This window comes from Rattus norvegicus, chromosome 8 (assembly GCF_021556685.1).
Source record: "Rattus norvegicus strain SHRSP/BbbUtx chromosome 8, alternate assembly SHRSP_T2T, whole genome shotgun sequence".
Classification (NCBI taxonomy): Eukaryota; Metazoa; Chordata; class Mammalia; order Rodentia; family Muridae; genus Rattus; species Rattus norvegicus.
Genome location: NC_141541.1, coordinates 66,405,392 through 66,515,000, shown reverse-complemented (window position 1 = coordinate 66,515,000; position 109,609 = coordinate 66,405,392). Strand labels below are relative to the sequence as shown.

At 49.1% G+C, this 109,609-nt stretch overlaps 2 protein-coding genes and 2 long non-coding RNA genes across 5 annotated transcripts; 3 read left to right on the top strand and 1 right to left on the bottom strand.

Moving 5' to 3' along the window:
- The first annotated feature begins 6,334 nt into the window (after positions 1-6,334).
- On the top strand, positions 6,335-18,491 carry Tbc1d21 (TBC1 domain family, member 21). The gene is given in 11 exon segments (NM_001014210.1): positions 6,335-6,479; positions 10,663-10,770; positions 10,899-11,002; positions 13,740-13,834; positions 14,299-14,409; positions 14,509-14,609; positions 15,710-15,806; positions 16,055-16,155; positions 16,893-17,009; positions 17,655-17,738; positions 18,333-18,491. Coding segments are annotated over 11 exon segments (1,011 nt in total). The 5' UTR covers positions 6,335-6,419; the 3' UTR covers positions 18,366-18,491.
- An 8,597-nt stretch (positions 18,492-27,088) lies between these two features.
- Positions 27,089-81,120, bottom strand: LOC120094174 (uncharacterized). Of its 2 annotated transcripts, XR_015627283.1 has the most exons (6): positions 80,500-81,120; positions 31,095-31,189; positions 28,781-28,957; positions 28,428-28,513; positions 27,356-28,173; positions 27,089-27,213 (listed from the first exon to the last, which is right to left on the bottom strand). It is a non-coding gene; the product is annotated as an uncharacterized LOC120094174 (long non-coding RNA). The 2 variants fall into 2 exon arrangements; XR_015627282.1 differs by lacking the exons at positions 27,089-27,213; positions 80,500-81,120 and adding an exon at positions 64,673-64,828 and having other exon boundaries at positions 27,216-28,173.
- Loxl1 (lysyl oxidase-like 1) lies at positions 63,061-87,883 on the top strand. The gene is given in 7 exon segments (NM_001012125.2): positions 63,061-64,586; positions 77,908-78,016; positions 81,055-81,192; positions 81,639-81,795; positions 82,518-82,613; positions 84,712-84,827; positions 86,755-87,883. Coding segments are annotated over 7 exon segments (1,827 nt in total). The 5' UTR covers positions 63,061-63,382; the 3' UTR covers positions 86,762-87,883.
- Positions 87,884-99,227: 11,344 nt separating this feature from the next.
- Positions 99,228-103,666, top strand: LOC148004160 (uncharacterized). The gene is made up of 3 exons (XR_015628215.1): positions 99,228-99,464; positions 99,741-99,828; positions 100,426-103,666. It is a non-coding gene; the product is annotated as an uncharacterized LOC148004160 (long non-coding RNA).
- The last annotated feature ends 5,943 nt before the right edge of the window (positions 103,667-109,609 follow it).

Below are 109,609 nucleotides of genomic sequence, written 5' to 3'. Positions count from 1 at the left end.
GTGTGTGTGTCTGTGTGTGTGTCTGTGTGTGTGTCTGTATGTGTGTCTGTATGTATATGTGTGTGTGTGTGTGTGTGTGTGTGTGTGTGTCTGAGTGCTTGTTGTAAGCATGTATACAGGACACTGCAGAGTGTAGGCTCTCCCTAGAGGGAACTGCCTGTCTAGGGAAATAAGGAAGTACAGGCATGTTGCAATGTATAATATGCAGATCTGTATATATATTTTGTGTCTATAACTCTGAATATGTTTAGGAGTGAACTGGAAGCACAGTATCCTGACTTTTAGGGGTGCTCATAGACTGCTAAATTTGAGGAATGTCACAAAATGATAGTGCCTGAGGCCAATGTGTTTTGAGTTCCCATGAGCCCTGGAGCACATCAGCCTCTTAATTTCCAGGGGCTTCCTGCTGGCTCCACCCTTTGGCCTCCTACGCCCTGGAACAAGAGCTGAACCCTTGATCATAGAGTCCATCTGAGGTTAAGGACCAGCAGCAACCTCAGTGACTCCCTAGTTGACCCAATGTTCCTTGCTGTCCGCCCCAGGTAACCAGAGACAGGCTGGAAGTCTCACAAGTTTCATGAAGGGGTTCAAGATTTGCTTCAGTGTTTTCTAGAACACACACTCCCCCTCTAAAGAGTCACTATTTACTGCTTGCTTGCAATGTGCTAAGACACCGAGATGGGCTGAGTGCTGTAGGCTGAGGGCTTTATGGAGATGACTTATACCACATGGCAAATCTTGCAAGGGCCCCGTTCCACAGGCAACGATGACTTGTCCTGGACTGTATGGCAGGTAAGCTCTAAGAATAGGACGTGAGTCCAGTTGTGTCTGACTCTGACCCTCCATCTTCTCTCTCCATGTTCAGATCTACTGATTGTCTTAGAGAAGGGAGATGGAATTCATTTTCTCTCAGCCTCACTTACTAAACAAACAAAGACTTCATCTTGAAAGGAGAGTTTACTTTTATACCCTGTATTTAAGATCCAGCCCTCCCTGGCAGAGAGGATGAAAGAAGAAGCTGGAAGGGTCCCTTCCTGGAGGAGGCTTTGCACAAAATGAGCAGTCACACATTGAGCATGCATGGCATGAGGGAGTTTGTATTCGAGTTTCCCTTGACTCATTCCTGTGGCTTCCATGGTTCCCTGCCTTGCATGCCTGCTAGGGCTGAGAACACCAGGGAAATGACCGGCAAGGACGACACTGTAGCTCCAACATACACATCACTGCTCTTGGCTGCACTGATAGGCTCAGCTCATTCCCTCCTCTACCAGATTTAAGTTGCAGGGAGCATGCATTATTTTTTCATTAAAAATTTATTTTGGAATGGATAGCCTTCAGAGACATAATTAGCCACGTTATTTCCCTCCATTAGCTGTCCCTGGTGTTCTCAGGAATGTCTTGTCCCTTTTCCTCTCCATTTCACTCTTTCCATTCTCCACACAATCTGGGCTGCAGCGTTCACCACCCCTCCACCCCCACCCGCCCCATCATGGCTGCTTGCAGCTTCCAGAGGAATGTGCCAACAGCCCTCCCCATGGAACTGCTGGGAGCAAAGTCCTCGGGGACAGCACGGGATTCAAACAGCTATCACCCCAGCTTGATATTATCTGGAATGGTTCCTGTGGGTCATTTTTGGTGTTGTAGCCAGTAAGCTGGAAGGTGGGTTCCCTGAGAACTGGGAGGTGACCCAAAATGCAACAAATAATTCCTAGGCACCCCAAGTAGTTCAGTAGATTCACAGTGTGGGTGGGTTGCTCTGGTTCTAGGAAGACCCCAACCATCTCAGTGCTCAGAGGAACACTGCTGCCACCCATTCCACCCTCGCCCTGTTCCTATCACAGGTGACATATGACACGCAGCCATCTCTAACATTGTCAGAAATACCCCGCTTTGTGGGAGTGAGGGCAGAAAGCCTGACACCCAAAAATCTAAACTTATCCTGGCTCCCCACAAAGACGGGCAAAGAGAAAAGCACAGCAAAACATCTTTAGCATGCACGATCTCCATAGAGAAATCTGCCTGTCCCGGATCCCAGAGGTCCTGAGAAGTATGTTTTGAAGGGGCTGGTACTAGTAACAGAGATTCAGTGAGTGACATTTCAGGATTGTGCCATGTGGTATTGGCACAAAGGGAACACAAGCAACTCAGGTTCCTCACATTGGCTCTACTGCTCTGTGCATGCGCTCGTGAGTGTGCGTGTGTGTGTGTGTGCGTGTGTGTGCACGTGTGTGTGTGCGTGTGTGTGTGTGTGTGTGTGTGTGTGTGTGTGTGATTTTTATTAGGTTCCAAAGTCCATACAGAGGAGCAAAAACTGACAGGTTTGCGGGGTCTTTGAACATGGGCACAGAGTTACTCCAAGCCTCGTTGGCTCTGGCAGCATCCTGACTTTCTTCACCACGGTGATTTTTATGAACAATCCCTGGGCATGGAGAATAGCAATGGTGAAGCTGGGGGTAGGGGGTGAATTAAGAGCTGGGTGCTGCTGCCACTGTGCTTGCCAGCCCTGCTGGACTTTTGACAAACACTCCCTCATTTATCCTTCAAGCCCAAGAGGCCTCACCATCCCCCTCCCCTGCTGGGGAGAGATTCACACCGGGTAAGAAGTGACTGTGTCAAGTGAATGACTTGGGTGCCGCCTCCCGGGAGGAGTCTCATTGTGCGGAAGACGGGAAATGTTACAACACTGCCTGCTGCCAGGAGCAGCAGGCTCAGGGTATCAACCCACTCCTCGGCTGGCAGGTGTCACCGAGAAACACACAAGTCACCCAGCGTCAGATGGCATCACACTTTAGTCACAGATGAGACAGAATAAGAGCAACTTCAGTAGTGGGTGTCTGTCCCCCTGTGGCCAGTGGTCTCAGTCTGCCACCAGCACAGGATGACGACCTTCACTTAGCCTTCTGTGCCCCAGGTAAAAGCCCTCATTTCCCTTCCACCTGGAAGAGCTCTAGCAGGGGGCTGGCTAGGAGCCATATGACGCACAAGCTGAAGCAGAACAAAGGCCTGCACTTCAAGCCTAGAACAGGAAAAGGTGGTTGCGGGAAAGTGATGTGCCCCGTACAAGCTTATTGTAACCTTATCTCTTGAGAGAAAGGGGTTTTAGGCCCAAGTCACTTTCCTGAGGCTGAGCAAGAGTCAAAGGTGACACATACTGGTCACTTTTCCCCAGGGCTGGGACCAAGGTCATATTGTCGGTGAAACTGGATTTAGACACAAGTCTGCCTGGCACCACAACCCAAGAGCTTTCTTATCTGAGCTCCGTCACCCCCTCTGCAAGCCCAGGTAAAGTCTGGGTATGGTGACATACACACCTACACTCCTGTGCCAGGGAGGCAAGAGACAGGCAGAGCCCTGGGCTTGCTGGCCAGTAAGCCTAGCCTACTTAGTAAATTCCAGGTCAATGGCATACTATTTTAAACCAGAACCAAAATAACAAGGCAAAAGTCTGAAATGTCTGAAGGTAAGAATCCCTGATCCCTGGAAGGCCCCCCTCCCTCCTCACCAATGTAGCCCATCAGCTAACAGCCAGATTCCTATTGGCAAAGATGGCCCAGGTGGATCTTCTATAATGCTAACCCCGAGCACAGCATTCCAGAACCTATGACTCTCATGCCTGAAGCATCTCCATGCATAGACTTAAAGCAGAAATGGGGGAGAAGAGAGAGAGAGAGAGAGAGAGAGAGAGAGAGAGAGAGAGAGAGAGAGACAGAGACAGAGAGAGAGAGACAGAGAGAGAGAGACAGAGAGAGAGAGACAGAGAGAGAGAGACAGAGAGAGAGAGACAGAGAGAGAGAGAGAGAGAGAGAGAGAGAGAGAGATGCATAAAAGGAAAGCAATAAGCCGCCATCCAAAATCTTTGGCAATTATATACACCAATGGAACCAGGGACTATTAAGCCCCAGGAGGCCCAGGAGAGAGGAAGTGCTGGTAAGAATCTGCAAATGAGACTGGAGAGATGGCTCAGCAGTTGAGTGTTTGCTGCACCATCATGAGGACAGGAACTTTGGATGCCAGCACCCACATAACAAGCTGGGTGGCTGGCACACACCTGTAACCCTAGCTCTGAAGCAGAGGAGGAGACAGAATAGTCGGGGCTTGCTGGCGTTTAAGGCAGTGGAGAAGGTGGGAGCCCTAGGTTTGAGAAGAGAAGCTACCTTAATGGAGCAGATGGGCAGTGAGAGGGGAGGAATCCGATGCCTCACTCTGGACTCTGAGCTCACATACACAATTGTGCACACACATGCATGAGCATACGCTCACGCCCACAAATACATTCATTTCTTAAAAAGTATCTGAAAAATATATGGGTCAGATTCAGGCCCTTCATGCTCTGTGGAGTTCCTTTAGTTCCGTTTGAATAGTAAGCCTCTGTATCGTCTCTGTGAGGTTGCGGTAATATGAGTAGACTGGGCTGGCTAATTTGGAGCAGAGTTATGACCCAGCATTTGCACCCGGAGAGCTGAAGGTTAAAGGAAGTTCAGCAGATGATCTACATCCACCACACTCAGCTTAGAAACCCAGTGGCATTCAGCATTCATAGGGCTCCAACTCTTCCCTGCTCAATCCTCCTCGATTCGGAGAGGCTTGCAGTTAATTCTCTGCACTGTGCATTGCTAATGTGGAGGAACAGAGGCATCCGTCATCAGCCTCTGTCATCAGCGGTGAGGAACACCCACGCAGTGTCTCCTGCTCCCCACGTTTGACTTGGAAACCTCACACACCTCCAAATGAAGCTGCCCTGATTCCTACTGCACTGAGTTCCTGCTGGTGCTGCCCACCCCACCAGGCTGCCAAGGCTCGGTCAGCAGGCTAAGGGGCAAAGGCCCTCAGTATTTTCCTGTGTATGGATGTATATGCACGGGGAAACAGAGAGAGGCAAAAGGCAGGTGCTGCGGGCTGTCAGAGACTTCCTGTAGCGCCTCCAGCCAGCAGAACAGTAACACAACGAGACAGTGAATTGTGTCTACGCAAGACTTCCATATGGACAGCTCAGTTAATAAGGGTACGAAAGGCGGAGGTTGGCTGTGCTCTGATTTCATGGCTGGGGAATCCAGCTTTCAGATTTGAGCTCAGACTCCAAGTCCCACCTTGGAGCTCCTGACTGCACTGTGGTTTGTGTAATGACTAAAGATGCTTCTCAGCCAGAACAGACCTGAGTAGAAATGCAAGTAAGGCTGGAGGTAGAAGACGTGAGTCTGAAGCCAGCTCTGTTTAACATCAACACCTCCAGGCACCAAGAAGCTGGCAGGGCAGGGCAAGGGGCATTAGAAGACTGAGCACAAAATAATCTGACACTGACCCTGGAAATCAGGGTAGAAAGGAGAGGGATATGTACAAGGTACAGAAAGGAGTTTGAGAGGATGGCAATTACGCTGTTTCCTTCGAGACAATCTCACAATGCAGCCCTGGCTGTCCTAGAACTCACTCTGCAGACCAGGCTGACCTTGAACTCACAGAGATCTGACTGCCTCTGCCTCCTGAGTCTGGGATTAAAGGTGTACATTGTTCATTCAGTTGGTGCTCAAACCAACAGTTTTAGTTTGCTCAAACCTTGCTCTGGGTATATAGGAAAATAGTAGAGGGCTGGGGAGATGTCTCAGTGGACAAAGCTTTGACTGTACAAACATGATTACCTGAGTGTGGATCTCCAGCACCCCTGTAAAAAGCCATGTGTATAGATGTGCGCATCTGTGGCCCCAGTACTGGGGACAGAAACAGATGGGTCCCTGGGGCTCACTGACTAGACGGTCTAGCCAGGTTGAGTGAGAAACCATGTTTCAAAAAATAGAGTCAAGTCTCTCTCTTTCTCTCTCTCTCTCTCTCTCTCACATACACACACACACACACACACACACACACACACACACACACACACACACACACACACCAGAAGCCACTATCCAGATATCATAGCCCCTATGCAGACTTACATAAATCTATTCTTGGTCTCCAGACCAGATATACTGATTTGGTGTTTTGGAAAGTCCTGCCTCAGCCTGAGGTTCTGACTGTAGTTATTATGAGCTCTGGAACTGGTCTGGTAAAATAATGGTCAGAGATATGGAGTAGTAGCCCACATCCTCCAGGAAGGCCATCTTGGTTAGCTCAGCCCACTGGATCCATTAACTCAACCTCCAATGTATAACCTGTGTACACTATAATTTGGGGAGGCGGTGGTCTGTAGATTTACTCCTCGGCTTCTATGTGTGTTCCGAGGTCATTGTGATGGCAGTTCTAGGGCCTTGTGACACTCATATAGCTGGATTTGTTCAAATGTGGGAAGTTAAGAGAGGCCCAATTCCTTTGGGGAATGCAATTCATCTCTTAAAAGGAAGTCCCCCTTTCCCTGGCTCCCTAATCACTAGGGATCCTTGGGAAGTGCTGGACACAGGCTACTCCCAAGGCATCAAGAGGGGAACATGACCACCCTTTCTCCAGAAAACAGCCTCTCTGCCAGGCGGTCAGCCACCTTCATTCTGGTATGTTCTTTGATTTGATTTGAGATAAGATCTCTCTGTGCTGCCCAGGCTGGCCTTGAACTTGTGGTCCTTTTGCCTCAACTTTCTGAGTGCTAATATTATAAGCATATGCCACCATACCTGATGGACACATGTTCACCAGTCCCTAGTGCCTGTCTCCCCATCCTCTGGTTTATAGTGGGACCTTGTCCTGCTGAATGGGAAGGCTATGGAAGGTCATAGAAGGGGGAGCAAGGGCCACTTCCCTTCAACACCAGCCACAGGTTAGACATCTACATCCCTTTTTACCTTATTGGGGGTGGGTGTCTTAGAACTCATATGACTTCCTCCCCATTCTAAATTTGTTGAGTTTTAGAGTTGCTCAGCCTCTGGCTGAGTTTTCTTTGGCGCTGTTGCCAACAATTTTGGTATGTTGCCACCAGGTGGCAGTAGAGCGTCTGTTACTAGGTTCCCAAGCCCAGTTAATAAACTATTCAGGTCCACCTGAGTCATGAAAATTTTCCACGCACTATTTTTCAAAATCATAACTAATTACAATGACCTTAACCAATCTCAGGACCCATTTGTCATGTGATTAATAAGGCAATACATAAAAATGCAAAATGAACACTTGAGGTTTAAATGCTACAGGTTTACTGCAGATGATCACCAAGCCGTGAATATTTTTTTCTATATTTCTCCCATTCGCCAAGTTTAGAGAAGGCTAATAATGATGATGATGATGACGACGACGACGACGATGACAACGACGGTGGTGGTGGTGATGATGATGGTGGTGGTGGTGGTGATGATGGTGGTGGTGGTGGTGATTATGGTGATGGTAGTGGTGGTGGTGATGATGATAGTGATGATGATGGTGGTGGTGATGATGATGATGATGGTGATGATGATGGTGGTGGTGGTGGTGGTGATGATGGTGTTAAACTGCCTACAGCAGTCGGAATGTACAGATGGTGTTATAAGTGCTTTGTTTACAGCCCTCTGAGATGAGATGTGATGGGGCTATTATCATTTGATAAGTGAGGAAAAAGACCTGGAGACTTCACATCCTGACAGGTATCCAGCCAGTGGTAGAACTGCTCTCCAGACCCAGGCAGCAGTGTTGACCAGTGACACATTGATTTGTGACCGTCCCAGTATAGAGCTGATCACCAGCTTATTCCCATGGACAGTCTGCTGTCAGAGTTGCCCGTACCCCCTAGTACCCCATTTTTCAGTGTTGGCCCAGCAGATAATGTGTGTGTGTGTTATTAAAGAAGGGTGTCAGTCTAGGGAGACGGCTCAGCCCTAAAGCACTTTCCTTGTAAACGTAAGCACCAAGTTCGGGTCCCAGACCCCATGTGGAATGTTGAGTGGGTGTGGTGGCTCCCCTGTAGCTCCAGTCTCAGAAGGCAGAGCCACGGGATGCCAAGAGCAAGCTGACTAGGGGTAACTTAGCCATATCAGTGATCTCTAGGTTTGATTGAGAGACCTTGCCTCATTGAATAAGGTTGAATAGGCAATCAAAGATAATTCCCAGCATCAACCTCAGGCCTTCACATGTACTTATATGTGCCCACATATGTGCAAATATGGATACACACAGGCACACACACACACACACACACACACACACACACACACACACACACACACCCATGTGACCTACACAAAGGGAAACTGACGTGCCTGCAGTCAGTGGCTCCCTGTTCCTTTTGGAGTCAAATGTTTTCCTACTTACTTGACAGCTAGCTTTTCCCTCAGTCTGCGAGGCACTGCCTTGGTCACCCAGGAAACTGTTAGGAATGCATCTCTATAGTCTGCTTCCCCCAAACTTTCTGAACCAGAAGACCCTCCAGTGATTTGAATACAGATTTAATTTAGAGTCCTGTGCCGTCTACACATCCATTTATTAGAAGGATGGGGACAGCTCTGGCCAGCAGTCAGTTGGGTTCCCAGCAGCTCACCCTTCTGCAGTGTGGCACCTGGGGAGAGGGACCTTTTGCTTACCCCACGGCCTCACCCTTAGTTGTCATTTTGTAAATGTTTTTCAGGCACCATCCTTACTACTGGTGCACAAGTGTGTGGCACACATGTGTGCCTGCCACACAGGCTGGGCATGCGCACATCTTATCTGAGTATTCCTGCAACCAGCTGCTTTATATTTTCGGGGAAGCTAAAAGAGAGCACATGCACTGTTTAATCTGTGTTATCTTAATCTTTCTATCTTAATCAAAGCGGCACAGTCATAGAAAAACATAAAATACGTTATAAAGGAAAAAGACATATTTACACTCTAAGTTTCAAGAGGATCACTGTAGCTTTTTGGTTTTGTTTTGAGGCTGGGTCTTATGTATCCCAGGTTGGCCTCAAATTCACTGCCTAGCCGAGAACAACCTTGAACTTCTGGTCATCCTGACTCCACAGGAGTGTGTAGTTGAACCCAGTATGTGGTTCTGGGGATCAAACCCATAGCTTCATGTGCTAGGCAAGTACTCTACGGACTGAGCTACACTCCTAACCAAAATTACTATTTTTTTCTTTAAATTTTATGCATATGGGTGTTTTGGCTGCATGTCTATCTGTGTACCGCACATGTGCCTGTGCCCAAGGAAGCCAGTAAAGGCTGGAATTACAGCTGGTTGTGAGCTGCCATCTGGGTGCTAGGAATCAAACCTGGGTCCTCTGGGACAGCAGCTGGTACTCAACTGCTGAGCCATCTCTCCAGCCCCACTTTTGTTTTTAATGGAGAGCGTTTTCTAGGTATTTTCTTCAGTATTTTTGCTATTATTTCATTGCTGTTGCTCTTGAGGTAGGGTCTTGTTGTTGTAAAAATATAAAAAATAAAAAACTGTCTTTATCCTGCACTAGATCTGGCACCGAGCAGTGCCCCAAGATGTCTGCTAGATATCTTAATCTCAGTCAGCAAAGCCTCTCACTTGCTTTGCTCCGTCCCATATCACACTGCCGAAGGCCTCTCTCTGAGCTGTCAGCAATCTCTCTACCTATCTAGATCCCAAGGCAGGTTTCCATGCCAGAAGCACAGGTCCCAACTCCGTGGTGGCCCAGAGTAGTCGCCGCACACTCCATTACACTTAAATCTACACATGAAAGAACACACAGCACAATAACCTTTGACCCAATTGATAAGATAAAATTGCCCACCTAAACATGCAAAGCCCAGCACCATCCATTCCTTAAGAACATTAATAACAACCTGTAAATACACAGAGCAGAATCTTAACGTCACCTGCCATGTTGTCTACTGGCTACTCTCTCTCCTCTCCTCCATTCCCGTTCCCATCTCCTCCTCTTCCTTCAAACTCTTCTCCCACCCATCCTTCCTTCTCATCCAATGACAGGCCTCCCTCTATCCTGTTCCTGCCCTTACCTGTGTTTTACAAATTAAATGGGGAGAAGGTTCTGGTGATGTCACCTGAGTCCGGAGTATATGACTAGGCAGCTGTCCTTGGGGCAGTGGAATTAGCATCAAATACAGAACTCCAGGGCAAACCATAACAGGGTCTCACTGTGTAGCTTCATACAGCTTGGAACTTACTATGTAGGCCTTGGTATCCTTAAACCTGATTCACCTACCTCCCGAGCGCTGGGTGGAATTACAGGCATGTCCCACCGTGCCTAACCTTCAGTTTCTTTTAAGTTCAAGTTTATGTGGTACCGTTCTTATACTACATAGCAGACATGGTATACAAATGGTAGTACTGTGAACACTGACATGGCTGGACTAGAGAGCCCAGCGTGCAGACGGACAGTCCTAGTGTCAGACCACAGATTACATGGAGAGGTGGCACTGGTGCATAGGGAGAATGTCAAGTTTCAAACTGCGTGCTCTGCTTTTTTTTCTGTTAACATTCATATGTTTTCCATGTATTTATATGCCTCACGGTATTACACAGTGTGTATAAAACATGGCTCACTTAATTATTCCCTTACTGCAGAGCACTGAGGGTATTTACGTTTTGCATTTGGGTAAGTTATGCACAGTGAACATGACTGTCCATCCTGGATTTTCGTTTCCTACTTATTTTCAGTAGTTTCCTCCCAGTAGAGTATTCTAAAAGTGAGTCAGAGGCTGCGAGTTTTGTCCCTCACAGAGTCCAGAGCCTAGCGTTTGAAAGCCACCTTACATTAAAAGGAAAGCCCACAGACTCAAGCAGAGGACTCATCTGGTTGTTCTTGCCAGGAGAAGAAAAACCCCCCCATTGACAAGGCAGAATGGGACAGCTTCTTCGATGAGAACGGTCACTTGGCCAAGTCACGAGACTTCATTTGTGTTAACATCCTGGAAAGGGTATGGTCCCCAGGCTACCCTCAGCCTTGCCCTGGCACTGGGGGGTGGCAAGGGGACAGGGGTTGGGCATGGCACTGGGCAAAGCCCTCTGAGTAGGCATCTTGAGAGTTCATGACCTCCATGCCCAGGGACTACATCCCCTCGTGAGGGCAGACGCCTGGAAGTTCCTTACAGGGTACTACTCATGGCAGAGTTCCCGGGATGAGCGGCTCATGGTGGACAGCAACAGAAGGTAGAGACTTCTAGATCCTCTCTCAGTGGGTAGTTTTGGGGTTTCGGGTGGCAGTGGGGATGCGGGGTGGGCATACAGGTTTCTTCTTGTGGATCCCTCATTCTTAGAAGACCCTGATGCTTCTACACAGGACCGCACACACAGAAGGTATAGCCAGGGTTAAGCTGGCACCTCCTTTCCTGCGGCAGGCAGGGGCTTGTCCCACTTTCCCTTATCACCTTTCTCTCAACCCCATCCTTCTCTACACAACCTACCTGTGGAGGGCACAGGAAAATTTTCCCCTAGGCCCAATCTTCACTCCATCCACTGCTACCTCAAAACCCCATGACTGAACTGCCTCTGAGTCTAGGTTCTGCCTCTCTGCCCTGGCAACATCTGTTCTAGTGCCCAGTATGGACTGCTCATGTCCTTGGGTTAGACAGCTCCTGACGACATTTCAAACAGCAATCCCCTTCCTAGTCCTGGCTCCCTCATCTGACCATACCAGCTGCCTGAGGGACTCCCCTAGAGTTAGGGTTATCACTGTTGTGACAAAACACCAAACTCAAAGCAGCTTGTAGAGGATTCTTACCCTGTAGCCTACAGCCGCACATTGCAGTCCATCACTGAGGGAAGTCAGGGCAGGAACCTGGAGGCAGGAGCTGATGCAGAGGCCATGGAGGAGCTGGCTCAGTTCTCCCATCTTGCTCAATCTGCTTTCTTTATAGCAGCCAGAACCAGCCCAGAGGTGGCACCTCCCACAGTGAGCTGGGCCTTCCACATCAATCATTACTCAAGGAAACCACTGACAGGCTTACCTACAGGCTGATGGGGGGGGGCAACATTTTCTTAATCAAGGTTCCTTCTTCTAAAATGATTCTAGCTTGTATCAAGTTGAATACAAAGCTAACACACGGAATCCCCACCAGCTTGACCACTCTTTTGGACTCCCTCTGCTCTTGGCTCATTCATTCACTCGTCCTCCCTCCACCCAACTGGCCTCTCTATTCTCTATTTCCCAGAGCCCCACCCTTGGGCCAGTGGGGTTGCTTAGAGAATAGAGGCACCTGCTGCCGACCCTGACAATCTGACTTCAACCCCATAGTGGATGGACAGAGTGGACTCTCACAATCTATCCTCTGAGGTCCACAAGTATGTGGCACACACACACACACACACACACACACACACACACACACACACACTGAATAAATAAATGCAAAACTCTGTCCTTGCTTCAAGGCCAAGATCAAGCAGGGCACTTCCTCTAGTCGGCCCCGATTGACTGGAGGATCTTCGTAAGTGAGTAGCACGAAACCTTTGAACTTGGCATAGTCTTAGGTTTGGGAGAGAATTCAATTCAAGTTCTAGCATCAACATCACACTCTTGAGTGAATTTCCCAGCTTAAGGCTCAGTCTCCACCACTGTCAAGTTTGGGGTCACAGTACAGGTCACAGAGTGGTGACAATGATCTCATTATAGGAATAGGAATGCCATCATGCACAGGGAAAGAACAGCTATGGTGCATGTTGGTGGGAATGCCACCCAAAGCCACTTCTGTGACCCTGGGACTTGGGCTTGCTGAGCATGGAGCCTGCTGCTTCTCTCCCCTGTGGAGAGCACACTGGGGGAGAGTCCAAGTCCTCCAGTCACCTTGTCTTTGACTCACTACAGGCCTCACCTGTGAGTGCTCAAGGTGGGCTGGGTCTGAATGATCCCACAGTGGATTGTGTCCTTCTTGGAGGTGTTTGTCTTAGGCTGCCTAAGTCTGGGGGGTCTGAAGCAGAAGCTGAGCTCGGCCACAAGGCAGCTCTCAGCCAGGTTATGGAAAAGACAGCTCCACAAGGGACCAGCAGAGAATAGTCCAGGACAGAAGGGATGTGAGTGTCAGACCAGGTACTGAGGGCCCAAAGGAACGGCCCACAGGATTGCTGAGGCAAAGTGCTACAATTGGGGGTTGACAATAACAGACATTTTTTTCTCTGGCATTCTGGAGGCAGAAGACAAGGTTGCCTGCTGGCCTCCTGGGAAGGCACTGAGAGACAGAAGGTTCTTCTCCACACCTCCCACGGAAGCTTCCTTGGCTTGAGGCTACATCCATTCACTCTCTGGTTCAGTGGACACATGCCTTCCGACGTGTGTGTGTGTGTGTGTGTGTGTGTGTGTGTGTGTGTGTGTGTGTGTATGTGATAAAGACAATTGTCATTTATAGGTCCCCTAGAAAACACAGAATGATCTCATCTTGAGATTCTTAATCACAATAGAAAAAAACCTTGACTATAAATAAGACCATCTTACAGGTTCTAGGGGGTTACATTTAGGATATGACTTTTAGAGGCCATCCCTTAGTTACTGGACTGACTAAATTTCAGCCTTCAGCATGAGTCCTTCCAACTGAGGGGTGTGTGTGTGTGCCAGAACTGTCTCCACTTCACAGATGAGGAAACTGAGGCTTAGAGAAGGGAGGGCAACATCCCTTTGCAAATACTTGGCTGTTAAGTGGTGATTCCAGGGTTCTGGTGCTACAGGGGGACCATAGAGACCACCCCACATTAAGTTGTCTCCACACTGTACCAGCTTCATGTTGGGGAACACTTACTCAAGGCCACTAAGGCTAAGATGGGTGAAAGCACCACAGGTGGGGACCAGGTGGGCAAAGCCACCCTATTCCCCTTGAGCTCAGCAGCAGCTGTAGCCAGACTGTCCCCTCTCAGAAGGGGAAGATGGTCTTACTCAGCCCCAATGCTGTTCTCTCAGGAGGAACTATAACTCCTTGTGCCAGATGTATGAGAAAATCCAGCCCCTGCTGGAAAATTTACATGGGAACTTCACGGAGACTCGGAACAACATCGGTGAGCAGAGGGAGGGAGGGCTGGGCAGAGGAGAGGGCAAGTGCCATTCACTTCTTTCCCTAGTCATTTCCAGGCACAGGTGACTCCTGGGGCTTGGTAATTGCCTTGATTCTGGCCTGGAATTTTCCTAGCCAAACCTGGGTCAATCCACCACCCATGCCCATGGGCATTCCTAGGTGTGCTTCCCTGACACGGCTGTCCCTATTGCTTTGCCTACCTCTCCCCACCCCACGACTTTGAACTAAATCAGATCTGAATTGGATGGGAGGAGCATTTGAAGGCGAGGAGAAGCCCAGGGCAGCAGGGTATGATGATGAATTGAGTGCTGGGGGCTGACATGCCCTTTGTAGCCACCTGCTAGGGTTTTTTTTTAGAACCTGTCCTCTATGGAGGGAGAGGAAGCAGCCCCTGCTTTCTATGCTGGAGATGACTGACTGTCGCTTCCTGTCCCTTGTCTAACCTAGTGTACGATATTCAGAAGCTGTATGATAAAGATCCCCTGGGCAATGTGCTTGTAGACAAGAAGAAACTGGAGAAGACCCTGCTGCTGAGTTATGTCTGCAATACAAAGGCTGGTGAGCTGCGGGTGGAACCCCAGCCCAGGCTTGCTGGCTCCTTCCTGGATGCTGGCCCATGGTCCATTAGCTCTTCCTCACCGGTGCCCTCCCCTGCAGAGTACCAGCGAGGCTTCCACGAGATGGTGATGCTTTTCCAGCTGATGGTAGAGCACGACCACGAGACCTTCTGGCTATTCCAGTTTTTCCTGCAGAAAACAGTGAGCACTGAGCAGGGCTCGAATCTCCTCCCCTCCACCACCCACCTCAAACACGTCCTCCAGTCCCCAAACACCCTGTAGGTCAGTGGGTGAGCAGTAGAAACCTCAGAGTTCAGGGGGGCTGTTATGGGCCCCACTTTACCAGGCCCAGTGGTGGCACCCTCTGCTGGCCTTTCATTTCCTAAACACAGATCTCCCTTCTGATCCCTTATGGCTCCCCAGGTCTCCAGAATACAGTCCAATATCCCAAGGGCCTCCAAGGCCCTCCAAGGGCACCTTTTAGTTCCTGCCTCCTCCCGTTGTCCCCTCCAATGATCTATAGTCCAGACCCCCTGAAGGACTCAGTAGTAACCAGATACACCCTACTCTGTACCCGGGATGAGGGTATTGCTATCTGAAAAGATGTTATCACCTTCTAGAAGCTTCCCACAACCTGACCTCTCTTTGCTAGGATGTGCTTGCTGAACTTTTCCTCTCAGCTCTGACCTAATCACTGGGGTCACTGCCACATGCTGGACACCTTTGCAGCGCCTCCTCCCCCCTACATGTTAAGATGCACATGAGTACATACATGACTGCCCCAGAGATGTACACACGGCAAACAGGCACAGGGGTACACACAAATCAGAGACAGCACATACACACGCACACACACACACACGTACATACATATACACATATACATACATATATACACACGTACACACACATACACACACACGTACATAATACACACATATACATATATACACATGTACTCACACGTACATACATACACACATATACATACATATATACATACGCACACACACACGTACATACATACACATATACACACGTACACACACATACACACACACGTACATAATACACACATATACATATATACATATGTACACACACATACACACTCACACATACATACATACACACATATACATACATATATACACACGTACACACACACACACACACACACACACGGAAGTGGATGAACCAGACACATGGCCTCTCAGAATTGGGACTGAGAGGTTGACCTTCTTCCACGATGCTCTCAAGTTGAACTAGGAGGACTGATCCCCTGGTCCCGTCTCTTACAGGAGCACAGTTGTGTCATCAACATCGGTGTAGGCAAGAACCTGGACATGCTCAACAACCTGATCACTTTACTGGACCCTCAGTTTGCTGACCACCTCAGTGAGTGGTCCACAGTTACTATTACTATTCACACCAGCAGGTAGGCCATGGGAGGGCCAGGGCCCAGCCTAGCAGATATCCTCTGGAGGGGAGGAGCAACACGGAGGAGCCTGGGTCTGTGGTGCTAAACCTATGCTCCAAATGGACTCCATGGCTTGTTGGGAAAGTAGCAGGTGAAATTTTCATGTTTCCTATGTCTGCTGTGCTCCGTTGTGTGGTGGCTTAAGCACCTGCTTCTCTCCCAACAGAAGGAAAGGGCTCGGGAGCTGTGCAGTCCCTCTTCCCATGGTTCTGCCTTTGCTTCCAGCGTGCCTTCAAATCCTTCGATGATGTCTGGAGGCTCTGGGAGGTGAGGCACATGCAGCTGGGGACACTTAAGGTAGACGGGACCCCTTCTGTGTTAGGAAAGAAGCTGCAAGTTTTCCTGCCTCCCTTTCTTCCTGGCTTTGGATGATGCTCTGCCATTTGGAGTTTAATTAGGTTATCAACCCTACTCCCCCTTGCGGGAGAATGCTAGAGCATCTGTCCATCAGTCGTGATGCCAGACTCCCCTGATCTCCTATAGGGCAGTCAGCACAGAGGCACCTGCAGCTGCTCCCACCCTCTCCTGCTCTCTGCTGCCTTCCCTGCTCTTCCTTGGCCTTTCCCTTGTCTAGAATGCTGGCTTCTCTTAGAACCTGCTTCCCCACAAGGCAGGCCCCAAGGACACCTGAAATTTTCCCCGACAACAGTCCCTAGGGCCACCAGCAGATGATCCTCTCTAGGAACAAACTCACCACCTCTTGCAGTCCTGCCTCACAGCTGTGCCTAGCTAGAGGGTCCAGCCCAACTGCCAGCCTGACTGTGTGCTATCCCATAATGCAACTCCCGCCTGACTCACCCCTTCATCCTGGATTGCCGACCTCCAAGTCCAAATCGAATATAGCACCCCTACTGCAGATTTTAGACCAGCCCTGGATTGCTAGGCCCTCATTCAAATTCTAGTTTTTCTATGTTCTGTTCTGAGTTTATGGTTTGTGGTAGCTTACTGCCCCCAGGGTATCCTGGTCTCAGGCAACAGGGCTGAAGCCTGATGGCTGCCCACAGGTCCTGCTGACAGGGAAGCCCTGCAGGAACTTCCAGGTGCTGGTGGCCTACAGCATGCTACAGATGGTGCGGGAGCAGGCGCTGCTGGAGTGTATGAGCGGTGACGCCATTCTCATGGTGAGAGTGCCCTTAGCCAGATCCCCTGCCAGCTTAGAGCCTGATCCCTGTACCCATCCCACAAAAGAGTGCAGGCCAATTCTGGTTTATGGCAGCTTTTGTCTCCAGAGGAGAGCAGGTGATAAGAGGAAGTATGGCACACCATGCTGACGGGTTTTAGTAGAATACTTTCAAAGGCCCTGCAACAGTGACAGAGACTGTACTGGTTTAATCATCCAAGTAAGCTTGTGAGGAAACTGAGGCCTTGAATGGTCTAACTACTAGACTCTACTGCCTTGATATTAACCCTTGGCCATGAAGAAAAGGGCCTATGTTCTTTAGATGTGATTTAAAAGTCAGCTGAAGTACGAGGAAACAAAAACACCTTACATGGTACTCCAATTATAAACCTTAGGAAGTTGAGACATAGCAGAACCCCAGGGCTTCCAATACACCCATGTGAAGGCTATGTTTATATTCCCAAAGCATACAATTTGCAGGCACTGTGGCAGGTTGTAGAAACCTCAAGTGCTCCCCAATAACTGCTGTGAGAGTAGCTTTCTTACCTTTGTACTGCCTGTGCCCAAAGGCACAAGGAGTGCTTGCTTACACACACACACACACACACACACACACACACACACTCACACTCACCATCCCCTCCAGGCCTGCAACAAGCTTATCGACCTTGATGCGGATGAGCTGATCTCCGCTGCCTGCGTGGTTTATTCTGAGCTCATACAAAAGGAGGTAAGCTGAGCAGTGGTCCCTCCTCCTCCCCCTCCCCCTCCTTCTCCTCCCTCTCCCCCCTCCTACCCCCCTCTCCCTCCTTTTTCTCCTCCCCCTCCCTTTTCCTCCCCCTCCTCTTCCCCTCTTCCTCCTTCTCCTCCTCCCCCTCCTCCCCCTCTTCCTCCTCTTCCCCCTCCCTTCCCCTCCTCTCCCCTTCCTCCACCTTTTCCTCCTCCCCCTCCCCCCCTCCTCCTCCTCCTCCCCCCTCTTCCCCCTTCCTTCCCCTTCCTCCCCCCTCCTCCTCCTTTCCTCTTCCAAGAAGCCTTCCCTGCCTATAGCAGTCACTTGTCTACAGAGACTCTGCCAAGTTCCCTCCCACTAGCCTATAGATGTCGTCGTTCTGCACTGTCTTCTCACTATTGATGCCCTCAGGCAGTCTGATTCCTGGGCTCACAGCCTTCATTTCCCATTCCCTATGTCTTTCCCATGGGGTCCAAGTGCAGACCTGGACCTCCAGGGACTCAGGAGAATGTCACCAGCTGGACAGACTAGAGTGAGAACAAAATCTGATAGTGTCTGTCCATATCACACCTTCCTGGTTCTCCTCATCCCCAGGTTCCTCAGGCATTAAAGGATTTCTTTCTCTAAGGACAGCAACACTCACAATGGATGCATACCCTCAATGGACTGGATGAAGGCCAACTCTTCAACTATGGGGTCAGGATCGATGACTACTGGGGTGAGGGCATAGACAATACAGTGCCATAGAAACCACCTCTGGCCCATTGGTTTGTGATAGTCACATGTCTCCTTCTACCTTGGATTGCATAGTGGTTGAGACCACACAGTTAGTGAGCAGACTTCTGCGAGGCTAGGGAGAAGACACACCGAGACAGGGCTCATGGATCTTCAGAGGTGCAACCTGAAAGTAAATGGGCAGGGTAGGACAACTCTAAGAGCCTCCCAGACATGTCACAGACAAGAGTGAGTATACAGGGATTACCACATCTGAGACTCGAGTTCTAAGGGGAGAGGAACTCTGGCCTTTACATCTGTCCTCATTACCCCTTACTGTCAACATAGTCACCAAATGCTCTCCCATGCTCCAGGCTTCTCACCATCTATGGACGAGCCAACCAAAGCCCTGGCCATTAGGCTGTTCCCCTCCTGGTCTCAACAGTCCACCTCATAACTATTATGAGGTAGTCTTACTCCTCTACCTCCGAGGGTTTCTTGATCTGAGCTGAGCTTCCCAGGCTTCCTCATCCTCTCCTGAGACTGCATTCTAGCCCTTACCCAGGATACTATCCTCTCCTGGAGCAAGAGGGACATGAATTCTATGCCATAGTCCCCTCACGGTCTATGCCCAGCCTACCTAGGCTCTGGAGAAGGGGATGGCCCTACAGAGGGGCTAGGGTTGGCTGGGTGCCTCAGAGTTGCACATTGGTGCAGGCACACACACACACACACACACACACACACACACACACACACACACACACACATTTAAATAAATAAGATGTTTTAAAAAATTACTGGAGTCCCATGGTTACAGTCTTTTCCCTCTTGACTGAAGTAGGGCTGAAGAGCCTGTCTTGCTATGATACAATCCCCCTTGATTTTCACATCCTTCCTTACAGCTCCTTCAAGGATCCTCAGGCCTTTTGGAGAACATGTTTGAAATCTCTGTGATGTCTTAAAGATGAGGGTGTTTGAGCACAGACAGTGAACAGTCCAGGTATAGATAAAATTCAAGCTCGGGGGTAGGACATGAGGTCAGAGCCCTTACTCATCTGCTATACTCCCAGGGGACCAGCAGTCCATGGCCTGAGACCTTTTGCTTGTTATATATAACCCGAGCCAGGTATCTGTGAATTGAATCAATTATATCACCCAGTGGGCTTCTCTTAGTAAGGCCTAGTCTAGCATTGAATCAATTATATCACCCAGTGGGCTTCTCCTAGTAAGGCCTAGTCTAGCATTGAATCAATTATATCACCCAGTGGGCTTCTCCTAGTAAGGCCTAGTCTAGCATTGAATCAATTATATCACCCAGTGGGCTTCTCCTAGTAAGGTCTAGTCTAGGCCAGAAGTGTCATCACACCCAAAGTCAGCATTTAAGTACCTGTATTTGGTATAAAAAGTTATCTCAGTACACACTGAGTACTATATTGATGTGTTTAGACTTCGGTAAAATACCTCATCCTTGGCTGTTACCCTAGAAGCTGGGATGTTCCTGACGAACCAGCCTGCTTCCATCTTGGATCTGAAAGTTATCTTATAGTAAAGACAAAATCCTGTTCATGATTAAATCTGTTGCTCAAGGACTGGGCTATGGCCTACTTGTAACCTTAACTACAAATGGTTTTGTACTTCCTGTTCCAGAAAATGGCAACTGTGTCTTTTAAAAAAAATTCTACCTTCCAACTCTTTGTTTCAAAAGGCTGTTCTAACCACCTGTTGTCATGACCATATTGTTACTTTCTGCTTCTCTAATCCTATCCATTTGCCTGCCGAATCCCCCATTTGGAAACCCTCTACCCCTGAGTATAAAAGCCCTTATTTTCCCATGTCCAAGGCTGAACTCTTGAATTCTGTCTTTAGGGGAGGCAGCCTGTGTACATAATTAAAAAGCTTGCTTTAATTAATTTGACCATGATACTTTGGTCTCTCTCTGTGCATCTTTGGGATTAACAATTCCAATACAAGATGCTGGCTGATTAAGTATGTGGTGTATCCCACACATGGCAAAGGGGATAAGGACATAGCCCTGCAAACTCTGTTTAGATATTTATTTTTGTTGAGACTGTCTCATGTAGCCCAGGCTGACTTGGGACTCTTTTTGCAGCTTAGGATACCCTCGAAGCCTTATTCCCCTGGCTTCTACCTCCTTGATGCTGGGGTGACAGGCTTGTGCCACCAAGCCTGGTTTATGCAGTGCTGAGAATCAAACACAGGGCCTCATGGATGCTAGGAAAGTACTCTATCAGTGAGCTACACTCCCAGGTCCTCTTTTCATTAGGGAGATAACTCATTCATAAAGGGGGAGCTCTCACGACAGTGACAACCATGTGTCTGGGGCTCTGCCTCCTCATGCTTCATAAGTCCCACTATATGAACACAGATGATAGTATTAGTTGGGAGCCACCTGCTGTCCCAGTCCCAACTGTTTGGATGAAAGCAGCACAAACACTGTCCCCATGGCCCTTAGAGTTGAGTAGGGGCCGGGTATCACTACAATGACAGCCTTAGGGGCTGTTTCTGGTTTACCTCAGGCTCTGCTGTCCTCCATTAACGGATCTGGTTCTCTTTAGGCCAGGCTCTCATTTCAAAGACCACCCTGTGTCATTCAGTAATTAAGGACCCACAAGTAGTCTGAGATGCTGAAGGGCAGGCTGTGAAGGGGGTGTGCAGGAGGCTCTGCCCATCTTCCCTTTTCCTTCTTTCAGCCAGTTATTTCTTTGGTAAATTTGGGGGAAGCCCCCAGGTAGCCATACCCATTACATCAAGTTCGGGCTCTCTGGATGGGAGGGGAGGGGTTGGGTGGATGCTGGGGGCAGGGCTAGGCTGGGGCCCAGGTCTAGGTGGGTATGCATGACTCACTAGGTGGAGAGGTAGGGTAGCCTGTCAGGAGAGGATAGCAGGGACGACAGGGTGGCATACTATTATTCTCTTCTGACAGACTCTGGAGCTTACCCACCTCTCCACCTGGAGCACTCCCCAGGATCATTCTAGAAATAAGCATTCCAGCTTTTTTTTTCTGAACCACCACATAAAAGAATCTCTTGGAGATGGGGGAATTAATAAGTACCCGAGTCTTAAGACCTGACCCTCACCTGCAGTGATATGCAAATCATACCCAAACACCCACAGTGCAGTATTCAGAGGCTGGAAGCAAATAGATGCAAATGTATGCAACAATTATGCAAACGAGGGCAGCCCCAGATTAATGGCCCCCATCCTTCATCTAGGCAGCAGCTGTCTCTTTAGGGGTAAGCATGGGTGGCAGCTGAATGAACTGTTAGAAGCATCCTGAGGAAGGGTCAGCTCTCAGGTTAAGAGGGGACACCTGGCTTGCTGATCCTCTGCTCTGAAAAGTCTCCGTGTGTTTAGCATCCTGGCAGCATGTTTTCTGACGGATCCTGGTCTTGAGTCTCAAGTTTGTTTGTTTTTTAACTTTTTTTATTGATTCTTTATGAATTTCACATCATGTACCCCAATCCCACGCATCTCCCCATCCTTCCATATCTGCCCTCCACCCTTGCAACCTCCCCCCTCTCAAAGAAAACAAAAAATAAAAATAAGTCAAGTAAAATAAAATCTCACCATGGGAGCTACATGGTTCATGGTGTGTCACACGGTGCGCCCTTTTGCCCAAACTGCTTTACTTGCAAATGTTCATTGCAATGAGTCATTTGTCTGGTTCCAGGCCTCTGGCTTCTGCTACATTGTCAATACTGGATCCTCACCATGACTCCTCTCAGATATCCTGATGTCGCCTTGTGTCATGGAGATGTCAAGGACTGGTTCCTTCCCATACTCCAGAAATTCATAAATAGGGTAGATGATGTGCAGGTCAACTCATAGCCCTGGATCTGGGCCTGGGTGGCAGTTGAGTTGGTCATCCTGCCAGCTCTCTTACCTGGGGACCACAAGGGCCAGCTCCTGCTTTGCCTAAGCAAGGGACAGGGCCAGCTATCCGGCTCTCATACCCTTGGGGCTGGCTTTTCTGTGTCCATTCCATCAAAGCCAGTTCTACCTCACTGCCCAAGTGAGATGGGGGGCCCAATTCCCCGAGTGCTACAGCCAGTGAGGAGTGAGGCCAGTTTATCAGCTCTCATGCCCTGCCTGGGACCAGCTCTCCCAAGATTCTCAGGCAAGGGGCAGGGCCAGTTCCCCCCTTCACTCATGCCCTCAGGGCCAGTTTTCCATACACACTACCAGGGCCAGCTCTTCTGTGCTGCCCACATGAGGTGCAGGATGGGGTATGTGGAAACATTTCCTGGAGTGCAGCCAATAAGGGGTAGGGCCAGCTGTGTAACCCTCAGACATCAACATGGCCCCAAGGATCAGGGCCATCTGCAAAACCTTTGGTGGTAATAGGGGCCATAAACCCTGCATGGGATCTATAGGATGTCCACAGACTCCTGCAGCTGCAGGGCCACAGACCCAGACATGGTCAGGACATCATCATGGCCTCAAGTAACAGCACAGGCTCTCACATCAGGCTGTTCCTCACCACCCTCGTGTCTCCAGTTCCATCTCTCTTCATAGTGCACGGACCATTCTGCTTCTCTTCCTCTCCCGTCTCTCCATCACATACTTGCTTATTAAGGTGGTCGGCAGGGAGTCTCTGGGCTGTCTTTGTCTGTGCCACGTGGTGGTAGGTAGGGGCTTGAGTCTCAGTTTTAATGCTAGACAATTTTGTGTGATGCTATTCCTGAAAAGCCAAACAAACCTATTCACCCCTGATAGGGAACCATTGACAAAGCAAAGATACCACAAAAGTCCAACCAGTGTTCCCAGGGAGGCACAAGCAAATGTCTACTCACCCTCAATAGGAAGTGATGGCAGACCAAAGTAAGGAAGTTCATTGGGTGAATCAATGAGTTTATTGGGAGTTACTAACAGAATGAAGTGTGGATGAGTGCTTGCTTACAGGAGCAGAAATGACTTGAAGTCAGTTGTATCACCGAAGTTCACCCCAGCATGGGTGAAGAGCTCATGAGAACTGGAAACCTGGAGCCCACTGCATAACTTGCCGGTAACTCAACAGATTGGAGAGTATCTCCTGCAGGTAGATCAGTTGGTCTGACCCCTTCTGGGCAGCTCAGTTTATTTGAGTGTCTTTTAGCAGTCTTTCTAGTTTACAGAAGCTTGGGGAGGGAGGAAATCTAGTACTTCTGAACAGTTTCAGGAACTTCCTAAAACTTCTGAGGTGTTTACTTCAAGCTTCCATGCTGAATAGAGTCTGCCGTGGGTATCATAATGATCTAAATAGGAATGTTTCATCTGGGAGGAGACTGCTACACAACAGGCTCTGGACTTCGGAGGAATGGTGGTGATGGCAGTGATGGGGACGGTGATGGAGGTAAATGCAGAGACAGTGGTGGACATGACGGTTGGGAATATGGATGGTTCTTGACTATGGTCACGCCATTTTTGTAAGACTCTTCCATCTAAACTATGACAATTCCTGAAACCAAAGTAATTTCTTTCCTAGAACTAAAGTGTTAATCTAGATTCTTTCTGTTTCCACCCTACTGACCACGCCCCTAAGCTCAAGCAGCCAATCACAAGAGGCACTTAATTGATCACCTGGCATTCTTTTCTTTTTCTTATCCCATATTCTTCAGCCTACCTTATTTCCCTAAGTAGTCCTCGTAAGAGCCAATGTGGCCCCAAAGTGAAGAGTTTCAGTTCCCTTCTCCTACTCCATCTTCTGCTCTCCAACTACCCCAGTCTATAAGTCTATACCCCAGACAACAGGTCTGGTTTTCTTACAGTAGACACCCTCCATTGCCGGTCTCTTCCCTGATGAAGCCTGTGCTATCGCTGAATTGCTCAATCTCTTCCCTGTCTTTTCTTCTCCCCAAGCTTACAAGGTCCTTGATTTAAGATGGCTCAATACAGAACTTCTCGGTTTTACAGTGGTGCAAATGTGATACACACACTGCTAAAAGCATAGCTCTAGGGGCTGGAGAGATGGCTCAGCGGTTAAGAGCACCGACTGCTCTCTTCCAGAGGTCCTGAGTTCAAATCCCAGCAACCACATGGTGGCTCACAACCATCTGTAATGGGATCTGATGCCCTCTTCTGGTGTATCTGAAGACAGCTACAGTGTACTCATAGATAATAAAAAAAAATAAAAGAAAGAATAGCTCTAAATAGTCTTTTTTTTAAACTTTTGTTCTGTTTTTTTAAGTCACTAAAGATTGGACCTAGGGCTTCATTCATGCAAGGCCAGTGCTCTATCACTGAGCTATATGCTCAGCCTTTTCTTTTCTTTAAAGACAGGGTCTAGCTAGGTCACCCAGGCTGTCCTTGAACTCAAAATCTTTTGGCCTCGGTTGCCCCAGTAAATGAGATTATGTGTCTTCGCCAACACGCCTGGCTGAGTTTTACATTTTCATTTCTTCTCAGGCTACCCATAGACTGTAGCACATCCTCTTCCGCTGTGATGCTCCATACATTAAATGTAGATGTCTTTCTCATTAGGGCGTTTTCAGTTCATAAGGCTTGTCGAGGAGGCATAGGCCCCATCGTAAGCGGAGGAGTGTGTGGCTGAGAAAACGGCCAGGGTGGAGGTGAAGGTGATGGTGGTGATCTGAGCAATAGCAGTGGTGACCACAGAGGTAAGGGTGGCTCTGGGGATGGTAACGGGTACGGGAACACTGGCAGTGCTGGCACTAGTCACGGTAACAGGATATCAGGTGGAGAGGCAAGACTGTGGGCAAAATGTGCCAGGGCAAGACCATGGAGAGGCTCCTCCATCTTTTATTCTTGTTGAGGCCACTTTTGGTTTAACTTGAATCTGATCTCCTCGATGGAGGAACCCCATGGAATGTTACCCAAGTCTATTCTAGGAACCCAGGGCCGAGATGCACCCGCAAGCTTAGCTTCTGTTAAAATGCTTGCTTGCCAAGCAGGATACCAGGATGTGGTTTTTTTTACCTTTAAAAACCCCTCACTGGAGATGGGGGAGGAAGAATGGGATGAGGAACTGTCAGAGGGCAGAACGGGAGGGGGATAACGACTGCACTGTAATAAAAGATTAAAGATAAAAACAAAACCAAAAACATGTGGCACTAGACTTGGGTCCTGAATATCTAAGTGTAATCCCAACCATCTGGAGTATAGAGTTTCAATTGGCTATAAGCGGTGTTTGAGCGGTCACCTCTAGTGTGCTTCCTCAAACACAATGAAGAGATGACAGAGGTCATGTTAATCACCGACATCATGGAAAGGATGTCACTGTAAGGGTGAGGAAAGTCATGGTGAAAAATGGTGTGGCATCTGATTAGTCTCATGATGGGACCATCTGAAGGCCCTGGGGTGCTGGCAGTATGGCTTAGTCCAAGCTCAAAGGCCCGGACCATGGAAGTCAATGGTGTAATTTATTCTGAGGCTCTACTAGAGGCCACTAGTCCTAGTGTCTCAAGGCCACTGGGCCTCCAGGTCTGATGTTCAAATCAGCAGGAAGAGTCTAGCTTCAGCAGTCTAGTTGCTACCTAATGCTAACCATCACAGTCAGATGACCCTTCAGGAGTACCCCAAAATCATCCCAAAAGCAATAGCAGAGACCCCTCCAGAACTGGCAGTTTTCCACCATAAGTATGTACTTATTGGCTCTCAATGATCCAGCTCCTTTCTGAGGAACCCGCATTTCCACATGACATTCTGCAAAGGGCACTTCTCCTCCTCCAGAAGTGCCAGATTCCACCAGCTAAGGGGGCCTGCCCCTCTCATCCACCACCCTCTGCCAGGAGTTTTTGAGAGTCACTGGGTCATCTTTACTCTCTACCTAATGTAAAACAGAAGGGGCGGAAACGTAATTGCCTGGGTAAGAACTGCATTGTGGGGTGGGGAAAAGGAATCTACTGGTGTCTGCCTTTTAGGAGTACTAAACCTGCTTTGGCTTCGGATGTGCTGGGAAGGGCGCTTAGGGCAGATGCAGCTTTGGGATTCCATGGACTGCTCACAGCCCCAGAGCCCGTGAGTAGGTGCAGTAAGGACCATGTCTTCTCCCATATCGTCTTTATCAACATGACTTCTTTCCCTAACACTCCCCTCTCCCTCTCTCTTCCTTCCTCCATTCCTCTCTTACCCCCGTATTTCACTATGACAATAAACTTTATCTTAAGGGCCCAGATGGTGGCCCATTTCCCTGGGGGTGGTTTGAAGAGAGCAGGGTCCTAGGGAAGAGCTGTTCTCCCAGGAAAAGGAAGGCACTGCAACAGTCTTACTCCTGAGCACAGGGCCTCAGGGAGATGCTGACTGCTGGCCACGGTCAGATCAGTGTGCGTCTAGAGATGAAAGCAAGTTTCTACGACCTGTTTCCCACTCTGAGAAACCATCCGAAGGCCTCTCTGATGCCTTTCAAACCTAAAACTGGCTGTACTCCACAGAAACAAATGTGAAAAAACAAATACAATTTAATTGCAATATTTAAAAAGCAAAAAAGGGGGCTGGAGAGATGGCTCAGTGGTTAAGAGCACTGACTGCTCTTCCAGAGGTCCTGAGTTCAATTCCCAGCAACCACATGGTAGCTCACAACCATCTGTAATGAGATCTGATGCCCTCTTCTGGTGTGTCTGAAGACAGCTACAGCATACTTATAATAAATAAATAAATAAATAAATAAATAAATAAATAAATAAATAAATAAATCTTTAATTAAAAAAGCAAAAAAGAGCCAGGCAGGTCTACAATCTCAGCTTTTGGAAGACTGAGGCAGAAAGAATATGTCAGTCTGGGCCACACAGCAAGACTCTGTCTAAACAAAAAGAGAAACAAGTGGCTACATTTATTTCATCCAGAATATACAAAATATTATTTCAACAAGTAATCAGTATAAAGTCACCCATAACATTTTGATAAATTTTTTATGGCATTTAGTCTTCTCAATCCACACCTACCTATCACCTCCTGGTTTCTGGTGTTCATTCTGACTGTACTGACCGTCCTATAGGCTGCTGGTTCTCTCACGAGTCCCATAGCAGCTGGAGCCGAAGGGTCTGAGGAACTTGAGTTTTATGACCTGAGACCTAAGCCCTTAGTTTGTCCACTAAGGTTGTCCTAGGACCTCCTGGGGGAAAGAACCTGCTGGTCTAGGACCCTGGCTCACAGTTGGGTTCTGCCCTACAAAGGTTTCGTCTTACATCCTGTCTGAGCTCAGTCCTAAGTGCCATCTAAGATGCTAATCTGTACCCCCGAAGCGCCTTGCCCTGGACTGTACCCCTCCTGCTTAGCAGGGAAGGCCCCAGGACCTATAAGAGGCTAAAAGGGAAATTAGGCAGTGTGATGGTTTGACTTGGCCCATAGGGAGTGGCACTATTAGCAGGTGTGGCCTTGTTGGAGGAAGTGTGTCATTGTGGGGGGTGGGCTTTGAGGTCTAGTATGCTCAAGATACATCCAGACAGTCTCTTCCTTGCTGCCTGCAGATCAAGATGTAGAACTCTGTGTTCTGTCTCCAGCACCATGTCTGCCTGGATGCTGCTATGTTTCCCACCATGGTGACAATGGACTTAACCTCTGAAACTGTAAGCAAGCCCCAGTTAAATGTTAGCCTTTATAAGAGTTGCCTTGGTCACAGTGACTCTCCACAGCAACGAAACCGTATCTAAGACAGGTGGTGCCAAGAAGAGGGTAAGAAAGGACTGAGAGCAGGACCATGTGTCAAAGATATAGATGTGGGGTGTGGGAGACAGGAGATGACATAGGGCCAGAGGGGAGCCTAGGATGAGAAAAGAAGAAACTATTAGGGTCTCATTTACCCTTCCATTTGCATATATGTGCACGGGTGTGCACACCATATACACACACACACACCACACACCACACACACACACACACACACACACACACACACACACGGAGAGGAAGAGGGAGAGGGGGAGGGAGACATCAAGATGTGAAGTTGGTTTATCTGGGCACACACAGACAGGACAGGGAAGGGGGAGTTATGAAGAAGAGCTGGGAATTACCTACTCTGGAGTGGTTAGAGATGTGGGCAGCAGCCTTCTGCAGATGGCCTGGGGGTGCTTAGCCTAAGGTGAGGCCTTTGTGCCATAGGTCTACGAAGAGAAGAGAGTCAAGGACTTTGAGGTGGCCAGACTAGGAGCCATAGGCCAGCTACCCTGGAAGGGTTTTCTCACTCAGTCTGTTGCTTCGGATGGAAGGGAGTCAGATGTGGACCTTGTTGTAACCATATACTCCTTACTGTCCTGCTGTGCTTGGCATGACAAGGTCTAAGGGCTGAGCTGTAAGCCTTAAACTCCTGCAAAGCCACCTTTGAACTCACAGACCCCCAGGAACCAATACAAGGCTATGTGAGAACTTACCAAGGTTGCTCCTCTCTGGGTGCAAGCAGACCTTGGCAGACAGTGCCTCTGTGCCAAGCAAACAGTGTCCAATGTGGATCGATGTGGAGCCTCACTTCCTCTCAGTAGCAGCTGGCACACAAGCTCAGTCCTTCATTCAGTTCCCAGAGTTGACAGTGTACACTGTACAAGTCAAACCTGAAAGCCACAAGCCATCAGCACCTTTTCCTGTGTCCCCCTCTTCCCCTAGACCAGAGGCCCAGCACTGTGGAGCTAAACTCGATGAGGCACAGATGGGATGGCACACATGCTGGACCAAGGAGTCCAGAGTATCAGGGGTCTAGACCCAGTTACAACTGGGCGATCACTGTTAGCTTTTACATGGGTGTTGGGGATTTGAACTCAGGTCCTCATGCTTGCATGGCAAGTACCTAACTTACCTCCCAAGTGGCCATCCTTGCCTTTTCGAGCTTTAGGTGCATTGATCAGTTATCTGTGGCTCAGAGCCATTTCCTTCCATCATCCCAACCTCTTACTACCATCCCCATACCTCCCAACTTCTCCCTCCACCTTCTTGCTACCTTCTGGTGAGAATTCTTGTGATTACATTCAGGACCCACTTAAATTACCCAAGATAACCCCCCCATTGTAAGATCCTTAACAACCACATCTGAGAAGTCTTTTTGCCATATGAGAGAACAAGTTCTGAGCATAAGGAAGCAGTTGGTCTCCTACTACGGCCTTTCTCATCTCTTGTCAACCATCCTGTTAATACTGCCCTACCCAAGGACACATGGAGGGGATGGAGGGTGAATGCCTGTCTCTCCACCTGATAATTCCTTAGTCCTGGCTGTTTGAGGCACCCCACTACTAGGAAGGCATAAGCAGCCTGTCTCCTTTTTTCTCCATCTCTAAATATAGTGGCTTTTCAAGACCTTGCTGCTTCGGGAAGCCTTCCTCAGCACAGACAGAACAGCTGCCTCCCCTCTGGGATTGCTCACTGAAACCTCTGCCGGGCATGCTCCACAGCCTTCTTTGTTCACCTGCCCATCCGCTTTTACACACCACCATCTCTTCCCTACCTTAGGTTAGGTCTTTCTCATCCCCACTCCCCCACCCCATTCTCCTTACCTCTGCAGTGCAAAGCCTAGTACGGGGTCTACTCCCCTGGAGAGCAGGGGCCTTGTCTGTGTCCAATCAATCAAATAAATGTTTACAGAACTAGGTCATGCTGAGCCATTCCAGGATTCCCGAGGAAGAGGACAAAAGTGCAAGGTGGCAGCTGAGCATTTTGACTGCTCGGTCTGACTCAGTGTGGGCTGGAGTACTCTGGGGGCACCAGGACAGACTGGCAGCAGGTGGGGTGGCCCGAGGCCACTCCTGCAAGCCCACCTACTCCCCCAAACCCTGCTCCCCGCCAGCCCTCAGCCCATCTTTTCCAATACCAGGTTGCTTCGAGAAGTTTACTGCCTCCTGCACTTGTCAGAACGGCACACGGTCTCTGGGTAGCCTTCCCTCTGATTCTCTCAGTATCACATTGCTGTCTGCTTTGGTCCCTTTCCTCCGGATCACCAAACAACTCCATGATGCTCAGTCCAAGCGACTCCACTGGGTCCTCACTGTAACAGGCACTCTGGTGTTCCTACATGGCACCCTTGTTCCCCAGCCTCTCTTTCTGATGGCATTCTCTGGTCTTGGCCTGAACCTGGCCCATGTGTAAGTTTGAGGGAAGTCAGGGAGAGATTAACTCACAGGAGGCCCTGGGTGGGAGAGATAGGAACTGGTGGGTAAATACTCCCTGTTGCTCAACCCTGAGTAGGATAGTTCTGAGGCCTGCTCTGCAGTTAGAAACCCAGGAGGAAGGAGTCCCAGCAGCCTGTGGTAGTGACCCGCTCATTAGCACCCCCTGCAGCCCTCTGTGATGGCCTGCTCATTATCACACCCTCATCCATCACTCTTTCCCTGCCTCACGGCTTTGCTCCCTCACGTCTCCTGGCACCATGTCCCAAGCCTGTGTGCTCAGCAAATCGTCTGGGTGCTGGGGTTGCTGGCATGTGCTGTGACACCCATCTTGCTCTCCTGTCATAAGAAAGGAGAAAGGAGCACAGGGGACTTCAGCAAATACTTTAGGTTGGGGTTCTGCTGGATTCAGACCCTTCCCCGTCATGTGGGGTATGCAGATATCAGTTTGGCTTGGCTTGAAAAGAAAAATCAAACGTGCACATCTTTTCCCAAGTACACATTCAGTCCTGTCATGGCGAGACCCTGGAGTTCACTGTGGCGTGGCAATGGCTACAACTCCCCTTCCTAGCCTGCTACCAAAGCCTTTACTTACCTCCCATTTGCTTCCAATTCTTGGTCCCTCAATCCCCTTGCAGCTGTTCAGGTCCCACCTATGAGGGTGCTTCAAGGAACAGCAGAATCATGTGCCTGGGGGAAGATGGAGGTTCTGATGAATGTCCCAGGAATCCTTGTGCCTCCCACCCAGGGAGTATGACTGGAACGCATCTCACCCATCCAAATGCCAGGAAGGAGTCAGACATCCTGGACTCAAGGGGGATGGGGTGGGGGTGGGGGAGTGACAAGTTCCCGGGCTCCAACACTGGATTGGTGGCCTAGGCAGTCTCCTGGCTTCTGACACTGTGGATTGGAGGTCTAAGCAGCCTCCCCAGATCTAGCCCTGTAGGTGAGTAGCCAAGCTTTTCTCTCAGGCTCCGGCTGAGCTCCTGAGAGTCTCAGCTGCTCAGATGCAGAGCCAGGAGGCTTGCGGTGCTGCTTCTGTAGATAGGAAAATTCTGTTGCAAATTTATAATTCTCCACCACTTTCTCTGGGAAGCTGAGTCCCAGAAGCCCTCGGCTCTGTCGCTTTGAAGGATGACAAGGCAAAGAGAGGGCGAGGCTGGAGAATAGGGAATTAGGTGGAGACTTCGAAGATTAACATTTGACAGGTGGCAACATCAACATCAAAAGACTAGATGCTGGCCCACCTGGGCTTCATTCAAGGAGCGCGCTCAAAAGCTCCCAGGTACTTTATATAAACTTGGGAAGGGCAGGCACTATGTGAATGACACACAGAAGGTTACGCCAGGCCACCCCTCTCCTCTCCTCTCTCCCTCTCTTGGAGTTGGCCCACAGGCTGGGTCTGACGCACTTCTAAGTTTGTCTGTAATTCTCCTTTAATAAACTATCCCTTTTCTGCAAGGATCCACGTGTCTCAGGACAGTTCCTTGTAAATAGACATGAGAACCTGGCGTCTGGGAAGGCGAAGGAAGAAAAAGGAACTGGGAGGTATCAGGGATGCACAACTGAATGCAGCAGCACAGGGAATGCTAGGGTGTGGTGATCCCCTGGGACTCAGTGGCATTGAGGAAGTTAAGTTGTGTGAGCTTTGCCATTTTGTCTAATTACCTGAGTGCCCCAGACTCAAATCCACAGGTATAACATCTTAGAAAGCCAGCCATGGCAAGACGGCAAGATGTTCCCCCCCCCACTCTCTCTCTCAACAAAGCCACTGGCCTATTTCCACTCACCCACCCACCCCTTTTTAACATTTGAAAATGAGAGTCAGGTTTCTAAAGGTAAATTAATCACAGCCTATGGAAATTAGATTCAATTTCTCTCTGTCTCTTTTCCTCTTCCCAGCTTATGGCACTCCATGGATGGGGCCCAAGAGAGTCCCTAGATTCTCTGAGAAATGTATGCATTGACAGCAGCTGCTGAGCCCAGACGTAAGAGTGGGAGGCAGCTACCAGGTGACTGTCCATATATAACCTGTGAGATGTTTGGATTCCATAGGGACTTGGGCCTTGAAGGTAGATGGCTCATGTTATCATGGGGCTGACTGTACCACAGGCTTCAGGAAATAACCATGTGCCACTGTCACGATCTTCGCTAGTGACATCACTAGCATGGCAAGCTAAGATTGCAACCATCACATGACTAGACAAAATGGCGGTGCTCACACAACTGCTTACCTTCCCCAGTGACACTGTGGGATCACCATACTCTAGAATTCCTTGTGCTGGCAACACCCACTTGTACATCTCTGCCTTCTCCCAGTTTCCTTCTTTCTCCCTTTCACCCTCCCAGATGCCTAACAGGATCACAGAAACAGGTGATCCAGACAGGACCCCAACATAGGCACTACAACAGCTCTTAACTGCTTTTTCTTCACACCTAACTCAACTTCACCAGAGACCTGCCCGTACCAGGGATGGGGGAGGGGGTAGGGGGGAAGGGATGCATGTAAATTGAGTATCCACTCCATTCCTGCAAGATCTTACTGGCCTATAGCTTTGAATGCTAATACCTCCTGGTGCCCCAGGCTTCATGTCTCTTCATTATAGGGATAATCTCCAATGGGACAAGGGCGGAAATCTGAGGACCCATCCCAATGGAAAGAGTGAGATTCTCTAGCAGGACAGCAAAAAATCAATATCTAGTGATGTCCTGTTCCCCTCCCTGAGAAAAAAGAGGACTTGAGTAAGGCTAAAACGATAGGTTCTTTGCCTCCTCGACTCCGATGTACAGTCCATGCTTATTTACTTCTGCTCTGTTATATCCTAGCTGCTCTCAGGTCCTTGCTGTTTATTTACTGTACATAGTCCTATCGCCATGGGGACAGAGATAATTCTCCAGCGAATAAGCATTAGAGACAAAGGAGGAAAACCCCACCCACTTGCATTTTTTTTAATTTAGTTTAATTTTATGTGTTATGAGTATTTTGCCTGCATATATTTTATCTGTGCCCCTAGAGGTCAGGAGAGGGTGTCAGATCCCCTGTAAGTGGGGTTATATGGTTGTGAGCTGCCATGTGGGTGCCAGAAATCAAACAGCCCTCTGGAAGGGCAGTCCCACTGCTCTTCTGAGCAAGTCCCGTTCTTCTTCTTCTTCTTCTTCTTCTTCTTCTTCTTCTTCTTCTTCTTCTTCTTCTTCTTCTTCTTCTTCTTCTTCTTCTTCTTCTTCTTCTTCTCTCTCTTCTTTTTAGACTTTTTTTTTCTTTTTGTCAGAGCTGGGGACCAAACCCAGGGCCTTGCACTTGCTAGGCAAGCACTCCACCCCTGAGCTAAATCCCCAACCCCAATTTATTTATTTTTATGTATGTGAGTACACTGTTGCTGCTACTGTCTTCAGACACACCAGAAGAGGGCATCAGATCCCATTACAGATGGTTGTAAATCACCATGTGGTTGCTGGGAATTGAACTCAGGACCTCTGGAAGAACAGTCAGTGCTCTTAACCGCTGAGCCATCTCTCCAGCCCTGCAAGCCCCATTTTTTTTCTTTTTTTTTTTTTTTCGGAGTTGGGGACTGAACCCAGGGCCTTGCGCTTGCTAGGCAAGCGCTCTACCACTGAGCTAAATCCCCAACCCCCCATTTTTAAACACTATTAATCTGAGGGACAATTTTAAGCAAAAGGACCAAAGCAATTCATACAAGCAAGTTGTCTCCCTGTCCAAAACTAATAGCCTCGTAGCCAAGGCATAACGCTTTGTTTAAGCTATTACTCTTTTAGGTGAAGGTTGTTTGTTTTTGCTTTTTTTTTTCTTCAAGAGCTTCTTATATAAAGATGTTATTCTACTGAGATCAAGGAAATACTAAAAGGTACTGATGGCAGGGACTTTGACTCAATGTTTCAGGACCTGGGTAAGGTAGGGAGTGGTGGGGGGAGGGAGAATCCTGGTTTAAGGGAGTGTAAGCCCAAGATCATATAGAGCGCAAACCAGTGTGTAGAATCTGTTTGTGGCTATGCTTCGGGCACCCCCACGGGTGTCTAACTGTAGAATCTGAAGACGGGAAGGAGGGATCTCTAGCTGGATGGTCTTGGGTGCTCATTTCCACTCTAGAAGCTCTGGGCCTTGCCTCTTTCTCCTTAGGATCATGGTGGGAAAGTCCACTATGTTGTATCCTCAGGAGTTGGGACAAGTTTGATCCTGAGAACCTAAAAGAAAGAGGCCAATATTTTACCGTAATGCCGCCTGGGCTCAATACAACGTGGACAATAGGGGAGCCTTTTGAATTATAACAGCATCCTACAGCTGAGCTGAACCTATTCTGTAAGAGTCAAGGGAAAGGAGGCTGGAGAAATGACTCAGGACCCAACAGGGAGGACATTAGCTGAAATACCCAACCAAGGGGAGAGAGAACCTGTAGAGACCATAGCCAGTGGATAGGCACAGCCCTGGCTGAGGGATGGGACTGACCACTTACCCACCTCAAAAATATTAATCCAGAATTCCTCCTGTCAAAAGGAAATGCAGGGACAAAGAGTGGAGCAGAAACTGAAAGAAAGGCCATCCAGAGACTGCCCCACCTAGGGATCCATCACATCTGCAGACACCAAACCCAGACATTATTGCTGATGCTAAGAAGTGCATACTAACAGGAGCCTGGTATAGCTGTCCCCTGAGAGGCTCTGCCAGAGCTGAACCAATACAGATGAGAATGTACACAGCCAAACAGCAAACTGAGCATGGGGACCCCAATGGAGAAATTAGGGCAAGGACTGAAGGAGCTGAAGAGATTTGCAACTCCATAGGAAGAACAACAATATCAACCAACCAGATCCCCGACCCCCACCTCAAAGCTCCCAGGGACTAAACCATCAACCAACACATGGAGGGACCCATGGCTCCGGCTGCATATGTAGCAGAAGATTGCCTGATCTGACATCACTAGGAAGGGAGCTCCTTGGCCCTGTAGAAGCTTGATGACCCAGGATAGGGGAATGCTAGGGTGCTGAGGCAGGAGTGGGTGGGCAGGTGGGGAAGCACCCTCAGAGAGGTAGGGAAAGGGGGATGGGAAAAGGGGCTTGTGGAGGGGAAACTGGTAAGGGAGATAACATTTGAAATGTAAATAAATAAAATAACCAATTAAAAATGCAAAAAAACCCAAAAACAAAACAAAAAACCCAAAAAACAAAAACAAACAAACAAAAAACAAGCACTGACTGCTCTTCCAGAGGTCCTGAGTTCAATTCCCAGCAACCACATGGTGGCTCACGCCCATCTGTAATGAGATCTGATGCCCTCTTCTGGTGTGTCTAAAGACAGCTACAGTGTACTCATATACATAAAATATATGAATAATTCTTTTAAAAAATGAAACCATGCAACCTAAGGAAAAACCAAATTACTTTATCTTAGACAATTCCTGAGTATGTCCAAAAACAAAACAAAACAAAACAAACAACAAACCCAGACAAACAAGAAACAAGAAACAAAATAAAAAACCAAAAACAGGTAACAGGCCAGGACAAAGTCCCATTCTCCAGAGCTCCATCCCACATTCCCCCATTACCCCAAGTTACCAGACCAAAGGGAGTCTAGCCCTATGAGGCGATCTAGGGATGCAGCCTCCTCTCAGCCAGACACTTATGCCTATGGGACTCCTGTAGGGAAAGGCCTGGTCCCATGGAGCCAATCCAAGTCCACATCACCTTTTCAGTTCCAGACCTCTGCAAAGTAACAAGGCCTGAAGCTTCTTGAGGACCCATCCAGACCTACCAGTAACGTTAAGCTTATGAACCTAAAGAGAAAAAACTCTTGCTGTACTCCTGAAGGGACATAGAAGATCTGAGAGGAAGCTAAAGAACATGTAGGTGAGTTACTTACTCAAAGTCCTAATGTCCGCCAGCCCAGTGCACAAGTCATTCTTGATCAAGAACCCACTGATGGGAATTATGACAACCCAGAGTGAACTCATAAGTAGAAAATGATGATAGAAAACCTTTCTGAAAGCATAAAATTGTGTATTATGATCTGTTAATTGTGATCAGATCAGAGAAGTCACCCAAGGGGGGGAATGGGATCCTGCTTCATTTCTCAACAGCCTATCTGAGGCTTTCAGGAAATAAACAAACTGAGATTCCTAACCCCACAAAGGACAAACCCTTTCACTAGTCAGCGTTTTATTAGTCAGTCAGCCAACAGCCACAGATCGTTTCAGAGCTTGGCTGTTGGACATTACCTTCTCAAATTCAACAACCAAGGTCTGGGGAAAAGACTAAGAGAAATGTGGAGAGAAGAAAAGGGGACCTAAAGGATTGGGCTTGTCCTTGATGGAGCTATTGGCCAGATCTGTCTGCCAATGGATACCCATCTTAGTTCTCAGAGACCAGAAGGCGACACTCAGGATTGCTTCAAGTACAGGCTTACAGGCCAAGGCATGTAACTGTCTACCCTCTATATAATCATGTCCAGTGAGTAAGAACTTAAAGGCTTGAAACCCCCTTGGAAGGCAGATCACCCCCATTCTAAAAGAAAACATCAGCCAAGCCCCAACATCATAATCACCATACAGAACTGAGGGTCCAGGGAGCAGGCTGTCTCCAGATATGATACTTTGACCCCTGTTGAAGAACCTCAAGTTACCCTATGCACAGAAAGTAAGAACATTAATCTGCTTATAGATACTGGGACCAGCCCCCCAGCCCTTCCTTGCCTTTCTCCCTGGAACTTTTCCTCCTGATCTACAGGTATGTTAGGGGTAGAGAGAATCCCCCAAAGACATATCTCAGGGGCCTAGTTATGCCAGAAGGAGCCATTCTGAATAGTGGATAATATTTTGATATATATTGATACATAGCCCTGCCACAGCAAACTCAGACCAAACGACCATCAAAATCTTAGACTTCCTATTGACTCTAGACTACTAAGTCTTACAGAAAAAAAGGCTGAGATAACTCATAATTGAACTAGGACCCTAAAAGATAGAACAAGCACCTCAAATTCCGCATCCTTTAACAGAAACAATCCTTTAACAGAAAAGTGGATTCTCATGGAGGCCCCAGCACTGGGTATGCCCAGTATCTAAAAGTCTTGTTGTTTGTGGCAGAAAACTAGACCTTGCCTCAAAGGTTAACTCAACAGTTAGGAGCAGAGCTGAGGCTTGTCACATATTTTTTTAAAGAAATAAGATGCATCAGAGTGAGCCCCATCTCTAAGTGAGCCCCATCTCTAAGAACTGTGGCAGTCACAGCTCTGCTAGTTAAAAGGCTTCTGAGCTATCTTTGAGGCAACCATTAAAAGCCTTCATACTCCATTAAGTAAAGGCCACATTAGAATTAAAGGGACAAGTATGGTTAATGGAAGTACACAAGCAAAGCATTCGGCAACTCTTTTACACAACACAAAGGTAGCCAGCAAAATCTGTGGCACCCTAAATCCTGCCTCACTTGGGCTCAGATCTGGCACACTTCTGTACTGAGACCATCTTCACCCATCCCTGACTAAGCAACTAGCCCCTGGATAATCCAAATGGGATCTGACTTACTAATGGGGGCAATTATATTCTTAAAGGACAACATAAGGTGGGATATCCAGTGATCAGGAAGACAACAATAGTTGAGGCTTCCCTAACCCCCTTCTATCCTAGTACAGAAGAGGAGGCCCATTCTAGGGAAAAGGGAAAAGATTCACATCGAAGCAGGCCTTCATGGCCTTACATGTCCACATACCATCTATAAAGAATGACAAGTAGTTTTTGGGATCATACTTAGTTATCTATTTTGCGTGTGTGCACATACCATGGCATATATACAGAGGCATGAGGACGGTGATGGGAGTTGGTTCTCTCCTTCTTTGCATTTCTGAGATTGAATTCAGGTTTAAGGCTTGGCAGCAAATACCTTTCCTTGCTGAGCCATCCCTGCTCTTAGAGTGAGGGCGACTATAATAGCCACCAGCTCACCCATAAAACCTGGACAAGAAATTCCAGATCTATTAGAAGCTATTCAGCTCGCCAAACAAGTGGCAGTATTCATTACAAGGGCTACCAGAGGAACATGGTCCAAGAAAATAGGCCAGCAGACAAAGGGACAAAAGTGGCAGTCTTAACAGATGCCCTGAGAGCTATCACTGTCCCTCCAAAGAAGGATTATAGAAAGCCAAACTATACTCCTGGGAGAGACAATGGGCTCTAAAACAAGGGGGCAACCAAAGGGGAGCATGAATCTGTATAGAGAACTAAACATTTCTCCCCCTACTCTCCAGGGGAAAGTAATTAAAGGCATACGTGACTCGGTCCATTTGGGCAAAAAGCCATCCTAGAAATGGTAACTCGATTGTTTTTAGGGCAGGGACTGACATTCACAGTAAAGTAAGTGTGTGTGTGTGTGTGTGTGTGTGTGTGTGTGTGTGTCCTGCACTGTTGCATATGTTACAACTCTAGCCATATTTGTCCTCTATATCTCAAAGAAATCCAGAGGTGTCACTGAACCAGGTGAGGTGGCTGGGCACATAGACTTATTTATATGCCTCCTCCTGCCAGCTTCAAATATCCTTAGTGTTTATAGACACCTTTGCCACCTCAGAGGCTTCGCCCACTAGCACAGAAAAGGCCACTGAAATGGCAAAGCCTCCACTCCTCAAAGGAAATAATCCCAAGGTTTTGTCTCTTCTCATTACAGAGCAATAATGGACTGTCCTTCAAATCACAGATGACCCAATCTATACTAGGGCTCTAGGGATAAAGAATGTATCAGTACTCTGCTTAGAGGCCACAGACATTCAGCAAAGTTGAAAGGACTAACTGAGCCATTAAACAGATCCTAGCAAAATTTTGTCAGGAAACTTCTGAAAAATGCCTGAAACTATTGGCCATCACCCTTATGAGCATTAGAACAGCTCTGAAATTAGATACCAAGCTCAGTTCCTGTGAGTTATTATATGGATGACCTGCCCTCACTCTAGATCTGATCTTTGACTCTGAGGTCAACCAGATGACTCAATATATAATGAGCGTAGGGCAAGTCTGACAAGCTTTACAGAAATATAGGAGCAAGGTTATGCCCAGTCCAACTGATGGGACTGTAAAGACTGTAGATCTGGAAACTGGGTCCTCCTTAAAACTAGAAAAGACCCATAGAACAGTAGGGTCCTCAGTGGAAGGACCCTTACCATGTGGTCCTTACCTGTTGGCTGTAGAGCCATGAGGGGTCAACAGCTGGGTTCAGATCTCCAAGATAAAATCAGTCACATCAACATAGACGATCCGCTGTAACACTGGGGAGAACGCCGGCTCCTGTGAGCCAGTGGAAAAATCTTAAAAGGTTCTTTTCAAAATTCAAAATTTAGTGACACCTTTGATGGCAACTGACTTGGATGTTCTGAAACACTCCTTCTTGGGCTCCTTTTGCTTCTCTCTAGGAATCCTATACCTAAAGTATGAAAGCTTGCCTTTTCTGAGCTAGATAAACTCATCTATCCTGATTTTAATTTTCTTCCTCATTCTACAAAAGCAAGACATCCACTGGTTCCTACTAGAAACAAGATGGACTTCATTGACTCCTCTGATTCCTGGCTTTGCCCTAAGATGCAACAATTGTACTAAGAACAATTATCTCTCAGAGACCTCCTAATCAGTATGGAGGAACTAGCTCATGACACGCCTTACGCTCAGGCTTTAAATACACCCTATAAAATGAAAACTTCAACCATGGAGTAAGTAGTGGCCCAAGTCCCAGGTATCCACAAAGGAAGGCTGTCTCTTTGGAATATATCTCTGGGCCAGAGGGCTACATAAATACTCAAAAAAGGGCAAGTTTCTGTTTTTCTCATTTTGATAGAACTGGCCCATAAATAGGGATGCTAAATGCCCCCTTGTTCAATTTCCGTATGTGCAAAAGCAAAGAAGGACCACACAGGAAACCAGAGAGTGATGAGGACTCAGACTGATCTAATTTTCTCTGTGTCCTGGGGCAATAGATGCTTTAACTATTATCTTAATACCGATGCCAAATCTGCCACAGTAATGGTGGAACTGGGAACGTTTTGCTTGCCTCTATCAATACAATGTTTTTGTTGTTGTTGTTGTTGTTGTTACCATATATTCATAGCCAAGGTGACCCAAGCTATTCTCTACAATTCAATCTTCTGACCTTTGTCACCTGGCATGTGGCTGAAGTTCCCTGTGGTAGCATCTTTCTTCCTTGAAGCCAACCCCCTTCTATTGGCCTTGGGAAGCAGGAGACACCCCCCCTCCCGCCGCCCATCTCTCATCTCACTTTAAACCTTTCCTTTATCTACCATTTGTAAGTATATTTGGGTCCAGGAGACAGCTACTGCTGTAAATTTACAGGACACTACATCTTATGTGGAACGAGAATATTTTCTGTCCTTTCTCGGAGATGGCAATGTTAACATACCACTGCATCAACTTCTCCAGGACTAATAACGTACACTAGAGAGAATTTTCCAACTTTCATATATACTAGTTACTTGGAGTCTTTTCTCAAGACCTCCCTGTTACACCCTCTTTAACAGAAATAGGAGAGATAGCTCCATGGATACCAAACATTCCTGAGTTTAGTGGCTTAAGGTTGACAGTCCGGTGTTGGACTAATCAATAATGGGTTGGAGTACATTGAGGAGCTTGTTCTCACCTATGAGAGTTTTACATTTCAAGAGGTCAATCCAAAAACCTTGCACTATGAGAGACGCAGGAGGCCACTGTAGTTTCTATTGAGGTACAACAAGAAAGCCTCGGCTCTCTCACAACGGGCCCTGGGTCTTAAATGTTTTGGCAGCTCAGATAGAAGTTTGTGGAAAGCTTAACAAAGCATGTGACTCTGGATTAACTACACAAACTGTTGAAGAGACCCTCTAAAATTAAAGAAGGTGATTCAGGTACACTCAAATCTAAACTCTAATATCTATCAAAAATCAAAGTTAGGCTCTCTCATTGGACCTGGGAAGAGCCAACCAATGGGTAATGGGAGCCCCGATGGCTTTGTGCTCATACTCTTCGTTCTTAGGCTTTTAGTCCTCGTATCCTAAACCCAGTAGCTTTATTTGTATAGTCTGAAATGCAACAATGACGATGAACAGAAGTACTGACACATTGAAGATACCAAACAGTTGAAACCCTGAGAAGACCAGAACTTAAAAATGGAGCCTTCCTATGGACAGAAAAGGGAGAGAATTCTGTGATCCTTTTTAGGCAGAGTTTACACCCATGATTAATATGCAAGTATCTGTAGAAGGTGTATCAGCACTCCTTTGCACCCAGAAGTTTCTGGGAGTATAATTCTCAGGTAAACTGGGACAGGAGAGTAGGGAATACGGTGGAGGAGCGTAGCAATGCAATGCCATGAAAATACCTCTTATATCCTAATAGACTGGAAGCTTTGATGTACTTCACAGCCAAAGTGTGTCTTGAGGTCACGTGTATCTCATGGGAAAGAACCAATCCCTGACACTATTAATGATATTTTGTTATGATTGCAGACAGGAGCCTAGCATAACTGTCCTCTAAGAGGCTCCACCCAGCAACTGACTGAAACAGATGCAGAGACCCACAGCCAAACATTAATGGAGCTCTGGAAGTCTTGTGGAAAAAGTTGGGGGAAGGATTGAGGAACCTAGAGGGATACAGACTCCACAAGAAGACCAATGGAGTCAACTAACCTGGACCCTTGGGGGCTCTCAGAGACTGAACCACTAACCATAGAGCATACAAGGGTTGGGTTTAGGTCCCCTGCACATATGTATAGCAGATGTGCAGCTTGGTCTTCATGCTGGCCTCCCAACAACTAGAACAGGGGCTGTCCCTGACTCTGTGGCCTATCTGTAGATCCTGTTCCCTAACTGGGCTGGTTTGTCTGGCTTCGGTGGGAGACCAGGATTTACTTACTCCTGAAGTGACTTGAGGTGCCAGGGTGGGTTGGTACGCAGGGGGGATGTCCCCCTTCTCGGGGGTAAAGGTAAAGGGGGAAGGACCATGTGAAGGGGACTGGGAAGGGGGCTGCTATTGGAATGTAAAGTGAATGAATAAACGAACAAACAGGAACAAAACCTGATATTCTACTGTGTGCTCAACTTGTTTGTTTAACCTGCCTTTAAGAAAAGAATGCAGCAACCAATGTTACTTGCCTTGCATTTTCCATGTAATAAACTATTCCAACCTAAGCCAATGCACAGGTTAATCTTAAGTTATTATGTACTCTTCCATTCCCTGACACAAGAGTAAAACATGTGTGTTTGCATGTTGTTTGTGTGTGTGTGTGTCATGGTAATCATTTGCTGGAAAGAACAAGTTGGCTGAAAATGAACATCCACCATAAATGTTGGAAGCGGCATTCTGGTATTGCTTGATAGTGTTTGTTTGTTTGTTATCTTGGCCATTTGGGGTCAGTTGGAGTCAGTTACTTAATCCCTTGTAAAACTCTGTTAGAAATTTCTGGAAAGTATCCCTCATTCCTTCCCTATGTGATGCTTTCTGTGCTGTTTAATAAAAGAGAGCGTAAAGGTCTTTGTGAAGGACAGACACACAAGAACACATAAACACAGACAAAGGGACAGAATCACCAGACAGCTTCAAGTAGGTACAATTCAAGAGCCAGACAAATAAACAGAGGAGGACAGAAGACAAGGGAGAGGAGTGGTGAATTCAAATATGGGCTTATCCTTGGTTAAATGCCATAAGAGAACGTGTTTTGATTTCTTTCATTAATGTGACACTTACTACTCTGTTGCTGTGAAAAGATATCATGATCAAGGCAACTCATAAAAAAAGAAAAAAAGAAAGCATTTCATTGGAGACTTGCTTACAATTTCAGAGGGTTAGTTCCTGATCACCTTGGTGGGAAGTGTGGCAGCAGGCAGGGATGGTCTGGAGAAGTAGCTGAGATTTTTACATCCTGATCTACAGGCAGGAGAGGGGGAAGGGTAAAGGGAGGGTCGGGTCACAGACAGAGACAGAGACAGACAGATACAGAGACAGACAGAGAGACAGAAAGACAGATACTGGGCCTGGTAAGCCCATCTCTGTGACAAGGTCATACCCACCAACCCTTCCCAAACAGTTCCGCTACCGAGAGACCAAATGTTTAAATATATAAGCCTATTAGGGCCATGCTCATTCAAGCCATCACATACAGAGATGCATTATTAGTGACTTTGAGTTTATTATTAATGCTTTCAACCTGATGCAGAGAAGGAGATTCTAGAGATGACATATAAAAGGAGAAACAGTGAGCAACTGGAAACCCTTAGCCTACCTGGGCTTGATTCAGCCAAGGGACCATGCTCAAAAAGCCCATGAACTCACTGGTGGGTACTATGTAAATGACCCTTAAAAAGTTATGCAGCCCCTGCCCTGGCTTTCTAAGAGCCAGGGAGCATAAGCCAGGTCTCACACACCTCCAAGCTCCTCTATATTTCTCCCTTAGACACTACCTCCTTTCCTGTAACTATCCATGTGTCTCTTGCACACTCTAGCAGCTGCCCTCTGGACTCAAATCCCCTGTAACAAGAGGAGGACCCAGGAGAAAAGAAATCCAGATGAGGGGTGGAAGGAAACACTTAGGAAAAATATCTGAGAAGGATTTCAGGTCCTCCAGAACCAAAGCTGCTGGCCTTCTCCTCCATGTCTTCTAGGGGATAGACTGTGGAAGGGAGAGAAGTGATGGCTTGGAAAGCAGGATAAGGGACCAGCCTCACAAGTTACATGGGGAGAGACAAAGCCTACTGAGGAGGAAATGACTAGAGTTGGGGGAAACCACAGAGCCCAATGGGAGAGAAGGCTACTCTTGGTTCTCTGTTGCCCAGGTAAGTTCCTGATTGGGTCAATGAACCGCTGTTGATATAGAGCAAGTGTCTTGCTCTCCACTTGTGAGGTAGGATATTCTGGCCCACAAGAGGGGAAACTGATCAGAGAAACAAATTTAACTCTGAGCCTCCTTGGGAGTATGCTTGTAGTGCTGAGAAATCACTCCTGTGTCCTAACTATGTTAAACTACAGGGTCATGGAGCCCATCATACACCAATGTCAGACATGTGGAGAAGAGACCCTCAGACCTAGAAGAGGCTCACCTGTCTCACTAGCCTGGTGACATGAGCAGGTATGTCCCTCCTTCATCAAGAGGTCTCTGCCCATTAGTGTTCCATGCAGAGGTGGCAGCAGAGACAGAACTCTGGGAGTGAGGGCCTCAACCACTCAACCAGGAAGCAGACAACTGGGTCTCATTCCCTCTCTCTACCCTTCTGTCTGTTGGCCTATCTATCTATCCATCCATCAATCTACCTATAATCTATCTATCTATCTATCTATCTACCTATAATCTATCTATCCATCTATCTATCTATCCATCCATCAATCTACCTATAATCTATCTATCTATCTATCTATCTATCTATCTATCTATCTATCTATCTCCTCCTCCTCCCTTTTACTCCTCTTTATCTCTCTCTGTTCCTCTCCCTCCCTACCAGCTAACTAGCCCGCAGCAAACAGCTAAATATAGTCCCTTATTCTTTCACTCCTAGGAACTGTCCATCAACATTAATTTCTCAGCTCAGTCATTCTAGCCACAAGCAGCTGCTGCTCCTGGAATGCTCTGAGCTGAACTCAGGCCATCTTTGCTGGGGTGGAGAAAGCACATCTTGAAAGGGCAGCTTTCGGGAGTGTGAAACCGCATGGATTTTGGAACCAGAGACTAGAGTTTGAGTTTTGGTGTTTCTATTTCCCAGCTGGTCAACCTTAGGCGAGCTTTATTGGCTTCATTCCATGGTGGGCTCATAAGATTGTTAGGATGGTCAATCATGATCATAGATACAGAGCTTCTAGTCGAGCCTTGGGCATGGATGGATAGCTGTTTGTCCCCTGGCCTTTATGGCTCAGAATCTAGAATTGGGATGACTAAGGCAGCTTCGCTGAGATCAGAGATCAGGTATACACATACTATCTGTCCCTGACTTTCCTCTTTGACACTATGTGGCTGTCATATGTGCATCCTGGGGAGCCAGATTACTGTCCCTCACTGCTACTCTCTCCCCATCACCTACACACATATGAAGTTAAGCAAACTCAGAGATGGATAGTTGGAACATGCAACATACAAACGCCCACCATGCCCTTTCACATACAAGCATTCCCAGATACTCACCGACACAGAGGCCCAGGTACATCCAGCTATGCAAACCAGCGCACATAGACGCACACCTGAAGCATGCCAGAACGGATACAAATGAGGCCACTGACAATCTATGTGGCCTCACAGAGACACAAACTACTGCAAGCACACACAGGAAGCCATGTACGTGTGTGAGAATACAAGCATATCGGCTGACTCTGTGTGCAGGTGTACCACCCCACTGGATGACAGAAGCCTAAGGCCTGGATGCTTACCTGCATGGAACACAGAGCCCTAGCATGGATGTCTGAAACACAGAGCCATTGCCTGGGTCCTACTCTCCAGGCCTGAGCCAGGCTTGGGCTCTGGCGTGTAAAGAGACTTTGGCGTCCTCTGCTGACGACAGTGTTGCCTGCAGCCTGCATCAGCCTTGGGGAGAAAAAAAACGGAGACTGCAGCTAGAGTAGGAAGAGAGAAAACAGAAAGAAGGTGAGGAGTAAGGAGAGGAGAGATGAGAACCAGGCAATGTTCTGCTGCTGCAGCCACTAGGATTAAGATCTACTTACAGCTATCAACTGCCGAGACTTCTGGGTGACATACTGGGCAGTGTGACAGACAGGCTTCGGGAAGCATCTCTGGCTGCAAATGAAGCTGTGCCCTGAGCCAGCACCTTTTTACTTCCTCCAGAAAAGCCTGGTCGGACTGTCAGTCCTGATGAAGCAAGGAGCCAGACAGACACAGGGACGGCACCCTCGCTGCCCACCATGAGCTTCCTGACTGTGGCTTCATCTCCACTGATCAGGAAACACGTAGTTGCTATGAGTGTAAAGTAACAGCAGCTGTTCTACTGTAAGTGGGGATATTATTAAGGTCATGGCCTTGGCCATGGGCTTCACACAAGGTGAAGGGTGGAGCTTTGTCCCAGGCCTTGCAGGTGCCATGACACCCTGGGAGGAGAGTGACAGGTGAGGTGGACAGTGTCACATTTCTGCAGAAGGCTACAGTGTCACACTGATAGAATTCGTCAAGAAGCACCAGTCATGGCTGGCTAACCTGGCTTCTGCGGGGCTTCCCTCTTGCTAAGGTGGTGGTGAAGAGGCCCTTCTTTGCCTTGGCAGGACTTACAAGTTACTTGGAAACAGCCAGTGGTCAGTCCTGTGGACGAACACACTCTGTAAAGAAAGGCAGCCAAAAACAAAATCAAGAAGCTGACAGGATATGCTCAGTTCCCCTGGTCTTTCTTCCTGAGTGATGGGGGTTCAGATGACACCTGACATTGTGGCTGCATCCCATGACTCTGTTTTCACCTTCAACTATTGCAACAGTCCCCTCTCAATCCCCAGGTCTCCTGTTGACCTCCTACCAGTGTCACAGTGTCCCAGACACTGCCTTAGTCACTCTTCTATTGCTGGGAAGAGGCTCCATGACCAAGGCAACTCTTAGAGAGGAAAACATTTAATTGCGGCTGCCTTACACTTTCAGAGGTTTAGTTCATTATCATCATGGCAGGGAACATGGCAGCAATCTACATCCTAATCTGAAGGCGGGGGGGGGGAGGGGGAGAGGGAGGGAGGAAGGGGAGGGAGGAGGGGGAGGGGGAGAAGGAGGGGGAGAGGGAGAGAGAGAGAGAAGGAAAGGGAGAGGGAGAGGGAGAGGGAAAGAGACACACTGACCTGTGTGTGAGCTTTTGAAACCTCAGTGACACATTTCCTCCAATAAGGCTACACCTCCTGATTTTTAAAAATCCTCTTCAAATAGTATCACTCACTATCAATAGTAATCAAATATATGAGCAGGTGGGAGCCATTGTTATTCAAACCACAACCTGTACCTTCATTCATGCTGGAGCTGGTACCCGGCCCCTGCCCTGGCTGAACAGCCCAGAGTCATGGCATCCAGATCTAGCTCTTCCTTCCTCTCCTTCTTCTAGGCTTCTCTGAGATTGGGGAGGAAACAGAAGCCACATGACTGTCTTGTCTTGGGTAGAGGGTCCCTGCTTCTCTGGCTGCTTCCCTCTCTGCTCTCTGCTCTCTGCTCTGTGACTTGTGATTTTCATGGAGGACCCACAAGGGAGGCCCCAGGACGAGGACATCGCTGTCAGCTCCAGTCAACTACTTCACCCACAATCTCTCCCCTATTTCTTCTTTCCTCTGTTCAGCAAGCTCAGAGGTATAACCCCAAGCCCCTAATTTAGTAGCCCTACCCAGGGAATGAGAAATCTGTGTCTCCTTATAGGAAATGCCCTGTGACAGGGAGCCAGTCCTACTCACACAGCAAGGGGAGCAAATGGCCACCCAAGCCCTGTTCTGCACTCTCCATATGTAAATAGTAAATACCGTTAACTAACTGCTTACTAATGTTAAGTACTGTAAAATACTGTCAGCCTGTGTCCCATGCCTGCTCTCATCCTTGTGCTTTCAGAAGTGGAACCAGGGGACACTCCAGTAGTTGGTAGGTGACTCTGAATGGCCAGCGCATTGTCCCTCAGGGACAATTGTCAGCCTCAGGGTTCTGCAGCTTCAGTGCTCAGCTTTGGGCCTAGCTGCAGTTCTAGAACAGGAGGGCAAGTCCAGCACAGCACAGAGACCCTTCTAATGCCTAAGTTCAACCCCACAAAGCCCTCTCCTGATCTGCAGAGGCCCCTCCTCCTGATCTCAGTGGTGTGAGAGAGAACCCTGAACCAGGAGGGAAAGCCAGTGGGCTTGGGAGCAAGGGTGAGCATTCCCATGATAGGACTGCCAAGATTCTCTAAGACATGCAAGGCCTGGACTACAATGTATCTTCCATTTTATTTTAGTATGGACTCATGGTGCCAGTTTCTGAGACAGAAGAACTGTGTCATGAGTCATAGGTGAGATGCTGGCATAATGGTGTTCTCTGAGGTAAGAGGCCAGGGCTACTGGGTTTGTAGAGAGCACATCATCTGGCAATCGCTTTGGGGAATGGGCTCAGTCTTTTGAAGGAGCTGACTGGGGACCCACATGGCTGATATTTCACTATAGCCATGGCTGAAGACATGCTCCAGTCATGACCACTCTAGACCATCCCAGAGACAGGTTCCTTCCAGATTCCATGTTCCTCCTTCCCTGAAAGGGTGGGGCATAATTCGAGAGGGACTGTACCTGGGGGAACATCCTGGCAACTTGGGACATTGGGCACATGGAAGTGGCCCTGCTAACAGGTAGGGTGCCTTGCTGAGTTGACCCCTGCCACCTTCCACCCTTAGTTCCAAGCCATTAGCTGGTGATGGCGCGCGCGCGCGCACACACACACACACACACACACACACACACACACACACACACACACACACAGACCCCCAATAGATACAGAGATCTGTGTTGATGAGGAGTTGAGGATATATATCTTGTATGTCACAGCCACCCGGTATATGTAGCACTGTCCTCGGTCCTTTAGTTTAAAATACAAAGACAATTGAAAAGATCACCTAGGTGGGTGCGATTCTGCACAGCCCTCTCCTCCCCAACCTAAACAGGCCCCCTGTACAGATCCTGTGTTTTAGGGTGAAAGGACCATAAGTTTTTTAAAAGATTGATTTACTTTCATCGTATGTGCCGTATGTAAGTGCACTGCATGTGTGCCTGGTGCCTTTGGAAATCAGAAGGGGGTGCTGGATCCTTTGGAACTGAAGTTGTAAACAGTGCATGTGGGTGTTAGGAACCAAACCTTGGTCCTCTGCAAGAGCAGCAAGTGCTCTTAACTGCTGAGCCATCTCTCCATCGCCCCCCGCCAAAAACCTATAAAATTTTATAAGTTCTTATCTTTAAAGGAGGATTGTATAGAAGAGCAAACATACATATACCTGCACATATGCTTACCCCACACACACAAACACACAGACACATACACATAGACACATACACACAGACACACACATACACACACACACAGACACACACAGACAGACACACAGACACACAGACACACAGACACACAGACACACACACAAACATACATACACACACACAAACACACAAACACACAGACACACACAGAGACACACACAGACACATACACAAACACACACACAGACACACACAGAGACACACAGAGACACACAAACACACAAACACACACACAGACACACAGAGAGACACACACAGACACACACACAAACACACACACACAAACACACACACAAACACACACACAGACACACACAGAGACACACACACACAAACACACACACAGACACACATACAGACACACACAGACACACACACAGACACACATACACACACACAAACACACAAACACGCACACAGACACACACACACACACACACACACACACACACACACACACACACACACACAAATGCTGAGAACCTTTGCAAAGATTCTGTACCATGATAGGTAAGTCTTTCCAAGTGAGACAAACCGAAGGCACCCATTTCTCCTCCCTGGCCAGGGAGTTAGTTGAGGATGTTAAGCACTGCTAAATGCTATTAAGAACTGTGAAAGACTATCAGTATTGTTAGTTCTGGGCTGGATTTCCATTAAGTCTTTATTGTAACACTTTTAATGTGTTCTCCGGATGACTAACCTTGTCAAAAGCAGGCATTTGACAGGGCCCTCCATTATGCCTGGTAGCCTTGAGTGAGGAGCTGTCAGTCAAGTGCCCTTTACTGGCAACCAGCCAGACTACCACAAAGGGAGCCTGGTGGCTTGGGGCGTTTACAATCACTCTGAGATTGTTCTAACAGCTGCAGAGGACCACTGAAGGTGTGGTCCAATCGTGACCACTCTAGATGGCCTCTACAGCCTTTAAAAGGCAGTGTTCTAAGCAAGATAAACCTCTGTGAGCTCTAAATACTCCTGCAGCCATAGTCACCTGAGCCAAGGCGGCGATACTTTCCCTAGTGGCCCAGGAGGAAGGCCTGTGACCGAGGCACATTATAATCCTTTATTTCCATGACAGCTGTGCCTTGGTGGATTTAAAATCATTACCATAATCTCCTTGCTATGCTTTTCAGTTTGCTTTAATTTTTTCATCTATTCTCTCTCTCTCTCTCTCTCTCTCTCTCTCTCTCTGTGTGTGTGTGTGTGTGTGTGTGTGTGTGTGTGTGTGTTTGTCCACGTGTGCATAAGCACATATATGGAAGTGCCAGCTGAGGCCAGAAGAAGGCATCAGGTCCCCTGCAGCTTGAATTCCAGGCAGGCAGGAGTCTCCCAATGTGAGTACTGAGAACAACACTCAGGTCCTCTGTAAGAACAGTGAGTCTTCTTAACCAAGAACCGTTTCTCCAGTCCGTTATCTTAGCTTTCTAGTCAGCTGCAGACATCTTCCCAGGTTGCAACACTAGGCCCATTAAGAGGCTTCTCCGGAGTGTTTTTCCCCCTTTGCCTAATTTTATCTTTATCATTAGTAGAGCAGGCTGAGCTAGAACACAAAGGAGACGCTGCAGTGACAGCTGCAGGGGAGGGGAGGGTGGCAGCAGTGGAGGTGGCGTTAAATGCCCTGGCAACAGCAGGAGTTTTGAAAAGGTAGCAGAAGAGCTCCAGAGAGAGGCTGTGAGAGAAGTGATGGGGTAGGGGAGCAGAGATAAGGGATCACAGAAGCACAGAGAAGGGATGGGAGGGCTGGCAAGAGGGCTCAGTGGGTAAAGGTCCTTGCTGCCAAGTCTACCCACCTGAGTTCAATCCTTGGAAGGAGAGCACTGACACGCACAATTTGTCCTCTGATTCTGTGTGTGCCACCCCCATATACAGTAAATATGCTTCTTTAATTATGAGAGAAAGCATGAGAGGCAAAGAGCCAGGGTTTAAGAGAAGACGGGGTGGGGCCGCTGTGAAGGGTTAGAGATACAACAGTATGTACTCCAGTCACTGGAAGGCAGTCTTAGTAGCTGCCTAAGATTTAAGGGCCAATGATACTAGCACTGTAGGCCTAAAAGTCTACTGGAGGCTATGAGAGCCAAGAGTTGCAACATCCAAGGCTCACCAGGAGCTGTAACACTAGCAGGGCCTACCTGGACACTACAGCCAACATTACAACAGTTGCTAGTAGTTAAAGCCTGCAGCCTGAGTGGAAAGGGCCCTGACCAATGCCTGGAGCTGCTGGCCTGAAGCTCTCAGGGCTCAGTGGTTTCAGCCACCCAGTTGCTGCCTAGTCCACAGACCCTGTCCTTGAGGGCCAGAGGTGGACAGAGTGGAGGAGTTTCTCCATGCATGGTCACAATGTCTACGTGGGTGGAGTAGAAGGCCCCTGCCAACTGACTGGGGAGCAACAATTTCAAAGGATTTATCATGAAAATATAAAAACTTTCAGATGGCATCTGCTTTGTACTTAATTCGCTCTGTGAAATCAGGAGCCCTAAGAACTGGGTGTTGAATACGAGATGAGAAGGCTGCTGGCTGAGAGGCATGTAGAAACCTAAGGCACGGGAGGGGCAGGCAGGAGGTCTGTAAGAAAGCCGAAGTGGCGGCGGCGGCGGGATTAAAATTTCTGTCACGATGGCAAAGAGCAGAAAATTGAATCTGGGAATGTGGAGCTCTGATATGAGAAATTCACTGAGAAAACAAAAGAGAAGCCCAAAGGGATAAAAAGCAAAGAGAAAAATCTGATAAACAAATCGAGAACGAGGAAGAACAGAGGGGGGGTGTGGGGGAAGCATTCCGAGCTAATGGGAAAAGCTAGGCCTGTGCGTTGAAAAGTTCTTTGTCTTCCTAACCAAACTGATCAAAAGACATGAACACTAGCTCCATGCAGTGGGCCGTGCTTGTACTCCCTGCACTCAAGAAGCAGAGGCAGGAGGATTGCTGCAAGTTGGAGGCTAGCCTGGTCTACACAGTGAGTTTGGGCCAGTCAGGACTTTATAATGAACCCCGAGGAGGAGGAACGGGCAGAAGAATGTACCAGAGGAATTAATTTTAATGTCAAAGAAACAATTCTGTCAGGTCCCTGTAACAGGTAACATGAGGGAAACACCTACAAAATTTCTTTTGGGGGCGTAGTGGATGGGCAGGGTCTCTTACAATGTAGCCCTGGTTCACCTGAAATTCAGTAAGTAGACCAGGCTAGCCTCCAGACGACCGTGACTGTAAAATCAGTTTTACAGTTTAGGATCAGAGCTCAGGGTGGTTCGCTCTGGTAGCCAGTCTTCTACAGAATTTTGAGAATTTACTGCCGAGATGTGAAACGTTAACAATTCACCAGGTGTGCTGGTAAAGACAACAGAGCTGGACTTCCCTACGATCTGGCATGTGCAGTATATGCCATGGGTAGTTCTGTCATTAATGGGGAGAGAACACAGATCCATTCTTACTAAACAAGCAAGAATCCCAATAACAAAAACCACCACGATGGGGAAATTACTATAGAAAAGATTGGGAAATAAGTGTCACAAACCTGTTAAACACAGAAGTTTGTCAGGAGGCCAGAATCACACCAGAGCCACATCCTTTGCCATCAGCCCTGGGCCCCTGGAGGCTGGCACCTATGAACAGTGGCATCTGCCCCCTGGGGCCCTGGATGAGTTAACAGGGGAGGAGAGAAGATTCTGCCTGCCTTGACTGTCCTGTTCTTTTCCCTTTATGGCATTAGCCCTTCCTTGAACCCAGTTCCAGTTGCAGTTCTTCCTGGTCTCCAGTCACATCGGCTCCCTCACTGGTCCCTGAAGCCTAGGCACTGAAACGTGCTCCATTATTGTTGGTCTCCTACTGACTTGCCATCTCTTCTTTGCTCCCTTAGCCTGCAACACACTAATAGAGCCTGCCCCTTTGTTAAGGTCTCGTTGGTTAAACCATTTTTGGTGGCTATTTCTTGACTGAACCCTGCCTCAAAGGTTTCCTGGTTCTTTCCATCGTATCTGAGTAAGCCTGATGCTAAAACCTAATAAATGACGAAACTCAGAGGATGAGTGAATGAGTCACACAGCAATCTCATACACCAGTCTCATTCACTGGGATGCCAAGTTCTAATAAGCACCCAATCAGATTAAGTCCACCCTACATCCAATAATACGTGTAGCAAACACCCTTAGCAAGCATTGCTGTGAACACAATAATTCCACGGGGGACTGGGGCAAACTGACTTATCTCTGTCGTGAGTCAGAAGAGAAGAGATGATCTCACACGCTGACTGCACGTTATATAAACTTCACTATTTCTTCTCGGTAAGTCAAAATATACTTACCTTACAAAACGCGAACTATAACAATAAGTCTCTGGCTGAAGAGACGTCTCAGTCTGTCATGGGCTTAACTGTGCAGGTGTGAGGATGTGAGCTTGATCCATCAGAGCTCCCACAAAGGAGCCAGCAATCCCAACACTGGGGACACAGAGAGGAAAGGATCCCCGGGGCTTGCTGGCCACCTGTGTTGGTTTGAGTATGGTTGGCCCTGGGCAGTGGCACTGTTAGGGGGTGTGTCCTTGATGGAGTGGGTGTGGCCTTGTTGGCAGAAGTGCGTCACTGCGGGGGGGGGGGGGGCTTTGAGACCCTCCTCCTAGCTGCCTGAGAGTCAGTCTGCTCCTGGTTTCCTTTGGATGAAGATGTAGAACTCTCAGCTCCTCCTGCACCATGCCTGCCTGGATGCTGCCATGCTCCCGCCTTGATGATAATGGACTGAACCTCAGAACTTGTAAGCCAGCCCCAATTAAATGCGCTTTTCTAAGAGTTGCCTTGATTGCGGTATCTCTTTGTAGTAATGGAAACCCTAATGAATACACCAACCTAGCCAAATTTGCAAGACAGGTGGATCTCTGTGAGTTTGAGGATAAACTTGATCTATATAATGAGTTTTGGGACAGAGAGCCTACATAATGAGACCCTGTCTCCATAGACAGACAGACAGACAGACAGACAGACAGACAGACAGACAGACAGACAGACAGACAGATATTACTGGAGATATAAGTTAAGACCACTGACTGCTCTTGAAGAGAACCAAGTTCAATTCCCAGCACCTTCCTGGTGGTTACAATTGCGTGCAACTCCAGTTGCAGCGGATCTGATGCCCTCTGCTGGCCTCCACAGGCACTGCAAGCACATGGTGCTCAGACATACGAGCAAGTAAAAACACTCATACGCCTAAAATAAAAATACATAAACCTTAACGAAAATAAAGTTGAAAGTGACTGGGGAGGATACTGGATACAGAACTCTGCCTCCCCATACATACTGTGCATGCATACACACATTGTGCACACACATATGCACACAAAGGAATTTCAAACTATGGCTAATAGCAACAGAATGAGAAGCAGGAAGGGTTTAATTAAATATGAGACACTTTCAGCTACCTTGTTATGTAATACTGTTCTGAAGACCCTACCTAATGCAACTAGGACATAAATTAAAAGACTGGAAAGCAACTATCTGCAAATATGGCTGGGGTGGTCTTGTGAATGATCTACTTGGGCATTCTCCCTGTTTCCTGACTCAGAAGCCCCAAGACCCTTAGGATCTCCCAAGTGATGTTTTTGGTGTGACAATGAGTTGCTAATGGTTGGGTCCTTAGGCATCTTACAGATGAGAAATGATCACTGGAAAGACCTAGCATGGTGAGCTGTGACTTTCAGCTCTGCCTCTGGACCTCCTGGAGAGGAGCTAAAAGTTGAGCTGATCACAGATGCTCATGCCCACATAGTTGAACTTCCACGAATCCCCCCAGAATGCTGGTTTGGGAGGGCTTCCAGCTAGCTGAACATGTAGAGGTTCCCAGAAGGTGGTGTGAGAGTGTATCATGGGAAACCTGTTCTAGAGCCTGGTTTGTGAGTAGTTGCAGACCTCAAGTCTTTCGGCTGGTGTTTGAAGCAGTAGGCATCCTGCAGTGGAGATCTCCACCTGTGGGATCTAACACTGCCTCCAGGTAGAGACCATCCGACTCGACTGGACCCAGAGGACAGCTGGCCTCATGGCGGAATCGCTGGCTCACCTGGTGCTCGGACCCCTACACTTGGAGAAACTGATTTTGTTTTCCTTCTGTATCCTCAGGTTTGCCTCTCTATAAGAACAAAGAAAACAAGGGCAAGGTAATGGAAGCAGCAGAGCTGGAGAAAGTGGCCAGTATGGTGTAGCTGTAGAGTGGTACTAGCTTTTCCACGGTCTACAACTTGTCAGACAGCGTGTTGAATAATGAGGGCTGTTAGTTATCCGTTGCTGTATAGTACGTTACCACAAAACCAAGCAGTTTAAAACCCCAATGCCAATGATCTCACAGCTGAGTCGGGAACCCCAGCTGGGCATCTGACTCAGTATCTTTCACAAACTATATCCCAGGTGTCAGTCAAGGCCCGGCTGTCATCCATCTAAAAACCCAGTTTGAGGACTGGATGCCACGTGCACTGCCATGCATCTATTCCCCAGCGGCTAGTCATTGACTGGAGGACACCCCAGGTCCTACGCATATGGGCTTTCCCTAAGAGGGCTCACACAGTATGGCAGCTGGCTTCATCAGGTCAGTCAGATGAGTGGGCCAAAGGAGGGCCTGACAGCCTTCAGAACCTAGTCTCAGACTCAAACCTCAACACTTCTGCCATATTTGCTGAAAGCCAGCCCTCACATGAGGAGATGACCAAAGGCAGTGGCTTCCAGAACACAGGGTTTTGGAGTACATCATGAGGGGAAGCCCAAGCTCAAACATTCATCTACAAATACCTCACCAACTGACCACAAAAAAAGAAAACCTCAGCAGTGGGAGATACACTGTGCTCCTGGGTGGAGGTACTGTTTTGAAGAAGCCAATTAGCACCGAATTAATCTACAAATCAACCCAACTTCGATACCCAGAGATCCTTGTATGTGCTCATGTGTATAGAGAAAAAAAATCTAAGCCAGGTATTCTGGTGTTCATCTGTAATTTCAGTACCTCAGAGCCTAAGGCAGAAGGAGTCTGTGTTATAGCACTCCCATTTCAAAAGCAAACGAGCATAAAAAACAAAACAAAACAAACCCAGCTCATCTAGGGGCTGGAGAGATGGTTAAGAGCACTGGCTGGTCTTCCAGAGGACCTGGGTTTGATTCCCAGGCCCCACATGATAGCTGACACCATGCATATGGTGCACTTACACACTTGCAGGCAAGACACCCATACATCTAAAAATAAAAAATAAAAGTATAAATAAATGGATATTATTTTTAAAAACCAAAACTCATCTAAGAAAACTAGTTTGAGATGTACCCAGGTGCCGAGAACAACCTGGACCTTCTCCCTAGAAGATACTAACTGGGCGAGGGAAATAACTCAGCTGGTAAAGAGCTTGCTCCGAAAGTGTGAGGACCTAATATCTAAGAAGCAATAACATATTTACCCTGCAAGTGTGTGGACCCAAGTTTGATCCTCCAGAACTCACATTAAAAAGCCAACACTATGGGGACTGGAGAGATGGCTCAGTGGTTAAAAGTGTTGACTGCTCTTCCCAGAGGTCCTGGGTTCAATTCCCAGCAACCACATGATGGTTCACAACCATCTGGAATGAGATCTGATGCCCTCTTCTGGTATGTTTGAGGACGGTGACATTGTGCTCACACACATAAAATAAATAATCCTTTTTAAAAAAGCCAACATGAACATGTCAGCCTATGCCTGTATTAGCACTGGGGAGCAGAGAGGGGAAGATCTTGGGTTTGCTGATGAGCCAAGTTAAGCAAATCTGCCAGTTCAGTGAGGAAACCTGTGATCTACATACAGCCTGAGCATAAAGGGAGACATGAACAGAAATGAAGGGCCCTAAAGGGAAGAGGGAGGAGAACAAGAGAGGCAGTGACAGGCAAAGGAAGAAAAGACAGAGGTTGCCTATTATTGCAGGGTGGGGCAAGGAAGCAGAAGGGAGCCCATTCGAGTAGAGAGAGCCAGGAAATGGCGGACGGGGTGAGGGACCAGGTAATGGGAGAAGGGTAAATGGGAACAAAGTTCAAGGATATATGCATGGAATGAATAATAAAACTCATTATTTCTTACACCAGCAAGGAAAAAAAAAAGAAATGAAGGTGGCACCTGTCTTCCCTCAATCCCTTTCTCCACCCACAGCCGCCTCAGAGACAGTTGGCAATCGGCCTGCAGGCTCAGGACGTGGTCCTGATGAGAGAGCTATGCCTGAGCACCTCCCATGGTCCCCAACAGGGGGCATCTGTGAGAACAAAGGTTCAACCTCCACTTTATCTGGGCAGCTCTGAGCCCTAGTGATGCTGACAGGAGACATGTTTCTTGGCTCTTGCACACAGGTTATAAACTAACCCATGGCCTTAATGGCTGAATGAATGAGTGGGAGAGAGCCTAGGACGGTAGTTTCCTCTCACGTACAGGAGGAAGTGTGGGGTGTTTTGTTATGTCTTCCTTACTTCTTACTTGGGATTTGGGTTTCTTTTGTGATCAGAAATAAAAGTTTAATTTAAATGAAATAAAGGAGAAGAGACTGGGGTACTCGCAGTATGCAGAGCTATGTTCAGATCCCCACACCCACACAGAGAGCTGGGTGCAGTGGACACATCTGTAACCCCAGTGTTCAGTGAGAGACTCTGCCTCAAAAAGTAAAATGGGGCCAGCCAGCGGGACAACTCAGTGGGTAAAGGTGTCCACTGCTAAGCCTGATGACCTGAGTTCAATTCCTGAGGTCCACATGATAGAAAGAGAGAACTGATTCCAGCAAGTTGTCCTTTGACCTAAAACATACCATGTGCGTGCGTCACACACACACACACACACACACACACACACACACACACACACACACACATGCACGCATGAAATAAATGTAATTTAATCAATGAGATGGAGAGTGGTTAAATAAAATACCCTGTGTCAACTGCTGTCTCTACACACAAGAGAGCCAGCACAATGCCAGCCTCACCTCCACCCTGGACTGTTAATTTGTTCCCTCACTAGACCAGGGGACTGCTACTTCTGTCACCCGTAGGCCAGGGGTTCTTTGGGGACCTGGTGGGCCCGCCCTGTTTCTGTAAGTCCTATGGCCAGCACAAAGGCCTGGCACTGGGCAGCCACCCAGGGAACACACTGAACAAGGAGGCTAGGGAAGGGGACTTGGAAGAAACATGGGCACGTGGAGGCAGCAAGGGTGAGAGAAGCGGAAACAGATGGAGATCTCGAGACAGAGAGACAGAGAAGTAAATGGATGGATCTGGGGATGAAGGCTCAAAGATGGAGAAACCCAGAGAGATCCCAGGGAAAGTTAAAAACACAGAGACAAAATAAGAGGGAGGGAGGGAGGGGAAGGGGAGAGGGAGAGGGAGAGGGAGGGAGGGAGGGAGGGAGGGAGGGAGGGAGGGAGGGGAAGGGGAGAGGGAGAAGGCCTAAGCTTTAGCTTCTCTGTTTCCTGGATAGCTCTGCCTGGCGTCGTGTTTGATTTTGCCAGCTCCTTTGGACAGGGAGCTCTCTTGCCCTATCCCACCCTAGCTGGCCTCCACCCACCCCTATGGCTCTCCCACCCAGCAGACTCCAGCAGTCACACAAAGTTCCTCAACCAATACAGGCTTCCTGAAAGTGAATCCCCTCCTCACCAGTCTCCTTTCTGCAGTTCTGGATGGGGTCAGAGGTGAGGAATGTTACCATTCTACCCGTCTGCCAGGGGAAAAGCCTCAAAGGACAACCAAGAAGTCTTCCTGCCTCCATGGAGTCTGGCCTTAATGCCTGCTCTATACTGTTCCAAGAACCCTGGGGCGGGGCAAGGAGAGCTGGGATGGAAAACTGAGGGAGAAGTGGCCAGAGTCATGGAATTCTCTTGGTTCCTAGAGAAGGGTGGGTCTCCCCACTCTATCAGCTCCTTGAAAAGGCTCTGCCCTCACCTCCCTCCCCCACTTCTGCTCCAAAGTTCCAGCCCTGAAGAAAGACATTTCCAAACCGAAAGGCCTCAGCCCCCTCCCTGGGCCCCCTCCATGACTGCCTGGGCTCTGGGGACCAACCAAAGTTCCCCCCACTACCCCCACCATTGCGCCAGATGTGGCTGCGGGGGCTGGGTGGGCACAGGGCCCAGCTGGCAGTGGTCACTTGGTGGTCCTCTCCCTACAGAGTCAGCGGTTCCTGCGCCAGCCTGCTCGCCTGGTCTCCTCACTCAGCACTTCCTCCAGACCACTTTCCAAAGGCTGCAGATGGGGCAACACAGTCCCCAGCCACCACCTTAGAGTGCAGTACAAACTCCATCAGTGGTCTTTTCTGAGCTGTCTAACCTGAACTGTCAGTGACAGGGAGGACAAGACTCAGCCAATCCTGTGCGCACGGCAGAGATCCGTTGGCTCCTGAGGTTTACCCTCATTCCTTCAACCACAGAAAATTCTGATGTGGGGTTCGCTCCTTGGTCCCCTCTTCCACGAAGCTTGGGACATCACACAGCTTCTAGCCCTTCTCTGTTTTCTAAACCCACTGCTGCTGCTTTCTTGTTTCTCCCCATGGATCTTCCAAGACCTGGAGTTTCTTTTGTGGGTATGCACATGTGCATGTGCACATATTCGTGGGGAAGCACATGTGTGCACTGTGCTTACACATGTGTGCAAGTATTCAGTGATCAGACATGTTGTCCACCTTTTTTATAGTCAGGGTCTCTCCCTAGCCAGTGAGGTTAGGCTGGCAAGTCAAGAGGTCCCAGGGATCCTCTCATGGGCTCTCTCTATCACTAGGGCTACAAGGAAGCACTGTTCACATGGCTTCTGGAGACCGAACTCAGATCCTCCTCGTGATTACAAGGGAGACATGACTAAGCCACTCCTAAACCCCAAGTCCTGGAGTTTCATCTCAGAGTCACAGGGTAATGGTATTCCATGGGAGCATGGGCATGTAGCTGAGCTCCCAGCAGACAAACCTCTTTTAGCCTTGCACCGGTTCTCCAAGGGTCCCTTGAGACTCATTCCTAGTGCCAGGAACTGGCAGTATGCCTCAGTCACTCACAGTCACAGGCCTATGTCTTAAAATCATGGATGGGAACTGCAGTAGGGTCTGGGCTGTCCAAGAGGCTGCCTCTCCACTTAAGAAGGCTCCGTCCCAGACTAGACTGACAGGTCCAAGACCTCACCTGACCTGTGCACTGCCCCTTCCGTACCTGCCTAGGTCTCCTTCAGATCCCCATGGTGCAGGTTTCAACCTAGGAACGCTGAGACACTGGAGGCTTCTGACGAGAGGTCCTGCCCCTGCATGTGGAGAGGTAGAGGCAAACTGGCTTCCTAGACTCTGGGAAAGGGAGAGGATGGGCCCTGCCCTGCACAAAATAAGATGAGTGGTTCCCTAAGTTTCCATGGTCAGTCAGCTTAGCCTGAGTGACCCGTTCCCTGCCAGGAGAGACCCTGCCCTTAAGAAAGATGAACAGGGAAAGATGAAGATAGATTAAAAAACAATGAGAAAACGAGGTGCAGGCTACCCTCCAGAGATAAACCCCTCCCTTCTCTCACGAGTCGAAAGGAAGAAAACAGTGGCCATATGTCTGGCATGGTGCTGGGTACTTTTCATAATCCCTTACTTCTTCCCAAATCTGCCAAGGAAGGTTTTATCTGCCACCTTCCCCAGGTCAGAGGCAAAACCTCTAGGTTGCAAGAGAGCTTACAGCTTCCCTAGGGAGTGGCCAGCTAGGCTAGGGTCCTGGCTCAAGTCATTCCGTAGACCCCAGGGCTCTGGTCCCAGCTGAGATGGCTGGCAGGCCCATGGTCCTGGCCCAGGGATTCTGTGCAGAGGCCCAAGCTCTGTTCAGAGCAGTTTATTCAAACACAGCCTAACAGGAAACTTGGCTCTTCTGACTCACTCGGATTCGACCTTATTAAGAAAAAAGAAAAAAGAAGCAGAGCCAACTGCAGCTAGGGTTTCATGCCAAATGCTGGCTCCCAGCAGAACGCTGAACACCATGGCCTGTGCCCTGATCTCCCCACCCCAAAACCCCTAGGCAGCAGTGCCTGTTCCCTGTCCCCCTACCCCACCCTGCCAGCAGAAAAGGGTCCTGTTAACCCCCTTCCCACCTCAAACCCATCCTATATCCTCCCTCAATTCTTCCTTCTCCTCCAAGCCCAGGGTACCCTAAGGCCTGTTTCCACTTCTCCTCTGCTGCCCATCTGGCTAGCTGGAAAGCCCTACAGGACCCCAGGGATTCTAAGCAGCTGAGGCCAACACTGCAGGGGGCAAGCAGGAGGTGGGGGGAGGCTTAACCCTCCAGGTCCCAGGCTTCCACTGAGCCAAGACTTTCTTGTCTTCAGCCTAATCAGTCACTGTTGTAGGAATCCAGACACATGCTGGATCTAGGGTGTCACAGGCAAGTGTGCTATTACAAGTCCCCACGTCTCTGGCTAGATTATAGATATCCAGTGTCCCGAAACACATAAATGAAGTATCAGTCCCGGAAAACAGTGCAGTGGGTCAATAAACGCTTCCTGGTAAGAATGGAGGGCAGAGGGGTCCTTGTTCCCAAAGAGTATCATTCTGGCTGTTTTCCTCCTTAAATGGGGTCTAGGAGTTGTCCAGCATGAAGACAGGTACTTCCTGTCTGGTTTAAGGGGTAATCTTTGCCCTCCAACTCCCAAGGCCACAGCAGAAGACAGCCTGGGGGGTCTGTAGAGCCGTGTTTAGAATGTAACTTTTCAGGTACCAAGTAAAAGTTGAAACTTCTGGGACCTTTCTTATTATCCCTGTCATCCCCAGAGGGAACAGAGAATCAGCCAGAACAAATGGAGCTCTGTGGAATAATCTCCCAATGATCAAACGTGTCTACTAAATCAGAGTTGGAAGGAGCGTAAGATTCCCAAGTTCCCCCTCTTGGACGCTGCTTTATGTTAAAGGTTCCCCTTGCCTATCCCATATCCACCTGCTGGCTTCATCTTATCCGCGTGTCTACTCAGATCCCTTCTGACTATCAACTCAGGAAGCCCAGGACAGAAGCCACTGGGGGTGACTGATGTCCGCATCTACCATGAGCTCCCAAGTCCTGTTCAGCCCAGAGACATACCCACTCCAGTTAGTCTCCATGCCTGTAGGCTGAGACCTGGTAGAAGAGCTGAGGGCTCACTGTCTTTGTACTCAGGACCAAATGCTAAATGTCCTCGGGATGCACAATTACAAGGTGGCCCCAGCTAGAGGTGGGCTCAGGGAGGCTCATCAACAAAGATGCCTCTTGCTTTGCAGAAGCCGGAAGGCACCCCAAGAGCCCTAGGAAGAGGTGAAGTCAATGAAGAAAATAGAATTAAAAAAAAAAAAAAAACTATCCAGGGCTGAGTGGAACCAGCAGGGTAGTGCCCACATCTTAATCCTGCTGTGCTTGCCAGAAACCCCACTTACCAGGCCTGAGTCCCCAGGGGCCCCCTCCAACTCCCTGCCTCATTCCCTTCCTCCTAAGCAGGTCTGTGGCTTGGCTGGAAGCTACTAGGACTGAGGGAGCATTGCTCTGTGGGACAGGCCACATAGCTAAAACCCGGCGGGCCATAGGGCCCCGCGGAGGAGGCCCCAGCAGGCGGACCAGGTTTCTGAAACCTCCAGACACTTCCAGCCTGTTGCTTATTCATTCAGAGTGGGAAAGCGCCAGCCTAGAGAGCAGCCAGCCAGTGTGGGGTTGGCCATGTAAGGGCCCCAGGAGGTCCTGCCCGTCCCGTGCCCTGCGGAAAGCCTCGTGCAGCCCTGGGCACCGCCCCTGCCCTGCCCTGACCCCTTGGCCTCAAAATGCTGTCATCGGAGGAGCCGTCCCGCTCGGGACAAGGCCAGGATGGACAAAGCTAGAGCTTGGGCAGGCGAGGAGCCATCCTGTCCTCGAGGCCGTGGGAAGAGAAGCACGCACCGGGGCCCACTCCTGAGAGCCTCTCCGCCCACCCGGCCTCTGCAGAAGGGCCACTATGGCTCTGGCCGGAGCCGGCAGCCAGCTGGGGACCCTGGTGTGGGGAGCCTGCCTGTGCGTCCTGGTGCACGGGCAGCAAGAGCAGCCAGGACAGGGCTCGGACCCAGGACGCTGGCGGCAGCTGATCCAGTGGGAGAACAACGGGCAGGTGTACAGCTTGCTCAATTCGGGCTCTGAGTACGTGCCTGCGGGGCCCCAAAGAGGGGAGAGTAGCTCCAGGGTGCTACTGGCAGGCGCGCCCCAAACGTCGCAGCGGCGCAGTCAGGGAGGACCCCGGCGTCGGCAGGCGCCGAACCTGCCCCTGCCCGGACGCGTGGGTTCGGACACTGTGCGCGGCCAAACGCGGCACCCGTTCGGCTTCGGCCAGGTGCCAGACAACTGGAGAGAGGTGGCCGTCGGGGACAGTAACGGGATGGCTCGGGCCCGCACCTCCGTCTCCCAGCAACGGCACGGGGGCTCCGCCTCCTCCTCGGTTTCGGCCTCGGCCTTCGCCACCACTTATCGCCAGCCATCCTCCTACCCGCAGCAGTTCCCCTATCCGCAGGCGCCCTTCGTGAACCAATATGAGAACTATGACCCCGCGTCGCGGACCTATGAACAGGGCTACGTGTACTACCGCGGTGCGGGCGGAGGCATGGGCGCAGGGGCGGCGGCGGCAGCTGTAGCCTCGGCTGGGGTCATCTATCCCTTCCAGCCCCGGGCACGCTACGAGGAGTACGGCGGTGGGGGCGAGGAACAGCCCGAGTACCCGGCGCAGGGCTTCTACCCAGCCCCAGAGAGGCCCTATGCGCCCCAGCCCCAGCCTCAGCCCCAACCTCAGCCGCAGCCTCAGCCCCAACCTCCCGACGGCCTTGACCGTCGTTACTCGCATAGCCTGTACAATGAAGGCACCCCGGGATTCGAGCAGGCCTACCCTGATCCCAGCACCGACGTGTCGCAGATCCCCGCCGGGGCCGGTGGCACCTACGGTGCCGCTGGCGATCCCCGTCTCGGCTGGTACCCGCCCTATGCAGCCAATGTGCCTCCCGAGGCCTATGTCCCTCCGCGTGCGGTGGAGCCGCAGCCCCCATTCCGCGTGCTGGAACCACCTTACTTGCCTGTGCGAAACTCTGATGCGCCCTCCCAGGGTGGGGAGAGGAACGGTGCCCAGCAGGGCCGTCTCAGCGTGGGTAGTGTGTACCGACCTAACCAGAATGGTCGCGGTGAGTACAATCCACGAGCGCTTTGGTTCGACATTCTGGACACTGGTGAATTGCTGCCTCAGGGGTACAGACCCCGTGTTTCTTACCAAAGGCCTCCCAGTAGTTGCTGAGCAAAGACTCTTTAGCTGACAGCCCCAGTGTGCCTCTCTCTTCCTGAATCCACCCATTCTCCATCAGGGTCAAAGGCCTACCCGGTAGGCCTGTGTTTTGACTCTGGCTTGGGGAAAATCGTGGAAGGACTAGCCAAGTTATAAGAAGTACTTTGCGGATCTGGCGGAGGTCATCCAGGGACAAGTGGGGAAAGTCTTTCTCCCCTGCTTCTCCTTCTTCCAGTCAGGGAATCTCTTTAACACTCTTAGAAACCCCCCTATGCCTGTGCATAGAATGAGGCAAGGATCATGGGAACCTTGAACCTTCAGGGTGAAGAGGCCTTAAGGATGATGCTTTTTGAGGTGCAGCAGCAGTGTCCCCCGTACTTGGACCTCTGTGAGCTAGCTAGCCGCTGGTGAGGTAAGTAGGCAGTCAGAGAGCAGCACTTGAACAGACAAAAGTTTCAGACCCCTGAGGGGATCCCGCAAGGCTGGGATGCCAAGGCCCACTAGCCAGGGCATAAAATTCAACTGAGCACTAAAAAAAAAAAACAAAAAAAAAAACAAAAAAAAAAAAAAACCTGGATAATGAAGATAAGTTCTATTTCAGTGCATTAAAAATCTCTTATGAACAAATATGTCCACATTTTAAACAGACTCGGTAATGTTTCCATAACCCGAAGCAAACTGAAAAATCAATACGGGCCGTTTCTTTATTTGAAACGGGATATTTGTTCATTGCAGATTTTTTTTATTGATTTTGTTTTTAAACACACCGCGTTAAATATTACTGCTCTTGGGCACTGCACTTCATGATGTTCTGTAAAACATAACCCAGGCCAGTGTACCTCACTTTAGTCTTGGCTCTGAGGGGAGAGACCCAGGAAATGTCTGGAGACAGGCCACCCTCTGGCTTTCCCCAGGGATGAAGATAGGACCTATTCTAGGGAAGGCCATGTCATCTGCACACAAGGGTCAGGGTGGAGCGCTCTTCCTCTGCCAGATGGGCAGCTTCCACATGTGCTGTTATTGTGACAGGGGCCAACTGTTGCGTCTGGCCAGTGCTGGGTGGCCATCGGCCCATCCTCAGCTGTCCTAGAATCCCCTTGCTGATGCTGTCCATCCAGAGCTGTCTGCTCTCTGGTCAAGCTTTCCACTGAGTTCTCAATGCACACACAGCACACCCCGGGGCAGCACTCACTGTCCACAATCCCTTCTCCATACCAGGGTTGCTACCACCAGGGCTGTCGGGTGAAATTGAGCCTTTGGGACCCAAAGGTGCTGGTGTCCCGCCCAGCCTTGGCTGCTCAGCCTCTGTCAGCACTGAATAATGATTTCTCCAGCCAAGATGGCCTATCTGAAGGGCTGCTGTATGGGGGTTCCTGGTGCTGAAGACCAGGGGAAGGAGAGAGAGTCTGATGGGCAGGAGAGCAACTACTATGTCGTAGTCAGTGCACGGTCTTGAGTCAACCTCTGAATCCCCTTTGAAAACTACAGGAGCTCGGGGTGAATCAAAATGAGGGGTTTTTTGTGGGGGGCACTTCTATGATGCAATGCCAAACACCTCCACCAAGCCCTGTCACCAGCTTAACACAGTCTACAGTAGGCTAGCATGGCTTTGTGCTGACTTGCCCTGGGAGCCCCTTGTAGGAGAGGGTTCCTTACCCATCAAGTACTTGACTTTAGTGGCTGCTTTTTCTTTTTTCTTTTTTCTTTTTTTTTTTTTAGAATGTAAGACCTCAGCTTAGGCTGAGGCAAAAACAGAGGCCTCAAATGGCACGAGGCTGGCAGAGGTAGGCTGAGACTGTTCGTCTGGGTCCTGAGCCGGCCTGTTTTCTAGGAACCCCCTGGCCCATGAATCTTCAGAGGAGGATAGGGCAAGGCCCATGTTTGCAGTGGGATTCTGGACACTCAGCAGGCTCTGGCTCTGCTCCTGAGCCCTACCGTTCATTTTGGACCAACTGTGCTTCTCTCCTAAAGGTAGTGTTCTTGGGACCCAGATGGACAGGTGGGCAAGCATCAAATTCAGGCTCTGCTCTGAGAGAAGCACAGCAGAAAGGACAATTAATTTGATGCTGTGAATAGGTCAGCACTGGGAATAGGAGCTATGGGAGGTTCAGAGTAGCACTCCCTCAGCTTGGGGGAGGCACTCACTCGGTCATATCCATAATTCAGCCCTGAGTGGGGGCTCTGAGTTCCACTTCAAAAACCAAAGGAACTGGACCAGGTGGTAGCATCACAAAACTTTATCTCAGCCCTGGGGAGGCAGAGGCAGGCGGATCTCTGAGCTCCAGGCCAAACCTGGTCTACAGAGTGAGTTCAGCCAGGGCTGCATAGAGAAACCCTGTCTCAAAAAAACAAAATGCAAGCAAGCAAGCAAACAAACAAACAAAAACAAACAGCAAATGGAATCACAGGAGCTGGGAGTGAATCAGACTGGGGAGGGGGAACATCTGTAATGCAACACTGAGTGCCACCTATCCAGAGGCTCCTAGAGAACTTCTCAGAGGAGGAGGAGGTAGCCAAGCCTTGTGCAGGGGAAGGTGGTCAGCATCCTCTAAGTTCCCTTTCCTGTGATCATGGAGAAAATAGGGAATGGGGAGGGACTTGGGGTACATTCTAGTTTAGGGCCCACGACAAATCCAGAGAAGGGGCATTAGACTCCCCTACTATTGGTTCCTCCCTCCCCACCCTGCTAGGCTAGGACCATGGAAAATCCCAACCCAGTGGAGTCCGAGCCTTGTACTTGAGATCAGCCCCCCAGGCCTGGTGTGGGAGCCCAGGGCAGATTCTCCGAGGCTGACTTCATCCCTCCTGGCCACATACCCAGGGGTCTGAGGCCCAGCGCTGGCAGCCAGTGCTTGTGTGTGGGCGTGTGCATCTGTCCTTACAACACCAAACACATGTGAGCACCGCCCACGTCCCCCCTTGCGTTTGTGGCTTCCAAGTGTCTGTCCTGAGCTCAGTCTCTGTCTCTGCAGCCTTCTCATTCTTCTCACGCTGGTGTTGGGCTGCCCAAGGCTTCTGTAGTACCTTTGTCTCTAACTCCAAGGCAGGTCACAAAGGTGAAGGAGGGTTTCCAGAGGCCCAGGGGGTTCACATGCCTCATTCATCTCTCAATTCCACTCAGAGAGGCCTGGGGCATGGCTGGCTGCCTCCCAGGGCTGGTAGGTCCCCTGCCTTGTGCCCACCCCCATGTCGTCTCTCCTTGAGCCTGCTACCAGACCCTCCTCCCCAGCACCCTTGCTCTGGCTCCTGCTTATCACACGTGCAGTGGATGGCCTCAGTGTTGAGATGCCCCAGAAGACCACAGCTCTCCTCCCCTACTGCATTGGCCGGCCTCGTGCGCTCAGACAACCTGTGAAAGACATAGCCACTGAATCTGGGACAGGTCACAAAGACGGTTGTGCATCAGCGCACTCCTGGTGGCTATGTGCTATCCATTGTTGTGTTGCGAGGGCCAATTGGATGTTGACACTTCCACCTGATACCTCAGAGTCTAAGGTACTTCCTTTCCTTTCCCTTCCTTTCTGCCTCCTCCTCTTTTCCAGGTACCCACGCCCACCATTGTGCCGGTCCTGGGACCACATGTTCTCCTAACATCTAAGGGTATTTCCAGGGTAGTGTCCTCTCTAACCAGCCTTGTGCACTGCAGAGGCAGGCTCAGTGCCTGGGAGGAGTCCTGGCTTCCTGCCCTCACACCCACTGGCTAGTCCCCTCACTTACCTGAGGCTGGTTCCCTGTTTCTCATGCTGCCTTCCCCTCCAGGTCCTCTGCTCTCCCCCACAACACTTTGAATAGATGCACAGAAAAGGCAGAGGCCTCCACCCAGCAAGTGTCCTGAACTAATAGAGCTTTAAGGCCGGGATGGAGTGCTTGCCGAAATGCAGCACCTTCTGGGCCTTGTGACCTACATCTGGGATGTCCTGATTGCGTTTGCTCCCACACGCTCTTAGTGACACAGGCCACAGGCCCTAAGAATATGAGAAGAGGAAGCCTGGTGAGATAGCTCAGAGACACCACAGACAAGCTTTGTATAAGATAAGCAAGGGGAGGTAGGACAAGAGCCCTGTCTTTCAGCCAGCTGGGCCTCTCCCTCTCACCCTCCTCACATGGGGGGAGGGGTGGGCGGATGCAGGGGGAGGGAGTGGGGGGCTGGGGGAGGCTCCAAGTGACTTCCAGCTTTAATCCTCAAGTCTCAGCCTGGCACTGTTAATGGTCCCATTCCAGAGACAGGATGAAGGGTCACTCCCTGACTCTTGATCTGGGTACTGGGACTTGAGATCATGTGAACTCATCCTGGGTTCACAGCCATGCCTGTTTAAATTCCTCAATGTTGACTGCATAGCACACACATTTCATTTACTCATTCATTCAGTCACATATCCAGTCACTCTGTGGCTACTTAGGTACTGGTTGTGACAATAAGGTGGCATGGAAGTGGCAGAACGCGTCTCTGACCCCACAGTACTTGCCAAGTCCCTAACACTCTTACAGTCTCACAGTTAAAGTCACAGGCACCTCTGCAGGTGAGGTGTTCAGTGTCACGCCCAGAACCAATCACAGCTTAGCATCCCTCTGCCTTCCCTGTAGTCTCAGCTGCTCCTTCAGAGAGCAATGGAGTCTCCAGGCCAGGAAAGTTGTAGAGGGTCACTCAGGTTGAGGAGGGAGAGGGAGAAGGGGAGAGGGAGAGGGAGAGGGAGAGGGAGAGGGAGAGGGAGAGGGAGAGGGGGAGAGGGAGAGGGAGAGGGAGAGGGAGAGGGAGAGGGAGAGGGAGAGGGAGAGGGAGAGGGGGAGAGGGAGAGAGGGAGAGGGAGAGGGAGAGGGAGAGGGAGAGAGGGAGAGGGAGAGGGAGAGGGAGAGGGAGAGGGAGAGGGAGAGGGAGAGGGAGGGAGAGAGAGGGAGGGAGAGAGAGAGAGGGAGAGAGAGAGAGAGAGAAGGAGAGGTGGGTGTTTGAGGGAACATGCACAGTTCTGAGAAGCCTCCTCCCAGGCAGACTTCCTGTCTCCTGGCTCACTATCCTCTCATATGGCCTCCGTTCCCCTGCCCTCAGCATGAAGTCTCTGTGGAGCCGTCCCTTGTTTAAACAGGCGTCTGATGGTAGCCGCCACCACTTAAAAATGAGTTATGCTCTGCCAAGCACTTTCTTCCCATTTTCTCATTTGAGCCACCTAACAACCTCAGGTACAGCTAATAGCATAGAGTAGCATTATCATCCTCTTCATACAGGAGGAAATCAAGCCCCAAGCCTCAGAGAGAAGTCAAGAGTTATGAGCAGCCGACCTGGACTAGGAAGGGTGCCTACCCTCTCTCTGTCCCATTCTCACTCTGCCTTACCCCTTGGCACCTGACTCAGGGACTCTTTTGTCTGAACCTCTGGAGGGGGCAATGTTGTTGTTGTTGTTGTTGTTGTTGTTGTTGTTGTTGTTGTTGTTGTTGCCTTGAGATTACAGGCACTGCCCCACTCCCCACCCTCACCCCTGTTGTTGGGGCTTCTTAGAAGTGAGGGTAAGGAGGGTGTTAGTGTCTTTGCTGGCAGCAAGCTACTGCTGGGCTTAGCTAGGAAGCTCTGTCCCCCCTCTTTCCTTTCTCTTGATGCCCCTGGGTGTATCTTCTGGACTCAAGAGGGGCACCTCTCCCCAGGAGCACCCTGCTGGAGTCCACCCCACTTCCTTTCCAAGCCAAGAACACATGGAAAACTCCCCAGGCAGTGACTAGACCTAGCAGGAGAGGAAGGGAACAGGAGGCCGCCAGAAGTCCAGCCAGGCAGCCCACACCTGCTTCCAATTCCTGTGCCCAGCATTCCTGTGGAGAGCAGCAGGGGCAGGGTGGGGGGAGCAGGGGACTGGAAGGAGAGGCTGAACCTCCTTCCCACCCATGGCCTGACCCAACCACCTCCTCCCAACTGCAGCTGGGCCGAGGGCCGTTTTGGGTAGGTTCAGGCTTACCGAGCAAGGGCTGGGCTTGGGTCTCTTGCCCCTCCCTCCTCCTTGTGATAAACCCCTAGAAACCGGGCATCTGACTATTTTCCAAGAAGCAGGGAGGGAGTCAGAATGCCAGACAGAAAGGAGAGAGGCCAGTGCTGTCAAAAGTGTCAAACTTTGGGAGACGGCCTACCCTTTTCCCTGCTTGTGGGCCAACTGGAACCATGGATCTCACAAGCCCAAAGTAAAGAGGCTTAGAGAACTAGCAGCAGCTATGCTTGATAATGAGGCTCACAAAGGCAGGCGATCGCAGAGTCTTTGTGGGTACAGGCATTCACACACTTGCTCACTGAGTGTCTGCAGCTGCTGGCCCAGGGCACCTGGGCAGGTGGGTGAACAGTGATGGCCTTAGACTCATCCTTGCCTTTTCTCTCAGCCAATCAATGAGCCAACCTAAGTGTCCAGTTCCCAGCTTCCTGTACATATGGGATACTTAGGCTGGCAGCTCAGTGCAGGCAAAAGATGACAATGCCCATCAGCCCGACTGCTCCCGGGAGCTCCTGTCCAGCTGAGGGTTGTGAATAGCATCTCTTGAGGAAGTGTAGTCACTTGGTGGGGATGTTAGTGCCTTACTGTGTGCTGAGCGCTTACGCCTGGGCACTGTTAGTGAAAAGAGCCATGAGACGTGTGCCTTTTTGGACCGAGTACTGCCGTTGACACGCATAATTCATAGGTGAAGTGTAGGTGCTCTGGCTAAGACGGAGGTGTCTAAGGAGGTAAAGAGCAGGGGGAGGGAGCAGTTCACAGAACTGACCACTGCAGGCCTCAGCAAAGGCATATCTGAACCAAGACTTGGGAGGCATGAGTGATCTAGCTGTTCAGCCATCTGGAGGACAAGCATTACAGACAGGGGGTGGGGGGGGGAACAGCCACCTCAAAGATCCAAAGACAGGAGTTCCCACGTGTGCTCCAGTGTGCTTACATGGAGTAAGGTAGAAACAGAGATGGAATAGGAGACCGGCAGAGAGGTTAGCAGGGCTCAGGCTACAGGCAATTTCCGGGGCCACTCTGAAGTCTTTGGCCTTTACACTCTGTGTACTAGGGAGCCACTGCAGGAGCCTAACAGCTGTGCTGGGAGTGCGGAGTGGGAAGTTAGGTATGGATGTGCGAGCTGTAAGAGAAAGCAGGGTGCTGGGGGTCGGGGTGGGGGAGTTGGGCTTCACAGGTGGGCTCTCGGCCTAATGGTATTGCCCCAGCGTGGGTAGAATTGACCAGGAGAATGGGGGGCGGATATGCATGCACAGAAGGGCACAGGGAACTTTCTAGAAGTAGAGAGCTCAGGCTGCTCTGTTAAGGAACTGCTTCCTGATGCGTATACCTCAGATTTCCAGAGTGGCAGGAAGGTTCAGGACAGACCACTAAAGGCCTTTGTAGCCATCCTGAAATGTCTAGGCTCCCCTCTTTTGGCAGCTGGGAGCCACTGAAGGTTCTAGACTTGGCTTTGAGGCTATAATAGTCCCTTTCCCCAGCCTGGAATTGCCCCGTCACCATGGGGCAGAGTGACTTCTGTAGCTACCTTGTCTACAAGCTAGCAAGAACAGGTGGAGCACCTCTGGGCGGGTGCTGACAACTTAATGTTTCAATTATTAGCTAATAATTTCCTGGGTTTGGGAGCTGCCAGCTCTGCCCCGTGCTGGCTCATCTTTATTCAAGTCTGAGGCGGGCAGAGCCTTCTGCTTTCCCCACCTAGGGGCTCCTCCGGAGTCTGGCTGTGTTCACTTGCCAAAACATCCCACTCAGCACATATTTCACAACCAACTGATGGGTTTCTGCTGGACTGTGTTTATCCTCCAGTCCTGGGCTCAAGAGATTAGGGCTATGTCGGATTCCACTTCCCATCCTCCAAGAGCCCCAGCAGCAGGGGCTTAGGAAACACAGATGCCAGGGGAGGGGTACGGAAGCCATGGAGCTTGCAAAGCGTGAGGGGAAGAGGTGAAGTGCAGACATGCGCAGAGGCACATGCTGGGCAGGAGGGAACAGGTTTCTAATGAGGCAGGAAAGATTTGGGTCAGCCAGTGGGATAATTTCCTGACTGTTGAAGCATGGGCTGCTAAGGTCGTGAGAGGTCTCAGGCTCTTACCCAAGGCTGGAGAATGGATTGAATAGCTCTGAAAAAAAGTATTTTTATCTCCAAGTGTTTATGGATCCATCCAACCTGTGCTCAAGGGCCAGTTAGTTAGTTCAGGCTTTCCTGCGTCTTTCAGACAGGGAAACTGAGCCTCAGATTGGGAAATGAGGCAAAGCACTGGGAGATCAAGTGCCTACTAGAAGACCACACTTGAGTTATGTTCGGGAAAATGTTCCTGGTCATTGTCCTCAGATCCCCAGGGGCCATCATGGGAGTGGTCCAACAGTATCAGACCTAGCCCAGCACAGGAGGACAGGGCTTATCCTGAGGCCACTGGTTACAAGATTCAGTGTAACTGGTCCTTGTGTGGAGTCCTGACTACCACAGAGGACTCTGAGGACAAAGCTGAGGTGCAGTGTTTGGCCTTTCTCTGGACTGGATCTTCACTACCTTGGCCCAGGGGCCCATCATGGCAGGAATCCCTTTGCCTGATTGCTTAATGGCTTGGGACTTGGTTCACTCACACCCAGGCCCTCCCCAGCTGAGCCCTGGGCTTCGGTTATCCCAAGGGTCTTTGCTGTCTTCTGACTCAGTGTTCCCAGTACACTGGCCCAGGCTGTGGAGAGCACATCCCTCCCTAGAGAACACAGGGCCCTGGCACAGGGATCCAGGCCTTGGGAATAAGGGGATCAGAGCAAACTGGAAGCAGAAAGGCCAGGAGAGGATCACATATATGTCTACAACACGAGAAGCCCAGCCAGCACAGCGATAGGACCCAGCCACCCTCAGGATAGGCAGTGGGGTAAAGTTGTCACACAGTCTTTGGGCTCTAACCCACCCCCAAACTGTGAGACAGGGATAAGGGAGGGAGCCGAACAGGGCTGCCAGGTCCCCTGTGGGTTCAAAAGGGAGCTGGCTGTGTGTGCTTAGCAAGCCTGCCTGTGAGAACATGTGTGGGGAACAGGGCTCAGAGGCCACTCCCTCCTAGGAGCCTGCTCAGATGGGATGCTGGGAAGGCACTCTGTAGACTCCTCTTTATCAGTTCCAAGCCATGTAAGAGGTCCTGAAAAAGTGAAGACACAGTACAGGTCATTGTAAGACTGTCGTTTCTGTTTTTATGTATGTTAATGCTTTGCCGACAATGTAGACATGTGCACCATATTCTTGCCTGATTCCCAAAGGTATCAGAAGAGGGCATTACCCTTAGCCTGGAATCTGGCTCTTCTAACTGTCCAGGAGTGCACAGCCAGCTCATGAAACAGCCTAGAGAGAAAGGGTCGAGCCAGGAAAGCTCTGTGAGGCCATCTGTGGAGCTACAAATGGTTTGAAGCTACCATGTGGGTGCTGGGAACAGAAACTGGGTCCTCTGTAAGAACAAGTGCTCAACCATTGAGCCATCTCTCCAGTCCCTTCATCTATGGTTGGGGGTGGGGGGTTTTCTCTTTCTCCTCCTTTTTTTTTAAACCCCTGGCTGCCTTGGAACTCAACTTCTAGATCAGGCTGTCCTCAAACTCAGAAACCAGCCTAAAGAAGGAGGCTTTGTTCCTGTGTGGAAAAACAAGCCATCTAAGGGACTCCCTGGGACCTCAGCAGGAGTTCCTGAGGCTGAGGTAAGAGACCCAACCTGAACTTCCAGGATAGCAAGGGGGTGGGGGCACAGGTAGGGAGAGGGGAGTTTGGTGAGTCACAGGGACTTTGGTTGTGGTCAAAATGAAAGACAATGCTGACCTCATGACAAGAGTGACTTCATGTAACTACCCAGGAACACAAAAACAATCCACAGTGCTCCAAAACCCTATCAGTATGTGTCAGGGTTGGAGTCACTTCCCTCCCTCTGTTGCGATGATGGTTAATGATATCATACATCTGTCAGAACCTTGCCAAACTATGCCAAAAATCTGTGTCTGTGTGTAGAGCATGCTTCAAAAAAGAAGTTTATTTTCTTCTATTTCTTTATTTGATTTGATTTCTGTAAGTGTTTTGCCTCCATATACGTATGTGTACCATGTGTATACCTAGCAGCTGTGGAGGCCAGAAGGTGGTGTCAGATCCCCTGGAACTGGAGTTACAGGTGCTTGTGGACCACCTCATGGTTCTGAGAGTGGAACCCAGGTCCTCTGCAAGAGCAGCCAGTTCTCTAAACTGCTGAGCCATCTCTTCAGTCCAAAAGTTTATTTTTTTTAAAAGATTTATTTATTTATTTATTTATTTATTTATTTATTTATTTATTTATTTATTACATACACGTGTTCTGCATATATAGCTGCCTGATAGAAGAGGGCACCAGATCTTACTATAGATGGCTGTGAACCACCATGTGGTTGCTGGGAATTGAACTCAGGACCTCTGGAAGAGCAGTCATTGCTCTCAACCTCTGAGCTATATCTCCAGTCCCCAAAAGTTTATTATTATAAAGACAGACGAATGACAGAAGGGAGCTGAGACTTGAGGTTATGGAGTATACCTCACTTCCTACTGGGATTTTCCTGCCATCAGATTTCCTCATGCTTCTCTGTGGGTTCCTTCTGTTCAGGTGGGAGCCTCTCTGAGAGCAGGACCTGCATCCCACTCACTGCCAGCAGACCACATGCTCTACTTCTTTAACAGTTGGTGACTGAACACATGACTGGCCACATCTGTAACTGTGGACCTATCTCTTTAAGACCACATACTATACCTCAGGAAGTATGAGGGTCCCTGTCTCTGGAGTGTGCTCTCAGACAACTCCTCCCAGCAGCTTCTGGGCTTACACAAAAGCTATTCCTCTGTTAGAATCAGAAAGGATTCCTTTGGAAGGGCCTTTTCTCTTAGTTCATTGCTTTTGTTTACGACTTAGAGAAAGAAACCAAGGACAGAGACTAAGGCTCAGAGTTGTTGATAGATGGGGCTCAGTGTGCCCAGGATCAGGGTTCAGTGTGTGAATAGGATCGAAGCTCCATGTGTGGTAAGAATCAAAACTCAGTAGGTTAGCTCTCAATAAGACCAGGATCGGGGCTCAGTATGTGATTAGGATCAGGGGTTCTACATGAGCCCACAACTATGGTTTAGTGTGTGATTAGAATTAAAGCTCAGTGAGTGACTATGGTTAAGTCAAAGTGTGACCAGAACCCACACTCACTGTATAACTTAGACCAGGGCTTCCTGTGTGGTCATTGGGTTCAGTCTTGTGACCAGGGTCAAGCTCAGTCAAGGAACAAGAACAATGTAACTGGCTTCCAGTGGCCCTAGCCTTGGACTCTGGCTCTTCTAACTGTCCAGGACTGCACAGCCAGCTCATGAAACAGCCTAGAGAGAAAGGGTCGGGCCAGGAAAGCTCTGCGGAGCCATCTGTGGAGTATTTATTGAAACAGGGCCTGGGTGGGAGCGGCAGACTGTCTGGTGCTGAATGCTGGGCCCACGAGGCTTAAGCCTAGCTGCCACACCCACCTATTGCTGAGTTGCTGGAGGGTGGGGAAAGGGGACCCCTCCTCCCTTTCTTATCCCTCTTCCAGAAACTTCTGGGAATCAGTGGGTGAGAACCATCTCCCAGCTGGTTTGAGGTCCTGAGGGTCCCTTGGGGAAATGACTGCAAACATTCCAGGGGGCTCATGTCATTGAGCCTAGGCTGGCCAAGAAGTCCCCCATTTGCCAGGAGCCACCTCATCCTCACCCACCCTGTACTCTGAGCTTCTTCTCCATTCCAAGTAGGTGAGGTCACCCGGGCTCACCCAGACTGGGCTGCCCCTGAGGCCCAGGCCCTAGGGAGAACAGGTCCAAAGCAGGGGCCCAAGGGATGTGTGTGTGTGTGTGTGTGTGTGTGTGTGTGTGTGGGTGGGTGTGTGTGGGTGTGTGTGTGTGTAAGAGAGCATCTGTGTGTGTGAACATGGATGTAAATGTGAGTGTGTGTATGTGTTTGCAAGAATCTGTAATTGTGTGTGTGAGAGAGAGAAGGAAGGGAGAGAGAGAGAGAGAGAGAGAGAGAGAGAGAGAGAGAGAGAGAGGGAGGAGGAGGAAGAAGAGGAGGAGGAAGAGGAGGAAGAAGAGGAGGAGGGGTATGCAGGCCTATACCTCCCTCAAAGGCTGTGAAGCCAGGCTTCCTTTGTCTGCCTCACTGTCAGGACCTATAAGCTGATGGGAGGGATTGGCAAACGGGGCCTAGCATCCCTTTCCATGTCTCAAGCACTGTACCCTAACTGCCTCTACCTTTCCTCACTCCCCAAGAGTGAGGTCTAAGGTGCTAGGAGGAACTTACCATCTCTTTTAATCATTTGCTGGACAGGATTTTCCAAGGCTCTAGAGAAGACTCTAAAGCCCCAGGCAGTCCTCTGTAAGCTCTCTGGGGCAAGGATCAACTCCACCACCAGAGCCCTCACTCCCAACATCAAGATCATCCTGCCCTTCCTCCCCTGAGATGGGTCTGATTCCTGCCTGTGGTGACTGCCTATGGGTGCTAGCTTACCCGGATTCTTACTGGTGAAAGAGAGGGAAGGCTGACTCTGGTATAGCCTAGAGAATAAGTGGTCCAAAGGCTAGAGCACCCCCTGGACCCTGCAGAGGTGGGAGCCAGACCCTCCCTTATGTTGGGCACCAGAGGATGCCCACAGGGGCTAGCCATGGGCTGGTCAGGAGTCTGAAGTGGCAACAGGTGCCAAGAAGAACACATCCTGAGCAGCTCGGCTGGCACCAGGCTTCGAATTCTGCTGGCTCAGGCAAAGTGTTTGCTTCCTGCTCACCCCTCCTACCAGTTAACACCCACCTAGCTCTGCCCATGAACCTTCTGGGGCCCACCCTGGGCCATAAGCCCAGGCTGTCCTGGTGGTCCTTGAAGTAGGCTGGCTATAGAGGTGAGAGGGGTGTCTTGGCTAGTGTGCAAGGCCTGGGGAGCGGGGACAGAGGGAGAGCTCTCTCAGGAAATCCCTTGGTCTCCCTAGTCCTGTTTCTAAGCCTTTACTTGTAGCAAATTCCAGCCTCCAGACACCTTTCCCTCCAGCTCCTGGGACTTGTTCTCAATCCAGATCTTCCGGGATGTCGCAATGGCTCCCACACCACCAAGCTGTAGAGGTAGTTATCTGCTGCTGACTTCCTTGAACCCAGGACACAATGACCAGGAAGAATGGCCAATAGTTTGGTGGAGGAGGTCCTTGGAGCCAACAGTAACCAGCCTGACCCTTTTGGTGCTGTGTTCTTCCCATTCTCTCCAGGCCTCCCTGACTTAGTCCCAGATCCCAACTACGTGCAGGCATCCACATATGTGCAGAGAGCCCATCTGTATTCCTTGCGTTGTGCGGCAGAGGAGAAGTGCCTGGCCAGGTAAGAGGCTTGGGGTGAAGCATGAAGCAGAGTGCCTTGGGATAGTCCGTGGGGATAGCCAGAGCCTGGCAAAGTATCCAAGCCTTTCGGAGCCCTGCCCTCCATCTTGCCTGGCTTAAGGAGTGAGGAAAAAGGAAGAGAGGTCTTCCATCAACCTACATTCATTTTCTACTACACTGTGACATCAGTCTTAACACTAGCCCTGGCAGAATAGGCTGCCCCATTAGGAAACTAAAGCACAGTGAAAGGAAGTAAAGTTGATCCTGTAGTTCCTGTGGTCAGTGTGGGTGTCAGGGAAGTCCTGGAGAGCACAGTGCTGTACAGTGAAGATGGGTGTGGCTTCGTTTGGCCCTGGCAGCCTGTCTGATCATAGCCGGGAATGACTGGGCATGGGTGATAAGGGGACCTCAGTTATGTACTGTTCTGCTCTGCAGAGAGGAGGAGACCATTGCCCTGTTCCTGCAGGGCTCAGCGTCTGTGCACTGAGGCTCTCTCCCTGTGCTGAAAGACCTGGTTAAAGGGGACATCGATCTGCTGCCCTTCTGGTCATCGATGCCCAAAGCATTTTTTCTCTTTAATTGTTCACTTTAAAAACTTTTTTTAAAATAATTTTTTTAACATGAGAATTCTCTTAGCTTTCACTCTCTAGGAGACTCTTTGGAATGTCCACATTTACTCATTTCTAGACCTTTTAGCCCTGTTCCCCTCAGAGTAGCTGACCATAAGCTCTTAACTCTCTGTGGTAAGATAAAGGACTTTCATCAGCATATAACTCAATGTAACGTTCCTTTCGGAAAGCCATCCATTTTTAAAACTGATCCTGATCAGGGTGATGGGTAGAGCGGCTGATTTACGCTCTGGTGAAAGTTCCTTATATTATCACAAATAATACAAGGATGGGCAAAGTATCCCTATTCCGTTCATGGGCAGCCACTCGGGTGACCTGACCTTGTCTGGTGTACCTTGTCCTTGGGAGGAGAACACACCACTTCTGCGGGCATTCTTCCAGTGGTAAGAATACAATCTCCATGGCAGCCGAATTCTCACTACATCTTCTTGGGTGAGGAGAAGGCAGCCTGCCCCCTGCCCTGTGTGCCTTCTTCATCAGGCTGGAGTGAGTGTCCCCTCATTCCAGGCTCTGATGGCAGCAAGCAGCAGGAAGAGACTAAGAGCAGGATGCACAGCTCCAGGGCTGGGGGCAGAGGGGGTGCTGAGTGAGGTCAAAGAAAGAGGGGCCTGCAGGGATGTGGCCTCCAGGAAGTCTGGGCACAGATTACGGACTCAGAAAAGTCTGCAGAGCTGAGGCCCTGCAGTGGGAGGATTCTCCACAATTGGTTCAAGTGTGGGCTGGAGCCCTGGGCCAGGTCCCACACTGCAGACCGAACCCAGAGAAGGGAGGGGATTTGCTTCAAGTCTTGCCATAAGCCTGTGGCCAAGTTAGGCCTAGAAGCTAGATCCTGTTGCTTTCCCACGATGCTCTGAGACGAACAGCAGGGCAGGATTTCACCAAACAGGCAAGGAGGATGTTTTGTTTCAACCCAGACACAGACAGATTCCAAACCTCCCCCAGACAGGGCCAGGGCCTTACGTCTGAGCCGCCTGCTGTCCAGACATATTCTCAGAGAGAACTAATCCCCACAACGGGCCACCTCTTGCCTCTGGCCTTACAACCCATCCCCAAATGAGGCCAGCCAGGACAGCTGTCAGCGGTCAGCTGCAAAAAAGGAGAGCTGGCAGCCAGACTTCCTGGTGCGTGCATGTGTGTGTGTGCTGTGCATGTGTGTGTGCACATGCGCACACCCTTCTCTCACAACAGACATCCCTCTTTTCTCTTTCTTCTTCTGGGAATTTAAAGTCACACAGAGAACAAGCTTCCAGAAGACAAAGTGCACATTGCTGATCCTGAAGCCATGTCATCAAGGAGAGCTGGTCTAATCACATCTGCACCAGCCAGGGTGCATGTGACATCAGGATGAGCCATAGGTAGTATTTCAAGAGCTGCCAGGCAAACAGGAGGCTTCTAAGTACAGCAATCATGGCAGACTTCCTGGAGGAAGGGACTTGGATTGGGTCTAGGAAGCTTAATAAGCCATGGGTCTATGGTTATACAAACAGCCTGGGAGGAAGGGGAAAGAGAGAAGTCTTATGGGAGAAAAGTCCTTGGAGCTCTGTCTCAGTCTGTAGTGGAGTGGGGCACAGGGGACGACCAGGAGCATGAAGACTTAGCCCAAGATGCTCAGACCTGGCTTTTGGTCGCACACAAAGACACAGCACACATTTTGGTCACCAGTTAAGGCTCTGTCCAGAAGAAGGAAAAGTTTAGAAGTTCCTGGATGTGGCTGTCAGGATCTACTTACATTTATTTATGTGTGCATGCATGTGTGTATGTGCATGTGTGTGTACACGTATGTGCGTGATATGTATTCATGTTCAAGTGAGGCCCAAGGACGACCCTTCAGGTAATTTTCCAGGATGTCACCCACCTCTTTGCCTCAGGGTCTCTCATTGGTATGGAAGTCTTCGGTTAGGCTAGGCTGGCTGGCCAGCAAGCTGCTCGGATTCCTGTCTCCACTCCCTCAGTCTTGGCATTGGAAACACGCAGCTCCGTGACTGGGTTTGGGCTGGGCTCTGAGGATTGGACTCGGTTCTAAATGCTTTCAAAGCAAACACTGTACCAGCTCAGCTGTCTTCATCGGCCCAGAACTGCTTGTTTTTAAATTATCCTCCAAAGACTTTTCACGTGACCCTATCCTCTCCCAGGGTGCTGCTCCTAGAGGAGTTGCCTGGAAGCTCATGTTCCTCAAGGTTGTGGTCCGAGTCTATTAACGGCTGCCAGTCACACACAGAGGGCCAGAGAAGAGAGGAGGCCAGGTCTGGGTGGTGTCCAGAGAGAAGAGGCCAGTCCTCACTGTCATGCAGAGATCAAATGTCGGGATCTTTGGGGCAGGGAAGCACAGAGGACGGTGGCTTGAGCTGTTCAAAGGGACCTGATTTTTGGAGTCTTGGCACCATTCCAGTCCCCTTACCTGTCTCCACAGCACAGCCTATGCTCCTGAGGCCACCGACTATGACCTCCGAGTGCTGTTACGATTCCCCCAGCGTGTGAAAAACCAGGGCACGGCGGACTTCCTCCCCAACCGGCCACGCCACACCTGGGAGTGGCATAGCTGTCACCAGTAAGTGAGATGCCATTGGCCTTTGCTTCTTCCCCTCCCAGGTCAGGACTCCCTCTCAGTGCCTGAATCTCTCCCCAGTAGCACTGGGAGATGTGGGTGCTCGTTCCCACCCTGGAGAGGATCCAGCTGGTCAAGGATCCTTGGGGACCCTCGGTGAAACTGAATTAAAAGATGGGCCATAGGGTGACCAGTCTTGGTCAGGGATGGAAATGTCTAGAGTTCAGGATTTTGTCCACGGGAGGCCAGAACAGGAAGGAGTCCAGAAAAGAAGTGAGGAGCTATAAGAGGTGTCGTTCTGAGGTGACTAGCATCAAGATGCTATCCTGTGGGATTTGGAATAGAAGGGTTCTGTGGTTAGGAAGCAGATAGACCATCTGGGCCATTTCAAGAGTGAGCCTGAAGAAAAGCCCTGGGGAAACTAGGCCTCCTTGTCTCTCCTCCCCCAGACATTACCACAGCATGGACGAGTTCAGCCACTATGACCTACTTGATGCATCCACGGGCAAGAAAGTTGCCGAGGGACACAAGGCCAGCTTCTGCCTGGAGGACAGCACCTGTGACTTCGGCAACCTCAAGCGCTATGCGTGCACCTCACACACGCAGGTTGGGCTGGTGTGGCAGGGTGGGTACAGGAGTATATGGGTGGGTGTGGGCCAGCTAGGGGGAGAATGAGCAAGTGTGAGACGGTGCCCTCTGAGCTCTGGGTGAGGATCTTCTCGCCAGTCCTGAGACCAGCAGAGGGCCCTAAGCAAGCCCCTTCTTCCCTCATCTCAAGAGGTGTCTGTCTTGGAGATAAAAGGACATTGCTACCCTGGACAGTAGTGGCCTTTAATTCCAGCACTTCTTGAGACAAGCAAGTGGAATCTCTATGTGTTCAAGGCCAGCCTGGTCTGCAGAGCGAGTTCCAGGACAGCCAGAGCTACACAGAGAAACCCTGTCTTGAAAAACTAAAAAGAAAAAGAAATAGAAAAAAGAGCATTGCCATGTAGTGTAGACAGCACCAGGTCTCATTTACCTAAGGGGGACAAAGGTCTATCCCAATCCTACCTTCTGCTGCTTCCTCTATAGAATGTCTATATGCCCAGCTATCTTTTCAGCCCTTTCTCCAGCCATCTCTGTCAAGCATCTTCAACCATCTGCCCCTTCGCTTCATGCCCCCTCTACCTATGGCCTCTCTACCATCTGCTTGACTCACCCATCCAAGCAAGGGCTTGAGCCACTGTAGGCCCAGGCCAGGGAGGAAGCGCAGAGGTAGAAGGCCCAGACTGCCTCTGGTGGATATGGAGTGGCTTTAAGGTGTGACCCCTTTCTCTCCCTTTCCCCAGGGCCTGAGTCCAGGCTGCTATGACACCTACAATGCGGACATCGACTGCCAGTGGATCGACATAACAGATGTGCAGCCTGGGAACTACATCCTCAAGGTGGGGCTCCTGCTCTGCAGCTCTCTCTCCCACCTCATACCTGTGCTTACTGTCTCCCTTCTCCGACTGTGCCCCCACCAGCCTTGTTACTCAGCCGGGCTGCCATCTGCAACATTATCTGAGATTATGTTCCTTTCTGTCGGTTTCTGTCTCAAGCACATATTGCTTCTCTTTCCCTAAAGACCCTGAGGAATTTTTAGCCCAGCTGTAGTGACAGAGGAGGCGAGAGCACCATCCCCTCTAAGTGACAAAGAGCCAGAGAACCATCCCATGTTTGGGATGACAGGCTCTCAGCTCCTCACAGGACATGTGCCATGCCCCAGGGCGTCTATGACCAAGATTCCTTCTGTCAGGAACCCCTCTTGTTACCTGGAGTGGTGTGAGCTTACCCCTCACTCATTCCTTGTTACTGGGACAGATAAGAAAGCACACTGATGATACCCTGCTCACCTTGGGACACCCGTACATGCAGTGTAGGGCTATGTCCCCACAGCCTGACCTCAAGAGGCTAAATCTTAGTTCCTCCTTGCAAATACCTGTAAGAAGGAGCTGGTAGAGAGATAGCCCTCAAAAGCCTGGTCTACCAGAGTGAGTTCCAGGACAGCCAGTAATGCTCAGAGAAACCCTGTTTCAAAAAACAGAGAGAGAGAGAGAGAGAGAGAGAGAGAGAGACAGAGACAGAGACAGAGACAGAGACAGAGACAGAGACACAGAGAGACACAGAGACACAGAGACACAGAGAGACACAGGGACAGAAACAGAGAGACAGAGAGAAAGACACAGAGATAGAAAGAGTCAGAGATAGAGTCAGAGAGAGGAGAGGAGAAGAGAGGAGAGGAGAGAAGAGGAGAAGAGAGGAGAGGAGAGGAGAGGAGAGGAGAGGAGAGGAGAGGAGAGGAGAGGAGAGGAGAGGAGAGGAGAGGAGAGGAGAGGAGAGGAGGCCCTCAAAACAGAAAACAGAAGCAACTCGTTGCTGTGCAACCTGAACTCTGCTCCACAGGTTGCCTGGTGAGCTACTCTTCAAAGTAAGAGGCTCATCTGAATTCCAGGCAGTGGGCAAATTAACCATATAAATGGTACATAGTTCAAGCTGTGAAGAATACACGAAGATTTCAAGTAACATCTGCTCCTTTTAATATTTTTAAAATTTTCTAATTTCTTTTTTTCTCTGAATGGGTGCCCCGCCTGTACATATAACTGTGCATTGTGTGCACAGCACCTCCAGAGATCAGAAAATGGCATTGGCTCCCCTGCGACTGGAGTACAAAGCTGCCCTGTGGGTGCTGGGAACCAAACCTGAGTCTTCTGGAAGAGCTGTCAGTGCTCTTAGGGGCTGAGTCATTTCTCCAGCCCTGTTCTCTTTAAGTATTTTGGCTTTTCTTTTTTCTTTGTGGTGTGTGTGTGTGTGTGTGTGTGTGTGTGTGTGTGTGTGTGTGTGTGTGTGTATGTGTTACTGAAGATGGGAACCATTCATGCTAGATAGATGCTCTGTCATAGGGTTGCACCCCCAACTCCACTGCATCCAATCTTAAGTGTCCTTCAGTGACTGTTACTCCAAACTGTCACGGCTTAACTCTGTAGCTTTTTCAAAGAGCACAGAGCATGCTTGGGCCATCTTCTTAAGAAGTAGTGGCTTTAGAGCATGGTGAGTACCCTGGGCTCTCGACAGGTCGCCTAGACCTGTTGTGATAGATAGCTGGCTGTGAGCGCTGGAGTCATGTAGACCAGGCGTTGACTCTTGTTCCACCCTCACACCTCCCAGGATTCTCTGGGGCAGAAACCAGCAACAACAACGCCCATGCAGGGGCCTCGTGGAGTGGTCTCTGACTCTGCAGAAGTTTCCAGTCTCCTGCTGAGGAGACAGATGATGCTTTCCTGGACCACAGCTTTCCCATCCTTCTCTCTGCATCCCCAGATATCTCTCTCTCTCTCTCTCTCTCTCTCTCTCTCTCTCTCTCTCTCTCTCTCTCTCTCTCTCTCTCTGTGTGTGTGTGTGTGTGTGTGTGTGTGTGTGTCACGTCTGTGTCTACTTCTCCTCTAATGACCAGGTGAGGTGCAGCCTCCTGACAGGCCCCTTGTCTCCATCTCTCTTCTCCAGGTGCACGTGAACCCCAAGTACATTGTTCTGGAGTCTGACTTCACCAACAACGTGGTGAGATGCAACATCCACTACACAGGTCGCTTCGTCTCTACAACAAACTGCAAAATCGTCCAGTATGTGTTTGCCCACCCCCTGACTCCTACCCCAACTACATCCCTGAAATACCTAAGACGCCTACACTTTGGGGCTGAGCCACTGGTGGTGGAGCACAGACGTGTGCCAGCCCCAGGCGGAGTGCTCACGAGGTGCTCGGGCTATGGGGCATTGACATGGGTCCGATCCTGTAGTCCCCTAGGGTTTTCAGATAGGAACTGGCAGAAGGCAGGATAGTCTGGTTAAATGCATGGGCTCTGCAATCACAGGCTGTGTGCACCCTTGCTCTGCTCATACCTTTGCCCTCAGAGCCACTTTCTTCACCTCCCACCTGAGTTTGGGATGAGAGCCTCAGACCTGATGCTTAGGCCTAATGCCAGCCTGTTCAGGTCCCAGCTCACAGAGGAGCAGAACAGCAGGTATGGTCACTGACTGGTGTCATTTTCAAGTGTTATATAATCCCAAAGTAGGAGTAATTTTGGTTGGAATAAACCAACTTCTGTTGTCCCCGAGTCTTCATCATGCAGAGAGTTAACAGAATCTGGCCCTGGGCTTTTAGAATATGGTTACTAGGCAGGGTCTGTTAGGGCCTGCTGCCCCAGGTCAGCTGAACTCATTCTCCTGAATCTCTCCTTCCAGGAAACACTTTGCATTGAACCCTCTGCTTACAAACTTACAACTTCCCTCTACTCCCTGTGAATTTAAAATGTTTGCTTAGGCTGCAGCAATATTCTTCTACTAAAAATATCCCAGCACTTTAAGCTTAGTTCATCCACTGTGGTCAAGCTGTGAAACTCCAATTTCCCAGAGAGGTATTGTTACCCTGAAGTGTGTGCTTGTCAAAGGATGGCAAGAATGGGAGTTTAAGCCTGTGGGGTCAGGGCTTGTTGTGTGACTAGGATCAGAGCTCAGTGTATGACAAGAATCAGGGGTCAATGTGTCACCAGGATCAGTGTTCAGTGTGTGTGAACAAGGTCAGGGCTCAGTGTGTGATTAGAATCAGGGCTCAGTATGTGGCCTGGGCCAAGGCTCAGTATATGACAAGGATCAGGTCTCAATGTGTGACCAGGATTAGCGCTCAGTATATGACAAGGATCAGGGCTCAGTGTGTGACCAGAATCAGGGCTCAGTGTATGACAAGGATCAGGTCTCAGTGTGTGAGCACATTTAAAGCCAGCTCTCCCATCCATTAACCTATCCCTCCCACTCATATGCTCATGCCTGAAAGAACAGGTCTTGCCACCTCTACTTTAGTACAGAGACCAGGTGACTTAGGAGTAGAATCAGGCTTCTATCACCCAGGACATGACTAGTGGGTAATGTGACTGACTCCTGCTCTTCACAGGCAGCCTAGCTTTCATAAGCCTGAGTTTCTAATGCCTCTGGATGTGTCTCTGGTCACAGGGACCACATCAGCACCATCAGGGCCCTCTTAGAGGGCAGACATCTGGGCTGCCCTTGTGCTCCCCTGAGGCCTGTGGCTGTGGAGGCAAAGGCACCTCCTTCCAAGACCTCTTTACATAAGTGCTTGGAAAGCCCCAGGTCTTATTAGGGTGTCCCTGTGACCCTGACCACAAGCAGGCTGCTGGGCCAGCATACACAGGAAGCTGCACAGAGCGTTCCCAGAAAGGCCACGGGACTGACACATGTGGGTTTCCATCATGTTTCTGAAGAGGGGAAAAGAGAACATTTTTCTCCTTTTTAAGGAAAAAAGGGGGGGTCAGACTTAGAAAATAACAGACATGCAAGTGTTTTTTGACAAAAACAGCTAGAACCTGGGGCCTGGGGCAGCCAACGGGAGGCATGCTGGCTGAGACTGTGCCCAAAGAGGTGAGAGGCCCTGAAGGGGAAATAGACCACCCCCCTGCACTACAAGGAACCTTATCTGTCAGAGAGGTGGGCCACCTTGCAGATGTCACACTATTGACATTCTCTCTCTTTCCTTAGGTCCTGATCTCAGTGGACGGAGCCCCCCTTGTCTCCCCTTGAAAAGCAGGACCTGCTTCCAGGCAGCCTCCCCCAAGAAGCATAGCCGCCTAGCCGGAGGGCGAGGGCAGCTGGCCGCTGGGGCATCCCTCCCTGCCGGCCTCAGGGAGTGAACATGGACCAAACCCACAGGGATTCTGGATGCCAGACCCCGTTTTGTACCTAAGTCTCCTCTACAACACCATTTTGTCTGTTGTTGGTTTTAATTTTGATGTTTTGGCCATCCCACACAGCAAGATTGCCCGGGTGCTTAATAAAACAAGGGTTTTCTAGTCTGGAGTTCTGCTGTGCCCTGGTGGTTTGGCAAACCACAACTGGGTCAGGCCCAAGAGATATTCTGGGGTTTCAGTCTTTGTGTAGGAAAATGTTGAAAGGGTGTCTGCTGGACGGCCAGGACTCCAGCAACTTCCAGGTTACCAACCATATCCATCATGGAAATGCTGAATTTAGTCCAAGGTCATTCCTGGGTAGATGACCCCATCTCATGGAATGAGAGAAGAGGTGGTAGGTGGCTCCAGCTATCTGTTCTGTCTTTCCCCTTTCGCCCAGTCTACCACCCTTTACTGCTCCTTCTTTCCTTCTCAGACTGTAGCTCACCAGCAGCACCAGCAGCAGCCGCCCCCTTTCACAGTGCTGAGCAGGCACCCTCCGGACAACTGGGGAGAGACAGAGAAGCCTTCAAGGGGGAAAGGGCTACCTTCCCAAAGAGAGAGGAACATGAATTCTTGGCGGAGGGGTGGAGGGGTTGGGCTTAGGTAGAGTAGTGGGCTTGGAGACTGTAGGGAGTGCAGGATAGAGGAGCTCCACTGTCCTTCCCTGGATTGGCATTCTAGAACTCCTGGACACCAGTCCGGACCAAGAAGAAGTGGAGAGAGAATGTCAACTCCTTTCCTCTTCTCCCACCAGCTCTCAGGATTTCTTTCCACCCACCTGCCACTGCCATTCTGGAGAATAACTAATAGGGAAGGAAAAGAGACTTGGCTCAGGGCTCTAGTTCAAGCTGTTTGATGCTGGGCCAGGCATGCTATACCTCTGTGCCTCAGGTTTCATCATCAATAAAATGGAACTGTCCTCCAACCTGGCAAAGCCACCAACTGTCATTTCCACAGGGGAGACACTAGGTGTCAGTACCTGCCCCTGAACCCATTTACTCAGCTCCTTAAAGGCCACCTCTCCCACCTCCCCAACTTTGGTCTCTGTTGCTGTTCTTGCCTCGGTGTCCCTGGCAGCCAGGAGGTCTTCTGGTGGATTGGTAGGAAGACCTCTCAGAAGGTTCCTGGCCCCAACCCACTGGAGTGGTTGGGCCAGGCATCAGCCCAGGCAGCAGGACCCAACTCTCCTGGCATGAGGGAGGTGTCCTGGCCAGCCATCCTTCATCCGGACTGGGCCAGGAGGCTGAGCAGGAACTCAGGAGCAGGGTAGGCTTTGAATTGTTGTCCTACTGCACCCTCTACCCATTTGGCTCTTGAAGATGCTACTCCATACCCATCCCTGCCATTCCTCTCTAGGTACCCCGAGTGAGCCAGGACTCCCCAAAAGTTAGAAGGACCCTAGAAAGTAGGCAGAGTTAAAGGTCTTCAATTTCTAGAATTCCTAGATCAGAGTGAGAGCCTATGGGAGACCCCAGGTGAACAGGACTGGAACCCAAATATCTGAGTCCCAGTCAGGCTAGATGGCTGGTGTGTGCAGCTTCTGGGAGGATATCCTACCCTCAGTGATGCTGAAGGGAGCTCAGGTCAGAAAACTGCACTGGGTGAAGGGAGAGGGATGGGGCGACTTTTACCAAAGGAGGCTCATTTCAAACCATAGGGAACGGATAGACTCCAGACACAGGGTCCCTATGTGCACGTGAACTCTACCCCTGTAGCTCAGGCCCCAGAGGCTTGGGCGATGACTGCAGCTCTGCCCTTAGGTGGAAAGGGCACGTGGGCCAGTCCCCACATTCTGGCAGGACCTTCTGAGATGAGCAGTCTGGAGTGAAGGCAAAAAGGAAAGGAAGCCGCCACCTCACCGGAGATATGACAGCTAGGATACACAGGGACTGTGGGTGGCCATTGTTCTTTCTGAAGAACTGCCATGGTCTGAGGGGTCTGTCAGCACTGCTCCTCCCTCTGGAAGAAGAGATGTGTTCCACCCACCTCAGAGAAGTGGCTCACAAGGCATTGGCAAATGTAGGGCATGGTGGTGTCTGTGGCCAAGAGAGGAGAAGGGAGTCCTAAGTGGTTGGGCAAGTGTGTTATAGTCAGGAGGTGCAGAGCTTGGAGGGAGACAGAGGTGGGGGTCCCTTCAGGTTTATCTCAGTATGTCACTTGAGGGAAGAGTGTCCCCACTGCCCTTGTCTGGCTGTCACCTGGCTCTGACCCTTACCCAGGCAGGACTCACCTAGTAGAAGATGACGTGGGCCTCATCCCAAGCTTCACCCAGAGTTATGTCAGACCCACAGGACGGGCCACGAGGCTCAGGGACTTGGTCCACTAAACACCTCAATCTCCTACATGTTCCTTCCTTCACCCTCTTCCCTCTGAGCCTGGGGAGCACTGAACGTCCGCACACATGACTTTCACACACCCTTGCCGTATGGACAAGGTGTGGGGAGAAGAAGATTCCTCAGCTTCCCTCAGAAACAACCAAGGGTGCACAGGTATCATCTCCACTCCAGGCCCATGTGCTTCATTGGATGGGAGGGTCCTGGGCCTTCATTACAGAGAGCTCTAGAGTCACCTGCCCAGCAACCTGCACTATCCAGCCCCTGCTCAGTCCTAGTACTGAGGGTTCACTGCCTCTCCCAAAACCTGCTGGAAGAGCTTGGCCTGCATGGGCCCTCACTGCCTCCCTTTGGTCTAACCTGTAGGGTCCCTTATTTGATGCAATGGGCATGGACACAAAAGGCATTCAGGAAAACTAGACAGAGGCCCTAACTCCCCTGTGAAGGGCCTCTGTCTCTCTTATCTGAGGGCCTAGCTTCTTGGGCCCCAGGGCTATTCCCTATCTGGCAGAGAAGAGAGAACAGGAAAGAAAAGAGAGAAGGGGAGGGGAATGAGAAAAGTTCAGCCCGGTGAGGGAGGGGCAGGCCACTTGTTGGACTCAGGGCAGGGCAGTGACTGAAAAGACTGCTGGGTTTGTAGCTGCACAGGCTGCAACATCGCCTGGCTTAGAAGACACCATAATAGAGGCCTGCAGTGGGGCGTTAGACCTCCAAACCAGGACCTGGGCCTGGAACCTTCGGAAAGTCTCCAACTCAGACCAAGGTGTTCAGGGGCAAGGTGGAGAGGCTACAAACGCCAACCGGGTGAGGTCAGTAAGACCTGGCTGCCTCTTCTGTTAACCTTACCCTGTCCCATGCCCCAGAATGCTGATAGTTCCAGGCTCCACCCCCCACCCAAGGGAGTGGCACCCTTTTCACAAGACCCCAGGCTAATTTATTAAAGCATCTTACTGTCTTCACCCACTCAGCAGAAATCCCTGTGAAGGACCCGGCAAGACCTGTAGTAGAAGGAGACTGATGATGGCTGTGAGTGGGAGACACTGACCAGTTTGGGGCTGACTGCTCAATGAAGGGTCTTGTCATCCCAAGTATCTCCAAGGGGGCTTTACTGGACCTGGGGGCTTTGAAGCCGCTTACAGATCCCACTCCAACAAAGCCTCTGAAACTTAACCCTAAAGAAAGAGAGGCCCAGGGCCCCAACTCCTCATCCTTTGCTTTGGAAGTCTCTGTTTCCAGAACATTCTCTAACAATCCACAGATGTGGCTTACTTTTGACACCTGCTCTTTGGGCCAAACAGTGTTGGGGTGTCTTCATGCCTGCTGAAGACTGTTGGTAACATTCACCCATCCAGGGTAAGGACCCCCTTTCCAGTCCCTGCCAAGCTCCCCATCATGGACCAGGCAATCAGATGCCCCTTGGATGCCCACACATGGCTCTGAGCCTCTCCTGGTCCCTGTGGGGATAGACTCTCCCTCCCAACAGCCTCCTCTATGGCCACACCCTGTTGTAGGGTTATTTGGAGTCCTGCTTCTGCTCTGTCACAGGGCATGGCCGCTTGGGGAGAGAGGACGAAGAAGTTGGGAAGTTTGACCGTGCTTACCCCACGCAGTCACCAGGCAGGTGTCAGGCTGTAGGGAAGCCGAGGAACACTGCTCCAGGGTGGGGAGGCTCAGTCTGACACAGGGACACAGCTGGAGCTGGCTCGGTGGGGTCCCTGGGCCTGCAAGGAGGCCCGGCCATCGGGTTCTCAGACTCTTGGGCATCCGGCGCTGAGCTGAGAACAGAGTGGGGGCCCCCGAGGTCTGGATCTAGCCTGCAGCCAAGTGGGAAAAGAGGTGGAGCTTCAGCTGGTCCAATGTGGGGGAGTCTTGGGCAGCCCGCTGCCCGCTTGAGCTCGGTGGCCGTGGCTGGAAGCTCAGAGAAGCCTTCTAGGGAGATTAGACCACAGGTCTGTAGACAAAGGCCTTCTCTATGGCTCCCCACGGTGGATCCCAAGAAAAGAGGCAGTCCATGGTTTTGAGACATTTATTGTCATGGTGGAAAGTGGATGAGTAAAACCGTACCCCTCTTCTCAGGGTGGGCCTGAGATTAAATACCTTTTGCAGGGAGAAACGTCGGGGAGGAAAGTAGATTGGCTAAGCCTCCAGGCCTTTAGATACCTCATTATAATGGAGATCTGTCTTGAGCCCCTGATCTGTGGTCAAGTCCTCTATCTGTGGAAAGGATTGGGGCATTTCCCTTATGTGACTGATGGGCACAAATCTATAGAGGGCTGTGGCTACTGAAGGAGCCTGGTTTCTCGGGAGTCAGGCAAAATGCTTACCGTCCCTCACCTGGGTTTCTAGTCTTAGCTCTCAACCAGGAACCAGGCTGCCTTTCACGTTCCCACACCCTGATATATCCCACAGTCACGGCACATGTGGGGAAGAACACTCCACTTCCCTGCAACCCACAGAGGGAATCATGGAGGTGGTGCCTATGGGCAGGCCCCAGCAGCCAGAGAGAATGCATAGCCTGAGAAGCTCACTGGAGCACACACACACTCACACACACTCACACACTCACACACACTCACACACTCACACACACTCACACAAAATAAATACACACACACAAAATAAATATAATTCTTAATAAGTTAAGATTTATACATGTTTATAAGTTAGAATGTTTCAACATTCAGTACTTCCCTAGGAATATACTTTTAAGCTGCCAAAATCAATAACAAGGAGTAAAAAGCATAAAAATAACCAACTACCACGGAAGGATTTTAGAATTTGTCACCTCTAAATGACTGCCAGACTTAAGAGAATTCTAGAATGAGTTCCTTTGAAGTGGAGAAATGGGTAATGTCTATGTCATTAAAACTCTTCCCGAGTACTATGCAAACACTGGGTTGCTTTTATGTTCCTTAGCCAATATAATGAAGTAAACATGATCCTGACACCAAAACTATGACCGAGATAGCCATTCTGCCCGCCCATGCTCACACGACAGCCACACACTGGGTTAATTTGCAGCGGCAGACATCAGAGTCCTGGATAAAATGTCAGCACATGGAGCTCAGAACCATAGTGTGGTCTGACACGATCAGTATTTGGCTTGCTCCCCTGTTTCTCAGATCTATGCTACAGCAATGCAGGGAGCCAAGATCTGAGTCCAAGCAATTTGGAAACAGCGTCTACTTTGTGTGGTCCTGAATACCCCCTCAGGAAGCAGAGAAAGCCAGCAAAGGCAGTGTGCACAGCTTATAAAAATACAACATAAAAGGGCTGCCATTTGGATCCCTGATGTTTGCTGGCAACTTGTGGCTAGCTGGTCAAAGCACACTGGGTTGATAATGACGTTTCTCTACCTTTTTGGGGAATTTTTGTTGGTTTTTTTTTTTTTTTTTTTTTTTTTTTTTTGAAACAGAAGCTCTCTAGGTAGCTGAGGCTGGCCTTGAACTCATCACGCAGCTCAAGCTGGTCTCTATCTCTCTATCTTCCTCCTTCGGCCTCCTAAATACTGGGATTGTAGGACTGAGGCTACCACACCAGCCTAAGGAAGCTCTTGGGTGTTTCGTGGTAATTGGGATGGACCCAGACTCTTGGGTATGCTCTACCACTGAGCTATATTCCCAGCCATTTTCATTTCACCTTTTTTTAAAAAGCAAGAACAAGGGCTTATTACATTTTCCAGTCTGACCTTAGACTTGTAGCATAGGCAGATCTGGAACCTGTCATCTTCCTGCCTCAGCCTCCTGAGTAGCTGGGATGGCAGGCCTATGTCACCAGGCCTGTCTTGTTTTGTGTTTTTAAAGAGTTTGCCCTCTCTCCCTTCTTCCTCCAAGGCTTGATTGCAGCTAATAATAAAATTCAGAATTCTTGGGGCTGGGGATTTAGCTCAGTGGTAGAGCACTTACCTAGGAAGCGCAAGGCCCTGGGTTCGGTCCCCAGCTCCGAAAAAAAAGAACCAAAAAAAAAAAAATTTCAGAATTCTGACAGAAGTCTGTTTTGCTTTGTCACTATGTGTAACCCCTGTCCTGGTTAGTGTCTTGTCAGATTGACATAAACTAGAGTCCTTTTAGAAGAGGGAGCCTCAACTTAGAAAATTCATCCACAAGACTGGCCAATGGGCAAGCCGAGGTGGGGCGGGAGGTGGAGGTGTTTGTTGACTGATGATTGATGTGGGAGAGCCCAGCTCACTGCCAACCCTGGGCAAGTGCTCCTGGGTGGTACAAGAAAGCAGGTTGAGAAAACCATGGGAAGTGAACAAGCCAGTAAGAATCATTCTTCCATGGTCTATGCTTAAGGTCCTGCTTCCAGGTTCCTGCTTGAGTTCCTGTCCTGACTTCTTTCAGTGATGGCCGGTGATCTGAGAGCTGTGAGCGGAAAGAAACCCTTTCCTTCTTAAGTTGCTTTTGGTCATGGTGTTTGATCACAGCAATAGAAAAGTAATTAAGGCAGCCCCAAAACTTTAGGACAACACCTACATTGACAACCACTCTCTGGCCTCTAGGAGCTCCCATCTCTGACAGCAAGAGGTCTTAGCCTGATTCCAGCAGCATGCTGGGAAACAAACTGTCAATGCACATGGAGGCCACCAGAGGGAGCAAGACTTTGTTTCCTCTGGGCTATTTCCTTTGTTTTTGTTTTTGTTTTTGTTTTTTTGTTTTTTTGTTTTTTGTTTGTTTGTTTGTTTGGTTGGTTGGTTGGTTTTGGTGGGGTTTTTTTGGTGTGGTTTTTGGGTGTTTGTTGTTGCTGCTGGTGGTGGTCTTTTGGTTTGTGGGGTTTTGTGTGTGTGTGTATGTGTATGTGTGTGGTTTTGTTTTGTTTGATATATAACATCATTTCTGATTCGCACCCATTTTCTCTTTTGCTTTTTCAGTATACCTAAGGGATATTAACTAATAATTTGCATTCAGTTACATTCGCCTCCTTTATGTGTAAAGTTTGACAAATCTTAAAAATATAAATAAATATAAATATATCCCTGCACTAAAAATGTGGGAAAAATCCATTGCCCTCAAAATTCTCTCTTGGGGCTCAACAATTAAAAGCACTCACTCTTCCAGAGGACCCAGGTTCAATTCCCAGCACCTACATGGTGGAGCACACTATTTGTAACTACAGTTCCAGGGGACCGAGGTGTCCTCCACGGACACTGTATGAACATGGCACCTGGACATTCAGTCACAACACTCATACACATGAAATGCAAACAGAAACCCCACTCCTCTCTTGCTCCTATTGTGGGAATCTTTCTGGAATAAGCACTCTGACACCAGTGGGAGTGGAAGGGAAGAAACACCTGGACCAAAGCCAGGACAGCCCCCCGCAGGCCTTGCTATTGGCCCAGTGTGTGTCCCCATTTTATATCTAAAACCACAAGGGGGAGCTAGTGAGATCTTACTGATACTTGGCAGTCAGCAAGAAGCCGTGTGGCAGGTTGTTAAGGACCATGGCCCATTGTTTCAACTATTTCTCCAGGTGGTTCTGAATCAACAATGAAGCCATGTTTGCCACTAGGCATTCTAACAGTGCTTTAAGGGTGTCACCAAATAAATCAATGAATCGATGTCTAATAATTGCTTTTATCTTAGCCTGTGGTCTTCCCTTGTAGTCAGTCTCACAATCACAGACCCCTGGAGTTACGGAGTTGTTCTGTCCCTGTAGCTTTGCCTTTTGAGGGATCTCCAGTAAATAAAGCCATATGGAATGCAGCCACTTTATTTCTAACTTTGTGTACAAAATATGCCTAGTTTAATTTTAATTTTTATATTGTAAACTGAAATAATCTTGCTGCAATTGTGGGGTATGAAGTAAGGTACTTCGTGATTTATGAACATGACAGAACGATTAAATCAAGCGCATTAACATAGCCGCCATGTCAAACACTAACCTTCTTGCGATGAGACCGTCCAAATGCCCTTTCTTGGTGACTTTTGCTTGCTTTTTTGGTCAGGGCCTCTAGCCTAGGTTAGTCTTGAACTTGCTCTGTCACAGAGGATTACAATGAACTTCTATCCTTGTGCCTCCACCTCACACGTGGGGCATTTACAGTCATGGGCAGCCACACCCTGCTCCTGCAGCGCAGGGGACCGAACCTAGGTCTTCATGCATGCTAGGGAAGCACCCTGCCCACAGAGCCACAGTTCTTCATGATCTGGGAATGAGCATTTGCCAAGGACCAGCCTCAGCTTGAGAGGGGTTCTGAGAAGGGGAGTCTGGGAGCCATGAAAAGAACAACTTGAAGTCAAATTGTGGATTCAAGCTGACCCACCTGTATTCTGCTTGATACAGCCTTTCCAGTCTGCTTCTCTCTATGCTCTGCTTTCTCTCCGGAGAGCTCTCTGTCTATGCTTGCTTGCTATTCTAAAAGATCTCTCTGTCCATGTCTTGCTTGCTTGTGTGTTTGCGTGCTCGCTCACACACACGTGCATGTGTGTGTGTCAGTTCTCCAAGCAGTTCTCTTCTTATCCTAAAAAAGAATAATTCTCTGGATAGCTCATCTCCTACCGAACGCAGGTCCAGTCTTTTATTTTACAAATCAATCCAGTGGTTTACTCCAGGTTTCCTTTTGATTTCCCTATGAATCAGCAGCAGGAGACCTTTTTGATTCTTAGACAGCAAGCATAGTTTTTTCTTAAGTGTTGCAAACAGTTCAGAGCTCTGTCTGCCTTTGTTAAGCACAGGCGATAAACTAGTCCGGTGAGACCCTGTCCTGAAATCACCACATCCCCCACACCTGGGCCTGGATTTTCTGTGTCCCAAGATGACCTTGAACTCAGGGATCTGCCTGCATTTGCTTGCATCTGCCTGTCTTTGTATCTTTCCGAGGAGCTGGCTCACAGTGTAGCTACAGCTGTTCCTTTCAACTCATGAATCCTCTCATAATTCATATTGCATCCTTATATTTTTGCATAGTTGAGAAATTATGCATTTTCTAAATGTATTTAGAGCTCTTTCCCATAGCCTTAAGGGCTGTCCTGAAGGTCCCGGTGTTTACCATTTGGCTGAGACATAGTCACACCCTCTATTCTTGGACAAAGAAGCCTTAAGCCCACAGCAGCCATTGACACTTGTGGAGTCTTACACCAGGGCAGGAACCATGTCACTTTGTCCCTACTGAGCTTGACATACATTCAAAGTTACTGTATTTGCTGTGTTATGTAATTATCACAAAGCAAAGCTATATTCCTTCTGGAGGTAACGTTTTGGAGACTCGTTCATGTCCATTGTGTGGATCAGTAACTTTGCTACATTGTTTTCTTTTGTACTGGGAATGAACCACGTGACTCCCCCCCCCCCACTGAGTTGTGATCGCAACTCCAGGACTTTCATTCCCTTGTTTCTTCATATTGCATATTCATAGACATACCACAATTTCCATGGACTTACCCCAATTGTTCGTCCATTTACCAGTAGATTCATGTTTCTTTTTGTTTGTTTTCTCCCTAGATTTGGCTATTATGGGAAAACTGCCCTCACTATTCTCACACAAGCTTCTGTGGTGGACATCCGAGTTTTCACTTTTTCTTCTTAAGTTGGGAATGAAGTTACATGATGAGGGTAGATGTCACTGTCTTAGAACCATGGAGCTTCCCCTAAAGACTATTGTCCCACCACTCTCCAGCACACAGGCTCTTTGTGAAGCCGTTCTGGTAGCTAGGGAGCAGTATCTCGCTGGGGTTTTAAGCTTACTTCCCTACTGACTAATATTATTAGGTATCTATGTTCTGATGGGCCATTATATCTCTGTTAAAAAAAAACACAGGGGTTGGGGATTTAGCTCAGTGGTAGAGCGCTTGCCTAGCAAGTGCAAGGCCCTGGGTTTGGTCCTCAGCTCCGAAAAAAAATTACATTTTAATTGACTTGTTTGTACATTATTGAATTTATTTGTTATGCATTGTGTGAGTACCCCAGTTCCAGTCTCTCAGACTGTGACTTATTCATTTTCTGAATATATATATATATATATATATATATATATATATATGTAGAGAGAGAGAGAGAGAGAGACAGGGTTCCTCTGTGTAGCTATGGCTATCCTTGATCCATAGATGATGCTGGCCACAAAGTCACAGAGAAGCCTCTACCTCCTGAGTGCTGGGACTAAAGGTATGTGCCACCATCGCCTGGCTACCTGACTGTAATTCTTTAAGAGCAGTAGTTTTAATTTTAATGAGAGGAATTGTATCTGGATATTTTCTCTGCTATGGACCGTGTGGTTTTGTTTGTTTGTTTTGTTGTCCTATCAAAGAAATATTTATCTGAACAAAATCACAGATATTTTCTTTTCTTTATAGATTAATTTTAAGTGTATGGTTTTCTTGCCTGAATGTAATGTCTACGCACTCTCCTCTCCGTGTGTGTGTGTGTGTGTGTGTGTGTGTGTGTGTGTGTGTGTGCAGTGCCAGAGAAGGCCGGAGGAGGGCATCAGATCCTCTGGAACTATAGTTAGAGATGGTTGTGAGCCGCCATGTGGATGCTGGGAACCAAACCGAGGTCCTCTTAGAAGAGCAGCAGTGCTCTTAAAAGCTGAGCCATGCCTCCCACACCCTGTCTTTTTTATTTCGAAAATATTTTTTCTTAAACACGGCTTTAAATCGTGCTCTGCACATTTTGACAAATTGTGTTTTTATTTTCACTTAACTAAAATATTTCTAATATTCTCCTAATTTCTTCTTAGAACCATAGTTATTTTTAGAAGCCTGTTGTTTGATTTCCAAATCCTTGGGGGTTTTCCAGATATTTTTCTGTTACTGATTTATAGCTTGAATTATCACGATAGAACATCTTTTGAATGATTCTAATTATTTTTAATTCATCGAGGTTTGATTTATGTCTCAGGATGTGGACCTCGTGAAGCCACACATTCACTTGGAAAGAATGTGGATCTTGCTGCTGTTGGGTGGAACATCTCACAGATAAATAAATGTTCATTAGATTAAATTGGTTAGTGTTCTTCAAGTTACCCAATGACCCATAACCGCTCCAATTTTGTGTGCTTGTGTTTACTGTGCTAAGAGGGGATTCTCTCCATTCCTTCTCTCAGCTCCATGGTTTTAATTGTCTGTCACCTGAGATGCTGTTCTCCAGTGCACAGACCCCGGGGAACTGTTAATCTCCTCTGAGGAGCCCTCCCCTGTATGTTCTTCCTTTCCTTTGTCACTCCAAAGTCTACTTCTTCTCACTGCTTTTGGACTGCTTTCCTTTTGACTATTGTTTATGTAACTTTGTCTTTCAAGCAACCCAAACTGACCTCAAACTTCCAACCCTCCCGCCCTAAGTTTGAGGTTAATTTGATAGCCTCTCCTCTTGCTCTCCCACTAGTGGTTAACTGTGGCTACTGTTACTCTCTGTGCAAGCCTTGTAGAAGCTGAGTGTGGGTGTGGCTCACTGCGCTCACTCACTCACACTTCTGGGTGCTGCTGGCCCAGCCTCCTAAGGGTCTATGTTTTTGATCTCAGAAGGTGGAGTTTCCATAGTATTTCTGTCCTTTCCATCTCCGGTGTGCCTGGGACAGAGTTCCTGCCTCACCTAAGGACAAAGGTGTCAATTTTTATTTTTTCATGCCTCGAGAGCAGAGACAGTCTTGGTGCCTGCTTCCTCTGCAGCAGCCTAGGGAGCCCACTGTTTTGGCAACTACACTAGGGAACCAGTGAGGTGTGGTGCCCATGCCGCAGTACAGTGTATGTGTGCTAATACCCAGTAGTGCTCCTGGCCTCCCAGCCTTTCTCCTGCAAAGCCAGGAAAGGCCCTCAGACAAGAGCTCACAGAAAGGGCACAGTCTTGCCCTGCCCCCACATTTCCTGCCCAGGAGAACAGCTGGTCTTGTCTTTCCTCAGGAAGAGCTTGCCACTGGAATTCAGTTTCTAACTTGCCTCTGACCTCAACTCTGACAGCTTTACTAAATCATGCATTCATAACGTTATCTGCCCCTTCCTGTTGGAATGTAACCGACAATTCTCCTGTGGCTTTCCACAGGCTAAGGACAGAGTTTTCACATATGTAAAGAATCAAAGGGTTTTCTAAACACCACGAATCCTTTGCCTGACTCCTGACACCCTCCAAGGCAGCGTCCCCAGCTAACAGTGTCTCACGGTTTCTTCACTTCTTGGCAGCTTGTGTCATAGTTGCTTCCTCTCAAGTGACTGGCTGCCACCACCTCCATGCATTGCACTGCGCCAGTACCACCCAGGTATGTCACCATCCACAGTCAACCCCCACCCCTTCTCTTTCCTATCATACTCTCATCCCATCTATCACTTTGACTCAAGTTTCAAAACATAACGGTTCTTTTTAAAACTAAAAATGGACTCACCAGATGGCCCAGCATTTGCAGTGCCTCCTATTTGTCCCAGAGAAAATGACATTTATTTTCCCAGCGGGACCTGTATACGAATGCTCATAGCAGCTTTATTTGTAATAGCCCCCAATAAGTAAAACACTCAGATGTTTTCCCAATTGTACGTAGGTCGCCACTCTGGTTCATCCACATCCCAGACTGCTACTCAACAATGAAGAATGAACTCAGCTCCGGTGGGCGGACCTCCTGAGAAAAGGTATCTAAAGGAAATTGTATCAAAGGATACTGAGAGAAGGAACCTATTTGTATGCCAATGGGGTGAAAGGACAGATTCACAGACACAGGCGAGTTGCTCTCAGGGGCTGGGAATAGGAGAGACTCTGATAACCCTACACGGGCAGCCTGAGGGAGCTGGCGAATGTGTGTTTGCAGCTCCTGGATACTTGTGTGACGTGACTGACTGCACAGGCCAAACGAGCACTGTCATTTCCAACAAACCACCTTCTGAGTCTGACTGCCCATCAGTTCCATTCGAATGCTAACTACCTGGAGATAGCTTCCAGCTTTGAGGTCTTTTTTTTTAAGCTTTATTTATTTATTATATATAAGCACATTGTAACTATCTTCAGACACAGCAGAAGAGGACTTCAGATCTCATTCCAGATGGCTGTGAGCCACCATGTGGTTGCTGGGATTTGAACTCAAGACCTCTGGAAGAGCAGTCCGTGTTCTTAACCACTGAGCCATCTCTCCAGCCCCCAAGTTCTAGCTTTAAACACGTCTTCCTGGTGAGCATCCTGCATGCTGTCACTTCATTCCCTTAAATAGCCACTTTGTTAATTTAAACTTCCAGTGCGAAGAGGCTGCTTATGGATAAGCAAAGGCACTCCTGGGTTTGAAGAGCTCTGTCCCAGGATCTGGGAACAGAGGCCAGACGTGGACAGACGCTTCTTGCCTTCGGATTGTGTGTGCACTCCTAACGGCTGAGCCCTCTCTCCAGCTTCCTGCACCAGCTCCTTGCTTCCGATTTGAGGACAACCCCTCTGAACTCTGCAGCCTCTCCAGCCCTTTCTTGGCCCTTCTGTAAACTGTGCATTTGCATATTGTTTCGTGAAGCGTTAGTGTGTGATCTGAGAGTTAATATTAGTAATGAGGAGGCTGGGGAGTGGGCTCAGTAGGTAAAGGTGATTGCCACCAAGAATGAGGACCCGAGTTTGACCCAACCCCATGTGGTAGGAGAGGATGGACTTCCACAAGCTGTCTTCTACACTCTACACTGCACAGTGTGGCATATGCAAGGGCGCACACACGGAGATTAAATAAGCAAGTAAATGGAATATCAATAAGTAAGTTTGGAACAAAAGAGCTCCTGCTTGCCAGTGGCTGGCTATAAAGGGCAACTGGGACTATTTTGCTAATCACAACCAATAAAACCATGTAGCTTGTGAATTTATTGGTTCCCCAATAAATTCTGACACCGTGGAAAGGCAAACATATCTGTTTCTGACATAACATAGTCACAACGGGGACATATCTGTCTTTCTCTGGCTGGTCCTAACTTGAGGCAAAGACACGAGAGATCTGTCAGTTACCAACACGGCCCCAGCCACCAGGTTCCTGACTCAGCGGTTTTGTTTCCTGAGTTGTTGCTTGGTCTCTCCATTTGGCTTCCTAGAGTCTTGGCTGACAGCAGGCTGGCTTCTTGGCTGTTGACCGTGACAAGGGGAGTGGTTTCCTGGGCAAGCGGCTCAGGCTGTGCGGCAGAGTTCTACTTTACATATTGCCCCATTATTTGTTCAGTCTCTCCAGAGCATCTTCAGAATCTCCCAGTGTATACCCAGTGGCCTCCCATGTTCCCCTGACCCAGTCCCACTTCCCCTCTGGCCTCCTTTGCCATTTTCTGCCCCTTTCCATTCTGACCATGCAGACTTCTTGCTGCTCTGGAATGCCCCGGGCCCTCTTCCAAGACACTTTCAGCCTTTAACACTATTGCTCATGTCTAGTTTTCCCAACGACAATGAAATTTCCACAGGATTTACATCTTAGTTGAGCTGGTTCACCATTTTAACAGTGCCCCCTAGAACACTGCCTTACCCAGAAAAAAAGTCAGTGCCTAGTAAAACGTTTACTTTTCTATATATCAACTATACATAGTGGGTTTCACTATGACACTTCCATATATATAAATGGCATATCTCAGTCACAGTCACCCTCCATCAAGGTTAGCATTTTGTCTAATTACCCGGCCAGGTGTGCCTGACTCACTATAAAAGGGGTTACTTGCCCCCTCCTCTCTTTCTTGGTCTTGCCTTCCTGCTCCTGCTCTGTCCCCTCACCCCTTCCAGCCTGTCTCCCCATTCTCTTCTCCCCTCTCTCTCCACGTGTTCATGGCCGGCCTCTACTCCACTACTTGTCCTCCTCCTCTTTCTCCTCTTTCTCCTCCTCCTCTTCCTCCTCTTATTTTTCTTCTTCTTCCTCTCTTTCTCTGCCTTTCTCTGCCTCTACTGCCCTCTTAACTCCCCTCCCCATGCCCTGAATAAACTCTATTCTATACTATACTATACTCTATTCTACACTGTCTTCTGGCTGGTCCCTCAGGGGGAAGGGATGCCTCAGTATGGACCCACTGAGGCACCCTCTTCCCCCATACTTTACCACACACACCCAAATATATTCCTTCTCTCTTTATCTTTTTATCAATTACCCTCTTGTCCTGTTTCCACTCCGCTAATCTTTCTGGTTTTTCTGGTTTTTCCCAACTAACACTCCTTTTACTTTCATGTGTGTGTGTGTGTGTGTGTGTGTGTGTGTGTGTGTGTGTGTGTGTGTGTGAGAGAGAGAGAGAGAGAGAGAGAGAGAGAGAGAGAGAGAGAGAAACAGAGAGAAAGATTGGGTTACATCAGAGTTATTTCTAAGAAGGTGAGTAAAAAAGTAGGGTCCCACAAGTCCCTTCCTCTCCCATGACAGGGTGCTGACAGGCCCAAACCTGCACAAGTCTTGTGCAGGTAACCACACTGCTGTAAGCAATGAAGGGGATGATGCTATTGTTCCATTTATGGCCGAACATTCAACGGTCACTTTATTCTCTGCACTTTGACCAGTCATCAGTCTCTACGGTCACTCCTGACTAATACAAAGAGGTTCTGACAAAGTTGACAGCGGCACCCTTCTATGGACATAAGCAGAGTTATTTAGAAGGGCATCTGACAGGCTCCTCATATCCATTTAGCAAAACAGCAGTAGTTTTCCCAGCCATTGACATGGCCAAACCAGGTAATAAGTGGCTGAATGACGGTGCCCTGAATATGGTTAATAAAACAACTGATTTTTGTGGGATGTGTAAGAGTACACCAGGCACCGAGTTGTCCTTATCTAGGGTCTACTTTTTATTTTTACCTTTTAAAGATTTATTTTTTTTTCTTTTTTTCGGAGCTGGGGACCGAACCCAGGGCCTTGCGCTTGCTCTACCACTGAGCTAAATCCCCAACCCCAGATTTATTATTTTTTTTATGTGATGTTTATATGTGTGAGACTGTGGGCATCACATGCACGCAGGAGCCCAAGAGGCCAGAAGAGGGCGCCAGATCCCCGGAATAGGAGTTAGTAAACAGTTGTGTGTTGCCATGTGGTTGCTAGGAACCAAACCAGGTTCTCTACAAGAGCTGCAGGGGCTCTTAACTGCTCGGCCACTTTCATTCCAGCCTTTTATTCAGACAGAGTCTCATTCACTGCATCGCTCTGGCTAGCCTAGAACTTGCTATGTAGACCAAGCCTCCAAACCCTGAGATTCATCTGCCTCTGCCTCCTGAGTGCTGGGATTAAAGGCGTGCCCCACCATAATCTGCCCCACTTTTATTTTTTATGGTTTTCCTAACAGGTTCTCCCCCAGGGACATGCACAGAGCCCTTGGGAGGTTTCAGGGACCCAAATAAATGGTTAAAACCTAAGACATAGGCTTGATTGTAAAGTGGAAAAAAACTAGAGAAAATATAAATTAATTAATATTTAATCAAGTGTTTATAAGATGCCAACCATGATTAATGTATGTCATTAATTTCATGTCAGCTTCTTTCATTATTAAATGTAGCAATCATGATTTGCATTGTATTTAGAAATGATTTGTAGGGTTAGAAGTTTTTTTTTTTTTTTAACTCTGTGAACACGTCAGAACCTAAGGAAGCGTAGAACTGCTCTTAGCCTGATCATTCCCACAGAAAACCCACAAAATTCACATTGTATTGTCTTACAGGATGTTACATTTGACAGAGGAATCCTCACAGCACACAGAGAGGTAGCTTTTGTTATAAATAGTCCACTTCTGAGATATAATCCACAACCTGCAGTTTCTCGACTGTACTAGTCAACATTGCCCAGTATCTCCTGGCTAACTTCGTGGTCACTTCCGTTTCTACCCTCAGCCCCACCAAATCCAACCAGGCCCAGGTGTAGCAGGGATTGTTTGTTATTAAGATGGGAGGGAAGTGATCAGGCCAGGTGAACACTCCTGGGTTTCTATATTTTCCCTCCACAGAAGTACCTCCTTATCCTTAAAACCTTCATCCTCCAAAGCTGAATCTGAAAGAAAATCTGTTGTTACTCAAGCACCACTAGATGGCGCCACACACTACAGACTGGTTTCTTCAGGTTTCCTTTGGCAATCAGACCCCAAAGCAGAAGGCAGGGGGACTGCTGGGTGTCCCTCTCTAGTTTTTTCTCTTCTAGATGACTCTGGCCACTCCAGGGTGACTCTCAGGCTTTATTTTCACCTCGGTGGCAAGCCTAGGGCTTTGGGTACACACAGGGTCTAAAGCCAGTTAGGTGCTACAAGGCCAGTTTCCAGTTATCTTCCTCTTCCTCCTCCGCCATTTTTCTTCTGTGCTACCTCTGTATCTCTCTGTCTCCCCTCCTTCCTTTCTCAACACATGCAAATTACTCTTTTCGAATATGTATGCACCTGGGGGGAAATGTGTGAGGGTGCACAAATATAGTCAACACTGAATGCCTTCCTAAATCCTTCTCCACCTTCATTACTGAGGCAGGGATTCACTGAGCCCAGAATTTGCCAATTCTGGCAGGTCTAGGGATCATGTTTCTATAATTACAGATGGTCTCCACCCATACTTGCCCAGTTTTTTGTTTGTTTGCTTGCTTTTTATTGAGTGACACTGTCACTGTCTTCAGACACACCAGAAGAGGGCAACAGATCCCATTACAGATGATTGTGAGCCACCATGTGGTTGCTGGGAATTGAACTCAGGACTCTGGAAGATGAGTCAATGCTCTTAACCACTGAGCCATCTCTCCGGCCCAGCAGTTTTTAAATGAGTTTCTGGAGATTCAAATTCCTGACCTCATGATCATATGACAGAAATTATCCACTAAGCCCTCTCTCCAGCCACAAGATTTTCTTCCCCTTTTGTTCAGTAAGCTAGCTTTCAAAGCCAGCTGCTGCTGTCCATTAAAGGTAGACAGTGCCACTGTTGGAAATCCCATAAATGCGGGCTGGAGAACCAACTCCAGACAGGTAATTCCTATTGGCAGGAGACTGAAGGGTGACCCCTCAGTCTCTGCTCTTCAGTCTTCCTCTCTGCCTCAGTGGTTTCTTTGTCTCTCCCCTGCTTCTCTTGGGCTAAGGAGGGTCTGGATCCGTAGGGTGAGTCTCTGTCTGCCCCCCTCCAAGTCTGTACCCAGCCTTTACAATAGAGTCGGGCCTCACAGGACACAAAGCCCCAGGGACTTGAAACACTGTTTCTAGACATCCCTTTCTCCTCCTGCATAGTAGTCAGGAGACATTGCAAAGCAGCTCTGTTACAAACCCTCAGGGAAACGTGTACCCTGGGCCTACCTGCCTCAGTCTCCTCATACAGGAAGTGAGCTGGTAGGATCTGTACCCCCCCACACACACACCTCCTAGTTCTGCACCCTGAGGTTTTCTTCCTCTGTCCTCACCCTAGCCAGACACCAGGTGTCCCCCACCAGCCTTGAGAAAGCTAAGAAAGGTTTGCTGTTCTAGAGAGACTCCACTGGACTCTCAGAACAGGGATTGAGAAGCATCCACAAGAGGCAGCTGGCACTGTCTCCCTGCAGTCTCCACCCATCCCTGTGTAATGTTTGGTCTGGAGACTGGGATGCCCATGCAAATGGCTTGGTGGTCAACTTAACCTCCCGACTTGGTTTGAACCTGGGGAAGGGCTGGACTGCAAAAGTTTCCCTGCCTGCGCTCAAGCCCCACCCCCACCCACACCCCCATATTTTCTTCCCTCCACTGTTCCTCCAACGATAGATTACTTTTTTCTTTCTCTAGAAACCACCACCAATCCCAGGCTCTTTCCTCTGGTGCAGAAACCTCTTAAACTGCTTTAATCAAATGCCCTCCCCACCCTAGTCAATGCAGTGAAACAAGAGAGCATTGTAAAGTGTCAGGAACAAAGGAGGCAGCTGGCCGTGGCGGCATACACCTGTACTTTCAGTATTCGAAATGTTGAGGCAGATGACCCCCATGAGCCAGCCTGGGCTACATATAAAGACTCTGTCTCAAACAAACAAATGGATGGGGTGGGTACACCCGGCCATGGTGGTGAACACTATAGCACTCTGGAGTAGAAATAAATCTATAAACTTATTTATAGATTCAGGCTAAGGGCAAGACCTATGATAATAATAATTACTGTCATTATGTAAAACACCTTCTGGAAGAACAACCAAGAACTGTGTGGAGGAAGGAATGGGAACCCTTAGAAGGAATCGTACATGTTAGGGACAATCCACAATTTCTCTTTACTCCTTAACAAATGTGAGTTGTTATTAATATTATATAAATTTTTGGTTTGCTTGTATGTATGTCTGTGTGCTGCATGCATGCATGGTGCCCAAGGCCAGAAGAGTGACAGATCCACCGGAACTGGAGTCACAGTTGTGAGCTGCCATGTTAGGTGCTGTGTATTGAACTTGGGTCCTCTCGAAGAATGGCCAGGGCTCTTAACCTCTGAGCCATCTCTCCATCCCCTTAAATTTAAAATAAGTAAATAAATAAATAAATAAATAAATAAATAAATAAATAAATAAATAAATAAAAGCAATGTGGCTATACTAGCTAATGTGGTGGTTTAAATGAGGATGCCCCCATTGGCTCGTAAGTTTGAATCCTTGGTCCTGGACTGTCAGGAGGTGTGTCGGTGAGGACGGCCATCACATCCAGTGTCTCTCTCTGCCTCCTGCTTGCCGATAAGATGCTTGGCTACTGCTACAACGACATGTCCACTACTTACAGTCATGTTCCCCACCATGATGGTCACGGACTCACCCTCTGAAACCGTAAGCAAGGCCCCAATGAAATGCTTTTTAATGGGTCGTGGGGTCCCTTCACAGCAATAGCAAAATAACTAAGACGCTGATTCGGAAGGCGCAGACTGACAGGTACTGAAATAGGCCTAAGGGCCCAGGACATGGGTTGACACTGCAGGATGGAAAGGCGAGGCTCAACCTCGATGCCCGCTGAGGTGTAAGTCAGTTGGGGCTATGAACCCAGTCTTACCATATGACACACACGCACGCACGCGCACACACACACACACACACACACACACACACACACACAAACATACCCACAGAGAGAGACCTACTTTAAAATGACACCACGTTATATTCACATGTCAGTTATGGAGGAGTAGCCATTAACATTACTCACTAGTTTATTTTGATGGGAAAAAAATAGAAATGTCTGCCCGGTGCACACCAGGATCTAGTGGGTGAACAATAATAGCTTCTGTTTCTACCGCCTCAGAATCTCCACATTCAGCCGTCATATTTCAATTCCATCTACTCAAACTAGAAGTTTAGCCTGTCTCTTCCACTTGTGCTCTAACGGGGGTGCCTGCCTGGCCTCTCTTTCCCTCTTTAGGGCTCTACCCACTGGCAGTCTTAGTGAAGATGTCTGGCTGACCCTCTAGGTATTTTTGTGCTCCCTCCCATGTGGACTGCTTTTTTGTCCTGTCTTCCTAGCCCAGAGGCACTAGAGCCTGTGGGATACACGTCTGGAGTACTGGTCACATAGAGAGATGCCCACTTAGGTTACACTGACGGTCGGTATAGGCCTTACCTACATCTACACAGTCCCCCACTGAAGTTTCCATTTCCCGGAATAGGCGTAATAAAACTTCACAAAGAAAAGGGAGTTTCAGTTCTCCTTAAGCTATGATCTCATCTTTCCTGCAGATACCTAGGGTACAGTGCCAGCTACCAGGGGACTGTATGAACACAGAAAACGGCTTGGGTTCCTTGGGTAAAGCAGCCCTGCAGGGCACTGACAACTGAACACTTGCAGGTAACTCATGGCCCAGGGGGGGGAATCGGGGGAGCACAGAAATGTTCACTGTTGCTCTATTTATGATAGCCAGAAACTGGAAACAGCCCAGACGTCCCTCAGGGATGTTACACTGAGAAAACCTGTCTCAAAACTGGTCCCCCAAATAAAATACTAAATAAAAAGTTTTTTTTAATTACATCATGAACTTTGCAGGAAAATGGAGGGAGCTAGAAAAAAATTATGCTGAGTATATCCAGACCCAGAAAGATAAATATGGTATGAATTTACTTCTATCTGGATATTAGTCATTAAATAAATGATAACCAAGTCACAGTTCAGAGAGGTAAGGCATAGAGGAAGGGACCAGGGTGAACACAAACATTTCCCTGGGAGGGGTAAATAGATTTTATGGGTGGACTGCAGGAGGGGATTGAGGGGAGGGGAATGAGAGGAGCAGGGGAATGGGAGGGGGAGGGAGATGGTACTGACGGAAGGAGCATGGGGAGAGACAGCTAGAATTGAAGGCTATCTGAGGAGTGGTATGGGCACCAGTGCAGTGGAAACTTCCTATAATATATGAAGGAGATTCTAATGAAGTCTCCAGATAATGAGGAAAATAGAACAAACCCCTACTGGACACCTTGTCACCAAACAAAGCTTCTAGTGCCAGGACTGGGTTTCATCCAATTGAGTTGTTGGCCAGAAGGGTTCCATGGTGTGGTGCTTTGAATAGGAATGGCCCTCACAGAGTCATGGTTTTGAATGCTTGGCCATAGGGTGTGGCAAGACTAGGGTGTGTGTGTGACCTTGTTGTAGGAAGTGTATCATTGTGGAGGAAATCTTTGAGGTCTTCTTTACTCAAGCTGTGCCCAGGGTGGTTGTCTCCTTCTCGTGCCTGCAGACCAAGATGTAGAACTCTCAGCTCCTTCTCTAGCACCATCTCTGCCCGCCTGCTGCCATGCTTTTCACCATGAGTACAGTGGACCAAACCTCTGCACTGTAAGCCAGCCCCAGTGAAATATCCTCCTTTATGAGAATTGCCATGGTCATGGTGTCTATTCACAGCGACGAAACCCAAACTAAGTCACACGGAGATCCCCAAATAATCCAGGCTGTTGCCAAGACAAGAGGTTGCTCTCAACAAAATAATAACCAGCCTCCATTGCTGAAGACGAGATCCACACTCATTAAACATGGGGAGGTCCAGCTGGTGCCTACAGAGAACCTTCGCTCCCCCACCCCACCCCCCATCCCACAAGTTCTAATGTGTATAACACGAAAAGGTGCCGATCAAACCACAAAACCTTTGTGGGGCCCATATTGGCCCTGAGGGAAGTGCCCAGGTCAGATAGAGGACCCACAGCAATACAGTCAGTATCTGGCACCAGGAAAGACAGAGGCCTTTAGGCCTGGCACAGTAAGAGGGCCCCGAAGAAAGCAGACCACAAGGTGAGGGCTGTGGACTTGCCAGTTGGTTTGGTTTTTCTCTACAACCCTCTCTGGGATGTGAGATTCACTTCCTAGCCTTGAGTTGGGGGGGTCTATGGGTGGACAGAAGCCAGCTGAGCCCATCGTCCGGCCTCCAGCTGCATCTTTCTCCTCACCCAGGGAGGCAACAGCATCCGAGAGACAGCAAGGGGGTTGCCCTCAGTGCCTCCGATTCCTCTCTTGAACAGGTTAAGAGCCCCTCATCTTGCTCTTCGGTAAGTTTGTATTTGTAGTCATGCCCTAC